We start from the raw sequence: 144179 nt of genomic DNA on the forward strand, positions 1-144179 counted from the left end.
GATCAATCAATCAATCAATCAATCAAAATGCATCAAAATGCATCTAGATTAATTCTAGATGCATTTTGATTAAATGTTACATTTGCATTTTGATTAAATGTTATATTTGATTAAATGTTACAGAGTGCTGTGCAAAGCACAACACGAAGACGTTATTGAGTTATACTTTTAATCTGATATTGTCATTAATGACTGTTACCATGTTTAAAAATATCAGGACCAAAGTGAATAACCTTTACAATCAGGAAATACATACTCTCTTGTTGTTAAACAAACTCAACAATGAGAACCATTTTTTTGTTTGATTTTAGGCCTTCCCTGTGCAGAAAATGTCCATGTATAATGTGTACCTGCTCCTGATCAAGCATATAAGTCCATCCCCTTAATGACTTGAGTTAGACTTACCTACCCTCTGTTTTCATTTCAGGCTGTCATTGATTCTTAGGATGCATCTGCTTCCCTCAGGACTAAACTATTAAAAGCACCTATTTCCATATGCAAATGTATACATGTATAGTAAAAATATGATTTTCTAAAAATGTATGTTTAAATATATGTTATATACACTATATATAATTGAGTGCTGACAGGGGGTGTAATTTCTGTTTGTTTCAAACACATGCCTGTAATGTCATTGGAGGAACAATGCACTGTCTTCACCAGCTGGGGATATCACGGCATATGGCCGCAATATTGGAAAGATTTCCTACTCAACAAAATCTTTTTGCCCTGTAAAAGTGTCAATTATTTCAAAGATGTAAAACAACATTTGTGATGATTTTCACACCACAGCAGCATCATTTCCAATAAAATACACATACACACTCAAGGGAGTTGTAGAAACAAAAGAATAAACTATGATGACACCTATTCTTTTGTACCTATACAATTTATGCATGCAAATACAAATGTGAAACTGACAGTAATTGATATATTTTACATTACATACATTATCCAAATCTGCAGACTTTCTATCCAAGCTGGCTGTTAACACAGAAAAGGTTGTGATAGTAGGCGATTTCAACATTCATATGGACAATGAACATGATCCATTCAGAACAGCATTTTTGTCCATGATCGACTCCATTGGATTCTCTCAAATTGTGAATAAACCCACACATTTCTGCAACCATACACTGAATTTGGCCCTCACTTATGACACTGAAATTAACCATGTAGTAACTATGCTGCACAATCATGTACTGTCAGACCGTTATCTTGTGACTTTCAACCTTCAATTAGCTTGTTATATGAACTCAAAAGTCCATATTTTCTCTTAGACACACCATTTCTTCTGCTACCACTAAAGCCTTTATTGATGAGCTCCCTGCCTCATACAGTCTGCACAACGAAGACTATTTTAATTTATGCTCGAGCCATAGTTTGGCTAAAATAAATCAACTCATGAGTCCATACTCCGTAATGCATGAGACATGGATGGTCCATAATTTCCTCCTTCTAAATACGAACAAAATAGAAATATTGGTTATTGGCCCAAAGTCTAGCAGGGGCAAACTCACCAATATTACATTAAATCTTGATGGTGTCTCGCTGGCCTCAAGTGCAACCATCAAAGACCTTGGTGTCATTACTGATCCTGAGCTCTCTTTTGAAACACATATAAAAAAACACTTCAGGACTGCTTTCTTTCATTTAAGGAATATAACCAAAATCAGGAAAATTTTATCAGTACACAAAAAGTTAATCCACGCTTTTGTTATATCCAGATTGGACTATTGCAATGCCCTCTTGTCAGGTTGCGCATATGCCTCCCTAAAGCCCCTTCAGCTAATTCAAAATGCAGCTGCTCATAACCACAACAAAACACTTTGAGCACATCACCCCAGTACTAGCCTCTCTCCACTGGCTACCCATAAAATACCGCAATGATTTCAAAGTACTTCTCATTGTTTGAAGAGTGGGTAAAAGTACTATAGGCGGTAGAGCCTTTCCGTATCAAGCCCCTCTTTTGTGGAACTATTTACCCGTTGAGGTTTGGGGAGCAGACTCTCTCTCCATCTTTAAGTCTAGGCTAAAATCTTAACCTTTATATCAAATCTTTTAGTTGAGGGACACGGCATGTCGCTGGCATGGATCGTAGAGTCTCTGGCGGACTAAGTGGTAATTGCTGTCACTACATCATGGCCTGGTGACTCAGCTGATGTTCAGCTGATCCGGCTGTGATCTGGCGTTGACTGCCTGAAGCCGCGAAGAGAAATTTGCGAGCTACGCGAATGCATGAAAAGTCAATGGCAAGAGGCGAATGGGCGAAACTGCGAGCGACATGAGCGTTCGCAACGGTTTACTTGAGTTAAAAAATGTTCAACTCGAGTGAAAATTTCGCCTGGCGAAAGCCAATCACCTTCAAGTAGGGCTAGAAGGCACGCCCCTTTCCAGAAATCTCTTCAGCAACCTGCTAGCAGCGTTGGCAATCAAAAATGCTTGCAGTGACATTGCGCGAAATTCGCTTGTTCATTTTTCAGGCAAGCGATCAAACCCGCGCGAGGAAAGCCAAGCGAAATTCCGTTTTGCGTTCGGTAAAAACGTATCATTAGGCTCGCCCTCATGATTGTACTGGTCCCTTGCCTCTCGTCCCCTAGGTATGCTGCCATAGTGCTTATCTGCCAGGGTTTTTCCTTATTACACACAGGCATCTCTTTTCCCCCTCGGCTCCCTCATTGCCTTTATGTTTTTCTTTCCTGCAATTAATATCCACTAATCACTGTTTCCATTTTGTCTCCTGTCCCTGCTGCGGGCTCCTTGAGCTCGCTGTAGCTCAAGCACCACATCCCGATTTTTAGTTCAGCTACCTGGCTGTCCTACCTATCAAGCCAACTGTGTGCCAAGAACTGGACATTCCAGGATTACATTTTATAATTACTCTGTTGTGTAATTACTATTGTCTATATCAGGGGTGTCCAAACCTCTCCTGGAGGGCCACTTGTCTTGCATGTTTTAGATCTCTCCCTGCTCCAACACAGCTGATTCAGATGATCAGTTTGTTATTCAGCAGCTTCAGGAGTTCATAACGAGTTGATCATTTGAATCAGCTGTGTTGGAGCAGGGAGAGATCTAAAACATGCAGGACAAGTGGCCCCTCCAGGAGAGGTTTGGACACCCCTGGTCTATATAATTCAATTGAGTTAAGTACATTATACAACTTAAGTATTCTCTGTAATTCTATCTGCCCAGTGCCGACCAGAAGCAGATGGGCTCCAGGTTCTGCTCAAGGTTTTTTCCTGTTAGTTAGGGAGTTTTTCCTTGCTATTGTTGCCTTAGACAAGCTGGGTGGCCAGGGTGCGGTTGAACCGCTCCACCAGCCCGTTGCTCTGGGGATGGAGTGGCGTCGTCCGCGTCTTCTCGATGCCCAGCCGCCGGCAGACCTCTCCAAAGACCTCAGCCTCGAAGTTCCGCCCCTGGTCGCTGTGCAGCTCCTCCGGCGCACCGAAGCAGCAGAACATCTCGCTGACCAGACATTTGGCTGTGGTGGCGGCGCTCTGGTTGGGAGCCGCGTACTCCTCGGGTCAATTCGTGAAGTAGTCCATGGCCACAAGCACGTAGCGGTTCCCCTGGTTGGTGGTGGGGAAAGGGCCCAGGACGTCCACGCCTACATTCTCCATTGGGGCCCCCACCTGGTACTGCTGCAGGGGGGCATGGGAGCGCCGGGTTGGCCCCTTCTGGGCCTTGCAGGAGTCACAGCAGCGGACATGCAGCTCAACGTCCTGGCGATACCCCGGCCAGTAGAAGCAGCCCCCTTGCGCGGGGTTCGGAGAAGAATGACGCAGAGCGTTGCTTAAAATTGGCCAACCAGCCATTTACTAGCAACACAACACAAGAACTCAACACTAGGGAAAAGGGGAGGGACTAACTATACACACTACGAACCACAGTCACAGTGGGCAACTTTGTACATATACGAATGTTCAGTCCGCAAAGCATGCTGGTCGGGCTCTGTCATTCCCCCAACACGTCACAATATGTTCCAATTCGTTTTGGATTGTTACAATCAAGTATTACTTTCCTTAATAACAGTCCACCCTCCCAAATCAAAAACAACCAGCATGCACATAATTTGCAATTAAACATGATATTTTCATTGCGTGTAATTGTAACACAAAGGCTCTTTGAATAAAAGACCATTCATTTTATTCTATGTGGATCACCACCCTCTTTGGTTTTAATGCATAATGGCAGGCAACAGCCATAATTGAAATCAAAGTGACAAGGAGCATTAATGATTGATGAGTAAAAATATTTTACAGGTTTTTCTGGGGACAAGCCTAGATCTGCTATTCCTGTTTCAAAGTCAGTTCCTCTGCCAATAACAAATGACTCCCATCAATAATACCATTTGTAGAAGGTGGTGAGGCCAGGTGAACCTTTGGATATAAATATTTCTTTCAGTAACCCCAAGGGAGTGTCTCAAACCCTAAAATTAAATACACAAGCAGGAATACATCAACATTCATTGATGCATTCATTGAGTCATTCATTCTAACAGGGAAAAATACAGTTGATTGCCTATAAAGGAAAATATCAACACTGCATTTAGAAAGATTAATGCATGAATTGAAAGTGTTCAAAAATAATCCCAAAAACAAAAATAGGCCTTTATGTTTAATTGAAGAGGTTTTAATAATTTTGCCAAAATATTTACTATACAGTGAATATATGAGTACAATAAGGAATCAAGTGTATATATTTTGCAATGAGAGAAAGTAAGGAACCTTAACAATTAATGCCATAAATAGCATTCATGAAAATAATGTAATACAATTTTTCTGATGAATGGCCCACCATAATCATGACTGAAAATATTCAAAATCCCCTTTTATATTCCAGTTAATCTGAATTTAAATGGAAGTTCAGATGTCAGGAGGAACATGTGCCTAGTTTTTCATGGAAAAAAAACACGAATTTACACAAACAGGAAATGGGATGAGTAATTTTCCCAGCGTGCAGCACACTTTGAGCAACAGCCTCAAAGCTCTTGGTTGTGGCATAGTGGTGACATCATATGCCCCCACCCACCGAGAGCTACACACTAATCACATCGTTTATTAATGTTACACCATCTGTTCCCTTTCGACTGGAGCTATGAGTCGACCACTTAGAGAAAAGCTTTGGTAAACTCCTTCTGTCTCAGGGCAGAACCCTAAGGCTTCACAGATTTCTGCACTGTGTTTTCCACATTTTCACAAATCTAAATAATTATGATCTCTGCTGACATTTCATGCAGAAAATGTCAGGTCAACACATCCTAAATTATATCAGTATTGTACAACAGAGGCTCTAAGCACAAGTAAATATATAGATGAAAGAACATTTTGAAGACTGGAAAATGCAGTATTGTATATAGAGGTGCATGTTTAAGAGATTATGAAATGTAAGAGATAGTGCATTGCTAATATGCAGGTAGTTAATTGTACCAAGTACTAAAGTGGGCACAAAGCTTTTCTCTAAAAAGGTTTGCATTGCACTGTTGCAATATCACATGTGGAATTTCTGCTTCTTAGATATAAAGTTGCAGTGGCATCCACTGGAGATAGACATGGGCCTTGCTTTTGTTGTAGTTCAGATGTCAATTATGTACTATAAGAAACTGATTAGATGACAACTTCAGTCACTTATTCTCCCAGGTGTCAATCAGCTGCTGGGTGAAATGCATTTTCATTAGAACTCTGAAGCTTGTGGATCTCCAGGGGCTAGGAGCTGAAGTAGTGTCTACTCTGAGAATGGAGACCAGAAGCAACATGCAGAGCGGTGTGATTTAGAGGGTGTGTTCCTTATGCCATAAAGCACAGCAAAGAAAGGATGACGGGTAATTCAAGGCATTACTAGTTGCATATATTTAGATGTAAGTGTGCATTCCGTGTGAATGTACATTGAATATGGGTGTTGATCTTGCTATTTATAGAACACAAAAAGCATTTTTACTCTTTCAGCTCTAGCACCCATATGCTGCTTCATGCACCACTGTGACCAGAGGGGAAAATAATGGCACCTCAACCTCAGGCCATTTGCACCTTGGGGGAACTTACAAGGTCTGCAATGCTTAACAAGATAGGTGCTGTGAAGAGTTGTAACACAAGACAACTACATTATATGGACAAAAGTATTTGGACGCCTGACAATTACACCAACAGAGACTGTAATGACATTGTGTTCAAATACATATACTTTAATATGGAGTTGGTCCCCCTTTTGCAGCTATAACAGCTTCCACTCTTCTTGGAAGGCTTTCCACAAGATTTTGGAGTGTTTCTGTGGGAATTTGTGCCCATTCATTCTGTAGAGCATTTATGAAGTCAGGCACTGATGTTGGACGAGAAGGCCTGGCTCACAATCTCCGTTCCAGTTCATCCCAAAGGTGCTCGATGGGGTTGAGGTCAGGGCTCTGTGCGGGCCAGTCAAGTTCTTCCACACCAAACTCATCATACCTTGCTTTGTGCACTGGGCCACAGTCATGTTGGAATAGAAAAGGGCCTTTCCCAAACTGTTGCCACAAAGTTGGAAGCATAGCATTGTCCAAAATGTCTTGGTATGCTGAAGCATTAAGATTGCCCTTCACTGGAGATAAGGGGCCTAACCCAAACCCTGAAAAACAGGTGTGGCCAAATATTTTTGTCCATATAGTGTATATAACAATATTTTAACTGGAGAAGAAGAGTGCCAAAATATAAATACCTGACCAATTTATAGTTAGTCATTTGTAACTGAATAATTGTAATGTGTAACATCTGTAACTGAATAATTGAGTTATTCTCAATGCCTCAAGAGATGTTTGGAAGTAATTACAAACCCAACTTTGGTACTTCTATGGCACAATGTGGGGACATGCTTTGTGACAATTATTTCAATCATTTGATGTATGGAGGATGATATGATGTAATTAGTAAAAGGCACTCCCAATTAATTTTATCTTGCGTGTTGAGTATATACACCAGCGTTCGAACTATACCTTAGTATTGAAAAAGACTTTGCAGTTTAATGTGTTTATACAATTCTGTGTACTTGACAAGATATACTTATGACAACGTTTTATGTAATCATGGGTGTTTTCATTGCAGGTGTTTGTTGGATTTCTGCATCCCACAAATCAGACTGAAAACAGTCTGGATCGCCAGCTCCTGGAATCACAAATGCCAGGCAATGGTGAAGTGCAAGCCAAGGAGCCATAACCGACATGAAAATAATGGGTTTGTCGATTATTAGAATTGTGCAAAAGCGATAAGATATAATCCTCATCTTTACACTAATGACACTGCAGTTTGCAATAATCAGAGGTGGACACCCCGGCTTCAGAAAGTCCTGCCACGTATTTGTTCCACCCATAAACTAAACAAGGTGATTTCACTAATTAGCTCCTCTACCTGGCTGAAGAGTTTTGCTAATTAAATTCAGCTGGTGTAGTGCATGGGTGGCATAAATACGTGGCAGGACTTTTACTTTCTGGAGCTGGGGTGTCTACCTCTGGCAATAATTACTAGACGTCAGAGGAAACAGTATCCCACAGTCCTGGTCCAAGGGACCAAGACTCCAAGCTGGTTTCCATTCCACTTGAGCCCTTAATTGTTTCATTGAGCTGCGGATTGCATATTTATCTGGGTCTGACAGCTCACGGGCGAACAAACGATATTAATCAGAATATTTGCATTGCTATAATCATAGTTCAGCTAAAACAAAATCACTTTCCGATTTATTAGACAATCAGCCTCGAACACAGTCTGCGCCTAGCAATACAAATCGACGTAACTTCACCTCAGGCTCTGACTACTCATGACTAGACCTTAAGTTTCAAGCTACCTTGCAAGAAAAAAAATCCCCTCAGAAATGGGTTGGCTGTGACAAGCTAACTAGGTAGCCGAATCACAATATCCAACAGGTCTCCCTTTCTGCTCTGTCTCTGCGAAGTGAGAATGGATTAAGCCGGTTACCCTTTCCCCTTTAACCCCGTGATGTTGGCTGTTTCCTGCTCTCAAAATCCCAACTGTGCAGCTGGAGCTGCACTGAACACAGTACCAGCGACAAGACAGCTAGACAGTTTGCTTGTTAGCAGTAGGGTTTCTGACATCGGGGGTTTAGCTAGCTGGCTGTTCGAAAGCCGCCAGACCGACACATAGCCTACTCTAACATCGGTGTCTTAACATTCAATTCACAGCTATGCGAAGGAAGTCTAGGATATTACTATGCTTCGCCGTTCTATGGGTGCTTGGCATCGCTTATTATTTCTATTCGGGAACAGCTATGAATCGCAAGGTAGGATTGTCAACACTTTTCTTAGAAATTAGAAACAGAAAGAGTTCGGCTCTAAGGTTTAGTGCACAGTTTTCTGTGGAAATAGAGTTAATCATTTGAGCTTTGAGGTACGTCACATTTTATTAGACTATAACAAGTAAGACAACGAAAGCTGAAATTCATGAAGTTGCTAGGTAGGCAACGTTATATGGCTGTAGCTAGCAAGCTACTTTGTCTCACGGAGTGGTTAGCTAGCTACACTCTTAGTAATAACGATATCGATGTATAGTCGACAAGCTAAGATTGCAGACTGTGAAAAGCCTGCAAATTAATTTGGCAGAGGAACAAGGCATTTCATATCTGTGTCAGTGTCGTTATCAATGTTGCTGTTACACTTGTTGCTGTGATTAGCTAACTAACTAGCGATAAGTTTAACTCGCTAACCAAAGTGTCGGATTAAATTCCTTCATCGAAATGGTCATTTTGGCTTCGCTGGAGTTAAAGCAGCTGGTCTTCCCAGCCCGCTACGCCACAAAGAATTGATGAACTGGTCAGCGAAATCATGAGCTTGTTAGAATTTTGGTTGTTCACTCTTTCATATTGCACATTCCATCTACAATGCTATTTTGGAAGTATCGAATTTGCTCTGTTAAGTGGTTTGAATATGATTAGCGATACAGCAAAGCGCATGTAATTGGTTTTGCGAAAATATAGCTGGGTCAATGTAACCAAGATAACGAGCTAGCTACAGTTATCTTCGAAAAAAAAGTGTTTTCTGAAGTTGGGGACGAAGCTGATTATGTAGACTATAGTCCCTCTTTCTTGTTTAACATCCTGATGCAAGATGTTTCCGTCTGTATGGGATTAACCCCTGCATTCCATTTGATGAAACAAATGAATCTCAATTCCGAATGAAATCCGAATCTCAATTCCGAGAACAGGGAACAATGCCGAAGACTTTTTAGATAAGACCGAGTCATGATTTAAAAGAATGGAGATAATGAGAAAGGTTGCTGTCGACTTTGAGCTGGAATACTCGATGGTTCATTTTTCTCTTTGTCAGTAAAATTTCCATCAAGTCACAGCTGAAGACGCATTATTACCGTACCCAGTTGCAGGCGATTGTTTCGCTGAAGGGGCTTAACTGATATAACGAATAATTACTGTTTGAATCATACTTAAGATGAAGGCTGTGTGCTGGTATCTTGCACTGTGGTCTGCCTTACCGTAGACAGGTACCACGGTCTCAATCATAATACAGAAGTTTCGAATATGTACTATATAATAGTTTATAAACAGTTCTGTAGTTTTGAACTTATGATTCAGATTTGTGGTAAATATAAAAGACATGTTCTTGAAAAACCAAACAAGCAGTCGAAAAACCCGACCCTTTCATTCCATTTCAGGAAGTTTTCCTTCCTGTCTGATTACATCCAAAGGTATTTGTTAATTGAGTACATCTGTTAGCTTTGTACTTTGTCCTCTGTTGCTGTCCCTCCCCTCTAGTACGTTTCCTCTACCGTTTGATGAAAACGTAAAGCAAGATTGTGGCGTGTAGAGTACCTACATTTGCTGTCCTTCATTAGTGAAGGTCTGCACAGGTGTTAGGCTCCCTTGGCAGGTCCTTTCCCAAGTCTACATCCAAAGGTTTAAAGCCTATACAGAAAATGTACAACAAAATGTTTAGATCAGATCATTTATATTATAAGTAAGCAGTTGTAATTGAATTGCTGCAAGTGGTCATTTTAAAGTTAGAATTTTGAGCTTGTAACACGATGGATCTTCTACCCCCTTTGAAAAAGTCATATGCATGAGCATGGTAGACTGGCCTCTATGTTGTCATTTTCAGGGAAATCAACCCAACAGCAGTGCTCAGGTCAGCATGCTGATCAAGGAGAATTCAGGGCATATGATAGAAGTGTTTAGGGAGCCATTGCAATCTTCTCCTTCCTGCAACTGCAGTGATGTGTAGTCTGTACACTGCTGTTCATCTTCGCTCTCTCTCCTGCAGAAAATTTGGGATAATCTATTTATATCCTCTGGATTACTCACTAAAATGTGTGCTGTTGAATAACTGTCTCTGCTTGAGCTGAGTGGTTCACCTTCATCTTTGAACTGTGTGCACACTGTATTATAAACAGGTGTCTGAACTTCTGTCTCCTCACAGTGAAGTGATCAGAGTTTTTCCTTTGCATTAGAAGAGGAAGACGTGGTACTAAGATCAGGAAAAGAGAGTTTTCGGTTACTCAGTGTCAGTTTAGATGATTGGGAACTGACAGTTGTGTCAACACAGCTGGTTTGCTAGTAATTATACAGATTCTGTTTTTGTCACCAGATTATGTGCATTTTTTCTCTGCCACACTTTGTAGTCATGACTGCATTTTGAATCATATGTGTCCTACATTTTATGCAGGATATTCAGAGATTACTCATTGAACGGCAGATTACAGGACCATAGTCTTATTTCTTAGCTAGCTAGCATTGTTTATCCAGCTAACCTCAAGCTTGCCTGTTCACTGACAAACATTTAACACAGTATTTATGTGAATGTGCACATCAGTGGCTCTGACAGGCAGTGTATGCTTAAATGCAGAATTTTTTTTTTTTTAACAGAGGTATTTGGAACAATTTCTCTACTCTTATTTTCAAGTGGGATGTTGAAATTTTAATTGACTCCAAATGGATTTAACATGGATATCACAATGAATTTGTTTTCTAAATATGTCACGCTCCTAGTACATTTGAACATGTGAAAATTTCTGCCTTGGTTCCTTAATTTGCACAAATGGACATGTAATAAGCAATTAAGTATAGCAGTTCCTAAGACAAGGCATATTTTTTCTTGAGCTTCAGTAGGTGTAGGGTATATGTAGTTTTTCTTTAAAATTATATGTCAGTAGACAGCTATTGTTGGCATGTTCATGTCCATGAGACTTAAGATAAGGAATCAGTTAAATCCACTCATTATCTGGAAGCTAGACACAGCCTTTTTCATTTTACCATAAAACAAGTGAAAGGACTGACTGAATGTCAAGCTGGGCAGCATTTCCAAAAAAGGCTTAAGTGACGGTACCTTTTGTGGGAAATATTCCTGTGTCTAAGAAATGTTTCTGAAAAAAAAACATCCCATATCATGTGAACTGGATTATTGATAGAGTTCAGTAGCAAAGCTTGGATGTGGCATACCACCCTCTGAATTTGTTGAGTGGGTTGGAGGAGGCTTAAATTTGTGATCATTTTCCATTGGAGCTGCATGCAAAATAGCAGAAGCAGAAGTATCACTCTTGTTAACTGCAATACCACGATGATTTAAAACAAAGTACGAATTGAAAATATAGTTGCAAGCAGCAATTACAGGGGCCAAGCAAAAAAGTGGCCACAGTCATTAGCACTGACCTCATAATTTTCGCTAGATGAACAAGCATTAAGTGAGCTGTAACAGGGTGAATGTTGTTCATTGTTCATTGTCATTCATTTGTTGGCATTGTGGATTATGTGGTCATGTGATTGTTCTGTATAACTCTCAGGCATGTCTGTTCCTTAGAGTGGGAAGGAACACTCTCCCGTATACGAACACGTTTCACCATAGATTCCTCTGATGTTTTTCCCAAAAGAGCTGGCTTTCTTTTAATATATGAAATGCCTGAAAGGAGAATACACTAACATGAATCCATGTGTGAGTCCTACCAAATAGGCCAGACACAAGCAGAGTATGATTTTTGAATAAGAAATATAATGTTGCGCAGATGCAGTTCCTGTCCAAATACATCCCAATCACAAATATCAAGCTTTCTCTAGAAACATATGGGAGTCTCCCTCTGACATATCTATGGGACATAATGGACTGCTGCAGTGGAAAACAAATAAAAATGTGGTCAAATTAGGAAATAACCCTTCACACAGCATCTCAGTCTTTCAGATGTATCGTTCCAGTAACATATCACCAAAAGACAGCAATTCTGGGATTTTCAAAAATGCAGCACCCTGAAAATTATTTATTTTGTAGCTCACACAGAGCTGTGAAAAAATGTCCATGTGGTGGCACAGTGTAAATTGTGCCCTGTAATAAATTTAAAATTTCACAATACTCGGACTTTAATAGTAGGGGTGCAACGAAACACAAAACTCGGATCGGATCATTTCTCGCATCAGCAAAAAAAATAAATAAATAAAAGGGAGACAAATATAACTCTTTTTCCAGTTATTACTTAAAGAACTCTTAAAGCAAGGAACTTTTGCCCATGGTCCTAAATGAAAACAACATTCAAGATGTCCAATGTTTAAATAAAATCTTAGAATAAAATATTCAATACTCAGTTGTTAAATTAAAGTGCAATATGAGCGCTTGTTCTGCTTTTCTTCGGCTGTATCCGAAATTGCTCCCTACTCACTATATAGTGCATATATACATTTTACACTTGATCGCTGGACTTAACTGCCAGCTAGCTAGCTAACATTAGTTTCAACTAATTTGAACAGATGAAGCTGGTTGCTAGTTCTTTCATTAAGTTAGCTAGTGATAGCTAAATAGGTAGCGGTATTATTGAGCTAGCAGGCTAATGTCAGTTGCAACTAGCTAGTCACTTAGCTGGCTAGCTGGCACAGTTAGACGCAAAGATGTTCATACAAATGCTCAAATAAACTTGCAGACATAAAACTATATCCAGAAAATTATTAATTTATTATATGACTGTAAATAGTGAGTGAACGAGTGAGCGATTTCAGATGCAGCCTACGTCTTCGCAATGCTTCTGTTAAGTAAGGTTGCTGGTTTTTAAAATAGCACTTGTGTCTGTTCACTTTTCATCTTTGCAACTCTGTATCGAGATTTATGGAATTATTACTTTAAAAAGTAACAGCAGCAGTAAAACTGTATTTCACACTAATATGGTTGAACTTTGCAATTAATCCGCGGTTCACATGCATGCCCCGGGGGGGCGTACGGATCATGGATCAAATCCGGTCCGTTACATCACTATTTCATAGAATTGGTCAATATTGCCCCATATATGAACCTGGAATGGGAGTAGTAGGGTTTAGAACAGTCTTCTCCACAGAGCTGCGGTGCAAGAGAGAAATCCCTGACCTGTGAGTTGTATGTGGTTTTTATGTGTTTTTATAAAAGTGTTAAAGAAGCAGCTTGGCCCCTGTGGAGAGCTGCTTCCTCTGTGAATGGCCCTTGGTGAAGAGGATGCTCTCTGAAACCAAGTTCAATTATTATACATTGATGTGCAGATGGGTGTAATCTGCTCTTGGTGTATTGCATCAGGTATCTTGGTGATCAGTTGAAATGATGTAATGCTCACCAAATGCCAAGCTGATATGGCATCATGAAAGATGGCATTGCCTTCTAAGAATCATCAGAAAATGGAGAAGCAGTACTTGTTTCTGTTCCTCCATGTGGGTCTCATTGCATCACCATAGCACTGGGTCTTTAAATGCATCTTTGTCAGTATTCTTAAATTCAAATTTTAAATAAAGTGGGTGATATCAGTGTGGTACACCCAAGTCATTCACATGCTACTGCAAAATTAGTTCCTGAAGTTACTGATTTTGGAATGGTTTATTAACTGCATTATGCCTGGTGCACACTAGAGGATTTTCAAATCTTAACTGGTTTTAAAAACGTGGGAGACCACAGACATAACGACAGATTTAACCAATTTTTAATATTTTAATCGTAAGAATGCACACACCAGACGATTTAGTCAAGACGCAGGACCACACACTTGGCGTTTATACTAAACTATTTCAGAGCACTGATTCCAGGGACTTGGGATCTCACAGAAACTCAGGAAACAGTGGATGAAGTCATGGCCGAGAAGACGGAATCAGCATGGTGTATACATTTTGCAGCGCGAGCTGGAGTTGAGTTGGAAATAAACTTCTATTGTTGGTCTCAAACGGGGCTAGTGCAAGCTACTGCTACAAACATGTTTGATATTTACGATTCAAAATCAGGGAGTCTCCGATCAAGTCGGTAACATTAAGATTATGTCTGTAAACCCCTCACACTACAGGATTATTTGGGTAGACCAGCCTCGGGAGCGCCCCCGCGATTGTTGGGAGGGGTGAATCGGACCCAAAATTGGCCCAGTTATCCTCTAGTGTGGAGCCAGCATTAGGCAGCATCTTATGATCAAATGTGGATTAATTTACTTATTGCACACACTCATGACTCAAAACACAGTCATTTCTGATGCCTGTATTTTAGAGCAAAATTCCATTGTGTACACAGATGTTTAACTTGTGATTGCTAAGATATTTCAAGGAAACAGGTGCGAAGGAGAAAATAGAAGAGGTTAATTTTTTGTGAATGAATACAAGTGCCATGAATACTGCATGACTGGGTTTCCTTGGGAAAACAACACCATGGAAGAACAGTATCTGATCCTACTAAAATGTCTAACTGCACATAAATATGTGATACGCAGTACCATACTTTCCTGCAAGGGCTTCAAAGACAATGAAGGTAGAACTGAAACTCACGCATAGGCATTGCATGGTTGTTGTAAACTGTGCCCCTAAAGAGATGAGTATTATAGGACAAAAAAACTATTCCTGTGTTATACACCAAAAAGATATTTTGTGCATCGAGCACCTACTGAAAACTGGGAACCGGGGTATTTTTGTAAAGGTGGCATAACTAAACATGCACAAGAAGCGTTTGTGATTTATGTCATAGTAGGAGAACAAGGAGACAGATTCCCTCTAGCTATTGCACACTCCCACAGTATTTCTTTAAAAGACTGTAGGGGGAGAGCTGCAATCCTGTTTATGGGCAACACAAACAAATGTTACTTAATTTGTGGAATTTGATCAGTATAAGGTAACTTATACCAGTAATATGTGTGGGAGCTTTTATCAGTTGTTTATTCAGTTTTAAGGAGGACAACTCCTCTTTTTGAAATGGTGAAATAAATTTTTTGTATCCTTCACGTCTGTACTGATTAATTTATAGACTCAGCAGTTGTCATGGAGTATGTGAGTTCCGGATTTTGCTCGTTGGCCTGATTTCGTTGGCCAAATTACACCTGACAATTGTACAGCTTTTTCTAGTTTAACACAACATCCATACTGAACAAGTCCATACTGAAGATTGTAGTCAAAACACTGGCAAACACTAGCATTTTATTCATCGGATTGGAGTTGCAGCAAATGCAGTGTGCAGTACCGAGCCAGTACTGATTTTTTTTTTTCTTTCTTAGAAACTTCCATAAAAACAGAACCTGTCAGTTTCCCCCTACAGTATTGATCTGTATTACCAAAACACCAAAGGTCAACCCCCAGACAAATGTTGGAAGATCTCATGCTGGTGAATAAATTAGTGTTTCAAAATTTTTTGCTTTGTATGTTATCAGCCAGTCTTTGCCTGGAGGGCTTGTTGATCATATGAAATAGTGTTAATACAATCTAGCTGCCACCTTGTATCATTTTCTGCATCCTTGATTGCATAATATCATCCAAGGCCATATGTACAAGGCTGTGCCTTTATGAATATGTAGTAACAATTTAACAGTTGTGAGTGTTTTGGCAATCAAGAAATCTCAACAATCTGAGAAGCATTTTCTTTGGCTCATCTCCATTTTTTGGTGCTGCTGTCCTGTTTCTTAGCAAGGTTTTACTATGTTTGTGTTGCTGTTTTTCCTGGCTCTCTTCCCAAACATTTATACACACTGAAAATGACATTCAGCTCTGTCCCTGTCAATATTTTCAGATCATGAACTGGGATATAGTCAAGGGGTTAAATCTTGACAATGGAAAAGGGTTTGGTAATATTTTTATTGATGGTGAGTGTGCAGGAACAGATTCTCAGTTTTTGAATTTAGTTTCTGTGTGGCAGTTCAAGGCTTATGAACAGCTTTCTTCAGATTTTCTTGTAAAGATATGGTGGATAAACCCAGTTAAAAAATATCAGAATCATGGCAAATGAGTTTCACAGAGAATATACGACAAACCATATATACCAAACCAAATTGCTCCTGCCCCTAAACAACCTGAAAATTATTCTCATTTATAGAATTTCCCTGTATTTTTTTGAAGCAGCAACAGAGCTTGTGCAAAGTTGTCCTGTGACAAATGGCTGCATTGTAATGTGCAGAACTGCTTTTGTAATCACAAACTTTGGCAGTGTCTTGTGTCCTAATGATCTTGGCTTTTCTTCCTTATGTCAGAAAGCATTTGTCAAAAAGGCAGCAAATAGTTATAGTGAGACTTCAACTCCCTGAAGCATGGATTGGTCTGTGTAATTTTTTTTCTCCAGTAACCTTCTTGTATATGTCCTAAATTCTGTCCAAGCCTGAGTGAGGAGAGTGTAATCGATCTCACTGGATTCAGTGATACACAACAGTGTGTTCATGGTGCAGTAAAGAACATGTTTTGAATCACACCTTCAGTGTCGCTATAATGTGAACTTCAGCTTATTCCTGAATGCCTGTTTCTCTGGGTCAGCGTCCTTGAAGCCTGGAATACAAGGCACAATTTTAGCCATGATAGTAGCTGTTGATGTAATTTTGCTGTGAAAATTGTTGAAACTCAGAAGGTGTACACCTCAATAGTACATTTGCACAACAGCATAGATTTTGCAGTGCATCTGATAATTACAAGCTACAGTATGCTCACTTGTGAGCACCCACAAGCTGCTGTTACCTTCCAGGAAGGTTGTAACATTTTTTTTTACAAAATCAGCTTGAGCATTGGCTTTTAGGAGCTGGGCTTACAAGACTGCCAATAGCCATTGATAACCAGCAGTGACTGTTCAAGAAGACTTGTTTTTCTGGATCAGTACTTACGCTGTGCTGATTTACAGATGTTTCTTTGTATGTTGATGGGTTACCATTTATAGTGTAAAGTTAAAACCCATATTGTTTCAACCCAGTGTTCAGCCAGTTATTGTCACATATGGCTTGGAAATCATAGCTGCATCTTGAGGTGGTAACAGTGAAGGGTGTGGCTTCCCCCATGAAATTTCACGCACTGAATGTGACTCCTCTGGTTCTAGAAAAGGATGTACAAGTCATTTTTGTTTTTAGGTGGCCTAGTAGGCTTTGTAATGGCTGAATGAATGTTCAAACACCTCAGTGGAACCTTGACCTACAAACTAGGGGTCGACTGATTATCGGCCTGGCCATTTATTGGATCCGATATTCAGCATTTGTACGATTATCAGAATCACTATTTTTTTATCCAATTGCTGATAAAATTAATTAATTTTAAAATGTGCTACTTTGGTTCTCATGCAGCTGCCTCTCTGTCTGTAGTCACCACTCTGTGGTCTCGAGCAATGTCCTGCCCACAGCACTGTCTGATTGGTTACACGTCAGGAGTAACAGCCTATCAACACTGAAGGCTACTGTGCCACAGACGGGCACAGAGGAACGCATCTGCAGACTGGAGCAGCTCCGGTGAGTAAGCGGAGCTGTGTTTCAAAGGTCAACAAAACATCACAATCCTCTACGCTGAAGTTGCAAAAACACCACAATCTTATGATCTATTTCTATGATGATAAGCATGCCCAGTTACACTGAAAATGCCTGAATAATGCACTTTGTTGCAGTGATATACAGTTAACTATAATGAGATAATAGAGTTTGTTTATGTAGCGATAGCTATATCTTTGAGTAACGCTGGTGCCAGTGGAGCTGGAACTTATTTTAGCTACCATATTCTGAACGTAACGTTACTGGCCTGTATGAGTTGGTGTTTTTATGCGTTATAGGTAGCCGATGGTCATAATAACATAAGCTGATGAGTCTCATAGGGCTAACTTGAATGCGATAGCGGACGTCAACAAGTTCATTTGTTGATCTATAATTTAGCCAGCTGACTGGCTGAGCACGCTGAGCAACTCTGCTTTCTGCACCACAATCTGGTGCTGCTGAATTGGGACTACTACTACTACTCAAATTTCAGTACAATTAAGTTTTACTAGTTTTATTTATTTTTACTTTATTTACTTTATAAAACTTTGGGGAGCTATTTTGTTTATTTTTTCATTTCTTTATTTATTAAAACTTTTCAGTTTAGTTCCTTTATTAGAAATGCTCCTGGGAGCTCCCTGCACTTTTTGTTTTAAGATAATGTTGAAAAGTTCTCTTTTAATTAAACATATGCTTAAAGGCATTTCAGTAAAGTTTTGTGTTGGAGTTTGTGTTTTAAATTTTGACACCAAGATTTTCATTTTTACTGCAAATGTATATTGGTTTCAAATATCTGTTATTGGTCTCCTTGATTACTAACAATTGGTATTGGCATCGGCCCTGAAGAAAAAAAAACATATCGGTCGACCCCTACTACACACTCATTCATAACAGATTATACTTTCAGCTTCTGTAACTGTAATTATGTGCATTTTAAATATACATATTATATAAATATACATAAATATGAAAGAAGCCAGCAATTGGCTAATGAGTTATACCTGTAACCAATTAAACCTGTTTAAATACAGGTGTGTAGCCACTTAATGTGGCTAGTTGCCTTTGTATGTGAACTTAGTGCTCAGGTTCAGAAAAATACTTTGATTGTGTTTACATTCTAAAAGTGTTTTTGTTTCTTAATAAACTATATAAAAATGTAATTGTTTTGTAACAGTTTCCCTAAGGATCAGTGGTTGTTAGTTTTTAACTGTGTGACAACACTTCATTTAAACAAATGCCTTTTTTCAACATTGTTTAGCCTAATTTTTAGCCAAAATGCAGTTGAAATTGGGATCTTGTCTACAGACTAGTGGTGGTTATAACAAAACATACATGTAAGGAAGACAAGCATTTCACAGCAGCCTATTTCAAAACATTTTTATTTTTTAGGTAAGATAGTAATGCCATGTCTGTAGAGATCCCTATCCCCGTCTGTCATTGTTTGTCTCTATTTTCTAAGAATCTTGTGAATTTATGACTGAGAGTGCAACTATAACAAAATGTGTATTTCCTTAGTACCAAACATGGGTGGTGTATATATACCTAGTTTAATCTTATGGGCCTCAGAAAGCTATGAGTTAAGTCTGACATGGAGCCGATTTCTCTGCTAGCATGTATTATTATACTGCTGTTTGTATATTCCATAACAAGTTAACCGAGTCCTTGTATTGAAGGGCTTGGGTTTCATTGCTTCAGGAAAGACATGATCCAAATAGTGTTTGCTTGTTGCAGCAGCTGGCCAGTCTTCTAGAAGGGAAAGCTGAGAGCAAGCATTAATGAACATGGGACCAAACACTCTGAACTAAAACCAAACCAATCTTTGGATGAAGATTTGTATGTTACCACTTGAATGTCGTTACTATTGAATTTCGCAATATCGTAATAAAAAATGTCTTGATACCATCGTGGGGCTGTGACGAAAACTACCAGGATATTACATGGTTATTTCGCTAGTATAGCTGCGTTCTACTGTCTCTCCTTGTCAAATTGTATTGTTTTTGTTTTGCAATTGTACCAGGGGCGGTTTGTTCCTTAGGGCGGGCGGGCAACGCACCACCAAAGGGGGAAAGGGAGGGAATTTTTCTATCACATTCTACCACAGTGTTACGCTAGCTGTGACTGTTCTAGACAGTTTGTCCTGCCTCTGAATATCACAGTCCAATCAGCATCAAGTCATGTTCCGTGGAGTACTGCCCCTTTGGGGGATTTCAGTCTGGTTGAAAATTGCCCAGATCACTCTGATAGACTCTCATATTAACTACAGGCACTGGACTGCAATCTGTATGAGTTCGGGTTGGGCTTGCGCTCACGTGCTTTTGTCATATGTAACCTGGTGTAGGGATCGCCGGGGGAGACAGCAATCTTGTCACATTCAAGGTCAACATGGCTAATGTTACCTCAGCTCAGAGCAACTTGATCGTGTCATTAAGAGAAATACCCTTCAGTCGTCGTAGTAATGATAAATTGGCAACTAAAGAATTAGGACTACCCAGACCAAATTTAAACATCAAGCAAGTATCTACAAAGGGGGGAAATCGTATAATCAGGGATTTTTGCGGAGCTGGTATGAGTGGAAAACGTGGCTAGCAGGCTGCGAAGTAGCTAACGCTTTGTTTGCAATGTGACAATGTCTAGTTAGCTAGCTGTTAATTTACCCATTGAACGGGTCACCTTAGCCATCATCGCAACAATTGTTTTGCAGGAGCCGCCACTGAATTGTACATACATAGTTCAATCATTCATTGCCAAAGACAATTCATGCGAATTTTTGCACATGCTTAGGTCATGTCTGGCTACTTATATTTTATTTTATTAAAGAAGGAAAGCAGAAGCACTTTAAGTTAACAGGAAAAACAAATTTATACGAATAAAAAAAATGCTGATTTATTATTTAATAAAGGACATTTTTTCAGATCATTTTTCTTTGTTTTTTTAATATCGTTATTTAAATGATGGCTGCTGCCTTATGACTGCTTTGGATGGACATATTTTTCCTCTTCTGGAACAAAGGGAAGCAATGTTGTCTAAATAGAAAACATGATAATGTTATGGTCTTTTTCTGCACATGATTTTCTTGTTTGATGAAGCCAAATTGGATTATCTGTTCCATTGGCATATAAGATGTAATATATTTGCTGTAAGGATTAACTGTGCTTTCAAAGATTGCCTGCCTACATCTACTAATTTCACCACTTATTGTATTATAATTTTACCAACTAATGCAGTATTACACTAGTAGGTAAAATCCCCTTTTTTTAGTTTACATGATACATACATATAGGTAAAAAGACGTTTATTAATCTTAGAACATTCCCACTCAAAATTCGCTCTTATTTGGAGATGTTTTGGGTTCATTTCATACTGTTCTTTGCAGGCATCGCATGAGTGGTCTTGCTTTGGTATTTTTGGAGGTCTTAGTAATCTGGCAAATCCACTAAATTCTACTGGACAGTAGTTGTGGTGGTGGCAAACGAACTGTACCGCTACTGTTTCTGTTCAGTGATGTCATGTCTCACAGTAGAGCTTGTGTACTATTCCCATCTCTGTTGGATTTGTGGTAGACCTGCATAGCATTGGATTGGACAGAATTTGTGTTGGCAGACTTGTTTTGAGCATATTGACTGGAAAATAAAGTTAACTTGTGCCTGTTAAAGGAGACTCCATTTTTAAAACAGACCTATGAACTTCCCTGCCTTTTTTTCCAGACTGCACAGCTGTATGTAGATATATTCCCTGCTCCAGCTAACTCTTCATGAAGATGGGCTCATCTCAATAGGATGCATTGGTTTGCGAAAGGGTGCTACTTATAACTGAGTAAAAACGTCTTCTGCATTTGAGTGACAAATAGTCCCTTCACTTGAGAATATGTGTTCTCTGAGCTGTATAGTTTGAAAAGCCTGAAGGTAAATCATCTGGACTCATAAATCTGACACAACAAAGGCATTGAAATTGTTCACAAAATATACACAAAATTTGAATATAAATAAAGGTTCAAATATGACTGAATTTCTGGTTGGTTTCTAACACTGAAAACTGAGCTCAGTAATGTTGTTTGCTTACAGCACGATTTATACTGTCTTGTTTAATTTAATTTGTCTAGTTTAATTTTTCATTAGAATGACATTGAAGATTACAGCTTGCAGCAAGATTGCAGGTTGCAGCATTTTGGGGACCACTAGAAGAAAGAATGAAAAAGATTGAGTGGGTTTTGCCTTCATTGTGAGGACAAGATCATGGTCAACATGAACTGACTGTAAAAATAAGAGTTGCACCATTAGCTCAGAGTTAACCTTTATGTTTTTTAGGATGTCTAGACTGCTTTGCTCTGCTCTTTGTTCTAAGATAAGTGTTTGCTCTCTGTACAATTAATGCTGCCTACTGGCCTCTGAAAAATGATCTCCAAAATTACTACTGCCATTACTGATCTTACATATCCGATCAGAAAAGGTCATTTTAATGCAGATGAACTAACTATGGTGTCTTATGGCAGGAAGGCGGGGCAGATCTGCTCACTGGAACAGGTGCACAAGTCCACTCTGAGCTGCGCTTCAAACACTGCATACTAGTTAGCAACCTTTGTGTTAGTCTTTAATATGCCTTCCATATTGGAAAGCCTGAAAAGCACAACCTAATATGGTTTTGGATTTGACTTGTTAAACCTGGAATGGAATATTTCAAAATGTGTGTTATTTGTTAATTCTTTATTTGTTACACAAGCTGCTTGAACAGTTGAAAAGTTATTTCATACAGTGTACAGTGTTCATACGGTGTACAAGCCTCTTGTTAGCCTTTCTTTTTCAGAGTCACTATCTCTCTTCTTGCTTGTTAGCTTGTCATCAGATACAGACAGTTGCCCGGAGAGTTTTTGGATACATAGGCAGACCTTAAGAATAGGATTTATGATACTGTGCCTCATGTTTATAGTAGTAAAATTCCTGTTGAATTATAATGCATAATGTTTATTTAATCCACCTGCAAACCACTACCATGACAAATACAGAAAGCATGGTATGTGGAAAGAAACAGGAAGGTTGAGAAAAACTGTTAATTACTTTGAGTATCTTGGAGTTATGGTAAATACATTATGACCTTACAGGACAGCAACAGTTATCAATGGACTTTTTTAAATGGCTGAGTCGTAGGGTGGTGACACATGGTATAATGGTATACATGCTATAGCCTGTGCTTTTAAAACTTGTGTGGTGTGTCTTCCCTGGTCTCCTAGATTCTTATGTAGCCCAGTCCTAATGTTTATCAAGTTAACAGTTATTAGTGTTTTTCACAAATCACAGTGTGTCCACTGGCTCTTACATACTGTTACACACACTCTTACACTCTTGCCAGTTTCCTGTTTGAGTAGAAAACACCATCCAATGTATTTAGGGTATTTGAATTATTTTTGTAGTTATTTCATCAAAACTGCAATTTAGTTTACTGAAATATTGTTTAATTTCTGTCAGTAAAACATAACTATCTTACCTTAAAAATGTGTGGGGGTTGAACCCAATGTTTGCAATGATCTCTGATATGAATAACAACACAGTTTGCACTAATTACTTGAGGTTTAAAAAGCCTGCTTTGTATTGTAATATAATCACTGCCACTAGCCTAGACCATATTCTGTTTGAATAACAAAGCTCCATCCCATTCCATTCTCTATGATCTAAATGGTACAAACATAGTAGCATGGTAGCACTATATAATAAAGTGAACTCATGTTAAAAAAAAAAAAAAATTCAAACTTGTCAATAAAGTGCAAATGTGTCAAAGCTTAATACATTTAAGTTTTAATCTTATTCAGATGTACAAGATGTGAGTACATTTAACATTACATTAAGTGCATTAATGTATTTGTACTATATTTGAACACAAAGTACAAATGTGATAAATAATGTTTGAGTGAGGGGGGATTTTCCTTTTTTCCTGCCATTTGTCAGTTTTCCAGCTCGACCGACCTATAGATTCACCTGTGACCTTATAGACAAGTTGAAGAAGTTAATACAGAAATGGAACTAATGCGGCCTTGCACTTCTAAGTGGTGGTGCTTTAATTATTTTTGGTTATTTTTGTTTCAGAACACCTGTACTCACAAGCAGTGTATTGTAAAAATAATTTCTTTCATCATACTGCTGGTCCATTCCTAATTAACATTCAAGCTGTTGTACTACATAAATTAAGTAAATGAAGTGCAACTGATAAATACACAAAGTGTCACTGCTGTTATTTAATGGCATCTGTCATTATCTAATGAGATATTACTGTCACATAGTAATTGATTTTTATTACCGTGCTAATTGAAGTGTTTCATAATCGTTACCTGGTCTACTTTTAGTTTAACAAACTAAACTAAAAGTTTGTTTAACAAAGCCAATAAAGATAATTTGAATGTTGAATTTTCTTTTCCAGATTTTTTAAGGTCTTCTGTATTTGGGGTCATAAAGCCTTGTTAAATCTCTTGTTTCAAGTTTCCTCCTTATAAGGAATTAATAAAATCAGGTGAGCCTCACAACATTCAAGTGTTGGCTTGCCTGTTGCACATACGAGAGTAATTTCAGATCTGTAATGATTCTAGTTCAGTTGTCATACTAATTATTTCATTGAACAATTCAGAATGTAAAGGGTTAACAAAGGTGACAGCACTGTGGTTAACATAAGCAAATGCAAAAAAGGGGATTAGAAATATTGTTTCAACATAGTATTCTTCCAGTGTGTTCTTCTGGCTTTCCATCCCCAGGAAAAGATTTTAATTTGAAATGAGTGTTTCTTGGAAGCTGAGAGTAGAGGAGGTGACTATGTTCTGCATAACTTGTGCAGATAGAATTAACACCACAGTTCTGAGGACCTGATATGCATCTCATTCCATCAATTATTTTCAGGTTGAGCAAATGCTCATTGTCAAACATGGATAAAATCCTCCCCCTCTAAGTCCATCAAATCCCACTTGCCATCCTCACGTGTGCTTCAGAAGGGCTGGGGAAAAGGAGAGGTACTTTGATGTATTTTTAATAATCCTGATTTAGCAAGACATTTGAATCATTCTCTGGTAACCCATCACTGGACCAATTAAATGTGAAAAGAAGTTACATTCTATATTACAAATAGAAGCTTTCTGTCGTGCATGTTGTATGGATCAATACTGTAATGTCTTACAATTCCTCTGGTACTTTAGCTACATGAAGTAGAATAGAATAAGAGTAATTTCTTTATTGTCATTGTAACATCTACAACGAAAATTGAGCGCAATCCTCAACAGTGCAAAGGATCGATAAAAAAGCTAATAAATAATCTATAAAATAATTTTAAAAAGTAAGGCTATATAAAAAGTAAAAAAGGTAGAACACAAGTAAAAACACAGAGATATCTACATTCTGCCAAAAACAGTGCACAGATCCCTTATTGCAGAGTGAGAACCCTTATTGCACAGTGAAGAACCATGAACATTAATTGCACAGATCCCTTACTGCACAGTGAACGTGAACATTATGTTTTGTGGCATTTAAAGCTTGTACAGATATGGGATAAAAACTGTTTTGAGTTGGTTTGTCCTTGTTTTAATGGCTCTATACCGTCTGCCTGAAGCAGTTCGAAGAGAGAGTGACCGGGGTGGGATGTGTCCTTTATGATGTTATGTGCTCTCTTGAGGCAGGGGGAACTGTATAGCTCCTAAGTACAAGAACAATTCTCGTTTGTATGGCTTCTGTTAAAGTAGTCATAGGAGATGTGAAATGTGTTGTGGGTATTGTAGAATCCACACTGAATTTCTGTCTTTCTGGACAGGGGGAGTGGGGTCCCCCATTGTGGAGCAGCTTTGAAGACTGGAACCACAGCGTCAGTTAATTCTGACAGAGGAATCCCTGAATCTGCTTGCCACCTTTCACAGGCAATTGAGGCAGAATAATTCCACATGTGTTCCTCCCCCGTGTTTTCTGAAGTGCATATATTGGCCCACCGTGTATGTTATTGTTTCCCTCACAAAGCTCTGAATTACATTGGGCCCATGCTGTGCCTGACGTCTGCAGTCAACCACAGCTATTTGCCTTGCTTGTCAGGCTCCACCAGAGGATGTGGTGAGGAGGATGGAATATATTACTGTACAAAAATCGTTATACACTCAGACATGGCATGCTCCTGCTCTAGGTAAGGGTAAATTGCAGCAAGCACACAATATTTCTGTCTCGCTACACTGACCTTGTGCTCAGCTTCAGCACTGTCTGCATTGTATGACCTGTACACATCTTGCCCTTGTGCCTGTTTGCCTACTATATACACTTTTGTACGTCACTTTGGATAAAAGCATCTGCTAAATGAATAAACTACTTGATGCTGAAGGTAGGCTGTTCTGACATCATTTGCACTGGGAAAAAGATACACAGAGAGCCAAATGAGGATAATATGTAATTTATTTTACTGTTGTGTATTTATCCATACAGAAGGCCATCCCCTCTGTTTTTTCAACTGATTGAGAACTCTGAGAATAATCTCAATAATTACTGTCAAAGTCACAACAAGCCAGTAAATTTATTGCCTGATCACAGGTGATTCCCAAAATAACAAGCTTGTTTTTTAGCTCATATTACAATGTTGTGCTGTGCATCAGTATAATCTTATGATGAAAAGTCTTTCTAATTTCACTAATCATAAGACACTATTAGATTAAACAAAAGATCTAAACTATAATTGCAAACCAGAGCATATCATCTAGCTGAAAAGATTTACGGTGAGGGCAGTGTAGTATGTAACAATAAGTGCTTTAAACTTTTGACTTGAAATATGCACTATGGTTTGTCTTGCAGTCTTATTGAACTGGAATATCTTTTACCACACTTCATTGGTGGTTAACTGGTTATCCTGTACACAGATCAGTGATCAGTGTTTTTGGATATTGACCATTTAAAGACTAGATTAATTTTGGTTAACAGAAAATGAAGAGAATGTGAATTTAACCATTCTTAAACAGTCATTTCTTATGCTGTTCTGATGTGTTACAGAGATGACCAGTGGACTGTTATTGAAATTTGGTCTTCTCACCTGTTGAGTGCTGCTCATAAAGGCTGAACCTCTGACTGAAGTCAGTCATAAACAGCATTTTTTGGTGTGACCACAAAAACTCACACCATGTGACTACTAAAATATATCATATGATATTGGAGTATCATCTCAGTAGCTAACCCACAAAACACCACCTCAATTATGGTCTGTATATTACATGAACTATGGTCATATTTTCAGGTGTAATAACTGAAAAATGTCAGTTAGAGCTTATTGACTTTGCTCTGCTGTTCAGTGATATTGCAACACAAAAATGCTGGCCTGAAATAAAATGTAAGGTGCAAAACGGCCTTGATAACATGGCATTTTTGCACGGCACCCTTGTTGTAATGTCCATTCACATTTCATTTGTGCATTAATTAGCTGTTTTATTTTGGTGCTGATCCCCCTCCATAGACTGGATGACCATCTAGTAGCTCTGACTGAGAGTGCATTTTTGTGTTATTGCAACAACAGTATATTCTCCCAGATGCATGGACACAGTAGAAACACATAGATGTAAATGGTCATTCTGTGATGAAAGCAGTATGCTAGAGCAATTAAGCATTAGCGACTATGTGTTAGGCTGTTTGCATGGCATGATAGTATGCTGTAAGCGTAATGAACCAGCTGAGCAAGCTACATTATTCAAATATGCAGTAATTAACTTGAAGGGTGAGAAGATTGACCATGCAAACATCTTGATAGTTGTTTAACATAAGAGTTTTATACTTGTAAGGACTTTGTGAGAAAACAGTTGTGAGTAATAATGCAGTTGAGAACTGTGCACTTTTTTTGAGACGAGTAAGATGAGTATGTTTTTATCAGTTCATATTCTGCAGCTTTTCACTTCTTTTGATGGTTTTCATTTCTTTCAGTGGTTTGAATAGTATAATTCTAATATAAATATACATTTTTTTAGCTAATTAATTTAAATGGTAAGAATAATTGTTGAGTCCACAATGTGACCTTAAAGAAAAAAGAGACATTTTTAGCTACCAGTGATACCCTTTAGAAAGTACCCATTTAGTTTTTTTTCCTGTTTAACCATCGTCTGCATCATTTTGCCACTGGACATTCTTATGACATTCAGGTCACAGGGAAAACTGCAATGTTATCACAGCTGCCCCTCCACGTGGCATGGAGTTTGAGGAATGTGCAGCAAATGATTATTATTATAAGGTGGCCAAGTCATTAATTGTCTCTAGCTGTTCCTGTGCTTATTGCTCAAAGTACACAATCTAGCATTACATGTGAATTCCTCAGGCTTTTAGGGGCTGGACTTACAAAGGCAGAGGTTGCCTGTTCAGTGCCCAGATGGTGCACTATTGGTGTATCTTTGAGTAAGGATGTTAAGCTGAATTACATCATCAAATCAAATCAAATGAAATCAAGCTGAAAGATGCTATGTATGCAAGTCTGCCGGGGTAGGGGTGTACGCAAATAATGTAATGTTTAACGGTGGTGGATTTACTCCCCAGCAGTGCTATGTAAAGTTTGTTTAGGATATGCCATCAGAATAAATGATCTTTTTGTGTGGTTTCTCTTCTATTTTGCTGTGCTTACACTTCCAGTGAAAACTATTCTAAAGGCAGTGTTTGAGCTTGTTAGCTGTAATGTATTGAGATTTTCACTCACAGAGTTCAAAGGACTGGTAGGGTGGGTCAAGGACAAGATCATAAATGGCAAGGAGTAGGAGAAAGAGGACATAAGGGGAGAAGGCAGGTTCATTAGACAAGGTGGATGGAGAGAGGGACAAGAGGAGTCCTGGTTCCTCTGTAAGAACATAATGAGTGAAAGAGGTAAACACAGTTGGCATTTTGTCTCATCTCACCTCGCTTGTTAGCTTCCCTGTCTCCTCACTAACAGCGCGAGTGGTGCAACTCAACTTTAATAAGGCCTTGTCAGGTGCTGAAGTAAAGCTCATTACAAAGAAGATCATCATTTATACATCATTTATATGTATGATGTGCTGGATCTCTTGCTGGGAGGTCAGCTGTGTTTAACATTCCTGTCTCTTAATCTGCACCAAGGTCCTCTCACTGCTGACGCAGTGGGGATGAATTAGGGATGCACTCAGAACACGCAGGCATCAGTCAGTTCACTCTGCTGATATTCCTGTCCCCAGGTCATTTGTGATTGTTGCTAGATTACTTAAATCGCTCCATTAAGATACGCTATATGGCCAAAAGTATGTGGACACCTGACCATCACACCTATATGAGAATCCCAATGGTTCCAAAACCATGGGCATTAATATGGAGTTGCCTCCCCCCCTTGCAGCTGTAACAGCCACCACTCTTCCAGGAAGGCTTTCCACAAGATTTTGGAGTGTGGCTATGGGAATTTGTGCCCATTCAGTCAAAAGAGCATTTGTGAGGTCAGGCACTGATGTTGGACGAGAAGGCCTGGCTCGCAATTTCCATTCCAGTTCATCCCAAAGGTGCTCGATGGGGTTGAGGTCAGGGCTCTGTGCAGGCCACTGGAGTTCCTCCACACCAAACTCATCAAACCATGTCTTTATGGACATTGCTTTGTGCACAGGGGTACAGTCATGCTGGAACAGGAAAGGGCCTTCCCCAAACTGTTTCCACAAAGTTGGAAGCATACAATTGTCTAAATGTCTTTGTATACTGTAGCATTAATGTTACCTGTCACTGGAACTAAGGGGCCTAGCCCAAACCCTGAAAAACAGTCCCAGACCATTATCCCTCCTCCACCAAAGTTTACAGTAGGCACTGTGCATTTCGGTAGGTAGTGCTCTCCTGGCATCTGCCAAACCCAAATTCGTCCATCAGACTGCCAGATAGTGAAGCGTGATTCATCACTCCAGAGAACATTTTTCCACTGCTCCAGAGTCCAGTGGTGGTGTGCTTTGCACCACTCCAGCCGTCGCTTGGTATTCCGCATAGTGATGTTGGGCTTGTGTGCAGCTGCTCGGCCATGGAAACCCATTTCATGAAGCTCATGACGCACAGTTCTTGTGCTGATGTTGCAGCCAGAGACAGTTTGGAACTCTATAGTGAATGATTCAACAGAATAGGCGGTTTTTACGTGCTACGCGCTTCAGCACTCAGTGGCCCCGCTGTGCAAGTTTACGTGGTCTACCCCTTTGTGGCTGAGCTGTTGTTGCTCCTGGATGCTTCCACTTGACAATAATAGCACTTACAGTTGACCGGGGCAGATCTAGCAGGGCAGAAATTTCACAAACTGACTTATGGCAAAGATGGCATCCTATCTTTGCCATGTTTAAAGTCACTGAGCTCTGCAGTACGACCCATTCTACTTCCAAAGTTTGTCTACGGAGATTGCATGGCTATATGCATGATTGTATGCACCTGTTAACAGTCGGTGTGGCCATATAGTGTAAAAGGCAGTCACATATGAATGTACATCACTGTGGTTGATAGGTTTTTGATAAAAAAGTTACTACTTAATCAGAAGTAATTTTAGGACTGACATTTTTTGATTAGCCCATACCCAGCACAGTAATATCTTGCACAGTAGGAGCTAAACCTGAGTGTGGTAATTCAGAGGTGAACTGTTTGTACTATTTGTCACACTAAAGGGAAACTAGATATAAGTGCAATGTAGAGTATACTTTCTATCTCCTATTGCAGTGTATTTCTGCTGTATACACAGGTAACTCTGAGGTTGCCTGCATATAGCAGACAAATAAACAAAATCATTGAATATTGGCGTGAAGGACTTGGTTTCATGTATCCTGGTCTAGCATCTGTTATCAGACTTTCTCTGGGGACCCTTGACTCCTGGATTTGATTAATGGCAGCCTTGTGCTGTAATTGGATTTAAATGAAGATATTTGGTTGCAAAATGATAAAGTGAATCAATATGATTTGTGGAGACTATGGAGTCAGGTGATAGTAACTCATTTTGTAACTCCTAGTCATAAATCTGTTATTGTCCCTAACATACAGTAGCCAAATAATTTACTAACGTAGTTAGATATATATCAGATGTATTTCTCTACTGTGTGTACTTGGTTTCAAAGATAATTATGAGAAGCAGTTACTGTATGTGATGGGCCTGTATACGCTTATTATTAATGTACATTACCTGGCGGGTGATCTTATCCAGAGCAGCTAACAATGCCTTATGGTGAGATAGTTCAAGTGTGTACTGTAAGAGCTACAAGAGCAAGGCCACATGTATAGTATAGCAAGCAACACATCACTAATAAAGCATGAAGCCAAAGAAAAAAAAACAGTGCCACGATAAAAGATGAAACCAATCTGATAAAAGTGCGCATGCTGCTGGAAATTATCATAAGGAATGCATTCCTTTATCTTGTAACATAGACATGGCCCAAACAAAGACACATACACTCACTGAGCACTTTATTAGGAACACTATACTAATACTGGGTAGGGCCTCCCTTTGCTCTCAAAACAGCCTCAATTCTTCGTGGCATGGATTCCACAAGATGTTGGAAACATTCCTTTGACATTCTGGTCCATGTTGTCATGATTGCATCACGCAATTTCTGCAGATTTATCAGCTGCACATTCATGCTGCGAATCTCCCATTCTAACACATCCCAAAGGTGTTCTACTGGATTCAGATCCGGTGATTGGGAAGGCCACTGAAGAACTCATTGTCATGTTCATGAAACCAGTTTGAGATGACTTTTGCTTTGTGAAATGGTGCATTATCATGATGGAAGTAGCCATTAGAAGATGGGTAAATTGTTTGATTGGTATTAACGGGCCCAAAGTGTGCCAAAAAAACATTCCCCACACCATTACACCACCGCCACCAGCCTGGACTGTTGACACAGGGCAGGTTGGGTCCATGGATTCATGCTGCTGGCGCCAAATTCTGACCTTACCATCTGTGCTCCTCTGCAGAAATCGAGATTCATCAGACCAGCCTATGTTTTTCCAGTCTTCAACTGTCCAGTTTTGGTGAGTCTGTGCCCACTGCAGCCTCAGCTTTCTGTTCTTGGCTGACAGAAGTGGAACCCGACATGGTCTTCTGCTGTTGTAGCCCATCCACCTCAAGGTTCAACATGTTGTGCATTCTGAGATGCTTTTCTGCTCACCACAACTGTACACAGTCGTTATCTGAGTTACTGTAGCCTTTCTGTCAGCTGGAACCAGTCTGGCCATTCTCTGTTGACCTCTCTCATCAACAAGGCATTTCCTTCCACGGAACTGCCACTCACTGGATGTTTTTTGTTTTTGGCACCATTCTGAGTAAACTCTAAAAACCGTTGTGCGTGAAAATCCCAGGAGATCAGCAGTTACAGAAATACTCAAACCAGCCCATCTGGCACCAGAAATCATGCCACGGTCAAAATCACTGAGATCACATTTTTTCCCCATTCTGATGGTTGATGTGAATATTAACTGAAGCTCCTGACCCGTATCTGCATGATTTTATGCATTACACTGCTGCCACACGATTGGCTAATCAGATAATTGCATGACTAAGGAGGTGTACAGGTGTTCCTAATATAATGCTCAGTGAGTGTAGGAGCAGCATAAGAACTGAGTGGACATAGATCACGCTATTGTACATGTAGTGACTAACATTGATTTATCACAACACCTCAGACTTCATCAGACTGTCTTAATGTCCTGATTAATATTATAAACTGCTTGATCTCACATTTCCTTGAACTGCTGCCATCTAAGTTTCAGTGCTAAATCAAGTAACATTGATTACATTATAGCTTGCTTCGTGTGTGCAACCGCATTGCTATATGCAAAGTATTAAGAGGGCTAATTTGTTCAGTGCATTACTTTCATGTTATATCCAGTTTATTTTATTTTGCATAGCTGCTTGTTTTTCTCATTTCCTCAGCCTCAGAGTCTACTGCATCAGTAATGCACATCTGTTACAGCCATTTAACTTCCATTTGGTGTGTTTGGGCAGCACTGCTACACTGTTAGTACTAAGCACCAAGAAAACAGACAAATGGCATCAGTATTTTATGGAAAATATTACTCCTTCATTGGGGGTCTTTGACTCATTGTATTCTCCTCGCTATTTCTGTTTATGTGAGTAATAGCATAATGTGCATATTGGGATTCATCAATATGTGATCAAAATATATTTGTGTACTGCGCATTCAATTTATGGTAGCTGTGTACATTTTAATAAATCTGAGTTTTGTGGCTCTCAAGATCAACTTTTTATATAGTCCAACCCTTTTGTCTCATCCCTAGTATCTTTTCAGAACAGTGAGAAATTCTTCATTTATTCATGCATCATTGTCTCACCACATCATTTAATCAAACATATTCTTTCACAATCAAAATCATCTACAAAATTATGGAAATGGCTGTTTGCCGAGGCCATGTAAATTTGTGCTGCTGCTACTGTGCAAACGAAGAAACCCAGATTCATGAGCTGCGGGGAATTTTTTCAGTATGTCCTCGACGTAGACCCCTCCCTGAGATGTGTGATGGGCACACATGCTGCCAACATCACGTATGCTCCCTGTGTACTTCCATTTGTTGATGTGGCACAGATTTGCCTCATTTGTTCTCGTCACTCTCCCCCCAGCCTCACTGGAGTTTTCTGTCAGCCTACAGAGCACATCTCTGGGCTCTTCACCATGCTCTCACATGCATTGCTAAGCAAATAAATGATGTCAAATACACAAAGGCTGTTGTGCTACTGTGGCCATCATAAGGAAATTTTTAACATTTGTTGTTGGTGCTCAGGTTTTTGATCCCAGTATGAAGAAAGTCCTCTACTGTTTTTTAATGGGAAGGGTATATATGCATATTGGTATATGTATTGTAGCTGAACAAGAACAATTTAGATGGTCCACCTTAGAGAAGGTTTATCATACCTCACAGGTTTTGATATCGCATGATATTGTGGAGAGTGCCCGTAGAGGAGTAGATAATACTGACTTGTAAGTCAGAAGCTGATGTTGTACTGAATGTGCTGAATCCGTCCTGTTGATTACAAACTATTAACCATATTCATATTCACTTATTGTACATTTCTACAGCCAGGAAGGCTGGGTGCTATTCTGACTGTACTGTAAGGGGCAAATTACATGGGGCATAAGAAATACTTTCCTTATTTTTCTTTATGCCTTAACTTTTTAGTTAACAAAAACATAAATAAAATTTGCAGTCCCATGTAGATGATAGGCTGGCACCCCATTCACTTAAATACAAGTCTTGCCAAGCATTTGGAGTTCATAGTGCAGTTTGGGGAAATGCAACACATGCCAGAGACATGGTGGACGGATAGGAGGATTCATGCAGGGACCCTCACTATGCCATTCATTATGTATAGTACTCATTATTTATATACAAGTACATTTATAAACATTTATACAAATACAGGTGGGTGATCTGTGGCATGGGAGGAGGATTTGTCACATGAAACCTCATCCAAAAGAATAAAATGCAGACAAATGACTTTGGGAATTTGATTGGCTCACAGTACACAAAGAACTGAATGTCCCACATGTTTCTCAGACAACATATCTTATCATGCTTCAATTATGTATTGTTCCCTAGTGTGCATTCAGTCTCATTTTTACAATAACTTGCATGAGATTGCATGAATGGAAGTGGCTGTGACCGGGGTTGAGAGCAGCAACTCACCGACAGGCTGTCTGCTAATCTGTGGCCATGAAGGCCATGTGGTTGGAAGATGTGTATATCAGATGGAAATATAATTTAGAGAGACGACAAAGGCAGTTGAATTTCCCCCTCCAGCATTTGATTGAACTAGACTCCTCTTAAATAAAGCACAGATGTCAGGCACAAACAAGCGTAATATGTTTTATATTTTCATTTATGCAATCAGGTGGAATTTCTTTAAGGTTACAGTGATCCATATTGTTCCCCATCATATGTTTAAGATAATATGTCTAAGCTCCCACATTCTGGGAAACATCCAACAAGATTCATTAAATCCTCAGACAACAGACTTCAGAATGTTTCAAAGACAAAATTCAGACTAAAATTTGACTTTCAATGCCCAGGATAATTATGACAAAGGTGCAGGGTGGCACATACTAATTTGAGGTGCCTACCGTAGGGCCTGATATCCATCTTTAAAAGCAGTTAGAAAACGGTAAACGGTTTATTCAATAGTTTATATACAGTAGCTACCAACCAAAGGAAAAATGCCATTTGTTCTTAGATAGCATACTTCCTCGTTTCCCTTTGCAAAGCTTCTTTCCTGTTGTTCTTCCCTGTATTACTTCTCCAGTGCCTCACGTCCTTAGGAAGATTTAAAGAAAGGGATCCCTCTGATGTGGCAAACAGTTCAAAAATGACTGCAAGAGTCTTCCTTTAGGCCTTGCTATGGATCTTTGATTTGTGCACAACAGGAACAAAGCGGTAACTTGGCGAAAGGATTCTGAATGGCTTGAGGCCCTGGGGAGAATTGATATTAACCTGTTTTTCAAGTAAAGGACCAAAAAGGAAAATAATTCTCATGAACCCTTAGGATCAAACCACTTTTTGTTGTCACATTAACGCTTTGATGGGACCACAGCTTTCGACAGAGCATTATAAATGTTGAAATGGGAGAATAAATTGAAGAAGTGAATAAATGAGGGAGAGAGGGTTTCCGTGTGTCTGTCAAACCCATTTGTCATTATTGTTGTAATACTGTTCATTCCTCTGTGCTGATCTTGCGAATGGAGAAAAATGGCTGATTTACTGTAGATTGCACTCACCCTGTTTACAACAAGTCGAGATTCTTCCTTTCAGAGAAGTCAAAACCAGGTGAAGTTGTGATCTGTCCCCAGAAGACAGCTGTGCCTCATAGTTGTCTGTTGATGTGTACATTACGTAGTGGTTAGATTTTGTACTGGAGGTTTTCAACCAGAAACAAACTGAGGGGCCATTTACAGTAGTTCGCAGCTCACTGACTTCAGACAGTTCACTTTATTATTATGTTTGCAGTGCAGTTGCTAGACCGACATCTTGATGCTGGGTGAGTGGTTTGGATGAATGTGAGTAATGAGGGTCTATGGACCTGTTTCATTAAATGTTTCTTGATGTCAGATTAATCTCAAAATTACTTTTTTACATTTACTTTCCACCTTGTACCAGCCGAAGATGTGGCAATATCACAATCCATTTCTGTTCAGATTTCCATCTATATAGGTATATCCCAATAAGTAGTATAGGTAATCTTGTAGTACTGTCTCATTAGTTCTGAATACTTAATCTTATTATAGGATGATCTTATTTTAAGATGAATGATTTTGGGATTAAAGATGTCTTTTATGATATATGATTTGAAATATGCCTTAAAGAGGTTGTGTGGTAGTAAGGTTTTACTATAGTTCTCAGAACTCATAGTAATGGTATGTTCTGTAGAACCCAGGGTGAATTCATTAAGTGATCCATGTGCTTCATGGATAATTGTAAGATCATTTTTTTCCTCCTTTGCAGAAGTATAAATATCTCTGTCAATGAAAGGAGACAGCCTTATGCATTTTTCAGTATTATAATGTGCTCAATCAGTCTTAGTGTCTTAGTCTTATTCTACTACTTAGTGCGTAAATTAAGTATAAACTGCTGCAGTTCAAATTTACAGTATGTTGAAATTTATGTGCTTTCCTCTATTAAGCACAGGATTTAACAAAGGACAGTGCTGACATTTATTGGAAAAGACACCCTTGAGGAAGGGAACACTTCTTTTTAACCTGTCTTAGTGGAAAAAACACTTTGTAATGACCTTTTCTTTTAGGACTTCTTCAGGTCGGTTACAGGCAATCATGCCCCAGCCTGGCCTAACTTGAGAGAGTTTGTCTTCAAAGATGCTTGTGCTGTGACTGTGTGGTAATAAAACGTCACCCAGGGGAATTTTATTGTGCTGTTTATGCCCTTGATACATGAGTCTTTTTTGAACTCTCTGTATGCTCAGGCCTCTTGATGACAAAGGATGACAAACTTTAGGCAACTGTTAGGAGTAGGGATGTCTGAATCAAGTTTTCTTTTTTGCCCCTGATCCGATCCCGATCTGAGTCATTTGATATTGAGTATGTGCCGATACCGAGTCCCGATCTGATACTTGTATTTTCCTAGATAACACAGTTGCACAGTGCACACTTCAAGTACATTAAAGTTATTAAAATCAGCTGTTCCTTAATGTTATTTATTTATTTTACAAAATAACAAAGTAAACTAAAAATATTTTTATATGGCTCTTGTCACAATTTCACTTAGTGCAGCATTGGTTTTTTTTTGTTTGTTTTTTTTTTTTTTGAGAAAACAGGAAAATGAGAAAACATCTAAAAACATGAATTTTCTTCTGCTTTATCAGTATCTTTCAGGTGTTTTCTGTTTTAAATATGTATATTAATGAAATTGAAAATGAAATTATTCGGAAACAATGTACCATATTTTGCTGACCTGTGATGTTTTTTATTTGCTGTCCTACCTTGTGGACAAAAAATAAATTTGTCATTGTTTGACACACAGTCTCATGTCAGTATTCGTATATAATTTGATGTGTGTGTCTGTGTGTCTATTGATTGATCTGTCTGTCTGTTGTAGATAATGTATAATGAAGTATGGTTGGAAAATATATTTGTTTCATACAACATAGAATTATATTGAATTAACTTTGCACTAATTTATCTGACTTTTCTAGTAAGTGTTACAACTAACCCTCTGTCTGTTACAATTAATCCCACCTATGGGGTAAGTTGTAACATTGCACTTCCCATTATTTTTGGTGGAATTGTACATGAACAGTAGGTGCTAGAAACAAAGTTCAAGTGTTCGTTTGTAGCAGAGATGTATATGTTGCTTGTATAAAAACATGATTATTCCAACTTAAATATTTTTTAAATTATTTCACAAACACCAAAATGTGTTAGGTTGTGCCCCGCTCTTCCCTATTGACTGCAGCTCTGTTACTACCGCCTCGTGAAATGCTCGCATTGCAGACATCACAAGTGGCTGTTGAACTGCTTTCGTTTTCCAATTTAAAATATTTCCACACTGCAGACATTTTAGCTGCATCCTGCCACAAATTGTGCTCTCCGTTTACGACACCTGTGTGACAGCTGACGTAAAACAAAGGATCGGGCTGAGGTTCGTGCTCAATAAAGCTTGATACCGATCAGTTACAAAAATTCCTTGATCGGCCCTGATACCGATCTTTGAAATCGGATCGAGATATTATTAGTTAGCAGACATAGGCTGTCTCTAAAAGGATTTCAGAGGAAGTTCTCCCCAGCTGATGGAATGTCAAGGCTCCATGCAGTAGAATCTGAAACAGTAAACCATGCCCCAATTTTTTTTCCTGCTAGTTAAAATATTTTGGCTAGCAAATACCAGAGAAATGTTCTCTAGTAGTTCTCTGAGTTGTTCTCTTCAGACAAAAATACCCAGTTTTATATGTTCTTTTTAGAGTCTATGTACATTCTATGTATTTCCTTCATTTCTCAAGCAAATAAGCAATAAAATACGCAATAAAATTGCTGTCTTTATACAGTAGGCTATGTATGAAACATTAAATGGGCAATGGCCAAATCTCTATAAAATCACGTTTGTGACTTCGCTATGTAGAGATGCACATGTGTATTTCTTCATTTCTGTTGTGGGTACAGTGATGACTTGTTTGCTAGCTTGGGGCATATGCATGATCGAAAAGTCTCTCCGCAGTTAGGTGACAGTCACTGCGACACTGTTATTTGCATACGACATCATGGACGACATTTTCAGCACTACACAAATATGTAGGCTATGTATGAATATGTATATTACTATGGCAGAGATGCTTTTCGATCACTCTGTATTTCTTTCACGGACATAACAGGGGAGTGAACTAGTCAACTATCAACTGTCGGTCTTTGAATTCCTTGAAAAGGTCGGGATGTTTGTCCGACAGATGTTTGGCCAGGTTTGACGTGTTGCCTCCCATTGCGAGACACACTTTAAAACAGCACTTGCACTGCGGTGCTGCTGTGTTTAGGGGCTTGCCTTTTTCGTTCACTATAAAGCCGAAATACACTATATGGACAAAAGTATTCGGATGCCTGACCATTACATTGTAATGACATTGTATTCAAATACATATACTTTAATATGGAGTTGGTCCCCCTTTTGCAGCTATAACAGCTTCCACTCTTCTTGGAAGGCTTTCCACAAGATTTTGGAGTGTTTCTGTGGGAATTTGTGCCCATTCATTCTGTGGAGCATTTATGAGGTTAGGCACTGATGTTGGACGAGAAGGCCTGGCTCGCAATCTCCATTCCAGTTCATCCCAAAGCTACTCAATGGGGTTGAGGTCAGGGCTCTGTGCGGGCCAGTCAAGTTCTTCCACACTGAACTCATCAAACCATGTCTTTACAGTCCTTGTTTTGTGCACTGGGGCACAGTCATGTTGGAATAGAAAAGGGCCTTCCCCAAACTTGCCACAAAGTTGGAAGCATAGCATTGTCCAAAATGTCTTGGTATGCTGAAGCATTAAGATTCTTCACTGGAGATAAGGGGCCTAGCCCAAACCCTGAAAAACAGATGTGGCCAAATACTTTTGTCCACATAGTGTATCTCCATGCTCCACTTTGGGCCCCCTCTGTCAATGAGTTCAGGTGTTGCTGAAGCTGCTGCCATCTCTTCAAGTCTAGTCTCTGAACAAAACGAAAAAGTGGTCCACTCTCTCTACCATTGCTCTTGACTCACTTCACGCTTGCTGTGGCTCATATTACAAACTCAGTCAGGGTTGTTACCCACAATGACAGACACACCACTAGCACAACGTCACCACTGTCAGCGTTGTGCTTAAAGAGACAGATTCCTATTAGCCAGATCAAATAGCCTAATAAAAGTATCGATTTTTTCAAAATGCTGGTATCGTACTGCTTTCAAAACTCCAGTACCGCGGTACTTTTTCAGTACCAGTATACCGTGCAGCACTATGCAGAATAATTTTTATTGCATATTTTATTGCAATATTTAATTGCATTTTTAAAGCAATTGAAGACATTGCAGCAAATAGCAACAGAGTTTGCAACAGAGTAGCTGAATTGTATTGAGAAATATTTGGTTACATCCATTTTCTTATCTGATTCCATTTTCATCTTACACGAAAGCCTTGACATTTAATACAGAAGGATTTCTGTTTATCTGAGCCTCTCCAAAAAGGAACAAAAACATGATCCTGAGGGCATTTCTGCCAGGGCTATTTCCCCATATGAGCCCTGAAAATTAAAGTGATCTAATGAAAATGGTTCATTTGCCCCATCCCTATTCAACCAACATGTTTCACCAGAATCAAGTAGTTAAATGGAGAGGCATGGTGGTGACTTTTACTCTAAATGACCTGCTCTGGACCATTGTGGCATATCAGTTACTCCATCCTCTTCTTTCACCTTATTATAGTGGTTTTCCCATATTGAATTCTGTGGGCATGTTGGTGTGGAGGTTCTAGAGTGACTGAGCATAAATGAGAGTGATTTGGTTTGCTCTGAATTTAGAATAAAAACTACTCAATAAAAAACATTTGGGTGTTGAGTCGTAATGTTGGAGTATTAACAGTTCAGAAACAGCTGCACTCACTATTCATAATCATATACTGTACTTGGGATTTTAAATTTGTGTTCTGTATAGTTTGCACAGTTGCACAAACTGTATCTATATAAGTATGCAAGCTGCTCAAAAACAATTGAGAAGTATTGCACTCTAATGGAGTGTTGTCCTTTTCTGACTATTGGTTTTCAGAGCATCCAACAAGGATGAGAAGTTTATGTGAATGACTGCAGGGTCTGCTGTCTGTGCCATGACCTGATGACTCAGTACAATCAATATGCTGCTAAATTTGTGGTGGCTGGACACATGTTTACCCTGTGGCTGGGGTGAGATAAAAATGATGACTGTCCTGCTTCTTACACATCCCCTACCTCATACTGTAAGGCACCAGCCAAAATAAAAATGCATTCTAAAAAACACTCAAAGGAAAAATAACCTGGCGGAAATCAGCTGGGGACAAAATAGGAAATAGCCTATGCAGAGTTATATAACACTGCAGAGCATATAACACTGCATATAACACTGCCACCTATAACAGTTGTCTTGTTAAACGCCTATTTGAAATTAAAGGAACACTCTGTCTGGCCTCATGTGGGATCACCTATTTCTAAATACCCCATGTATGATTTAGAGCAAGTCTAAAATCAAATAAGCTTTCCTAGTCTTATCCCAACCCCTCTCACCCACATCATTCCATATACAGACAAACAGACACACAGGGGGTGATCACAAATCTTGAACTCCATTTGTGAGTGGTGGTGGTAATAATTTGCTCCTAAGAATAGCAGGCAACAAACCTGACAACAGTCAACCTTCATTAACTGTATTACCGGCTGCCTATGTAGTACCTTGTTGTTCTTGCCACTGCTGTGATGTGCATTTAATAATGATTTAATGTATGCTGCTAAGACCATCTTGTAAATAACTCTTAGTCCACCAAATAAATAAATATCAACTTTAATAGGGCAACAGGGTGAAAGTTGTCATTTCAGATAGGCTTGTTCAACTTAGTGATAAAACCCTGGAGAACTCATGACCATCACAGCCCCTCCTGTTTCCTCTCCTCAGCTGTAATTATGAGTGCCTTCACTGTCAGTGGCTATCCTGTGTTCTCATGGTTTCCCGTCTGCACAAGGCTGGAATTCCTGCCCATCCATTCCCAGATCATTGCCCCTGACTTATTCCCAGTCAGAGGCCAGAGATATAGTCACAGGTGTATATCAAATGTCTTAATGGTTAGGCAGTGGACTAGTAATTGGCCAGCATGCACAGTCAACAACTTGAGTTTTGGAACAATGCTTAGTTTAACCTGAGAAATTAAACCTTTTGAAAATCTAATATTGCACATTTTTCATTTATTTTATTGGTGCGAATCATTTTTGCTTCTATAAAGGCTTCTTAATTTTCTGGTTTAATAGTTTTAAGAGATGCTTGAAATGCTAAAACCATTGAAGCACAAGTATTTCATTATTGCCTTCTCAGCTCTTGCTGGGAGCATGGGAGACTCATAATGCCCTACATAACAAAACTCCTCGGAGCCTTCTCTAATACCATACTATGTATTGCGTCACAGCGCCTTTCTAGTAGTAGCCCATATTGTGATAGATACTATTACTTGGCATTGCTCTGTCACTTCTTTCTGTTGTCTGCTTGTTTGCACCTCTCTGATGTCTTCAGCTAAAAGCTGATTTTGGATGCATGGGGCCATAGAACTGTTGCCAAAGATTACAGTGAGCCCATTCAGTCTCCTCGGCCTTGCTTGCACCTTGCTGTGACCTCTCACAGTCTCTAGTTATGGCAATCTTCCAGTGAAGGTTGCTGCATCCCGTTTCCCAGCTTCACTTACCAGAGGGAAGGAAGTGTGGCTATTTTCTGACCATTCCTAGATGTGTTTTTCTTTAAAGTGAAAGGTTTAAAAACAAAGGAACATAATGCCTGAAACTATCAGGCTTCCAGGTGGAAGGACCCAGGCGCAGAGCAGAATGCCAAATTTAGGTATTTATTGGACAGCACAAGCCACAAAACATTAGTCAAAACAGTCCTAGTCAACACCAGAAGATCCACAAACAGGCAGAATATCCAAAATCATAATGCAAAGACAAATCCAAAAATACAGGCAGAGAAGTCAAACCAACCAGGCAGAGAATTATTCAAAAATCGGCAGACAAGAAGACAGAGGGGACAAGGGACAAAGCAGAAGTCAAACACAAGAGCATACAGATGTAAACAGGCAGGAGCAAAACAGGTTGACACACTGAGACAAACTGGTGGAGAACAAAGAAAACAGGGATATTCATACACAGATTAATAATGAATTAACAGGGAACAGGTGAGCAGGACGGGCTTCAGGTGGTGGGTGTGGCAGAAGGGCAGATCGGCAGGACAGGAGGCGGGACGACGGTGCACATGGGGCTGTAAACAAAAGTACTTGCATGCAAAAACAAAAACAAAGACACACCCACACTGACAGACAGGAAGACAGAAAAACACAATACAAGCTCAAGCTGAAGTACTGACAGAAATGTAGAAACCCTTTCAGTCTGCTCTTGGTAGGATCTTGGTGCCCTTGCTTTTATCAGGATGGAATTTGTATAACAGTACACGACATGACGCCGTTATGCTGGGTGGAAGGATTAGTCTAATAGTTGATGATGCTGTTCAAAAGTCATTGCCGAACATAGAGGTTGTTCAGTGGTAAGGCTTATACATCGTCCTGTTTGCATGTAATTTTCTTTACTATGAGTTCTGTCTATGCATGAAGGGATTACATGCTATACTGAACCGTTTTTTCCACCAATTAAACCATGTATATCAATTCATTGAAATAAGGGACATTTACATACAGATAGCTGCAAAGAGGTTTCAATGGAAAAGAAACACGGGTGTCTACATGTCTAGAATACCAGGGTCCTGATTTCATATGGCTGGGTAGAGCTGGGTTTTGTCAAGGTTCTTTACAGTATGTGAAAGGAGCACTGCTTTAATGAGAACTGCTTTAATGACTAGTTTATTACTGACCTTTCATAGGGTGATGCTAAAGTTTGACTGAGGTAATTTTCCATTCCCTTAAAGACATGGTTTCAGTCCCATTTGTGATAGGCAGTGGAATTAGCGCTGCACAAGGAGCATATGCCCTGTTCAGAACATTCACCATTTTATGTACTTTGTCCTTTCAGTAGAGCCAGTTAGGGGGTTCTCAAAAGGGTACAGCTCAAAAATATGAATACTGTGAAAGACTTCCACATTTTGGCTAAAAAGAGAGAAAAATGACAGCCCTGTCTTTGACCTCAGGATTTAACCAGAAGACAGGTTTAAAATTCCCATTTTATGAGATCCCATATATTTTTCAGGAAACAGCTCCATCCAATGTCAGTCTCCTTGATTTAAAACACCTGTGCATCCTGTCCAAATTTAAATTTTATTCATGATGGTTCTTTGGTGGTAAATTTGAGGATGAGTGCCACCATATGTTTCCAGTGCCCATCAGTCCTAAGGAATGCCATAAATAGGTTTCCATGGGAAAAAAAAAAAACTATTTTTCAACTGTTAAGCCAGACAGGATACAGTTATGTTGGATATTGGTGCATCCATCCTTTGTCATACTGTCAGTCAAAGAAGAGAGTCCAAGTAAATGCTCCCTGTTGGGGTTACTCCTTTCAGATCCACAGTGATTGACAAGAACACCAGTTTTGGGATGGTGGTGTTGTCTGTTTTACATCAGGATGTCCTTTAAGGATAGTGCAGCCACCATAAAATTTGAGCAATGGCTTATCAAACACCTTGAATCAAAAAGGCTGAAATATGGACCATATGTACTTTTTCTACTGGGTTGTGTTAAGAAGAATGGGCCAGGCTTTGACTTTGGCTTTGGCCATTGGCATAGGCACTTCATTGTTCAGTCAAACTAATGTTGAGTTGAACCATTGAACAGTGAGTGTAGTGGCAGCACCCTTTGCTTTGTTACAGAATGCGATGTTGAACCTTAATGCTCAGATACTTTGATGTGGAAGCTCGCTTTTCAGAGAAGGAGAATGATACCATGTAGACACTTACCAATGGAAGAAGCGGCAGTCTCAACACTCACCAATAGAGGAATCCAGGAAGATTGTGCTCTAATTCATCTTGGGGTTTTGTTGCAGGAATCGGTGTAAATTTTCACTAATCAAGCAGAACAGCTTCATTAGCATTGGACCTTGTCGCTCCATTCAGATGTCTGGCCACAAGAAGACAGATATATTGTGCTAAATGCATGTATTGAATGTAGGAGAACCATTTTGAGTGATTTGTCTTCCTTTTGGTATTTCTGTTCTCCTACATTGTCATGCTGTGTTTTTCCATCAGAAACCTGGAATTGTACAATTTGTATGTTTGAATGAAGGGTGAAATTATGTGCCATTATGATGATATAACACAATATTAAATCACAAAAAGGTGATATCATAAACCAGGTGGCATACCATGATGTATAATGATGTCATACATGAAAGTTTTAACATGAGTCTGTCAACAATATTGCACCTATAACAAAACTACGGAAAATTGAACAAATGAACCAAGACTCTTGAAATGTAGCTACAGTAGTTTGATTCATTACTACTGCGTAAATGCACCTGGTAGTTCTCTTGTATTCATGCTTTGTTCCATGCGCATGTGTTTGAAAGTTCTGACCATGGCAGCAGGAAAGAGCATCTCTCTGTGCTAATGCCTCAGTATTAAAATATCAAAGGACACCATTGTCTCTAGCTAATTATACCTCCCTAGTAAACCTTTGAATGTGTGGAATTTTCTTTGGTTTTAAAATGAAAGACAAGGTTATAGCAGAAAACAAGGCCCAAATCTGTTGTCAATTTAGAATGATGGTGATGGAAAATGGAGGCTAGCCTGTTAGCATCATCCCTCAAGTTGTGCAAGTATAGCACAAGTACTGTATTTAGGGTATGTGCTGTCTCGCAAGTGAGGTACGATGTTAAGTAGCCTAATAGCTTAATAATTTTTTTTATCAGTAAACATAAATGTTATTGAATGTTTTAAAGATTAGGTAATTAAGCTGTAAGACCGTCAAATGTCCCCTTTAAAACTGGTCTTGCGCCTGCCTCAGCCCTTCAAGATCCTCCCTGCATTTGTACATCATTTTGTTTTCAGTCATTTAGTAGTGTACAGTAAACAAATACCTGACACTACCAATCTGGGCTTTGGTCCAACAAGCAGCAGGCCACAGCAGTAATGAATGTCAGTGACAGCAAGGGAGGGCAAATGCTGGCTGTGCCCTGTAACTGTGTAAAGAGCTCTGTGGGCCATCAGAATCCAGTATGTAGGATAGTTCGTGAAACAGAACCCTAAGGCCTGTATTGTAATTACATGTGCACATATTTAAATAGCACAGTGTGGCACAGGAGCAATAATTCCTTTTTTTAAATCAAAAACTGTCAAATGGAATTTCGAACCCCTTTTAGAATTTGTGGCTCGTGGCTCATTTCTCTAGTTCTTTTTAAGAGTCATGATTCATTCATAATTTGAAAAATGTGTTTCTCATCTCATCATTGTGCTGATCGCGCAGAACTAATGAAATAGTCTGATGTACATGCATTTTATAATTGCACTCACAGCATGCTTCATGGCAGAGTGCTGCCAGTTTAGATCCCAGGACACACCTGTACCTATAACGGCACCTATACACCCTTGTCTGTTACTGCAAATTACCTGGCTTGTGCCAGTTAAAGATCAGAAAAAGCATCAAAATGTAGTCAGGATAATAATGATATTAACACATCAGTAGGTCATTTGCCACGCAAGGGAACAAAGTTCTTTTCCCTTATTTGGGAAATTACCCTGACACCGCATGAAATTTTTCTATGATTGGCTTTCATTATTTTCATTTTACAGTAATTTCTAGCTGCTGTTTGTCTTCAATTATTAAATACCAGTAGGTGTTATGCTGTTCATATGCAGTGAATTTCAACACAATATTGTTGAATGCTAACATGTGCAACACTTTATCCCATTACACTATTTACCGTTAACTCAGTTGAGCTTTAACTGTAAAAAGTAGTGTTAATGGGCATCATTTGCAGGGATTACCATTTTGTTGACAATAGTCCAGTATCGTATTGCAAAAAGCAGTTTAATTCAATGAGGATTTTATGCGCCATCTGATTCCAAGCATTTGGTTGCATCTTCTAGTTTTTCTCCATCTGCCTTTGGAGTTACAGCATTACGCATTACAGCAATACATATAATACAGCATTATACATTGTTTTTGTGTTTGTATATTTTGGAATATATATGCTATCCCCTCATTGTTGATTTGTACTGTAGGAATAAAAGTTTAATATCCCATACTGACTTTTTCATAGATTTACAGACGTATTGGAGTGTTTGGTATTAAATGCAGCTGTGAGTCAGTGCAGGGAGATGGGAAGATTAAACTCATGCAATCAAGTACAAAAGCCCCATTATGCAGCTGGGCTTTTAACAGGTGCACCCTTTCAAACACTTTGACGAAGGTTCATATCAAGCAGAACCGGAGAACTACCCATGGAAGCTGTGGGTTTATTAATGCAAACAAAAGCTCCTATCAACAGATGAGGTTATTCTTGCAGAAGGAACCTGTGTGGGTTGTCAAATAAGCGGGTATGAGTTGAGTGGCAGCCTGGGAACTGACATATCACCATGAGGCTGGGGCTTGAAAGCTGGGTGGAACACCTCTTTTTCACCCTTGAACAGGGTTCTTCCTGATTGGCTTCAGTAGATGTGTCAAGCTGTGTTAATGGGTCATGTGTAATAACCAAGCTATGCAAGTCACTGTGGTTATGGCTATCTGGTAAGCAAATAAATATCAATGGGACAGCCTAATTGGCTCCCTGAAAAAAAAAACATACTTATTTGTGCTATCAGGAGCTGTCACCTTGCATATAATAAAATTAAAATAACCTGTGTTCTTCTTGTAAGTGCCTTATAGCGCTCACATATTCATTTAATCTGAATGAAAACATACATAAATCAGAGGAAAATGAGGGAGAGGCACAAGTGGTTTCCATTAGCCAGAATTGTTTTATGTTGAGATTAGATTAAGACTAATCTACTGTGAAAGAGGCATATGTATGTATGTATGTATTTTATACATACAATGGCAATTAAAGAAAAGGATATTGTGAATCACCTCAAGCCTGGATTGTTGGGTGATATTTCAGCTATTTTAAAACCCTTACATTTCCAAATTGAGGATTAAAAACCATGCATTTCTGTTGGAGTGTTTGAAACAAAACCTTGAAATCACTGCATAGGCACTCCTGTGCCATTTATCCCCGATGCATGCATTTTGTTGAACAGACAGCAGTCGCATAACCCTGCTCAGTGGCACACACTGAGGAGACATGCTTGCAGCATTTTCAGTGCATCAAACAAAGAAGTGTTACTGAAATGTCTGAAGTGGTGGGTGTCTGGATGAATCACCAGTGGGCTGATATGAGCATGGCAGAAAGCTGGTCCATGTATCCAGCTACAGTAACCATGGCTACTCAAAGGTGTCCTGGTCTTTGATTACTTGCAAAGGTGGGCACACAGGGTGAAATGCAGATTCTGTCCCTTCTCTAACCAGGCAAATGGTCATGGCCTTGCATGATGTTGCCTTTAGACACTGCTTTTATAAAATGTATGTGGGAGAAAGATTTTACCAGTTACACATGTATGGAATGTTACCATTTGGCGAGCGCACCATTATTTCTGTTTGCGCTGCTATTATTACTGACACGATCATTGAATATTTAATGGCACGTGCTGTATGGGCTTAGTGACATAATTAATATGGGATTTTTGTTAAAAAGAAGGCCTAGTTCAAGAGGTGTAAATGAGTCTATTGCATGGCGTATGTCCATTGCCATTCTTTTGTTTTTGCATCAGAACCCAATATCTGAGGGTTTCTCAAAAGCAAAAGAGATGGCACTGATTCACTGAGTTAGTCATTTAACCCAAGTGTCGTTTTTCCAGGTGAGCTTTAAAGTGTCATTTTGGAAAGTGCAGCAGCTTCAATTGGATGGAGTTATTCTGTTTGTTCTATCACATAAGAATTGAACAGTCTATCACTTTTGGAAACTCATGCAAACTCAAGTAGGTCTTTGTCCCCTGTAGTGTATAAGGGCAAAGTACAATTGAATTGCAGGAATAGCAATGACTGCTATTTTCGCAGTAATGGTTCTTTGCCCATACAAATTACACCAGTGACCTCTTGGTTGGAGCCAATATTTGTAAAAATGAATTGTCTGTCATGTCATCACAAGATCCAGTGCTGATCAATGGTAATTATGAGCTTTCATACCTTTTACAATGAGTGGTTGTGTAAATCAGCCACTGTAGTCAACTTTGAAGTAGCAACTCATTTAAAAACAGTGAATTCTGAGAAGACTTCTCTCATTAACCATACATCAATGCAAGACATACAACAGGACAGCAGTTCTTACTTTTTGGGCCAGTGTTATATTTAAACAGCTTTTCAGTAAAAATGTAATTTTGCAACTCAGACATATATCTCTTAGAATTGGTAAATATGCAAGTATATATTCAAGTATGTATCTGTTTTAATTAAATAAAATCATTCTGTTAACGCCCCTCATGCACAATAATGTGCTTGAGAAATGAAATATAAAATAGGCAAGAGGTAATAGATATAGTAAGTGTTAAAGTTTGACCCAGAAAAACTCAGCAGGTAACTTTCACCACACCAACTGATTTTCTTTCAAAGTTGCTTCAAAACAGTCTGATCAGAATGATGGAGGGTCATATCAATCTGTCTTGTTCTCAGATTATGGTTTTAAATATTCCCTAATTCAGCTCTCTAATATTAATGTGGAATGCCTTCAACTGCACGTTTTTCCAGTAGCATTTATGTTTAATTTGCTCATTATGACTGACACGGATTTGGAATATATTTCATTCTTGTGCAAATTGAGAATTTAAAACCAACAGCTTTGTTATGGCATGTATTCAGAATTGTGTTCAAAAATAGTGTAAAAAAGTGTAAAAATCACTGTACAGACTTTTTCCCCTTAATGAAGTTAGATCTATTTATGATCAAATTTCAGCCTATACAGTTTTCCTGGGCAGGTCAGTGATCTAATTGCATGAGTAGAATTTGCTTAAAAACAGAAATTGGATAGGAGCCATAAGTAAATTGGATCATAAGGTCTTCAGACTGCAACCATAGGTGTTTTGTGAGCCTCTGTGGCATGTCACCAGCCTAGGAATTTATTTGTGCTTGCTACTTTTTAACATAGGATGTGTTAGGCTTTGCAGAGTTTTCTTTAGTGGTGTTGCACTTGTGACCTTTTCCATCTTTTACTGTTGTTGGTGCCAAAACTGGGCCTAGGAGCTTGAGGTAAGCTGTTGCACATTGCTGAATGAACATGACCTTTGTGTTTCCTGTCACCTGGCTCTGAAACACTTCCTTCCTATACTTTCTTTGAAGCTAAAAGCGTTCATTTCCACTATAGCCTTAGTGCTCTGGAGTTGGCCTGTAATTACCCTTGATCCTGTAAAGAACCACCAGCTACATTCCAGTTCCCACCTGTCTTTTATAGTTTTAGTTCTTCAGAACAGCCCAAAGCCTCAGAGCAATAGCACCCATTTGATTTTTACTTCTAAAATGTATTTCACTGAGTTCAGTTGAATGGCTGATTGCTACTCAAAAAAGGGATAAGACAACATCTTAACTGAGCGTACTACCTTTTTTTGTTTGGAGGAAAGTGGTTAGGCTCTTGCTTCAGGTGAGTTTTCAGTGCTCAGCTTCTGTCTGTCCAGTTGTGGGCATTTCATGAGCAGTTGTTACTATTTACTCTTTGCACACTTGTTGTATAATTCAAGAATGAGGTCATGGGCGTTGGTGCGAAAACTCCAGGCCTATTTATTATAGTGCACTGTTGAGCTTTAAGTAGACAGCTGCTTCATGAGCTCTGATTGGTAAGCAACCCATTCTGGCTTTGTGTTTTTGCGTTTGCTTATCCAGTGTTATGTTTTACATATCATCCATTTACACAGCTGGATATTCAGATATCAAGGGCAATTGTTACAATACCTTTATCACATAGCCACATTAATGCTCCTCTTTATTTGAATTCTACCACTCATAAGACCAACCCCTCTGTCTGCAGCCTGTTTTTGAACCATTCAACCTATGTGTAAACACAGATCCAGAAACAATTTGTGAGTTTCACATGGGGGACAGAAGGTAAATATGTTCATAGAATCAAATGGTTCTTCTTTATGCAGCTTGAAATTCTGAACCTGCCAGTCCCTTGTGTAGTGAGAGAATGGCTCAAGCCTCTTATTTGCACCACTTTAAAGCAAAATCAGTTGCACCTGGTCTCTTCAAATAGCAAAGTGAATTTGATCCCTACAGTCCCTGCAGTAAAGTTCATGTAACATAGCCCTGACTGCATTCATACCCCTTGACAAGATACACACAGAAAGGACTTAGTAAATACAGGTGTCACTGCAAGTAGATCTAGTTTTCAGCTACAGAAAGACTGATTATTCTTAGCTTATCCCTTCTGCATGCTGGTAATTTCAAGTGATGAACCCGTGTCTTTTAGAAAGTTAGCTGCATAGTGAGTCTTATATAGAGAGGACACAATGAGATGGGCATTGCAGACAGGAATGTTGCCTTTGTGTTCTGAGGGTTGAAGGTGACAGGTGGATCCTCAGTCACAACAGACGATGCTGCTGTTTAGTCTCCAAATTGGGCCCAAGGCAGAATTTTTCACTCCTTAGGGGATTGGGAGCATCAGCAGATATGATGTATGCCACAGTGATAGGAACATAGGCCCCTTCCTTAGGGTAGTGGGTTTTGACCATGTGTTAGTTGGTATGAAAGAGTCAATCAAATCATCTGCGTTTCCAGGTTTCTAGTGTTCCTCAGTAAATTGAGGCTGGTAGGATGCCCATATCTAACTTCCAAGAGAGATTGTGAGAAGAGGAGTGGTTTATGTGTTTTTGGTTTGTGTCTACTTTTTCTTCTGCATTGTTGTGATGTTGTGATACATCTCTGAAGAGCTGTTATATCCTCCAGCCACTGGGGCTTCCCCATTTTTAAAAGTATTGACCGTGACTCCACTACAGCATGGCTGCCCCCATTTTTATACAGTCTTTGCCATCTTGGTAATCAGCAGCATGGTGTTCAGACTCTCACTAGGGAGTTTGTCCAGCACATTGATTGTGTTGAAAGTGACTAATCAGAAGAGGGCCACTGCCTCCCTTGGTTTCCGCCCCAAAATTGTCAAAACTCAGGTTGATTCGCGCGAGCAGAACTCAACTTCGAGAGCAGAGTTAACCCATGCCAGTGCATATGCCCTCCAGCACTCGTTAAGCAGAAGCTCTCTCGCGCGTGGTGGCTGCTTTTTGCGCGAGAATGTTTTCTGCGCTCGTGACTTTTGACATAAATCTGACGCCATAGAGAGGCCATTGTTTAGAGGAGATTATAATAAAGTAGGCATGCTGCTAGATCTGATTAGCGCTGCATGTATTGGCTGGAGCAGACACAGAGCAGGCCTGTTTAACATAATACATGCCCAAGCTAGGTGGTAGACATTTTTTGTCTGTTTGTCTCTGGGCAGCAGGTAGAGGGTTGTTCTCCAGTTCCTTCAGTGGTCACATTAACATGTATTTGTGCATCATGCTGGCAGAACGTTTCAGTGAAATGCAGAAAGAGGGATCCAGATTCCAGAGCACAATCACACACTGTGGTGACTGCTAATTTCCTGTTTCTAATGTTTATTGAATTATTGTTACATCATTGCAACTTATATGAATGATCTCTTCACCTAGATCTGCAGCCTCTGCCTCTTTAGCAACCAACATTTACTATCTAATACAAGGCAAATACTCACACAAAGCTAGTGCTGGGCGGTATGACTGAAAATTTGTATCACAGTATTTTTTAAGATTCTGGCGGTTTCACGGTATATCACTTTTTTTTTTTTTTTGCATGACTGGGCCTTTATATAGGTTTGTGGCTTATTCTACTGTCAGGAGTACATAAAAACATTTTAATTTAGTCATTTATATAATGAAGGCTTTGATTACTATAGGGTTTGCTTGGCCCCACAAAATGGTACAATGTATGACGGAATCAGTATGCATGAAACAGTTGCAGAATGTAAACAATTTTTATTGTGCCAACTGCAACGTAGTAAAAACACAACTTAAAAAAAAAACACGGATATGCCAACAACTTTAACATTGCTTCCTTTTCAAAACAAAATATTTTAAGATAGTTCTATAAACTATAACTGCAGACACAGCTTGTCTCTCGGACACAAGTTCTTCTAGTGCATCTCTGGTCTCACTTTCTTCATCCTCCATTTCTGTTTTCTGTTCTTTAATCTACCGCAGCGACAGAGCCTCTCCCAGCTGTTAACAGACTGTTATGCTACCTGGCTAGCTAGTGAGCTGTACCCAGTATGCTGTTTGGCGGTGTGATTTTGTAAACATACAATTATTGGTCTTACATAGTGGCGGCAGGTGAGCTGGAAACAGGGGAAGGGGAAACATTACCTTTAAATGAATCATTACTTTCAACATGTTCCCCTTTATCCTCCTTGATTAACCATAAAACAAATAGTTCACAGAATAATCGACACCAATCGCATAAACAGAGTAAATGAATATGCTCGCGGAACAGCGCAGATTGTCTGTAGTTTGTGTGCTATTGCTGCCTATTTGAAGCGTTACAGCTGTTGTTTCAGCTATGCTACGGTATGGCGGTATATGAAAAATTCATACCGTACGGGAAATTAAAACCGGTATAGCGGATGAACTGGTATACCGCACAACACTACACAGAGCATTACCTTCTGTTACAGTAGTCTTTGATTTAGATGTACAACCTATTTTGTCAGTGCATCTGCTGTGGACTACCTAATGGGCCATTTTAGTTTAAGACTCCTCTTGGGTTTGCTTAGATGCTGGACCCTGGAGGATCATCGGGTTTTGGTTTCAAAGTAACAATATGTTGAAAAGACGTATGCTGGATTTAGGACAATTTTGCAGTTCAATGTATTAGTTCACCTGTAAATTCCTAGCTAGCTCCATAGTTTCCTGCTGAACCAAAGGCTGACTTACTGTATTATCTGTTGAACCGGTGTTGAATCACTGATCTGGGGGGGGGTGATTGTGGATGGATCAGTCCAGGTAGAGTCTGAAGAGATGTGTCTTCAGACCACGTCTGAAGGATTGGAGTGATGGAGCTGTCTGTAGCGGGATAGGGAGTTCGTTCCACCACTGGGGAGCGATGTAGGAGAAACGCCGTTGCCTAGCAGAGCGAGAACCTCCCGCTTTGTCTGTGCAAGGAGCAAGACATCCAGTTGCTGCTGAGTGCAGGGGCCGAACAGGTGTGTAGGGCTGGATGAGGTCTTGGAGGTAGGTAGGGGCTGTCCTGTTGATTGCAGAGAAGGCGAGGGTTAGCGTCTTGAATCTGATCCTGGCAGCGACAGCAAGCCAGTGGAGGGATTTAAGCAGGGGAGTAACGTGGGAGAATTTGGGGTAGTTGAAGATTAGTCGGGCAGCTGCGTTCTGGATGAGCTGCAGAGGCTGGGTGGTGTAGGCTGGGAGGCCTGCGAAGAGAGCGTTGCAGTAGTCCAGACGAGGGAGCACTGTGGCCTGGACAAGGAGCTGCATGGCGTATGTTGTCAGAAACGGATGAATCCTCCTGATGTTGTGGAGGAGGAATCGGTCATACATGTCATATCATACATGTCATATCATGTGATTTGATAACTGAGCCAAGTGAGCTGATATAAATTGGGAAAAGTAGGGGTCCCAGTACTGAACCCTGTGGGACTCCTGTAGTGAGAGGGGTGGGTGCAGAGGTGGAACCTTTCCAGTAGATCTGGGAGGATCTACGAGTCAGGTAGGACTTGAACCAAGAGAGGGCGGTCCCAGAGATGCCCATCTCTGACAGCTTTGATATTAGTGTCTTGTGGTTGACTGTGTTGAAAGCAGCGGAGAGGTCGAGGAGGATGAGGACAGATGACAGGTCGGAGGCTCTAGCAGTGTGAAGAGCCTCTGTCACTGCCAGGAGTGCGGTTTCAGTTGAGTGGCCAGCTCTGAAACCTGACTGGTGGGGGTCCAGAAGAAAAGGGACAGTTGGTTAAGTACTGCACATTCCAGGGTTTTGGATAGAAATGAGAGGAGAGATACCGGTCGGTAGTTCATCACATCTGATGGGTCAGTAGATGGTTTCTTCAGGAGTGGTGTATTCTGGTGTATTCTTGAGGTCTGTGGGGACAATACCAGAGATTAGTGAGGTGTTGATAATTAAGGAAAGAAATGGGGTGATCTAACCGGATATAGATTGGAGTAGAGTAGAGGTGATGGGGTCCAGAAGGCAGGTTGTGGCGTGGTGGTCTGAGATGAGTTGAAGCACTTCCAAGTCGTTGAGCGGCATGAAAGAGGACAGGTGGTTGGTGCAGTTGGTCGTGGTGGTCAAGGGTGTTGTTGAGGGAGATATTATATTATATTATTATAATATCACCAACATGATGCTTGGTTGCATGTTATCAGTGGGGTTTTTAAATGTATCTTTCATGATCACTTTTGAAAGTATTTAATTTTATTTGATTTTTATTTTGATATTTTATATTAACTCTTTGGATATTACAACCTCTATTTTGTGGCTAAAAGAGCAACTGTGATTTAAACAAATAAAGATGCCTCTCCTCCTTTTATCTTTTTTATATACAAAATGCTTAAATTGAGACATTTAAATGGAATGCTCTGACAATCTGCCTTTTATCATGTGACAGTCATGTCACCAAGTTATGTACGGATTAGGTGAGAGATGAACCTTCCTTTATGTATGGCCTCAAGGTCTGCCTGCTTTTGCTGCACCGTCTCATGTGGGCATGGAAAACGTTACAGTCAACCCACAAACACACCCTAATTTATGTCTGCAGCTGTGATATCTCATATACATAGTGCTTACATTTGCAAGGTTTGCAAGGGGGCTTCTGTAATGACTAAAAGTCTGACTCATGAGAACCAGTTGTGTGAATGCATGTGGTGGAGGAAAGACTTTTTTTAGCAGGTCCTGTTGTTGTGGTATGATACAGTGGTGGTCTCTCACACAGCAACATTCCTTCTCCTTCCTCCAGCTTTGCTGGGCAAGGTAAGTTGTGGGCATAGCCAGCCATCTTCCCAAAAATCAGGCTGGCCTGGACCAATACCAGACTCTGTCTGAGGGCTCTCACAACAGATGCTATGATGCAATTCAAGTAACCCAAACCTGCCAACAGAGCAAAAATTAACCATGGAATACCATCTGCTGAAACACTGAGGTAAACAGTAAAAAATATACTATTATAAATATATAGAAGCCTAACACTTATTGTCACTTTTGTGTAGTGTATGCACTGTATTAAATATAATGTTAATGTTCTATTTTACATATTTTAAAGTTGAATATATTATATGAAAGTGGGATAGATTTTGAACTGGGACCACAAAGCTGTTTGTTAGATTCCACCAGAGGACTTAGCAGAAAAGGAGCCTCAATAACTGAAAGACAAAGCCACTGTCTATGATCAACTGAACATATTCAAACATAACAGAAAAGCACCATACCTGCATTCTGATTTTGGAATTAATTTTTTTCAGTGGTTTAAAGGGTGGAATGAAAATACAGTTAAAATACTGCGTGGTCTTTTAGCCGGCATCCTACTCTGTTGGGGTGTCAGTGATTGGCATGGCTATTAAAATTCTCCTGCCCTACTCTGGGTAATCTCTGAGGATTTTGATCACCTTTCTCCTCCTGCCAGTAAAGGGGAGAGCTTTCTAAGGTTAACAAAAGAACTGATTTGTGTGAGTGCTCAACACCGCTGTCAGCTGAAGTGCTGAAATGAGAAGACAGCTCATACCTTCCCAGCATTCAAAGAGGTTTTGGCAGAGACGGAGGGCCTGAGTCCTCCTACAAGACAAAATGCACAATGTTCATAACCAGAACACACCAGTTTTTCCCAGTTCCAGTTACAACAGCAAGCAGTAAGCTTTTATTATATATAATAATAAATAATTATTATATATTTTATTAAGTACTGGACTTATTAAGAACTCCACATGAGCCAGATGGTTAATATAAATGTGCAGCCTTTGTAAATATAGTGTCTGTATGCATTTACAAGGCTAATGTTACTATAAGTACATGAACAAGGATAAAGTTTTTGCAGCAAGTGTGAATCCTTTAAATGGAACGTCCTTGGGTGCCAAGTTCTATCCCACATATTATCAGATGCATCAATTAAACCGTACTTGTGTATGACAAGGCTTGTGAGGAAAGATAGTGCCTCATGTTGAAAGAACCTGCTCAGTCATGATTTTACTAAATTATTCATAATGACAAACATGGCTAAATGAACCTGAAGTCAACCTTTTTAGCTTGTGCTAGCTCCTCCCTTCAGGGTAAGAGTAAGCAACCTTTAACATTTAGTGAGGAGTAAGGTAGAAGTTTAAACCAGTACGGCTATATTACTCAAAGAACCAAACAGCAAATTGATGAGACAGTGCCTGTGTCTGCATTTTAGCATGGCTGCGCTCTCACTAATGCTTATTTCCACAGAGTCCTCAGTCCTCACTGTTGCACCAGACTGGCATAAGGCCAGGAACCAAAATGAGCAGCACAGTACCCATCACTGATCCTATTTCTGCACTCTAATGGTATTTCCCCCCTGAAACAAGTTGCATTTGGCAGCTGTTTTCAGCAATAATTTTAATTTGTTTCATCATGTAAACTGGGATGCCAGGCTGGTTCTCTGTGTGAGTGTTGTGGATCTGTCGCCCCAGAGTTCTGACAAAACTAATCTGTTCCGCTACAGAGCACTCGGTAATGAAGGGATGAAATGGCCGTTTGTGCCTCCAGAAATTGGATTAAAATGCAAGAAAACTCTCATCTGTGGGACATGATGGGGCTCAGTCCATTATTACAGCCTTTCAATCTTTTATTCCCACAACTTTTCATGAATAGTAGAAATGTATTTTAGAGCTAAAGTAGCAGAGTGTCCAAGTGTCCAAGAGGGAGAATTGTTTTGCTCTAAATGAAAGCTTTGGGTCAGATGCATCCTCTGATAACTTCCCTCTGTTTGTCACTTTGTTTCCCACATATTATCAAGCCACTGAGATTCTCTTACTCTCCTTTTGAAAAAGCACTATCATTTCACACCCTTGTTCTGAGTTTGATTAGCCCTTCTTTTTTATTCATTTTTTTTTAATCCAAAGAACTTTATTTAAAATTGAAGAAGATTTGTAAAAAAATGAAAGACTAGAAGAATGTTGTGTTTCTCTGCAAACCAGAGCTGGCAAGAGCCCTGATGGTCATGTCCATGTATGATAATTGGAGGTTCATGAACTGCCAGATAAAGTCTCCCTGGCTGTCTTGGGCCCAGCAAATGCCCCTGACAGCAGTCAGGCACTGGAAGGGTATAACTGCTGTGGGGCGCTCTCATTGGCAGCTGAGATGGGCAGGATCCGTGGTGTTCCCCATGCCCTCAGCTGCTCCCCTGCTGATGTCTCAAAGCCCTGGAATGGCCTTAAATTTGCATGGACTAAGGATAAGAGCAGATGGAAACCATCACACACTGACCCCCCATGATGACATTCTCCATTCGTAATGAGCTGCTTGGAGCTCTAATAATAGTTCTCTGTGAAGCTGAAGCAGCCCACTTTAGTGCACTGTGGGCCATATTCTCCCATGTGCGTAAGTCAAAAAAAGCACGCAGCTACACACTACAGCCTATGCGTATTCTCCCCTTGACTTAAGAACATGATTTGCGTGCCATGAAGGCAGTTGTGTGCTTCGGGCGGAGCAACCTCAAAATCGGGGCATTTCTTACGTAAACGCCATTTATGCGTATTCTACCCTTGACTTGCGTGCTTTTCAGCTACGCGCTCCTGATGGCTGTAGTAAGTCAAGCGCCAATACATTGGGAAAACACCATATTGCCTTTTAAGTGGGCGGTAGGCCTACTTTTAACATTATTATACATGTAGAAATAAATTTCAAAATATACGATATTTGTGTGTCATTATTTTTAAACTACAGTAACATTTCTTGTAACCCTATATTACATTGTTAAACAGAAAAAAAAATGTTTTACATCACATGGTGTTATCAAGATGATATACTGTTAACTGGGACCAAGCTTCTAGTATGCCTTAACAATCCTAAACCAAAATGCCTGCTCTGAATTTGCTTGTGCTCCTGAGAGAGTGAGAAAGATGGAGAAGAGCTCGCCAACCACAAAGAAGACGGCCACGAGTATTCCAACCTTGTTTGGATATACTGGGACTCACTGACGCGCAGTGCATCTAGCGATTTCGTCTAGACCATGAAGCCATCATCCACCTGTGCAGACTCCTGGACGAACAGCTTTCCAGCCATAGTAATCACCCGCATTCCCATGGCTTTCCAGCCATAGTAATCACTCGCATTCCCTACCGGTCTTCATCAAAATCACCAGTGCTCTGTCTGTTCTTGCATCTTGGTCATTTCAGAGGGTGGCTGAATTTTTAATAATGAATTTTTAATAATAGGCTACACAGCATGAGTTCAAGCGTGGACTTTGGAACATGCATTTTGCTGCACCTTTTCCTCAATAGTGCATTTTTATTAATGAATCTCCACACGTCAAACATGTCTTTATACATAGACCCAGCACATGTGTTGTTTGGTGTATTTACTTTATTTTGGGTTTACGTCATACATAGAAACAAATGCTTTCCTTTGAGGTGATTCGTAATATAGCTCTCCCTTTGCATTTATTTTCAAAATCAGAGTCTGGTTTATGGTTTGAATGGATTTCAATGACATTCACATGTGGAACATGGACTTACACATTTACCGTTTTCCCGACAGGCAAAATAAACGAGGTTGTGACTCAGTCTACTTCTGTTTTAAATAAATCATGCCTCTTTCATGAGCCCACCTTCATTCTGAAGTTAAGCGCTGTGGGCGTGATCGGAGCACATAGGGGAGAATACATGTAACTGAAATGCGCGTAACTGGAGGCGCGCAAAAAAGGACTTGCGCGCGAATGGGAGAACACAGCCCTGTGTGGGTAACGTAACTGATTCATGCTGACTGGCTAATAAGGAGAAAGACTTGGGTAGCTCTATAAACACAACAACGAAAATCATACTCATACTGACCAGACCTGTCTTTCACTGTATGTACTTGCATTTATTCATTTCTATGTGCCAGCTCCCTATTGAAATGTATTCCATTCCAAGCGGACTTTTTTTCTTTCTAGGAAATTGAATTCCTTTGTGTGAGTTTTGTGATGTCACTTCTATGCAAAAACAAATGGCCTTTTTTCCTACACATACACACACACATATATACATGATAATATATATAATAATCTATATGTTATATTCAAAGATGTGAAAATTATATACTTTCATTTCAATGCATTTATTCAATGCATATTTCATTGTTTTTATTAAGTAATCTCATTTTTTCTGAAAACCATAGGTGTCAAAATTATTGGCACCTCTAACACTCAACATGCATGCAAAATCCCTTCGCCATCCAGCACCATTGGAAAAGCCGCAGAATTGTCAGTTCAAAAGAGACAGATGGTAATTGACCTTCACATGTCTAGTAATGGGTACAAAAATACATAAACGTGTAGACATACCACTTAGTACTGTAAGGGCAATAATCAAAAAATTTAAAACATATGGTATGATTGCAAATTTGCCAGGAAGAGGATGCAAATGCATGTTGTCCCCACGGATGGTGAGAAAGGCAATAAAGAATCCAAGGATCACAGTTCAAGAATTGCAGAGCTTGGTTGCATCTTGTGGTCACCACATCTTAAATGCAACCATGAGCCTCCATCTCCATAGCAACATGCTATTTTGAAGGGTTGCATGAAGAAAGCCAATGTCTGCAATTTACCAAATGTCATTGGAATTATGACTGGGAAAGAGTGCTATGGTCAGATGAGACCAAAATTGAACTTTTTGGCCATACACACCATCGGCATGTTTGACAGCAAAAGAGGAATGCATACAAGGAGAAGCACCTCATGCCTGCAGTCAAATATGGAGGTGGGTCATTGATGTTTTGGGCATGTTTGCTGCCATTGGTCCAGGGGCACTAGTTAAGATCAATAGTATAATGAATAGAGCAAAAAATCTGGTTGTTTTTGCCAGGAGGCTGAGACTTAATGGTAGGTGGATTTTCCAGCAGGACAATGATCCCATACATCAAAATACATACAAAATCCATACAGAAATGGTTAAGTGAAAACAAAATCCATGTTCTGCAATGGTCATTTCAGTCTCCGGACTTAAATCTGGACTTAAACTTATGTTCTATTGTGCTGGCTGTCGCTCTGGATAAGAGTATCTGCTAAATGATTGTAATTTAATGTAATGTAATGCAAATCCCATTGAAAACCTGTGGACTAAATGGAACAGGGCCGTCCATAAGTGCAAACTCAAGGATATCAATGATCTTGAAAAGTTCTGCATGGAGGAATGGTCAAAAATCCCTCCAAATGTGTTCTCTGTAATGTAATATATGACGCATTTTTCAATTACATTAAATGTATGGATAACTTCCTAACAGATGTACAGCTTGTACATTTCATGAATACTGTAGTCTAGCTATCATCTGCTTACCCTCATCCACCCTTCCTTGCACTCCCAAACCAACCCTCAGGATCCAAAGGCAGAACATGTTTATTGCTCTTAACACAGCTTCATGAGATGATCACAAAGATGGTGTCTGTGGGACATGTGAGTGCATTACTTTTCTTAAATATGAGCTGTATCCCAGGTGATGTTAATGCGGTGCTCTTTCACTTTGTCCTCTAATCTGATTCGAAATTATTCTCATTTTGTAACTGACATTGCTTAATTAACAGTCTGTATACCCAGATAGATAGGTGTGTGTTCAGCACTTTAATGTCTTTTGGTGGTCATATGGACTGAAAGGAAGAGATTGCACTGTATTTGAATGAGTATGTTAGTGTTGCTCTCTGTTCCTGCAATCCTCAAATATCTGTCTTGCACAAGAATGGAATATATATTTTTGTGTTCAGTATTTTTGCTGCCAATAATAAATATGATGATGACACATTCCCATAACTAATGCACAAGTCCTCAGTTCTCAGTTGTGCCTTTTGAGCAGAGTCCCTTGATATGGCTCCTCTTCATCTATCTGGTGTATGGCAGAGTCTGTTGAGCAGTTCGAATTGCAGTTAGTTTGTTGCTGGTGGATCTAAAAGGTTGCAGGGCATTCTGCCAGATGTCTGTTAGTTAGTAAAGTTAGTTTACTTGGGGGGACTTTGCAGGTCAGTCTCCCATTTGGTGTTATCCAAACTGGTTGTTAGTTGCACTGTTTATGATGTGTCTGACTTTTCAAACCCATGTGTACTTATTAATCCTCAAATTTATGACTACCAATCTATGAACTCTTCTATTATATTGATTTGGTGACAGCTCATTTAAATTTAGCATAGTTCCGGGATTATATTAGAAGAAGTGGTTTTTTTTTTTTTTGCTTATCAGATAAAAAAAAATTGTAAACAGTTTTTCTCGGCAGTCAGAAATGCCTTGTGATTGTGATTTTACATGAATAGCTCATGTTAGATTTTCCAGTTCTGGCACATTTGATGGATGTAGGTTTATTTATATAAGAAAGGACAGTATTATTTTAGATATATGTTTCAGTTGGGATACCAATCCATAGTCTAGCAGATGAAAACTTAACATTTTTGTTTCACCATTATGTTATGTCAGCCAAGTCACTGATTATCATTTTCCTTAAGTAAATTCTGAGATGGGTGTGTGTTAATTCTGTAGTGATAAATGGTATTTTGATGTCTTTTCTAACTTCGTCATGACCAATATTGCAACTAAAGCCCACTAAAACTCTCTGCCAGGCCTGTTCTAATCCACTTCTTATGAGATACTTCTGAATAAGCACTGTTGTTGTCACACTGGTTGTCTTATGTGGTGTTTTTAGGGTCAGAAGTCATAAATATTGTAAAAGACACACATCACTCGATGCTTTGCCCTACTCTACTTTCTTTTTTTTTTTTTAAAGACTACTTAAACTACTCTACTTTCAATTAATCACTTATATATTGTTTGTCACCATGCTCGCTGATGTAGAGAAAGTTTGTTTGCTAGCAATATTCAACTTATAGTTCAGTCAGCACTCATAGAAGCTGCTGTGGAGGCAGAATGTGCAATACTAACTGCATTAGTCTCTGATTTCCACAGTGACAACTGAACTGACTGCAGTTCTGCAGCTTGCGAACACCACGAGTACAGCACTTTGAGCCTGAGACAATACCTGGAAAAAAACTCTCTGAATGTTTATCAGACCATGACACTACAGGCTCATTTGGCTGAGCTCTTCAGAAAAGTGTCTGACAAAATGTTCTTTGCTTTGATAGAAGTAATAATTCAACCCATCCTACCAAAGGATGCAGATACATACTACATTTCTTTGTGGATCAGGTACAGTCAAGATGTTGGTGAGTGGTGGAATGGTGGTGGAATTGAGGTGCTACATCTGGGGGTTGTGGCAGGGCCTCTGTAGGAGGCTCTGTCTGTGATCTGGGCTGCTGTGTGATTACTTTCACCCTAGGCCTGAAACCTCTGTTACTTTACAGTCTGGAGCATTTTGGCACTTCAGCTGTTAGTTTAGTGTTATTTTGGTCCACTGTGCCACCTTATTTCCCCTCCACTGGGGCTCAGGAGGTACAAATAGGTCCTTGGCTGGATCCTTCTGCACCCTGGGCGGTTTTTGTTTACTTGCCATTGGTACAGGGTAGCTACGTGCCTGCACTGTGTGTAAAACATGTATCCCTCTGTGTCCTTGTAATCATTACTCATGTTTCTGTATAACTGTTGTCACTCACTTTTAGCTGTAAAGTGATTTTCTGTGTACAAAATAAAATAAATGCCTATCTCATTAATGTGCCTTTTCTTTCTGCTGTGACCACACTTAATCACCTGATAAGGATTTGTAAGGAGTGGAATATTGTTTTTAGTCCCCAGAGGGCAATTGTGTTCCTTTTCCCAGGAAACGTCTATCAACAAGCAACAATAATGTCTGTTGTTTTCTGTAGCATTACCACTTGAATAACAAACTTCTAGGTTGTAGGTCCAGTTAGAGGTAAGCATCTATCTTCAATGGAGGTGTCAAGTGGACACTTACTTTGTTGTTTGGTCACAGAAGTCATCAGTCCATGTTCTTTTGTTTAAATGGAAGATGAGTGAGTGTCTTTGTTTCCCTGATTCTGCATGGAGTTCCCCAGATTGACTGAAGGACTAAAATATCACCATAAGATGCAGCTCCATGTCACATGATAACCATGGTTACCAGATGCATTTACAAGGCTGTCTTGAATAACAATCCTGATAAAAAAGAAGTCTTTTATCTGTTTATCTGTAAAGCCTTTCTGACTCAGTATATCTTTCTCAAAGTTTATATGGAAAAGATCATCAGTAAAAAGGGGGGGTGCTTTTATTATAGAATCCTTAAGGTGATATTTGGTAGAAGCTGGGACAAAAATTCTGTACCCTAAACAGCTACCATATGAACCCTATCAAACTATCATTAAGCATTTCACCTCTCTCTGTTGTACTAGAATTATTGAAGTTATTCAGTTATTCAAGTTATATTCAATTATTCAAAAACAATTCAAGGTCAAAGTGTAATACAGTATTTACTTGTATAGAAACAATAACGCTCCTCTATTTAGATTCTTGGAAGCACATGAAAGTGGTTATACAACAGTATAAAATGGTCAAAATCTCTGAAGTGTATGCATCTGACACTTTAGAAATTTATGAGTGTTTAAAGGATTGAACTTTGCACACAAGAACCTTGAAATTACATGCATAAATAGAACTTGGATGGTGACTAATAAGTCCATATTAACACTTGCTCATTCTGATACAGGCTACCTTTAGAACTTTCAGAACTAGCAGCATCAGTCTTGCTATTACTCATGCCATTATTCAGACATCTGTGAGTTATAAGGTCTCATCAATTTTAATTGATCCATACCCCTGTTGTCTGAAGAAAAAAAGAAGAAAATTTTCATGCATTTTCAAATTTGCTTTCACTAAGAGGTAGTCACTTAGCCTTCCCACGCGTGATGAGAAGTTGCAGCAATTTTCTTGTGGAGATGCTAATGGAAACACCCCAGCTGTGCAAAAGACAGGTTTCATTTTGATCGGCAACAGTGCATTCTGCAGTTTTGTTCACAGCTTGAGATGCGCTTGAGACTGCTTGCCACTACTCCTCAGTTTAACCTGCTCATCCACCTTCCCACACCAAGTCTTATGTTCCGCCATATTTAATGAGGACAAAGACAACATGCTGGTTTGGAGGAGATTGCTCGAGTCTGCTCACTTCTGTTCAGAGACTTTATCGACTGTTTCAAGCAAGTCACTTTCTCACCCTGCCCCATTTCCTGTTGACAAGGTGAACGAGCTCAACTCGCACTGCTTATCCAGTCTTGTGGCTTTTTTTTCCACCAGAGCACATGTATATTTCTATCTGTTACATACTACTCCAAAGATCTGTCCAAGAGATGTGGCTGAATCGCACACTACATGGAGCAAAACACTGGTTCAGCGTGCTGATTACATTCATTACATAACATTACATTACATTCATTTAGCAGACGCTCTTATGTAGAGTGACTTCCACAGCGATTTGCTAAATGATACATACATGAAAATCCACCTCTTGTGAAAAATACTCAAACTTGTGTCAGCCAAATGTAAGCACCACTTGGGTTGGGGGGGGGGGGCGACGTGGCTGCAGTAGGAGTGCGTTGATTAGGAAAGGCTTTATGATTATTGCAGCTAAAAAAACACAATGGTAAAAAGTTTATCCCACATTCAGATTATTTTTCTCTCCATTTTGCAGGATGACTGGAATGGAATTGAATCATCAAAGAGGAATCTGGCACATAGCAGTGCAGATGACAAAACCCACAGCCTGGAGACACTCCCTCCTGGTAGGCACAGCTCAACCCACCAGTTTATAGGAATGGTGTTCATTGACTGTTTACCCCACCCACAGAACTAGAGTTCAAATTCCTCCTTTTTTCATGTCCTGTTCTTTCAGCTGTTTACAAAGGCCAGACCAATAACACAAGGTTAATTAGTCATCCAGTTAAAGAGCAACCAAATTCAATAGTCAATTTAATGGTCCCATGCATAAGTGTAATCTTTTGTCCCTATGCCAAACACTCAGGTAGAAACTCACCTCCCTGGTGCACCACTAAGTGAGCTTGTGCTTCAATCAAACAAAGATCTAATACAAATGGGCAGCTTGAAACTTTATGCCCCAGGTATAAGTACAGTCTGACTTTCACACTTCATTCCTAAATCATTGCATTGTGCGAAACATTTGATAGCATTTTTAGACTTAGAAAAACAGAGTTGTCCGTAGAGAGCTGTTCAACCTCCAGTTCTGTAATAAACATGCCTCCCCCTTACCCTATGTAAAAGGGAAAAACTGAAGCATTATTACTCTGGGTATGATAGTGCCCTCGTCTGCACCTATAATCATATGCCATATTGGTAGAATATTGTGCTCTGGAGCCTGCTTTTAGGGTTTTGTTAAAACTCAGTTGTGTCCGTCTGAGTACCACTTACTACTGAGGCCCCTCAACAACTGGAGTGTGTTCCTCTCGACTTCACTTGACTTCACAGATTTCACAATGGAGACCGTTAAACAGCAAAACATCTCGGCACAGTTAATATAATGTCATCACTTCTTACCTAAAACTGCATATGATGAGAAATTTGAGGCAGCTCCCTGTTAATTACTTACATTTTAAATGTTTTATTCCTTTATGCAAAAAATCTGTATAACAAAATTTGTTAAAATATGGCTGAGGCAGAAGAGACGGGTTTTACCCAGAACTCAGCCTTTATCCACCCACTGTTCTGCAGCTTGTACTGGCCCTCATAGTGCTGATCCAGCATAATATGCCCAGCTACTGGTAGGAAACCACAGCCCTGGCCAAAGTCACCAGCAGCCATGGCACAGAGAGAACGTATCTGCTCCTTGCCAAAATGTTCCTCAATGACCCAGCAATACCCTTGTAGAACTGGAGGAGTTCGTTGGACAAATCTTCCCGTTTGACCCCTCAAAGGTTGCCATGTTCTGCATGGTCCAGTTGCTTTAAGGGAATCCTTGAAATTCTTTGCCAATATATGAATTTACATTTACATTTATTCATTTGGCAGACGCTTTTACCCAAAGCGACTTACATAGGTTACAGTTCTTTATCCATTTATACAGCTGGATATTTACTGAGGCAACTGTGGGTTAAGTACCTTGCCCAAGGGTACAGCAGCAGTGTCCTAGCGGGGATTGAACCGGCAACCTTTCGGTTACAAGTCCTGCTCCTTAACCACTATGCTACACTGCCGCCCATGAATGCAGTTATGCTGTCAAAATGCATCAAAACATTTAGTTGTATTCTAATTCTTGTGGGAAAATGATTAGAAGCAAATCCAAGCAGGAATTGTATCCCTCTAGGGAGTTTTTATGCCTTCATTTCATGACTAAATGACATTATCAAATTAATGAAGTTAACCCCTCTGTGAGAATGCTACTGTCAAGCAGGGCTGGTCAACTCAGGTACCTGACATGCTTGAAATCTCCACTTTCTTTCTGAAAATGGTCTTGCAGCATGAGCAAAAAGTAGACCTTAGCCTTTAGTGTTTTAATCATAATTCTTCAGTGTGTTTAATGATTTACATTTAATGATGGTTCAAAGGTAAAGCTTAATCGACGTATGTACACTTAACATACGGGACATAAATTTAGCAAGAGGAAGAGCCATTTGTTTTATCCTAAGCTCATGTGTCAGTGTTCGTTTTATTTATTCATCCTCACAGCCCTGTCACAGTAGTCCCTGTGGGCTGCTGAATATGAATATTTCAAAAGAAAATTAGTATCAATGATATATTATTCTGAGGCATTTGTAATTATAGTGGTGAAGATGAGGTGTTGCAGCTCAACGAGATTAATCACTCATAGTTTTCCCCCTTGCTCCTTCTCTCTGACAGTTAATGCAATCCTCTGCTGTCATGTGATTAAGAGTCCTTATTTACGTAACAGTTAACAGAATAATTAATCACAAGCTGCATTGGTGTGTATTGAGGGGAAGCACCAAGCCTTGCCTTTTGTTGTCTATGATAAACAGAGGGATTAAAGATGACTCAGTTTTATATTTTATGCACTCTAAGCCTAAGGCACTGGCTGTCTCTATTTGACAGTATTTGTTTGCTGTTGCAGTTTGTTCATTTGTGTTTGGGGAAACGCATGTTATCATTTCCTTGCCCTGTGAAAGCTCCGCTCTCTAACACTTGAAGTATTGAATATTTTAAGTTTTGGAATGTGCAAGCTAAACATTTTGTAGCTAGTTTTGGGGTTGAAACTTATTTTGACGTCCAGGTGTCAATGTAAATTTTCATTTCACAACACTCCATTTTCAAAGATTGCTGCCATCATACCACTAACAAAAGGAGTCCTGCCAATAAACAAAAGTTTGTTATCATGTCCTAGATAAACTGCCACACAGCTAGTTAATTCAAGTTATGTCTGTTAAGTCTCACCAGTTCTGTCCGCTTTTATTTTATTAAGTAGAATCCTCTGATGTTGGTCAATTTGCCTTATTTTGCAGCACCCAGCAGAAGGCTGAAATGAGGTTTCAGCACAGGCTAATCCAGTGGCGTTGTTAGGTCCGATCATTTGGGGCTATAGCCCCAAATATTTTAAGCCTAGCTCTGAATATTTTTGCCCTGAAAAAGGAGGTGTTTATAGCAAAACAACAGACAGACCGTGTAACAGAGTGGAACTTGAAGGTGTGATAATATTTATTTATTATAAAGGTAGATATAACTTCCCCAACCTACCGATGCCGATCTCCCTCAAAAAAAAAAAAAAAGATAAGCCCCAGGCAAACTTGACTTAGCCCCTGATCTTTTCAATAGCTAGAAACACCTCTGGGCTAATCCTAACCTTTTACTTTTACTTTTCCTATTTTGTTTGGGACTGAATGGAAAATTATGTAGCTTCACAATATACAAGAGAAGAGAGGGAGATGAGGTACTTAAATATAGCTATGTAGTTTAGGGGGTACTAGGTCAGAATAGAGGTTTCTGACTAGATAGTGGTCTGCCATTTGTGCTCAGTGTAATTTACCTGGAAGAGGCTAAATCTGGGTATAATGGGAGCAGTAAGAGTACCAGGTGAGCAGCTGACATTTAAATGAGGTGAGTGAACTTTAGTGAACTAAATGGAAGACAGCAGCTGTGTGGAGCTAGATTGTCATGTAGGGATGTAATTCAAGATTCACTACCTATGAGATACAAGAGATTTAAGTCAAGTGGTGAGGTCCATAAATTGTAAGAGGCCTACAGTACTGTAAAGTAGGATTGGTCAGATTAGGCCAGGTTCAGGTTTACAATAAACCAGTTAGTTAAACAAGCTGAAACTCTTATGGTGACCTGCTTCTTGGGGGGGGGGGGGGGAGGGGGAGGGCAGGAAAGGTTTGGTGTCGTCACCATACTTTTGATGTGAAAAGGGGCAAGGAGAGGGGCGAAGTATACAAAGACCAGGACAGAACCTGACAGGGAGGGGCTCAGGGGCTTAGGACAAATCACTCAAAACCTTGTGGGTTCATTCTGATAAGGTAAGTCAACCCAGGACAGTGCTGAAATTCCCAGCTCAATGTGGATGTTCAGGAGAATCTAATAAGCCTTGTGAAATGCTGCAGAAAGTTTCCCTAAGAAGCTATCTGCATGCAGAGCAGCAGACATTGCTGGGAGACCTCTTTCAGTGGAATGATGAGGTCTGAATCCTGACTGAAGTAGGTTGAGGAAGTAGTACTACAGGAAATAAGGTGACCAGCACTTGTGAACAGCACCCTGAAGGGGTTTTGAGAGAGAGGGGGTCTACAGTTATGGAATGCGAGTGGCTGAAGAATGGGCTTCACTGTAGTGACGTATAGGCTTGCTTAAAGGCAGCAAGGAAATAGCTAGCTAGTGAGGGAAAAGTTTAGAACCTAAGGAATGAAAGGGAGCAAATGTAGCAAGTGTAGCTAGCAGTAGATGAGAAGACATACAGGTGGCAGGTGGCAGGTTCTAAGATTACGAGGAGGTTGGAGAGGTCAGAGTCAGGGATTGGCAAGGCACAATGGAATAAATCAAGCGGTGGCAAGGGGGAAAGCTGGGAGCTGAATGCGGGAGGAGAGAGCAATATATGTACGCTGACTATATTATAGGAAAATAGCTTTTATCCTTTTTATTGAACAAGCTCAAACAAACCACAGCACTGCTGTAAAAAGGAGTATGTTTATTTTTTCCCCCTAGAGGTTAAATTTTAATTGATCTCACTTCAGCATTTGTTGACATTGACTTTGGATGAAAGGGTAGTTTAGAACAAAAAAATTAAAGTCTATACATTACAAGAAAGCACTACCTGGTCATGTAGATATGAGCACAATGGAAACCAGGTTGTGTGAAAATCATGTGTGGGCTCCCCTAAGTAATATAGCTATAAAGAATAGCCTTGACCAACATATTTTAGACACTGAACTCTACATAGTGTTTCATATATTATTTTTTGCAAAGAAGCTATCAAGCAATTTACAACATAAAAATGTCTTGCTCAAACTCTCTACACCCAGAAGCTGTATTATTCCTGAATCCAAAATCAAATTTATAACTGCAGCTGGAAGAAAGATCCCATATAAATGTAGCCAGCTGTTCCCTTGAGTTCATTTCTGCAAGTCCTGTTAGAGGACGTAAGTTCCCTTTACCCCCATTGCACCCTGCTTTTCCTGCTATGTTGTTTGCAGGGAAGGTGAGGTGGCAGGACTTTGACCAGGATGTGTATGTGGGCGCGACCTTGGTGAAGCCAGGACAGGATCCCTACGCCCGCAACAAATTTAACCAGGTGGAGAGTGACAAGCTTCGAATGGACCGCAGTGTCCCGGACACCAGACATGACCAGTGAGTCTCTGTTCACAGTTGTCTTAACCCAGTCCCGTGTGCCTTTCTCTGCTCACTCATAAATACCCTGTGCCATGTGCACCTGCATCTCTCTTTGCATGAACTCTCTTCATATGCTTGCTAATGCAGACATCAACACAGACAGTCAGGGAATCAAGGCTTGGCCCATTGTTTACAGTCCCATGATTCAGCTGTATTTCATCGGTGGACCCAGACGTTTTTCTGCAGCATCCCAAACCTCTGCATAAGGATGGTGGTTATAGCTTTATGGTTGAGTCTTCAAAAGTTGTGTCCTCTAATAATTGTGATATCTAATAGACATTGCATTCATCACCATTCTCCTCCATTATGTATGTGTTACTGTACATCTTTCTCTTTTTTCCCCCTTCACTTTTCCCCCTCTTTGATGGGGAAATTAAAGACCCTTTTATTGCTGTTGGCACTTTTCTTCTATAAAGCATCAAAAAGATTAAAACATTGCGGTGAGAAGTGTGAAAATCATGAAATTAATGCTTTTTAAAATCACCCTTTTATTTTTTGTATGTTCACATTTTGATTGTATTGCAGGGTGCTAAAAGTCTCTCTGTTACCCAGAGCCAAAGCCTAATGGGACCGAAGCCCCTGCCGATGTACCCACCCCTATCCCCGGCGGAACGAAGCCAATGTGCTCCGCCTGTGAGCTCCCCGTCACTGTCGGCTAGTGACACGGCCGGGATCGAACCCGGGCCGTAGCCCTGTTATGTTTCACATCCTCTAATGCAATTGCCAAAGGAGCTGTGTAATTAGGGGAAGAAGTGCAGAACGTACGCATTCCCATGTTCGGTGCAGTCTATGAGTGTGCCTCCATAAATACTTAACTCCCCTATCTGTTCATTGCACTGGAAGTGCTCACTCCCACTACAGACTGACCTTGTTAAGCTTCGCAATGGACACTGGGCCTCTTGGAGTAAACATCCCCCACTAAAGGCACAGCTTAGCAGCAATCAGCACTGTACATCTCTGTCATGTAATCAACTGCACAAGCCTAGTTACAGGAAGATTAAAAAGATTCCTATTGTGGTGTCTGGAAGCAGTTACTAAATTAGTGCCCTGAGAGATTTCAGGCGCTTCTGTGGTTTGAATTTCAGCAGTAAAAGCTGATTATTGGGTTCCAATAAACAGTGGCTAGTTTTTTGGGGTTTTTTTTTTTGGTTTTATTTTAGAAGCACCTGAGTATTGGAACAGATTTGTAGTTTATGGTTATGTTGTTTTCTCTCTGCATTGATTTAATCCTGAGTTCCTAATGTTTGTCTGGGGTAGGCTGAGTCAACAATACTTGAATGCACTGGGGAAGGTGTTACAAAAATAGAAAATCAATTTAGTGTCTGCTGTGCCTGTTGGTTGTATATTGCCTTTTTACCATCTATGTTCAAATGTTGCATTACACTGTTGTTTAGCTAAAGAGAAAACTTTGCAACCAGGAACTCTGTTCACACAGCCATGTAGTCACTTGTTGTAGGAAAAGGTACGAAGAACTTGCAAATGATTTTTATGCTATATCACCAGCATATGTGGCCACTGTCTTAATGTATCACAGCTTAAATGACAGACTGCTGTCCACTGCCAGTCTCCAGGGTTTCTTTTGATGGGATGATTTTTGATGGGACTTGAGCAGGTTTGTGGGTTCTGTCTTAGCAGAGAAAGCTCTGATTAACTTGAAATAGTTTAATCTGGTCATCTATTCAACGTCTGTCTCCATCTCTCAGAAGGAATTTAGGTAGCGCAAAGCAGTGAATTATACCAGAACAGAGGGAAGGACTGAGGCGAGGAGGGAAATGAAGAACTAGCTGGGATTGATGAAGGGAGAGCTCTGAAATGGAAGAGAAAGTTGGTGGGTGTGCAGAAATGGAAATTGGAGCATCTGTGGTGACAAAGTCACTGTCCCGCTGATAAATGTACCAGTTCACTAAAACTCTCAGAGCAACAAAGATATTTCTGTTTTTGCACTGCAGACCTTCTAGGGTCAACCCAGGAGTCACTTCGAAAAGCACTCACTGAGTTTTCTTTCCTCCTTCAACTTCTGAGGACTGTAGCAGCAGAGATTTGGCACTTCCGAATAGAGGGGACCATTTGTCATTTGTCAGCTCCTGTACATTTCATGACCTCTTGCTATGCTGTCAAATCCCAGCTGATCCCTGTGAACTCTGTAGCAGCTTTCTCGAGGTAACTTAAATTTGGAGTAGAAGCAGCACATGTCCCTAAACATTCCATGACATTTCAAAGTCAGACTTTTCAGAAACTTTGCCCTTCTGCGGTTGCACTTCATTTCAAAGGCTTGTTCGCACAGTTATTAATATTTGATAAGCATTTTGCTATTTATATACTTACTATTATTTATTTCTGACACTTAAGAAGCTGACATTAAGGCAACAGAGGGATTAATATTTCCACTTTGGTTTTTGGTGTACTGTCCATTTTTGTGAGTGCTGAACTGTAAATATCAAATTTATAACCTACTAATTCAAAACAATAACAAAGTACATTTTTAAAACAAAAATGTTATACTCTAAAGTTGGAAGTTTGTTTTTCATTAACTTTATGTTCACTATTGATTTTCTTACTACTTAAAAAAGTCATGCTTATTTAATAGGTAGCAATAGATTTATCAATCATTTTGTACAAGTACAAACTGGCCCTTAAAATAGTAAGTCCTTTTTATGACCCTTGCCTATTGCAAGACATTTGTACTGAATAGGATAATTTCAGATGACAAAGCACTCACTCAGTTCATAGTCTACTATGGTACAGTGCAAGCTAGGTCATTTTAGCATCACTAGCCACCATTTTTGCAGGATCGATTGAATCATGTAGCAAAATGCATCAGAATACACTGCCACTGTCTCTGACTGACATCTTTGTTCAGTCCAAACCCACCAGCATGGCTTTGTAACATGAGTAAGTCAAAATAGATACCCGCCTACAGGAAGTGTTCCAATATTTGATACTGTTCCAATCATAAGGTTTTTATGTCTTGCACAGTGACTCTGAAATGCTGCATTTATTTCAAATGTCTGAAAAGCTCAGATTGTCAAGCTCGACATTGAAAGGGCAGAGAAATCGATACAGCTGCCAGAAAAGAGAAAGTCAACATTTCACCTCTCATTTCAATGTTTAGAATCCAAACAAAACACCTGTAACTGAATATATAGGGCAACATATCACACCTGTACTAGCACCTAAGAAGGAAGTTTTCATGTCCAAGGAAGGCACGAGAGCCAGGCCACTATGGCTTGATAGATTTATGCAGTACAGGAAGGCATTGAAGTGCAACATTCATAGTTGGGCCTTGTGGTTTTATTAGAATGGCATATTTACAGCTAAGCACCACACTAACTTTTATTTGCAAAGTTCCCTTTGTCGTGTGAGTTCTGATATATTGTCCATGCATGGAGACATTGTGATATGTTTTTTCTAGTGATTAGGCTCTGTTTAACATGAGCCATAGAGCCAGAGAAAACTTCAGGGAATGTCCAGTTGGATATGAATAATCCCGGATAATAATGGCAGACACACACAATATTAAAAGTGTAGCATAAAAATAAAAACCCTGTCAATATTAAAATAAATATTAAAGTTAAATATCTATCATGAAGAGCACAGCGGTGATGTGTCTGTAAGAGTAATACTAATAGTAATTTCTAATACCATAGTAATTTCCTATCAGGCAGATTTAAAATTATGTTGTGCTGTGCTTTTTAATACTATAAGATAAATTAAAGCCAAGAGAAACATCCTGTCCCATGGAAGACATCCCCTGATTTCCAGAAACATTTGCTGTTCTCCTCCCACGCCTTTGTATAGCAGGAGACTGTATTCTGGAATTCAGTGGAACGGGTCTGCCTTTTTCCCTCAATGACAGTATACAAGCAACAAACAGAACACAAACAGATGCAAACTAACCACTGTTATTCTATGTGTTGATCAATTCAGTAAAGCTCAACAGCATCACCAGATTCTTTGTAGGATAAAAATATAGAGAGGCCAAACAAATTTCCAAATTTCAGATTGTTGGATTCAAGGCAGAACTGAGCCTACTGACAATGAAGAGCATATTATTGAGTTGTGAAATGTCAGATACAAACACCCTGATCCTTTACTGAAAGTAGCTGGGTCTGACTTTGTATCACGTGAGCAAAAGTATAACTCAACGGCACTTTATGGTACTTCTTGCCTGAAGAGATTGTTACACAATATTTAAGCATGGCATTAACTGTAGTACAAAGCAGACATGCTGCAGATACATATGTTGAAATTATCGATAACTGTGTCATAATAATATGCGCCCAAAAAGTGAATTCTTGTGTGAGGCTGACTATATACATCACTAAAGCACAGATCTAATAACTGCAGTCCATTGCCTTCCCTGTGGACTGATGTGAAAGTGATGGGCACCAAACAGGACACTCAGGACACACTGGGATGCCGCTGCTCCTTAGATTGTTTATGTTTCTTTAAAGGATGACTTCTTGATCACCTGCATGTTCAACTCCATTGATTTAGCATAATTAAACCTAGCAACTGATCCAATTAATGAATGTATGACCCTACACCAAAACCATCTCTGAAGCACCAGGGCCAGAGTTGCATGTCCATGATGTTGAAACTGAGCATTTCTCAAAAGGAACTTCCTGAAAATGGTGGGGTTTTTTTATTTCTTTAAAGTAGGTGTTACTGAACAGACCAGACAGGGCAAGAATGAAGTTCATTCATGTCAGTATGGAAGTCTATATATTGTTTTTTGCTTTGCTTCAGCTCAGTTCAGCTGAATGCTGATGCTGTAACTACAGCCTTTTAAAGATGTATCTTCCCAGTATGACTGAATGTAACAAATCCTAATTAATTTCACTTGAATGTGAGATTGAAGGTACTGAAGTGTAACTTCAAATTCTGGACGAACAGGGTTCATGTCAAATTCATCGAGAGGGTGACTGAGATGTTGGTCCTTACAGAAGTTGCTGTTTGGAACTTTGAAAGGGAAAATTAAAATGTGAGGTCTTCCGTTATTCAGAGAAAACAATCAGAAAAGGAAACAGTTTCTGCCCTCTTGGAGGGGCACATGATCCTTGCTGACCTTGCAGCATTTTCTTAGCGGTCTTATCCAGGCTGACTCAGAGTAGTTACAGTGCTCCATCATACATACCTTTCACTTGTATTTTTCCTTGATTTCTCCCTGAGGGGAAGAAGTTCTTCCAAGCATACAGAAGTGCTGTCACTGAGATTCAAACTTGCAGTGTTTGGGGTCTAAGCTGCTGCAAAAGCTGAGAGAAGACACTGGCACTGATTCTCAGCTATTTAAAAGAAGTTGTTGCCTTGGGTTTGTCGAAGGCGTTTCCTGAAGAGTTGTTTTTTTTCCAAGAGCCTGAACAGAGTTCTCTGACTCAGTGGAAAGTGTTGGAGGTTGACTGTAGTCTAGGCCTAACCAAAAGAGAAGCAATCTTCCAGTCTCCTGTGACATACTGATTTTGGTCTGTCTGTTCCCTGGGGTTCCGTAATTAATTGATTTAGTGCTGCCATTCTAGACAGCTTGTTGTTATTGTTGACCCCCTTCCCTTGCAGAATATGCAGAGAATTCTGAGTGGGCCCCATCCTCCAAGGCATACCATGCCACACTCCCAACCCGACACTTCCAGTGTCTGAAACTGAAGAAGAGGGCAAGCAGGGGCGGGATGAGGGGGTTTGTAGGGCTCGTGAATATGTGGTTCCAAATTTGTGCATTCGGTCTTACTTCTGACAAGCCGAACGCTAACTCTTCTCCACTATATTTTCTGGCATGACTAAAAAGTGGATCATTTGCTTTGAGATTCGCCTGCTGCACAGTACGCATCATTCAGCAGCTGGCAGCTTGTATGGAATCTTTGCACTGCCTGCACAGGGAGTCCCGCCTGTGGGCCACAGTCTGACATCTTCCTCGGCCCTGTCATAGGATGTGTTCCACAAGCACTGCTCCTTTCCGTTGATTGTCTTGTCTGCACAGGAGAAAGAGATAGTGGAGCTTTGATAGAAATGGATATATCCTGGCCTGCAAAGATTTTGATCAAACTTCTGTACTCAGTCCCTCAGCTGTCCCTCTGCCTGCCTGCTTCATCGTTAACCGCTAAGGCTGGAGAGCCCATAGACAATCCTCATACGATCACTGGAGTCTCTGGTGCTGTCCTGGCTTAATTGAATTGGCATCCCCTGTTAAACTGTCCCACTGAATGAGGTAGCTGCCCAGAGGCACATTGTGAAAGAGCTAGTCTGAACATGGACCTGAGTGTCATGTTGAAATCAAAACTGCTTAATGCAGTTATCCAGATAACATAAAAACATTAGTAGGGTTACAGGTGTTCTGACAGCAAGAGTTGCATACATTGTTCTTGGAGCCTAGTGCTGACTGTGACACACGCAAGCACAGAGTCACCCCACCATCTGTAGTCAACAGCTGTTGGGGACACATCGTTAAGGGTCTCCTCTATTAGTATGTGCTGTGTATGGAACTTGAAAAGCCCAATTTCTACACACTGCATCTATATCTATATCTATATATATATATATATACATTTACATCTATGTCTATATTTGTATCTATATCTATAGGTAAGAGTTGACTCCTCACCAAGTAAAGTTAATCACACTTGATAACCTCAGACAACAAGTCCCAGTATCCCAGTTCCATAAAAACAGGTTTAAGCTATGCATTTTTCCCTTATCCTACACTTTCCCCTTCAGCTGGAATTATCTACAATGATATTCATTATCTAAGTGGATGTTGGCACAACCAACATGTATATAAATGTATTATTAACATGTTAATAAAAATCGTTTTTTGAAACTGCAACTTGGCACTTTAAGCTGTCACCAGTGGAGGAAAAATTGAGAAAAGGCTAGAACACATACTGTATATATGTATTCCCAATTGAATACATTTAGAAAAAGATAGAACATAAATAGCATGCATGTATGTGCATTTACAATTTTTGCAAGAGCACGTCCTGCATTTATTTTGTGTCTAAATCACTTTGTAGGAGAAGTACACAGGTAATTTGTTTGTATGTTGCTTTTTTTACATTGTGAATAGATCTTTCATGGCCATTTGGAGAATATCCACAAAACTGGGAGCCAATTTGTCTAGATGGTGCTGTTTCAGAAACCTGTCTCTCCCCTTGCTGCTTGTTAGGCATCCTGGTTTGGCAGGCAGTCTTATTGATTGGATGATTTATTTTGTGCTGACCTGTCCTGTTTAATCCTCTCAGATTTTTGGATGTCTCTTAAGGATGGCTGGAATTAAATCCATACAAAGCCTATCCTGCACTGCTTTTTCTTGCACTTCTGTCATGTCACAGGAAGGCAGAGTTTCTAGTGTGGTCCACAAAATACTGTGCTTACACAAATAATGTCCCTTTAGCTATTACAGTTCGACTGATTAATGTGGGACACATTTTCAGTCAAACAATGGGAACTGGTAATTAAGTTAATTAATTTGATTTGGCAGCTTCTTTCTGCATACACTTTCATCTTGTAAAAGACTTCAACTGATGAAAGTGTTTGCTTGATATTATGCTGAAACAGTCTTGGGATGTGAGGTAGTTTGTTCTCAGGGTTCATGTCAGAGGTGAAAGTGACAATCAACTCAAAATCACATTTGTGGGGCGGGTGCAATAAGTCAAGTCAGGATTCTCTGAATTAGTTTTATTTGGCCGCTCTTGACAGTGGTTTGCAATGTCAAGGTTTTAATTCCCTGCCTTGGGGTCAACCCATTTCTCCTCTGCTGTGACTCCGGAGGCTTATGCTGTGTCAGTGGTTCACCTCACCTCAAATCACACAGGGAGCAAGGCACTTGTTAAGTAAGTGGAGGTCAAAGGGGTCACCACCCTCCCTCCCCTGCTGAGGGACTCTTCCAGTGCAGCGATGCTGAAGTTGAGTGTGTCCCAGCCTCCCATTCCCCGTTATATTTCTATAATTAGATATGGTCAGGACTGTCGGGTTTTGGATTCTGAAGGGTGGACACAAGGGTCCTTGTCAGGTAATTGGTTTTTGACCAACAGGCTGTGCCTTTTTGTGCAGATTGATTAGTTTTAGCTTTCAGTGTGAGGTAAAGATCAACACACCAAAGCAAGTGAAATGTGTGAAGGATCTAGGCACAATATGTATAAATTTCAGTATATATGGGGTGTTTTCATGCCACCATGAACAGCATTTACTGAAATCTCCTGGTTTGTGATGCACTGCAAGTTTTAAGTGCTATGCTAATGGTTGGCTAATTATTGTAATGTACTGTAGCATGAATTGCAGCTACCACAGTACCATGTAGAGTGGAGCAAAGGAATATTGATACAACATAGCAGATGTCTGTACAGCATTAATAAATTACTTGTTGAGTTAGATTTGAACGGATATAAATTTGACTTTCTCTGGATATAAGAAACATAGAGTACTAGGAAATGTGATTAAGCCTGTGGGAGGCTAAACAAGTAGACTCCATTGTACTTGATGTAAGTCTTGAAGTCTGCTTGGGGGTTCTAATTAGGAGTAGCCTTCATGTTTGTCTCTAGAGACCAATCAGGTTATGTTCTTGGGATCAGTCTGTTTAATTTAATTTCTCCACATAAAAATTTCTATTCTATTCTTCTATTCTCTGACTAGATTCTTCACAAAGTCGTGTTTTTGTATACGGCTAAGGCTAAAAAAATCAAAATTTTTGACAGTGAATCATGTGAAAAAGTACTTGGCAGTTCCTCCCGACTTACATTTGGGTACATTTGTGTTAATGTTTCAGAATTAGATTTATAAAGGTCTTCTGAGAGACTCAGGCAGTTAAGATGCTTGTTCTGCAGAGGAGGTCAATGAAACCCTTCAGGTACTTGAGTTTAAGAGTTCTGCTTCAAAGTAGTGTTCTCAGAGGGGCTAGTCGCATTCTGTAACTTCATTTAAACATACATTACCTGCATTACAATTCCTGAGTGGCTCAGCTGGCCCTCGTTCTAAGCACAGGCCAAATTCCACAGCTCATACCCAGGTTTGAATCCAAGCTGTTATTTGCCAACAGTGAGTGGAAATCTGTTGGTGGAATACGGTTGATCTATTCCTGCCATGTTAGGGTGGGTTATGCTGACCAGGGTGCGCTTGCCTTGCCACTGTAGTCCCCTCTGTGCACCCTATGTGAGATGTCAGTGGAAATATGTCTATGCTGAAATCAGTGTTTCCCTCACTGGCTAGCCAGCTCCTCTGTTTGTAAGTTGTATGTTTAGGCAAATTGTAAGTTTAGATATGAGCCCTATCTAGCTCTGCTTTACCATCTGTTCTCCAGTCCTGTCTCATGTCAAGCCCCCATGGCTCGTGTGAATCCTGTCATCCTCGTACTCTATTCAGTCTGTTTTTTCCATCCGTTTATTCAGAATTTTTTTATTCAAAAAATTAATAAAGAAGTACATTTCTCCACTTCTGGATATCTTGCCAAAATTATAAATACAGAAGGGCAGAAACATATGAAGTTCTCATGTAAAATACTGTATATTTGTGTTCTCATGGTGCAATCGAGTGGCCTTACTAGTACTATGGTCTCTTCTGAAGATGTAATTTGATTCAGTTTCAGATTACAGCTTTAATAGAGGTACTGTTCAGAGGTGCCAGGTAGTAAGGTACCAAGAAGGGACAGTCCATCATAACGGATGGGTTAAATATGTTGGAAGGAATTCTGGGATAATATTCATTTTGAAACCACAGTGGCAAAATAACTTTATGTGCATAGTTTTCAGTTTAATCAAGAACAATATGCTTTACATTGATGAGATCCTTGGATGGAAGCCATTGGTTAAAAATATGTCATATGGATGCTAAGCTGTTTTAATAGCTGCGTACTGAATGTTAAACACAGGAGTGTATCCCATTGTGCCAGGTTCATCTCTGCTCTCCAGTGCAGTTTAGGACACAGTTTTACCATGTTAGTTTAGTTGTGATTCTGTCGGTTTGCCCCATTGTTGTGGGCCTAGACTGGCTGCATCCGTTATGTAGTGTAGTGGTTAAAGAGCAGGACTCATAACCAAAAGGTTTCTGGTTCAGTTCCCCATGGGAACACTGCTGCTGTACTCTTGGGCAAGGTACTTAACCCACAAGTGCCTCTAAGTATCCAGCTGTATGAATGGATAAAATTGCAAAAAAAACCTGTAATTGATGTAAGTTAGAGCAACTTAAGGGTGGGTAAGAGTGTCAGCTAAATGTCAATACTGTAATGTTATTATAGTACCAACAGCATAAATGATGGATAGCACAGAATACCTTTATTAATGTTTATTTTTTGCCCTTTAATAACCTGTACTGTTGGTTTCAACAGCAATTGGGAAAATTCTCCTTTCAATTACTTCAATTACTTTCCACCCCCTGAGAGCACCTGCCACTCTCTCCAATGCTGTGTTCCTGGACCGGAACTGTGTGTCTGAGAGTCATACATCATACATACCAGGGGCGCCTGCAGGATTTCATCTCAGGGTACGCACAGAAACTTGACCTCGCACGTACACACACATCGAGAGAGCTGAGAGAGAGAAACGCCACTGACTGATTAATGAATAATTAAATCTGGCCTACCTATTTGAAGTTTACTGTCCTTCTCCCGGACGCATCGAATTGTTTCAGCACTTCCTCACAGACCTTTGATGACATAGCCTAAAATGTTTCGGGACATTCTAAAATGCTTAACGTGACTTAATGTTCCAAAACTGCGATCAAAGATCACCAAATTTCTCTCGGACATCTCTTGTCAGAAACACTTCCTCCTGTCAAAAAATCAAAGCCGAAATCCTAGGAGTATGGTCGTTATCTCACGTTAAGCGTTTTCCTCTCCATTCACGCCCATAATAAGGAAAAAGCTTAACATGGCTTAATGTCCCAAAACAGCGATCAATGATCACCAAATTTGTCTGACATCTCACATGTCATAAACACTATCTCCTATCTAAAAAGCAAAACTGAAACCCAATGAAAGGGGTAACTATCTTGCGTTAATCCGTTTCTTCTCCATTGACCCCCATTATAAGGAAAAAGCTTAACATAGCATTATGGACCAAAACAGCGATGTATCAGGACTACACTTCTCTAACACGTTTCTGATCATGGCCACATTCAAGAACCAATACGACGACCCCATGGGTTTAATATAAACAATGAAGTTTTCCCCATAGGAACCCATTATAAAGATACTGCTTGCGGCTGGCCTACAGTTGGCCTATTGGGAATATCTTAATGCAAATTTTCATGTTTAACCTGTTAGGACCTCACTTGAGCTACAGCCTACACTGGGGTGGTGATCAGCAATGTGTAGGCCTACTGCTGTAATAAGGAACATTAAGGCTTTTCTGCCATTATAAGAAACAAGCTTAACGTGGCTTAATGTACCTATAAACATCGATCAAAGAAGACCAAATTTCTCTTGTCATAAATACTTTCACATATCAAAAAATCAAAACCGATATGGTCCAATATGGCCAATATGGTCGTCATCTTATGTTAAGCCTTTTTCTTATGCCCGGTACTTAATAAAATCGGTATATCACAGTTTGTTGTTTGTTTTATAGCTAGGCTACTTTTTCAGTGTGCCGCAAGCTAACTTTAGCTTGCAAGCTAGCTAGCTAGTTGATACACATATCTAGTATCTACCCAGATACATCTAGCAAGCTAATGTCTACTTCAATAGAAATTGAAAAAAGCACAATAAATTCCAAATGTTAATAAATGCTCATGCTATTACGATCATACAATCCAAAAATGGTCTATACTTTAATTCTGTCAGACACAATTGTGTCGTCTTTTACATATGATATGTAATACATATATTTTTTTATATTTGGCGGAAAAGCTGGCACAATAATTTGCCGATCTCCATCAGATACATTATATAGGACGTTAGCTTGGTACCTAATATTAAGCAGCCTACTCATTGTGTAGATTTGTCCCATTTGTGTGCTGCGTAGCTATAATTGTGACAGTAGAGTGGGCTGTGGGCGTTCATTTTTCGCCTTAAGAATATGATAGGCCTGCCTTTTCCTGGGTTACGCCTTTACCAACAAAGCGATTTGCCGGTGTAAAAGCGGGACTTCCATTAATGCAACCGCCACACGGAGCGTTATGGCCAATGCATTCATATTTCAAGGAGTAGTCTGTCTTCTCCTTTGAAATGTCTTTGACACACCTCTCTCCCTCAATTTTCAATTTCAAATTTAAATTCCAAAGAGCTTTATTGGCATGACAAATATACACATAGGTACACATCTCTGTCTGTCGTGGAGCGCTCACAAATTGGAAATCTCATGGTATGCACTGTGCGTACAGCCATACAGCTGCAGGCGCCCGTGATACATACTGCCAGTGTCCCTTTTTGTAATCTGTTGCTAATTGGTACAAACGCTTAACAGAGGCCCCAAAATTGTCTCCATATGGTAATGTGAAGTATTGGGTGGGAATTGGATTTGTAACCAGACGTTTCTGGGATTGGATCCCAGGTTTGTCAATGCCATTCTGTCCCTGAGCAAGATAGTTAACCTCAGATGCTTCTCAAAATATCAGGGTTTATGAAGGGGTAATACATTTAATGTACAACTGAAGGTATTGGGGGCTGGCATGAGCACTGTAAGGGTATTCTTCTCCCTGTATCATCATACACATCTTCACTTAGATTTTTCTAGCATGTGGCAAAAACATTAAAATAAATCGGCAGGACACTTTACAGTGATTCAGAAGAAATTTATACTTATACTTATTAATGGTTTGTCTCACAGTGGGTATCACAAACATTTTTTTAAACTTCACAAGCAAGCTAAGAAAACATTGTGTAGCTAGAGTGGTTTGACATACCCCCCCCCCCCCCCCCCCAATTTATGCATTTTTTTTCATCCAAATGCATTCCATAGAGTGGCAGTGGTCTGATTCTTGATGAAGCCTTTCTAGCAAGTGTGTGTCATCCAGCCTCTAGCCATCACATGCTTAGACACAGTGTACACAGGCAAATTAATATTTGATGGGTCAACCTGAGTGATTATTGCAAATAGTTGCACATTTTAGTGGGGCAGACCTTTTCTGACATGACATTACTCTGTTATTCTTAAGGCGTACCCAAAGGTAAGGAATTTTAGGAATGTGTGTACCTCACTGTAACAGACCTGTAGTGTATCATAGGAGGCCTATGTGGAGTCCATGTACGGGAGTCTACATATCTCCCTTTTCTACATGTCTGTAACGTGCTGGGTGGCTATTTTTTACATTTTGGTACTAAAACCAATAATATTGTGTATTGTCTTCCTCTGCTGTGAAGGAGATATTTCCGTCCATGGAGTGGTGCTAAAAGAGATAATCATCTATTGTTAATCTTCAAGGTATTTTTTGAAATTTCAAAAATTAAGAAGGGCTTTGTTAGTTAATAGTTAGTTTGCTAGTTAGTCAATATTTGTTAATAGTTAGTGGGTATTAATTACCTGAAAGTATTGTTTAAAATGAAGATCTGTCGCTTTAATTAACCATCTCTAACTATTGTCATTCCAGTCATCGCCCTAACAAAAAGGCCCAAGACCCCAAACAACTGTTCAAGAGAGTTCACAAAATGTTATGCTGCCTCTGTACAGTAATATGCATTGGGAAATGGTAATTGATTTCCTCCCACACACCCATAACCAACTGAGCCAAAGCAAAAGAGCTGTTAGTATAATGTAAATATAATATAATGTTAATATAGTGTTAATAGCATACAATACCAATACAATTACAATTACAAAACAATACAATAATAATGCATTTACATTTACATGAATTCATTTGGCAGACATCCAGAGAAACTACAGTACATTCAATAGTGGTATCTGTGTGGCTACTACAGACAAGCAGTAGTATATCCTTGAAGCATAGTGCCATTGTGGGAAATATTGCCACAATGGGAGTAAATGCTGTTACAGGGTACACATCTGATTGTTACTGCCAGTTCTCAATCCACCAGGTTTATGTTACCGCAGGTTTGAATCACTGTGACATGTTTACAACAGTCACTGAGAACAGCTTGGAGTGTCTTACCTTTGCATTTCTATCTGACTCAAAGCCTGATTCTAAGCCTTTTTGGGTTCCAAAAGCAAACTCTTGAACTACCAGACTGCCGTCTGTGATACCCCTTAGATTCATTTACAGTTGGTCAGATCTTCACTCTTGGTGGCTATCTACTCATGTAAACATTTATGTTAGTAGTCATTTCATGATTTTTTTCCCCATCATTTATCTCCTCTTACAGTGGCTCCTTATTAAGTTCCAATATTCGTTGGACCCCTGTTTCGCTCTTCCTGACAACAATGAAACTCTCAGTCTTTAAACAGCACCCAGAGCTATTCTCTGAAATGTATCGTTAGCCTTACATATGCAGAGCCTCAAATTAATTGAATTTGCTGGGAAAAAAAGTTAATAATTATTTTAAATTGAACCAGAGGGAGACTGTTTATTTTGATATACCATGCAAACAGCAGTGGCTACTTTATTGGTGCTATGCACATCCAGCCAAACACTCTCCCTGGGATAAGTTTCTTTATTTAAAAGTCCTAATTGCCTTTTGAATGGGACATACTGTATTGTGCTTGTTTGTTTATGACTTATGCAAGCTTTAAGGGAATTTTAGCTTCTGTGACAACAGATTCAGGGAGATGGCAGATATTGTATTGTTAAAGTGTCCAGAGATGTGTTATCAACATGTGTTCACCATAATTAGGATAGCTGGTGTACCAGCACAACCAATGCACTGAAATGCTGCTGTTGCAAAGGCGCCTGTAGTGAGACTGGGTGTTTGCAGTGATTGGTTTAGCAGCTCAACATGGTTACCCCAACTCAATTAGCTGTTGAAGTGGTGTCCCAATATGTCTTGGAGGGGATTTAGCTGCATCAAATGGAGCCCATACAAGAAGAGTGTCTGGGCTCTTCTGGGAGCAGAGCTGAACAATGGATTCCTCTCTGCATGTGCTGCTGCTCTGTTCCAAACTGGCTCAGCGGCAGCCATGGAATCAATGCCATTGACATGTGGAATCATGCTGCTCACTCTACTGTACAAGGCTCTGGATTAGTCTGTCCCTGTCAATTCATAACCTTCCAGGGGTGCTGGGTGAGATTTGAATTAAGCAAACTTGACTGGCTGTCAATCAGTGTGCCACAGCCATGTCACTGGAGCTATGATTCATCCCCCCACAAGTTAAATATATCTTGCATGATTAAATATTTCTCTGTATAAATGATATAGTATCCATCTAAATGCGGGTGTGCAGTCAGTGTAATACCACAGCATGTTTGTGTTGGTGTGTGTCTCTTTTTTTTGCACTCCTTACCACCTGTAAACCCCTCCTGGATCACAGCACTGGATCTTTTTAATGGGAAAAAATCTCCTTATTTAGATGTCATTTCCAGCCTGTCTTTTACTTTAAGTCATAGGTTCGAAAACACATTGCACATGTTAAACAAATGAATGAGTGCAATGTTTTTAGGTCTTGAAGGGGCGGGTTTCATGTTTTATCTGCTGAGTTGTCAATTGCTTACATTGTAATGTGCTGTCAGTTGACTCCTGTGAGTTACAGCTCTTCTGTTGTCTGTACTCTAATGTGCCTGTGTTCCTCTCCCTTGTCTGTTTTTAGCTGCCAGCACAAGCAGTGGCACACAGACCTGCCAGCTTCCAGTGTGGTCATCACCTTCCACAATGAGGCCCGCTCGGCCTTGCTTCGCACTGTCATCAGGTACCCATCAATGAATGTAAATGAATAGTGCCACAAGCACCGACCCTGGATCAGTTTAAATTGAAAAAAACTGTAGATGCATATTTGTAGAATTAGGACCATGATCCAGCTAACTGCTCCAAGGTCAATGTTAACAGGCCATTTCGGCATGGAACCCCACTGAATTCCAAACCCAATTTTCTGCCTCTTATAAAATATGCCAATTCTTATAAAATTCTGCCAATATAAAATTGTGGTAAAAGGTTAATTACTTTGGCAAAAAGGTTCTCATAGTTCTTATGGCTGTAAAATGATAAGGTAGGTATGCCATGTGCATATCTAAAATATCTGCATATGCCATGTGCATATCACAGTAATTCTTAAACATATGTCACTCACCCTCCATTTCTTTCCAGTGTCCTCAAGAAGAGCCCTCCACATCTTGTCAAAGAAATTATACTGGTGGATGATTTCAGCGACAACCGTAAGTGTTGCCCATTAGCCTACGACATCCACCAGTCAAGTTTCTGTCAGTGGAATTTATTGCCGCATCTGACTCCAGATCTCTGCCTTGGCCCCCCTTGGCCCCCCTTGACCCCGGGTGAAAGTCTCCCGCTTTCTTTACAGCTGGGTCTTAAGGGTAGGCGTCCTGTCTTGGCACTCAGATGTATTTAAGTGGTCATTTTACATTTACATTTACATTTATTTATTTAGCAGATGCTTTTATCCAAAGCGACTTACAAAAGTGCATTCAGCAAGTATAGCGACAGTACGGGGACAGGATGTGTACAGTTCCACAATGAGACTGTTCTCAGCTGAGAGCAAGGTCTGTTTGAGGACACAGTACTATCAGATTTGTACAATTATAGCCTATAGGGCAACTAATACGATACACCTTCAAACGGCAAACTTCAACAACTTCAAACGGCGCAATGAGCGTCAGGGTAAAGGTGGCAACAAGAAACAATTTAAAAAGCACAATTTAAAAAGCACAGCAATTTACGACAGCACTGATTTGGGGGGGGGGGCAGCAATTGTGTGCTGGGTCAGTCCAGGTAGAGTCTGAAGAGGTGCGTCTTCAGGCCCCGTCTGAAGGACTGGGGTGAAGAAGCTGTCCGTAGCGAGACAGGGAGTTCGTTCCACCACTGGGGAGCGATGTAGGTGAAACGCCGATGTCTGGCAGAACGAGCACCTCCTGCCTTGACCATGCAAGGAGCGAGGCGTCCAGTTGCTGTTGAGCGCAGGGGTCAGGCTGGTGTGTAGGGCTGGATGAGGTCTTGGAGGTAGGTAGGGGCTGTCCTGTTGCTTGCAGAGAAGGCGAGGGTCAGGGTCTTGAATCTGATCCTGGCAGCGACAGGAAGCCAGTGGAGGGATTTAAGCAGGGGAGTAACATGGGAGAATTTAGGGAGGTTGAAGATTAGTCGGGCAGCTGCGTTCTGGATGAGCTGGAGAGGCTGGGTGGTACAGGCTGGGAGGCCTGCGTGGAGAGCTTTGCAGTAGTCCAGGCGAGGGAGAACTGTGGCCTGGATAAGGAGCTGCGTCGCGTATGTTGTCAGGAACGGACGAATCCTCCTGATGTTGTGGAGGAGGAATCAGCAGGCCCGTGACATGTGAGCAATGTACTCCTTGAAGTCCAGGTTGCTGTCGAGGTTGACGCCCAAGCTCATTGCTGACTGAGAGGATGGTATTGTGGTGCCATCGAGGTGATGGAGAGGTCATGCAGGGGGGAAGGGCCGGCTGGGATGAAGAGCAGTTCCGTTTTACTGAGGCTCAGCTTTAGATGGTGGGATGACATCCATTTGGAGATGTCAGCCAGGCATGCAGAGATTCTTTCGTTGACCTGGGAGGTAGAGGAAGGGAAAGAGAAAAAGAGTTGGATGTCGTCAGCATAGCAGTGATAGGAGAAGCCATGTGATTTGATAACTGAGCCAAGAGTCATCATCTCAGCTGGCAGGCCACCTCAATGGGATCTCCCTGAGATGCTTACACTGCAGTTGTTAAGTGCTGTCAATTAAAATACAAATCTGTTTCTCCATATTGTGACAAGTACACTTTCAGGCTGCTGACTGGAAAGGTAGGCTTTCGCACTTAAAGCTCAATCATGGCACCCAATAACTGATTAGAGGCCTCCCTTGTCTGACAGTGGATTGCAGCTCTTTTTATTGTCTCAACAGCGGAAGACGGGTCCTTGTTGGGGAAAATAGAGAAGGTGCGTGTCTTCCGAAATGACAGACGAGAAGGTGGGTGAACCTGCTGGGAAGACAGAGAGGAGCTGTGTAACATATTCTGTGGGAAGCACCCTATGGCATGTGTGTGCTCTGTTATTACACTGTGAAGAGAACAGTTCACAGGGTATGGTATTTCATGCAACCTTATTAATAATTAGTTGGTTTCACTTAGCAGATTTTTTAAAGATGAAGCATTCCTACCATGAGACCAGTTGTGAAAAATGATGCAGCACACTCAACAGATCAAATAAATGGTCCTTGTAACTTCAGTGAAAAGTACCAGCTCTGCAAATATAAGAAAGTTTTCCCTCAGAAATACTTTGTAAGGAAACATGGTTAAAATATCTTAACATGGAACAAGGAGAGGATGCTTTTATGAAGTAGATTTAATTCTCTTCCATGGAAAGGAAACACACAAGGAAGGACAGAGTGGCTGGCTTTGGTAATTTGTGTTTATTTTGCAGGCTGTAAAAATTACAGTAACAACAAAATCATTCGTTTAGACATGAATGTTGAAAGGAGAAAAAGAGAGGTCATTATTAACCTTCAATGTTAAAAAACATAGGTCAATTAGAAACTAACTCAGTGCAATGTGTTAAAAAGGTTATATTCAATATTTATGTGCCAGTATTTGTACAATAATTGAAGATCATGTGTTACCTGAGAAGAAATAATACAGTGCCCTCCATATTTTTTCCCATACCCCTGACTAAATAGGAAAAAACTAAAAGAAAAGATATACATATTTGATGCTTATATGCTAAAAAATATTACACTTCAATCTGAAATGTCATTGCTATTATGTAAATGTGTATGTATAGTCAAACCGGTGTGATAAGCTTATTTATTTACACCTTTGTCTTAATACAAAATCTCACAAATCTACATGAACATTCCAGTTATTGGATGGAAACTTCATGGAAACTTTAGAAACCACAGTATACAGAGGTATCTAAAGGCTTTCTATTTTCCTGTGGTATATATATGTCCATAGGTCAGTTGAAATGAAAAGCCTGTACCCACTGTGAAATATGGTGGGGAGTCTGTCCTGGAGCCCTTTGTGATAAGATACAGGGAGTTATGAACCCCAACACATAACAGGATATTTTGGCCAGAAACCTGGTTCTTATTGCCAAGAAGCTAAAACCTGGCTGAAAATGGACATTGGCCTGATAAGGATCCAATATAGTCATTCAAATGTAGAGTTAAGCAAGAAAATAATAAATGTTCTTTTCTGATCATATTGATCTCCAGACCTCTCAAGAATGTGCTTCACCAACAAAAGCAAATGATCCAAAGGACATAGAGCAGTTCTGCTTGAAGGAAAGTAAATGTACTCACTGTGTGTTGACTCCTGAGTAGCTCAGTAGTTGAGGAGTTTGCTTTAAATGCAAGCTGACCTCTACGGCTCAGATTTGATCCTTGTGTGTCATAGCTGATGATGACCCCACAATTGCAGAACACTGTCTTCATTATGCATTGAATAGGTTTGGGTAGGTCGGCCCACGTTTGTCCGTTTCATTGCACACCAGTGATAGCTTTGTTCCTATTTAGTTAGGGGTATGAATAAATATGGTGGACTCTATATATGAGGAGAGCCCGGTCTACATTTAGTAATTTCAGTTACCAAGCAGCCTTGTTTGGTCATTGTGCTCCCCTTATTGATACCCTTCCTCAATCCACAGGGTTGATGAGGTCACGGGTACGTGGGGCAGACGCCGCTACAGCCAAGGTCCTGACCTTCTTGGACAGCCACTGCGAGTGCAACGAGCACTGGCTGGAGCCTTTGCTTGAAAGAGTGGCTGAGGTCAGATACCTCCTACAATGCAAACCTTTCCAACAGCCAACTAAGAGCATACTAAGAGAATCTTAGCCTGCACCAAACAGCCAGCGGTGCCAGTGACAGTCCTGTCCTCTCAAGCTTAGTTAGATAAGATTTCATTGAGCCCATGATTGCTGCAGACCTTGACACATACACACAGTATGCTGAAGTTGATTTGACTTAGGGGATAGTGCGTTGTGTCACTGTGTCTTAATTAGAACCTGCTAGTTTATGCCTGAGGAGAGTGGTTCTGTCAGGTTGGCTAGAGCAGTGACAAAACTTTAAGTTTGCATGCAGTCGTCTGAAGCCTCACAGTGCTGGGAGAGAAGCAAACGGTCTGAAAGCAGTCAGACCTGCATCCTGTTTGCACACAATCAACAGCCTCTGCTCAAACACTCAAACAAACCAAGAAGCACAAATCATTTCACACTTTCTTTTCCCCTCCGTGTCCATTTGATTCCCTGGACATCTCATTTCAGCTTCCTTTTGTATTCCGCTCATCTTCTTTTCAGGACAGAACACGGGTCGTCTCCCCCATCATCGACGTAATCAACATGGACAGCTTCCAGTATGTTGGTGCCTCTGCAGACCTCAAGGGGGGTGAGTGGAGTGCAGTCTGTGCCTACTGTAGTGGTGTAACTCAACTACCTTTGTGGTGATGCTGCTGAATGCCGTGTCCTCCATGAGACCAAACAAACTGCCTCTCCATCTGCAGTATTGATTTGTGTGGGGAGACCGGTGAGTGGAAGTAGAGCAAAATGCAAAAGAAGGAAATACATTCCTGGGAGCTACTTAATTGATTGGTTGAAGGATACCAGCATTTTGTGCCAAGTGAGATGTAGTGAGCTGCAGTTACCCAGTGGACAAGGTGTACTTGCCCTGCAGTGGAACTGTGGGGAAGCTAAAAAGGGAGAACAAGTGCAGCTCTGTTGGGGGAATGCAGATTTCTGCTAGGAGAGGTTCAGCAAATCTTGGATCCACAACTGCTCCCTGGCATATAAAAGACAAGACCGACTTATGATGAAATCTCTCTTTCTCTGCATCTGAAAGGTTGAGGTGAATGCCCCGGCAGACAGACGTATCCACAAGGTTGACAGGATCCTCACTGGCTGGTTGTGAATTAGTTTATGTTCCACATGAATTCCAGTTTGAATTTGAACAGAAATCCTGGCACAAATTTATTTTTATTTTAATTTAACATACAGTATTAATGCTCTCATTGTAATTGTTCTGTGTAGATGTTTCTTGATTTGGGGTTTTTGTATGTGCAAGTGCGACAGGACATCATGAAATACAAATAACAATATGGGTGCACAGCCAAGTAGTTCATTCATGATTCACAATTATCAAAACAGTTTAGGGAGGGTTTCTGTTTTAGGAAGTGAGAACATCTCTTGAAACTGCTCCTGTGCCTTTAATATCATGGTTCTCGTCTGTTTAATTCTAAATCTAATTCTAATTAGCAGTTATTTGATTTACTTCCAGCATAATATTTTGTTTCAAAAACTACATTCGCAAATAATTGACAATTAACCAAGTCAAAAAGCTGCAGAGTGTAACTTACCATGTTAAGCCCAGTGTAGCCTGCTCTTCTGTAGTCATTTCAAAGAGTCCTTGACTTATGTTGGCAATGGATTCCCTGCTCTGGAGGCCCAGTGTTTAACCTTACCTGTTTACAAGGGCAAGCTGAAACTGAAAAAGGTCACAACCTTTAGGACTGTTCACGTAGAAATGACATACAGTAAGAGTCACTGGAATTTCCAGAAAATCCAAGGGGCCACTGCCCTACATCTTTATAGAATTTATTGACAGTTTTTTGTGGGGAACGTTCCACTGCATGTAATGGTATCGATCAAACTTATTGTTGTCTGGTCTTTCAGCTAGCCAAATACAGTAAACACCATGACGCTCTGTATGCTCCATTACTGGGTGAGGAAGCGGGTCCTCCTCTTGGAAGGGAAGTTGCCTTTCCTTCTGTGTCTCCCGGATCCATACATTCCCCAGCTTCAGTGCAGATTTGGCTCGTTGTAAAGTGAACCTTAATCAAATAAAAAAAAACATAACTGTATAGCACCAAAGTTATTAAAACAATGAGACAGTACATAATGAGAGGTTCTCCAAATTACATACCTCATTAACACGAGAAAAATTTCCAATAAAGACTTTAACACTGGCAATAAAGACCACCACAGTCCATTTCAGTAGATTTATTATTTACTCAGCAGATACCTGTACCCGGGGTATCACAGCTTACATTTTACATTTTATCCATTTAGAAGGTTGATTATTTTACTTTTACTGCAAATCTAGTTAAATGCCTTGCTCATGAGTATAACAGTGCCCCACATGGGATTTTAAGCAGCACGCTTTTTATTATAATCTTGGTCCACACTTGAAATTGATCTTCCTCTGTCTGAGGTAGTACTTGAGGGGGTTTCTAAGACAGGCTGGTCCATAAGTAGAAGGACAATCCTGTTTGCCAAAAGCATTGCTGCTCAATAATTGTGTTTGTGTGTAATTGCAAATGGCAGCCATGTTCTGTTCCCCTTGCAGGATTTGATTGGAACCTGGTGTTTAAGTGGGACTACATGACTCTGGAGCAGAGAAAGGCAAGACAAGGAAACCCCATTGCTCCTATCAAGTAAGATTCAGGGGGTGTCACTTTGGTATGCTTGCATGTGACTGCCTGATGAAGGGGACTTAGATTGCAGCAGGGGCATGTTGGAGTGAGTGCACAGCCTTGAGACAGGAGAGAAGAAAATGGTCTGTTGCTGAAACTTTCTATAAGGCCATACTGATCTTGTCCAGGAGAATTTCAGTCAGGTTCTGGATATAGCTCCAGTTGGACAGTACAACGTAATCATGAAACACTCAATGAAGTGAATACAGAAATGGGATTAGATTACAGTATGAGTTATGTATTGATGCCATTAAGAGTGCCACAGGACTATTTCCCCCATGTACCCTCTAAACATATTCTTTATAATTAATAAACCAGGAGTGAAACATTCTGTAATAAAATGTAAGGTTTCTCCCATTGGACTTCTGCCTCATCCAGAGTGTCTTTGACCATGGAAATGGCAAGGTGATTTCCTTGTTAGAATTAAGGTTATTTTTTCCTTGTTAACAACCTGGCTTTGAAGCACTCATCTGTGTGTTACTTGTGGTTTCAATCAACCACACAGATGGACTCACATTGTGGTCTCTCACAACTCACGTCACATACTGGCTGGTCATCCTCTAATTTCTGACAGGCCTCCCCCTAACCTGTCTTTCCTGAGTTGGTTCACTCTCTACTCTTTACGCTCTCCCAGGACACCGATGATAGCAGGGGGCCTCTTTGTCATGGACAAGGACTACTTTGCAGAGCTGGGGAAGTACGACATGATGATGGATGTTTGGGGTGGAGAGAATCTAGGTAAGTGAGGGGGGAAAAAACACAAAACCAGAACTGTCACTTTGAGAGCTATACAGAAGTGATTTGTTTGGGTTTTGATATGCAAGATATGCAGCTTAAATGTGCAAGACAGTTAAAAGGGCTCTTGGGTTAGTTTGGGAGAAGTGAAACCCAAGGACAGTGTTTGGTTGGATTTCATAAGTCATTTTAGATCAGCTTTGGAAGGGTCATAAATTAATTTAGCCAACTAAATGTTTTCCCTAGAGTTTATTTGTAACTAATGACATCTTTTCAGAAATATTCAGTAGAATTTGGTGCTCCATTTGGATTCACACATTGAATTCAATTGTATGATAAACTGCTGATATTTTCTTATGAGAACAATAGATGCCACATGACCATGGCAATTAATCAAAATTATTAAAATAATTATAATCTTTAATTCACTCTCTTGACTAAAACATGCTGTAAGACACCTGTGAACATTTGCATACATTTTGTCAACATAAAACATTTTATAACCCCTGCAACGCATTAAACAATTGACCATAAGATCAAATTCCTGGTTAGCATGGAATAAAGACTAACAATAAACTGACCATCCTCTTTCTGAAGGGAAGGGAATCTTGGGCTGTCATCTGGGATCAGAAAGATGCTAACCAGAGTGTGTGTGTGTGTGTGTGTGTGTATGTGTGTGCATGTGTGTGTGTGTGTGTGTGTGCGTGTGTGCGTGTGTGTGTGTGTGTGTGTGTGCGCGTGTGTGTGTGTGTGTGTGTGTGTGTGTGTGTGTGTGTGTGTGTACATGGCTGTGTTACAGAGATCTCGTTCCGTGTTTGGCAGTGTGGGGGAAGCCTGGAGATCATCCCTTGCAGCAGAGTAGGCCATGTCTTCCGCAAGCAGCACCCCTACACCTTCCCCGGGGGCAGTGGGACAGTCTTCGCCAGGTAACTGCCAACAACCTGGACAGACACAGCTGTCTGACAGGGGAAAACAGCATCATTGCCAGGCATGCATAATGGTGCTCTTATGCCACCTTGTGGTTCCACATCAACACAACCTGTATCTGAAAAGGAACTTCATCAGCTTCACTGTGGCATATCAAAGCAGCTGATAACTGCAGCATTCTGTTATATAATACATATTATATGGAGTTGAAAGGATGAGCTTTGTGTAATTTCTCATGTTTTTGTGCTAACATTCTTTGCATTATATTTCATATATCACATTGTTTTAATTTATATGTGCCTGAGGATTTCTGCTTTTTCAGTAGTTTTCCTTAACAACCTAATCCCCACTGGTTCTAAGGTGCGGTGTGAGTGACTTGTGTATTGATTTAGGGTAGAAAGACTTATCTTACTTTTGTCAGTTCCACAGTATGGCTGGGTATATCAGAACCTTTTTGTCCAGTTTATCATTTTAAATGTGTATTAAAACATTTTTGAATGCATTGCATTGAATCTTGAGGTAAGTCCAATGATTTCTTTAGATAAATGGAAAGTTAAGCTGTATTCATGTACATAGATACATTTTATGGTATATGATGAAGTTTTAAAGTTATACTACAGTTGCCGCATTTTCTTTAGGAACACAAGACGAGCAGCAGAAGTGTGGATGGATGAGTTTAAGAACTTCTACTACGCTGCTGTTCCCTCTGCTCGGAACGTCCCTTATGGCAAGTGCGTGTCTCTCTGGGAGTAGATGTCGAGTCCATCCTACTCTAATGACTGGATGACCACAGTGCCCCAAAATTATGTTAAAGATGGAGGAGAGCTAAAGATTGCTTTTAAATTCTGAGAAAGTTAGCTGTCAGTGGTTTGTTAATGAGGTCATGGTTCTGATGATGACTGATGATGATTCATTATACTGTACTGCTTCTCATGCATCTCCCTGTTCATATGAAATTCCCTTGTCGCTTAGCTCTATTGCTGCATAAACTGGTAAAAGTCACGTATATACTGTACAGAGAACAGGTCATACATATTGGTTTGTGTTTGTTTTTAATCTGTGCCCACCAGCATCCAGAGCAGGTTGGAGATGAAGAAGAGGCTGGCTTGTAAGCCATTCAAGTGGTACCTGGAGAATGTATACCCAGAGCTAAGGTGTGCCCTGTCTCAAAATGCATGGATGTTCCTACATTCTTTCATTTCTGTCCTAGGAAGCCATCATCAAAATAAGCTGGTATCCTTGCAAATGGCATCAGTCCTGAGGCCATTTATTCTGTCATTTGCAGCCTCAAACCAGATGGGTCTTGGTCTTAGATTCATATCTGTGTCTGACAGAGTACCGGACCACCGAGACATTGCCTTTGGAGCTCTGCAGCAAGGGACCAACTGTTTGGACACACTGGGGCACTTCACTGATGGAGTAGTGGGCGTGTATGAGTGTCACAATGCAGGTGGAAACCAGGTAGAATACCATGTTCAGGGACAATGCTGACCTGTTGACAAATTGATGAGATGCCCAGGACATGCAGATATGGAACCGTCCGTGCAGATGTGGAACCGGCGGACTGGCACTGTTTGGGTGTCTTCTTTTGGGGCTTGTTCTAATTGATTAAGCATAATGGTTTTAACCTTTCTAATCTTAGGACAGCGTAGCAATCATTTCAGGCCAGGTCTGTCAGGTGATAATGGTCTAGGAAAGACATCACTATATTCAGTATGCTGACTTGATAAGAGAGCTGCTGAATTAGCCCTGTCCATTCCTCATTCCGTCCCTGCTTACAGGAATGGGCTCTTACCAAGGACAAATCAGTCAAGCACATGGACCTATGCTTGACGGTGACGGAAAGGACTGCCGGCTCACAAATCAAGCTTCAGGGCTGCCGAGAAAATGATACCAGACAGGTAAGTGAGCAGAGCACAGAGCTCCCACTGGGAAATCACATCTCTGCAGGCTAGGAATGGGCTTATTGAACTCTTCAATGAAAGGGAAGGCAATTTTAACATTTTCCAAAAGTTTTTTAAGGAGAATTTGCCATACTGTAAATACATTTACTTCAACAGATTTATTGTCTAATTCTGTTTCTGACAGTTTAAAGGATAGGTTGTTTAACTGTGAATAATAATAGCTTGGACGTGTACATGTAGCTCAGTGCTTATCCTTAAGAATCCCAAGCAAGAACTGTCTTAGTCCTGGGAGAAATGAAACCTAAACCATTTGCCTAGATTGAGGAAAAGTAGGGGTCTGTTCAGTTCTCCAGCTCTGTGGTTTGTGTTTAGTTTTAAGTATCAGATTTAATCAGTTGCTAACTATTTACTGTTGTCTACTGAAAAAAAGTAGCATTTGCTTGAATTTTTGTCAAAGGTAATAACTGCAAAAAGAAAATTCTCAAAGCCAGGTGCTACCATCACCACCATTTCCCCCTAGCCAACTATGAATGGTCTGAGTTTTTCACCACAGATATTCTGTTATGACCAAAATTAAGTTCCTGTGTTCCCTCTGTACTGTGTACAGGGGGTTCCTGTTAATAATAGGAGGTTCTGGTGCTGTATGCATTCCTATGCATTCCAGTGAATATTCATAACAAGCAAGAAAATCTGAACACTTGTCACTTCCACAATGATAGAGAATTTTCAACACAAAATGCACTACGCTGAATATCTGGTGATTACATAAAGAGTCTACACCTGTACTCACTGTGCTCTCTGTGTGTTTCAGAAGTGGGAGCAGATCGAGAGCAACTCCAAGCTACGGCATGTTGGCAGCAACCTATGCCTCGACAGCCGTAGTGTCCGGAGTGGAGGTTTGACCGTGGAGGTGTGCAGCCCCTCCCTCACACAGCAGTGGAAGTTCACCCTCAACCTGCAGTCTTAGAACCGTTTGGCCCCCCTCAACATCCTCCCTCCCTCACTGGACCTCACGCAGAGGAGTGATTCCCCCACCAACACCCAACTCGCACTGAAGGCAGGAACTTGAGGAATTGAATTACCACTTGGGAGAGAGAGAGACGAGAGCGTGACCACAGCCATGCTCTCTGCCAAACTATATACCTCAGTGTTTTTGTCTTGGTCCAACATCAGAAAAGCGAACGTGACATTTCCTGAGTCATGTTTTTTTGTTTGTTTCCCTTGTTTTCCAATGAATTTCTGTTCGTTCCAGGAATGGATGTTACTATTTTGGTTTAATTTTGCAAAAATCTCATCCTGTCAAATGTAAATGATGCTGTATTGCATCAGAGGTCCCTCACCAGTCAGTTATGGCCAAGCACACAATGGTGGCTTTGGCAGGTTGTGGGTTGTCGGAGATTGAGTTTTGTTCTTGAATGGGATCAGTTTGGATGTGTTTTGAGTCACTTCAAAAAGCTGCTGGTGGATCCCTTGATGCTAGTATTCTGTTTCAGCAAAGACATACTGTGAACAGTTTAGTTAGGTGTTTAAAACTTGATGGAAGTTAAAAAAGAAAAACATAAGACCTGCTCAGTTTGCTGTCAGGTACTTCCATTGTTTTCCTGTTTTTGTCACAAGTGTGTGTGAAGTATTGAGAAAAGCATACTATAAATGGATTTATACTTGCTCAGAGAGCCTCCTGCAGCGAAGAGTGGGGCATGAAATTGGCCCAGGCATGGAAGTACTGCTGCTCAATTTTCATGGAACATAGCACTGGCTGCTACGGTTATACAGTGTTTTACTGTTTTGCCTTTCATTATTAAATGGGAAATTATCTCATTAATAAAATTGATTTAATTCAAAAACAAAATAGTAATTTGTCCAGGGATGGAAATAACTCTTCCAATGCATGGCTCATTCCATGTTTTTATAAAAACAGGACAGTGGACTCACTGAAGCTGGAGGTACCTGCTTTTGGTAAAACATGGAATGGCTCAGACACATTGGAGGTACTGTTTATGTCTATTGGAATACTGTTTTTAATTTCACACTTTAACAGACATGAAAATAATGTTATTTCAATGTTTTGTAGAATAACTAAGACACCTAAAATGAAATCTGAACCGATTTTGCTGCCCACAGTTGCCTCTTGCCTCCTTCTGATTGTTTTTGTGCAAGCAAAGAGGCATCTGTCTGTTTGTCTGTCTGTTGTTTTTTTTCCTCTCTGCTTGATGTGGCCTGAGGCAATCTCACAGTATTATGGCTGTGTGCAAAGTGTCTGTGTTGGGATACACATTACAGGGTAAAGTTGTGACTAGAAATGTCCTACAGACCAAAATATTTGCCAATGATTTCATTCATTTTCTGTTATGTTACTCGGTGTGAATATCAGCTTCAGTTTGATTGAATTATTAAGATATTGAATGTGTGTTTATGGTGGGTGTCATCATGAAACATGGTGACATTTGGATTAAAAGACAGGAAGCTGAAAACTAATGACATACTTTCAGGATGTTGCATGCATTATCAGTACTTGTGGGGTTAATTGAGTCCATTTCATTCTGTTGGCTTTTTCCTTGTTATTGTCTCTTTTTTCTCTCTTTTTGTTCAGCCAGAAGTAACTGCCTTTAACAGTATGCTGTACCAAGAGTGTGAAGATGACTGTGTATGTGAAAAAATGGTTCTTGGGTCAAATTTGGCAGGAAGGAAGGCATTAAAACACAGTCATGTAACTGGACAAATGAAGACAAGAAAAGCAATAAGATTGTCATTCGTACATGTGTTGAGCCTTTGCCATCAGTTTTGGAACATCATACAGTAATTAGATTTTTTGAGGGTTCCTGAAAAATATGGTGTAGCTCCTCAAATGTCAGGAAGTCAGGCAATGTCAATGCAGACTTCTCTACAAAATTGACTGTAACTCGCTTAATTCTGAACTGATTTTCATGAAATTTGGTTTGTTATAAATGTGAGAAATTGAACACGATACTGGTTACTTATTGTAATTAAATTCAGTCACTGGGGGCAGATCTAATCAGCTCTATGCCAAAACATTAACCTTCTGAATAGGCACAACTTCCTCTGGGACATGCAGGCTCCAATCTATGAACAGGCAACATCAAGTGTAAATTATTTAGAATTTCAGCTTTTGTGAGTTTCTCCAAAAATAATTCCTCTGTTATTACTTTGTGAGACATTTGTGTTAGTTTCATTATTTCCCTGATTAATTTATACCAGAAGAGGAGTTTCCTATTTGATAATTATTAACTGTATTTTGTATGTTCACATAAAACATAGTCCCGTTTTATGTGAACATACAAAATACAGTATACGGGATCATAGTCCCGTAAATCCCCTGGGCACATGTCTTTTGGAGGGCCGTATTGGTGTCTTTCTTGCCTTCCTCCTCGCAAAATCATCCACTAGATCGTCCACAATGTCTGACAATTGTCTAAGTGACAATGATCTGTAAACACCCAGGGGCCTGGAGGCCGTAGTGGTCAGCTTATGTTTTAAACACCAAGGGGTCTGGGGGCCCTCACATTGTAAGCACTGAGGGGTCTGGGGGGCCCTAGTGGTTAACTCATGCTATAAGCACCCAGGGGCCTAATGAGGGCCCTGGCATTCAAGTCTTGGGCCATGCACTGCGCACAACCTGAGGCTTAGAGGCCCCCTGGCAGTCCGAGGCACCAGGGCACTGGCCCCACTAGCTCTGTCCATAATCCAGCCTTGACAAAGGGATCTGTGCATGCATGGTTCATGCAGAGGAGTGCAGTGTTGGGTGAGGTTCCTGTATTGTGTTTTTAGGGACAGACTCGTCGCATCTTTCTTTGCCATGCAAACACTTTGTTTGGAGAAGTTTTGGGATATGAATACATCCGCACAGAAATGTAGACCCTGGTTTAAAGGCGGCATCTTTGATTGTTCCTCTTGCCTTCACGGACACACCATAAGCAAAAGTTCAAGGAGTTGATCACCTGAATTAGGATGGCTTGGCCTTTGGCTCAGGATGACAGACTGTATGCTGTGAAATACTGGATTGGGCAAGATCTTTGTCTGCTTTGTGCCATTGTGAAAACCGTGGTCATAAATTGTATTCACCTGCTAATGCAGTCGGCTGTGAAGGAGCAGACTAGGCAGGATTGCTCTTGTGAATAATGTTGTCTTAATGGTGTGATTACTCTCATAGGTTTGAACAAAGCATTTTTTTCTGTATGGAAATAAACATTATTTGAGGTGAATGGATAGAACAAATAGGGAAGGAAGGAAAGGAAAGCCGTGAATGACAGCTACTTTGATAGTATTTAATTGGATGCAATGTTTACATAGCACAATGTGCCAAAGTTATTTACTGTTTTATTTAAAATGTCAATGCATTTATACTCAAAATTAGGAAAGTGCAATTGTTGGTTAACCATGTGGATTTTATGAATGGGGTGACATCTTACTTCATAAGTTCCTCTGGGAGAAAAAAATGTCACAAAAGGAAAAAATGATGTTGTAAACTCACTTATGGGTATGGGTGGGCAGGACTGGGGAGACAGTTCCAAAAGAGTTAAGCGAAACAAGGAAGAGTGTGTGTGTGTGTATATACATATATATATATATATGTATATATATATATATATATATATATATATATATATATATATATATATATATATATATATATATATATATATATATATATACTATATGGACAAAAGTATTCGGACACCTGACCATTACATTGTGATGACATTCTATTCAAATACATAAACTTTAATATGGAGTTGGTCCCCCTTTTGCAGCTATAACAGATTCCACTCTTCTTGGAAGGCTTTCCACAAGATTTTGGAGTGTTTCTGTGGGAATTTGTGCCAATTCATTCTGTAGAGCATTTATGAAGTCAGGCATTGATGTTGGACAAGAAGGCCGGGCTCGCAATCTCCATTCCAGTTCATCCCAATGGAATAGAAAAGGGCCTTCCCCAGACTGTTGCCACAAAGTTGGAAGCATAGCATTGTCCAAAATGTCTTGGTATGCTGAAGCATTAAGCCCTTCACTGGAGATAAGGGGCCTAGCCCCTTAGCCAAACCCTGAAAAACAGGTGTGGGCAAATACTTTTGTCCTATATTGTATATACATATATATATATATATATATATATATATATATATACAGACACTATATATACACATAAATATAAAATTCAATGAGTGAGTAGGTCTACTATACAACGCTTGTAATTGTTAATTGTTTTATAGATGTGGCAAAAATTCAAAACTAAATGAAGACAAGAAAGTTACTTAAATAAAAGTTTATACATAAAATTTGCTTGTATGTCCATTCTCATTCTCTTTCAATTTCATGTATTGAAAGGATTTGTCTTTTTTATATATGGCAAATCAACACTTCTGTTCTGCATATTTATGTGCTACAGCACCTGTATTTGTGCGCACAGTCAAATATTCAAAATATTTTGATATTCACATTGCATTTTGTCAGACATGGATGCGTTTTGTCCATTCACTGTATGTTTATACTGGGAAATTTCTGACATGTCGTCTAACACTCCACCTGAGATTTGACCCAGCAACCCTCTTGTCATAGCCTAGCACCTTTAACTACCTCAGCATGCACTGTTTTACTTTCCGTCTAACTTCCGATTTATTTGTGCTGTATCAGCACCTCCAACCATCTACAAGAGCTTCTCATTTATTTTTCCCTTAACAAACCAGAGAGGACATTGCAACATTATACTTTGTCTTAAACATGTCTTAAACTGTAGCTTGTGGGTGTGTGTGCGATCTGTTTCGGTCAGTGTGGGGCATTGCTAGAAACGTGTTATCAGTCATCATCTCAACTTTATTTCTTTTTCTGCATATAAATTATTATTGCATGCAATGTTTTATAATTACTGCAGGTAATGCTTTCAGTGTATTACATATTTTTATCATGATGTTTAATTTTTCCTCTGCATTTTCAGCTTCCCTGGATATGAATGTATACTGAATGGCCGAATAACAATGAGAATAATAGTAGAACTAATAACTGGCGGTGTGTCAAATTCATTCTGCAGTAATCACTACGGTCAGTATCAGGGTGTTGTCATGGCACAGAGTCGGTTTAGAAAACCCCCTTTCATTTCCATTTCTGTCTGAACTGTCATTACTATAGGTGTGATTTAATCCCCCAATTTTTGCCTGTACTGCAGTACAGAATTGGATTCATTCCAGACATGCTCCAAATGTTTAAGTATCCCAGAGAGTACTGCTGGAGAGAAGGGCCAATACTTCGAGAGTTGACTCTGAGAAATGGCATGGCACACTCATTATACAGAAATTTATTTTTAAAGCTCCACAGTTGCGTCTAAGTTCAATTTTGAAATTGGATTTTCAGAATTGGTTGTTTCTTTGAAGAACCAGGTATTTTGGCATATTAAGTAGTCCTGCTGTTGGGTGTAGCAGTCACAAGGACGACTCAGAAGCATCAGCTTAGTATTTGACATACGTGACAGAGGTAGAAAATAGGAAGTGAAGTGAGATTGTCTTTCCCTTTAAAAAGGATTTTCATATTAGGCTTCATTTATTCATATCTGAGTATGTACTGTACATATGTGGCTTTTCACATGTCCCAGATTTGTGGGGAATGTAATGCAGGACTTAGTCTGCAATGTGATATGAGGAGTTTTAAATAAATAATTCAAAAATATTTCAATTGTTTTATTTCTAGAGGAAACATAGCATGCACTTACGATGTGGAAAGACAAATTTTGAGACTTTGAGACAAATTTTGGTTTCTTTCTAGGAAAGTAGTGTGGTTTCTGAGTGGGAAAACTATTGCATATATTACTGTATTTACTGTTGTACTACAGTTATATCACATTTACTGTATTTCTTTTGGCAGACACTCTTATCCAGATTGATTTACAAGAAATGGATTTACAGTTTTTTGCGATTACTTACACGCTTGTTGCGGAATTTGGCTCATTGTGTCAAAACTCTACACACAAGCCAAATAAGACACAACACTTGGAGATAAACATCTCACTTCTATGTCAAAATGAAACTCTGCAATCAAAACCTAACAATCCTTTTTCAAAATGGCATTTTTGCAACAAAATGATACACACATATACCATTTGAATTACTCTTTCAAAGCAGCAACAACACACTGGTGTACTTTATATAAAACACTGCTGTCTTTAGTACTTTGTATACCTTTTTAATTTTCTCATACAGGCTTCTGTGAAAGATTGTTCCAGTACAGTACATCTACTCACATCTCAATGAACACAAAAATAGAGAGGCTTCAGAAAAAACATATATACTGTTTATTGGTTTGCCATTGCAAAAAATATGCAGTTTATTTTTTGCAACAAAAAAACAAGAAAAGTAGAACAGTACAGTAATCAATACAATATGTTACTGTAAACTCACAGAAACAAAAATAACTACAGTAAAATTACAGTGGTAAACAAAAAATAGTATTGTAAGGGATAGTAAGGGATGGATGGTTTATGGATCCCACCTTTTGTTAGGGTCTGGCCACATCACCTCATCCACATCACAAGCAATGTCATCCCTGGCTAGGTAACGGGGAAAATATCGCCTTGCATGCCGTATCCAACCCTGGACTGACCCCACCTCAGTGTCTCCGCATGCCTCTTCCATTGCTTGCAGAAGAGGCATGCGGGCATGTGGTTGGCGGTCATACACTTTCCAACACCAAGCTGAAAAGAATTCCTCAATTGGATTGAGAAATGGGGAGTAAGGGGGCAAGTATACAACTGTGCAGTTATTTTGGTTAGTGAAACAGTCCCGGACCAGAGCAGCCCGGTGGACGCTAACATTATCCCAGATGACAACAAACCTGGTCTGCTCTGGTGCGTCCTGTACAACTGCATTACATGTACCCAGAAATGTGATTATGTGTGCAGTATTGTAGGGACGTAGGGTGGCATGGTGATGGAGAACTCCTTGCATGCTAATGGCGGCACACAAGGTGATATTTCCCCCGCGCTGCCCAGGGACATTCACAACGGTTCTTTGTCCTATAATATTTCAGCCCCAATGCCTAGTTTTAGCTAGACTGAATCCAGCTTCATCAATGTAAATGAACTCATGAGGCTGTGCAGCTGCATCAAAGTCCAGGATTCTCTGTAACAGAAAATGCATGCACTGTGCCATGAATGTGGTGTAACTCAAAACACAGGACTACAATGTCTACATTTTCACACAAGGATGGGGGTGGTGGGTTGGGTCAGGCACATTCAGTCAAAACTACAAGCTACAAGCTACAAGCTACAAGCTACAGCCTAGGTCACATACTGCTTTGTCTGAATGTATCTATGCAGTGCCAAGAGAACACAATCAACTGCCATTACTGTATTACAGTATAGTACAGTGACACTTACTTGCACATAGTCATAGTGAAGGTCTTTGACTCTAACACTGTTCCTCTCAAATGGAACCCTGTACAGCTGCTTCATCGTAAGTTGGTGTTGACGCAAGAGTTGCAGCAGAGTGTTGATATACTGACACGGATGATATTATGGAATGTTGTGTATCTGAGATGATTTTCTCTCGTAGTTGATGTAGGCAGATGGCGTTGTTTGACGACACTATGGCCAGTTCCTGTTCATGGGTGAATAGACATTGCCTTCCACCCTGAGGAGGTCATCTGGCAGTTTTGCAGAAAATGCAAGAACATGATGTCATTGGTTAGGTTCTTTTTTACATACTGTACTTTTTTACATACATACACTGTACACAGTAACATCAAAACTGTATTGCATGTACTTCACAGCACTATACCCATTTTTTTGTTCGCTGAGGAGCATAGGCCTACTATTGTAGCATTACATTGTATTGTACTTAGATGCAGAATGATGTGCAACAATTACATAGGTACAGTCTAGTGTAGAAAGTTGAAGACATACCTGTTCTCCAGTCTAAATGTCCGTATTATGGTTGCTACCGTGTAGCGACTCAGGTTGGGCTGGACTCTCTGCCCAGCCTCCCTCATCATCAGGCCATGATTGGTATTCAATTAGTGTACAAGTGTTTTCATGTGTGTGTGTGGGTGTTGCCAGGTATGTTCAGGTATGGTTTGCATTTTGAATAGAAGTGCTTTCCCAATGACTGCAAGAGATTTCATTTTTGAACAAAGTGTCTAATGTAAAAAACAGTGTGTAGTGTTTTGCAAGTTGCAAATGAAGTGCAAAGCAGAAAATGTGTTTGTACTTCTGGTGCCTTTGTTTAAGGCATGGTTACAAAAGTAAAGGTTTTGATGCTTTTGTCTAAGCATTCACTTTCAGTGTGTAAGCAATTGGCAAAAACTGTAATATGATTAGGCAATTAGCCATACAGATAGTGAATTATTAGTGGCATCCTTGAAATGTAGTTCTATTATTGGTAACACTGTCACAATTGGGAGTAATTACTTGTAATGCTAATGGTCTGGATCAATCACTCTGCATAGCGGTTTGCCTTTAACATTGACTAAAATTTCTCTCACATTATGTGTTAATGGTTACAGAAAATTGAGAAAATGTTGGTAGAACTGCATTTGAGCCCAAATGAACATTGATTAGGCTGTGTAAAAAGCTCCCTATAAATCATACTACTTCCTAACCCTGTAGCAGCTTTTAACCATCAATCTGACTGCTTCCCCTTGGTGGCACAGAGGTTCTCCCTGGATTGGAATACTATGCCATCTGTCATCTGCTGTATGTGTGACTGACAGCTGTCAGTATTTCGGCCTGAGCTGCTCGGTTTCTCCCTGTCTGTCTGTGTGAGCGTGTCTTGTTTTTGTTTTTGTTGTGCAGGTGGTTTTGTTTTCATTTACAGGTCCATGTGTTTCCATGTCCTGCCTGCCTCCCTGCCTCCTGTTACTCTGCCACACCCATCACTTGAAGCTTGTTTCTGCACACCTGTGTCTCGTCCCCTCATCATCTGCTGGCCTACAAATACCCTGCTGGTTTTTTTTTTTGTTCTTTTCAGATTGTCTCAGTGCCTTACTGCCTGTTTTGTTTCTGCCTTTGTTAGTAAGCCTGTTCTGTACCTTTTTGTTGCTAACTATGCTTGTCTTGGATTACTCTTTTGCCTACTGCCCTGTATTTTTGCTGACCTGTTTGCCTGACTACTTTTTGCCCGTATGGACCCTGATTCCTGCCTGTCCTGATTGCCTGTCTGTCTTCCTGCTAACAAACTCTACCAGTAATCAAGACTCTGACTTTTGCCTGCCGTTTTGGATATTGTCTGTTTTCTACTGTCTGATTTTTGGCTACTGACTTGGACTGTTCTGACTTCAGTTAAGCTCATGGTTTTTGGACTTGCTGGGGCACTGCTACTGTACCCTTTGGCAAGGTACTTAACCCACAGTTGCCTCAGTAAATATCCAGTGTAACCAATGTAAGTCACTCTGGATAAGAGTGTCTGCTAAATGCCAATAATGTTATGTATTGCCTGTATTGTCCATGCCTGGGTCCTTTCCTCACAAACCTTAACAGACAATGTCTTCACCCCCCACTCATGGAGAGCTGAGAGTGTGATGCAATGAGGGAGGGAGATGGGCATGTTCAGGCCATAGAGGTCACTCTGCTGAATACTGTACATGGATTTTCTAAGCTGTTTTTTTTGTTTTGTTTTGTTTTTTTGGGTTCAGGTAAAAATGCAGTTTCTCCTCTTTTGTGGAGGATTGTCCAAGAACATTTTTAATGGCCATGCTTATGCATGAACTCTATATTTTAGAACAGAAAATGTCTGGCTCTGCTTCACTAGCTCACTGAGGTACACAACCAGCGAAATCAGCAGCTCACCATAAAGTTTCATCACCCAGATGAAAGCTTAGGCTAAGAGGCACTGGTGTTTTTACCTGGAACTTAACCTTCAAAAGAAATGCTAATGTCTTTTGCAGATGAATTGGGGATGATATGAAATGGGGATCACTGTCAATCCCCTTTCAATTATCCATTTCCATTACAGAGGAAAATACATGAAACTGAGAGCAGTGTTACAGTACATCCTGAATGTAAGAAATTGTTTAAATCAAAGTGCTGTATGATTCATGTTATTATGCTTAATTTTGTTGCAGCATAAACCATAAGTAAATATGTCATCTAGTTTATGAATAACAATGTTAACTTCAACACTCTAAGGGTATGTATACATCCTCAACATTATTATGTATTATTCATTGGCTGTTGTCATTGGCCCAGTGTACTCCGTTTGCTTCCACCCTTGAATTATATTGGCTCTGCATTTATACATGGTTTATTTTGCACGCTATTACACTGTGACTTTCCACTGTTGCAGTAACCCTGAACAGGGTTCTCCCTATAACCTCTATGAACAAGCCATTCATCCCAACCAAAGGAAGTCAGTACTAACAGAGGTACAATCATTTCAGAATGTTTCTGTTCAATGCATTTTGGAGATCAACTGGTGCAAGAGGTAGCTATTGTAAATGACCACATGCAGGCAGCTGATGGGGTAGATTGACAGTGGAAATGGGGTATGTGAATGCAACAATAGTCTATTTTGCCTGAAACTTTTACCAGTTGGCAGATTTTAAACATGGGGTTTGAGAGGGATCAGCAACTTTTGTAGTGGGAAGTGATATGGGGCTACTATAAAGTAAGGATCCAGCAACCAGTTGTGTCTGACACATATTTAGAAAATACAAGTTGGAGAGTTCAGAGAGTAATAAGATTGAATACAGTGCGAGCTCAAGTTAAGAAAAAAAACAAGGGAAGCTAAAAGATGTTTTGAAAGAGTTGCAAAGAGCAACTCTAAAAGCTTTTTTCAATATTACAGTTGAAAAAGGATAGTTAAGGATGAAATAAGAGGTATAAAAAATAAGGATGGAGTTATGGTTTATGATAACAAAGCTATTGCTGATACACTAAACAGTTACTTTGTGGAGAGTTTCACTAGTGACGTGTTTTCACATATGCCTTCAGGTGCATTCAGTTCTCACAGTCTTATGGAGGAAATTGATTGAAATGATGCAGAAGTACTAGATGAACTTCAAACACTTAAAACAAATAAGGCAGCAGGCCCCATTGGAATATATCAGGGAACTAGCGGAAGTGGTTTACAAGCCTCTGACAGTTATTTTTAAACAATCTCTTAAAACTGGAGAATTACCAGATGACTGGAAACATGGCAGTGTAGTACCTATCTGCAAGAAAGGAGACCGGATTGATCCAGGCAATTATAGACCTGTCAGCATAACTTGTATCACATGTAAATTACTGGAATCCATCGTTAGAGACAATTTAGAATTATACCTTGAACAAAATGGTATCTTAAACGATAGCCAGCATGGTTTTCGCAGAGGGAGGTCATGCTTAACAAACCTCCTGGAAACAACAGGATGTTTTGACTCAAACCAAGCTTTTGATATTATCTATTTGGACTTTCAAAAGGCATTTGACAAAGTACTGCATGAGAGGCTCATAGTGAAAATGAAATCTGCAGGAATTACAGGAACTATCACTGAATGGGTTCGAAGCTGGTTGTCTAGTAGAAAGCAGACTGTAACTGTGGGAGGTATTTCCTTATTTCCTTATATATATAAATGATCTTGAAACAAAGATTAGTAGTAAAATAGTAAAATTTGCAGATGATACAAAACTAGGAGGTCTAGCGAACAGTACAGAATCAACTAAGGTAATACAGGAAGACCTAAACAGCATCCAAAAGTGGGCAGATACCTGGCAGATGACATTCAATTTAGATAAATGTAAAGTCTTGCATGTGGGAAATAAAAACCTTAGACAAGACTACTTCATGGGGGGAAAAAAACTAGAATGTGCTCAATTTGAAAAAGACTTGGGAGTAATAATTGACCAAGCTCAACAGGATCTAGGCAGTGTGCTGTAGCAGTAAAAAAGGCCAACAGGATACTGGGATATATAGCCAAAAGTATGAGTATAAATTTAAGGAGGTTATATTGAAATTATACAATGCCTTAGTCAGACATCACTTGGAATACTGTGTGCAGTACTGGGCACCACACTATAAAAAAGATATTGAAGTTCTTGAAAAAGTTCAAAGAAGGGCAACTAAATTAGTTCCTGGCATGAAATATAAAAGCTACACGGAGAGACTCAAGTTTCTTAACCTATTTAAACTTAACGAGAGGAGGCTTAGGGGTGATTTAATTGAGGTTTTTAAATTCATAAAAGGACTCAGTAAAGTTACTATAATAGATTTTTTAGGGTGAGTTCAGTCTGTAGAACAAGAGGACATAAATGGAAACTAGTTAAGAGTAAGTTCTGCACTGATATAAGGAAATATTATTTTACACAAAGAGTTATCAATACATGGAATAGGTTGCCAGGTCATGTAGTTGAGGCAGAGACCCTTGCTGTGTTCAAGTCTAGACTTGATGCAGTTTTGGATACACTTTAATTAAGAAATGGTGAGCTTAGTTGGGCCGAATGGCCTGTTCTCATCATATGTTCTTACGTGTTCTGGTCTGTAATTCCAGTGCACTCAGCTTGTGCAGATTAGTTTAGTGACTGCATGTAAGTCAACATGGTAGGAATAAGAATGATGGTGTCTCTGAATGAGAAATGTTGCCTTTGACAAAGGACTAAGGAGTTATTGCACTGGAACTCCACATTTAAAAATTGACTGTTGCACTGTACATGTGAAGAAGTGTGAGGGGGAATATAATCGATTGGATGGATTGGATATCTCTAGATATTGAAAACTGACTTTAAAAAAATACATAAATGGTGCTACAACTTGGTAGAAGTTTCATCTTAAAATGGGCAAAAAGTGGAATATACCTTAAATTCATTACTAAGTGTTATAGTTATTAAACATTGGGAATTCCATACATGAGAAACAGCTTTTGACCTTACCTTTTTTATGCTCCACTGAAATCACTGTGTAGATCGGGGTCCCAAAAACAAAGATCTGAATGAACCACAGAAGGTGACTATGTAGTGTATGTGGACAATTAATTTTAGTGAGGAATGTGAGGGTCACATTACACAAATCAACTTTAAACAAAAAAGGAGCTTTCAACTGTGCCTATAACCATTCATCAACTGGATTACAACATTTAGCCTATAACTGTCAGCTCAGTTACCAAGTATGTTTATTTATCACAGCGAGATACTGTGGAAGGCGTGCATTCATGAAGTCATGACCTCTGTTTAAATTCTTTTATTGGACTCACAGTTCAGTTGAAAAGCTCTGACATTGTACGGGTGAGAAGCGTCACAACATCTTGAAGTATATCACAAGTACTATGAGAACTGAAAACATGATGTAAAATGAATAAGAGTGAGTGCCTGAGATACAAAAACTTTGACCTTTGCATTTGAACCTAAGCAATGTAAGTGACTAAGAATAATTCACTATGAATACCTTACTAACAAAATGCTACAGTAAAGTGAATGTATAAAACTCCTTGAAAGCAAACCAGCAACTGAAAGCACCACATGCAAATAGCAAACATTGAGAAGTCATTTGGACAGAATAAACATACTCTTCTGCCTGGACTCTAATGTCTGATAACAAATTCAATTTCAGTACATACTAGTTTTCAATGTAAACATTTTTTTTAAAGCATGAGTCTCTTCTGTATGCGAAAGAAAATAACCAGGCACTGTGAAATGATAATTTACAACTGACTACACAGAAATTCACTTTTTTTTGCTCCCCTCTGCAGTTGCTATGAGTGAGCTTGAGCTTGAGCATGCTTTTCTTCTTTACAAGTGTTTCAGATAGCAACATTTAAGGACATCACTGAATTTGACCTGAGAGTTTAAATGAAATTACTGTAAGAAGAAAACAATGCATCACACTTATTGGGTGAATTTGAGGCTCTGAAAATCTTTTCAGCACCAAGTTTCTCAAGCACAACACATACAAACACGCTATTAGTAAGTCAGGATAAGGACAAGTGATAGTGAAACCCAACAGAGGGACCTTTCATGAACCCCATAACAGCCAATCCATTGAAGTAGTTAAACAGGTGTCAGCAGACTGGAATACTGTTCCACTGGAATAACTACCTTGCGTCATACTTCTGTGCAATGAGACATCCTTCCTGTTCGCCTGAGGCTCATTAATATCATGTATGGTCTTGAAATGGCTGGTGTGCTGTTAATTACACTGTTCTGGGGTTATTTGTGTTAATTAGCAGAAGTCTGTATGTGTGTAAGTGACTGAGTGAATGAATAAGCCAGTGAGAATACTTTAGAGGGAAGTGTCATGTTGTTAGCTTATAATAATGGCATTTGAGTTTGGAGTTTGACCATACTTCGGCTCTGCACAGTAAATTTCCACAAATGTCCTTCTCCTGATGGCAGATAAAACTCACTATTTCTGTCACCTTTCAATTATACCTTCCTGGCTGTGGTGCATCAGTATTAATCACTGTAAACAGACTCACAACAAGGAAGCCAAACATTTTGGTCAACTTGAGACAGGCTGTGATCACACATGCACACAATGACATACAGTACCTAGTTCACACAAACATGAAAAGTAAAACCAAACCAATACAATCATGTGTCTTACACCAATAACTATATATGTTTGTGTACATGTGCATACATACAGTTCATTTTAATTAAAAATCTGTGATATATATATATTCTGTACAAATACATATTTTATATCCCCAAGACATAATACAATGCCAAGTCTGTAGGCTATGTGAGTGTTTTCTTTCTTTACTATTCACAAAATGATCAACTACGTTTGATGAGCAGGCCTACTGCAGTAACCAAAATTTCACAGTGTTCTCAAGAAATCAAAGTGCCTCGAAAGCACCAAAGAAGAGCAAACACTGGGACTGGAAAACAAGGCTGGAGAAACATATTTGCAAACAATCTTCACTCAACAGGGGAATATGGCAGTGCTGTCCAAAGTGTCAACTCAGCAAGCAGGACTTGACAGTCCAAATGCTCACGTCTCCTCTGCCTAATGAACTGTCCTGTATTTGAGTGAGTGAGATGGTACATGCTCAATGATACATGACTGGAAAACGAATTTCTGTCCTTTAAGAGTGTGAGACACAGAGCTGGAGAAAGAATGCTTGACATTGAGTCAACACGAAATTACCCTAGCCTACTCTGTATTGCAGTGAGGTTACTTTTCAAAGTACCCCTAAGGTATACCTTTGAAATTCACTAGTTTGCTCTTTGCATATAATTTTACATATCGGTGAGTGCTTGAGGCTATTTGGAATGGTAAGGTTTCCTAGAAAAATTCAACCGAACACCTTTGCTGAATTTTATTTCTTTACCATCTGCTTAGAAAGTGCATAGCCTTTGTCATAGTCATTCAACCCTGCATAAATCATAAGGAAGTAATCAGTTGTTTACATCACATGTCTTATGGCACATGTATCTGTGCATTGACACTGTAATGAGACCAAGTACACCTCCATGTACAACATCATCATGCCTTAATACACAGCCATTAATCTGGAACAAGAGTGTGGTTAATACAATTGTAGCAATTTCCCTCTCGCTGCACATAACCCAAATTTTTATGTGACAGCAGATGATATAACAATTAACACAGTGATATATGTTACAGTATGTTACTTGTGTAACTACATTGCCATTACCCAAGGATAAAGATTATGGCAATACAATTGTGACAGATCAGTACATATGCATTGTATGACATCAAAGATACTGGATGACAGTGATGAATTGGGGCAAGCAACAGGGGGTACTATTATTTTGTCCAACTATTATCAAGTTAAAAATGCTATTCCGGGATTCTTAAGAAGGACAGATTTCCCCAGTAACCAGACTTTAAAATCTGCTGTAACTGCAGCTTCCCTCACCCTGATATTTTAGTTCTACCATAATCTACCATCTGTATGTCCTTATGGATTTGCACAAAGGCAAAATCATTTCTTGTCAACAGAGTTGGTCTGTAATGTTATTGAAAACAACATTCAAATGTCACCCAGTGGAGCTGGACTGAAAAGACACTGCTGAGGTTTTGGCCAGCCATACCCCCCTCCCCCCACCTCCCACCAACTATGTAATTATACTCATGGCTGCCAGACTTTAGCTGCAGTCATCTTCTTCCAGGTTTACTGCAGTGGAACCCCAGGCATTGCTCACCACACTGATGGAGGTGCTCTGGTAGTCCGGAGATGCAGGATACCTCTCCTCACTACCAACAGAGCTATCATCCCTAAGATTGCCGGACTCCTTCCAGCTTTCACTACCAGATTAATTTGTTTAGCAACAGCCTGCCTATAAATATGGTCCCAGGCACGCTTTGGCATCAGAGCACTGGTGGTGGGCCATCAGGCTGTGATGTTTTGAATGGTATATTGAGTGACACATTAAATGCAAATATCCTCATGCCCCCTGCCAGTTCGCTCCATGGACAGATATACAAGAGTATCCTGAGTTATGTCATTCCATTTGAAAACAAAGTGCCTTTAGGTGGGAATTTTAGTGGTGTGGTCAAGACTGCAAATTGGCATGATTTTTTTTTTTACATTCTTATGGAAGATGCCATTACATTCATGAAAAAAATGTCTTTTTTTAGTTTTTGATTTGTAATTCAGCAGATACAGGCCTAACTCTTCAGCAAGCACACTTCAGTCACTCAATCTATGTTGGACATGAGCTTAATGGATTGGTTAGTATTGTATAAACATTTAGCCTCTCTGTATAATAAAAGCCTGGTTGAGTAATGGAGTATGTGGTTTTGTTGTTCTGTACTTTGTGTTTATCAATACGCATGGGGAATAGGTAGAGGAGATATGGCCAAGTCTCTCAGTGTCTGTCTAAGAGGCCAAAAACTCAATTCATTCAGCCAGCTTTCTCCCAGGCATTCTCTTTAAGTGCAGTGAAGAGGGAGGGGGTTTGCTAACAATATTGCACACTGTCACACAGAGATAACATCGGAAAAAGTACGACAGAAAAGTGGCCGACAATTACCTTCCCCTCACACAGCATCACCCATTGTCATCTGTATATTCCCTTCTTCCCCTCACCTCAGACTCTGCGCTCCACAGTACCATGTCAGGTTTGGCTTGCATAAGGACTTACTTCACCCCTTCAAGCTCTGTCCTAAGACAGGTCAATTCCTAGAGGGATTTAAACCGGTCAAACTGGCACGTGTGGCAGGTTGTTTCATCTGTCAGACGTTGTCAGATCTGTCAGATCAGTGGAAGGTGTGGCAGTCACTCTGTGTCATTTCTGTCTCCTCACTCAGTGTATCCAGTGTATCCAGGTGCCGCTGCATATATTCTGTGGAAGGTTGATGTTAACAGGCCCTCAGCTGTCTTCTGTTTAAACAACAAACTACAGACACCTTTTCATATGACTATGTACACATCTCGTTTTCACAGGCAGATGTGAGTTGCGTCCTTATGTTCAACGCAGTTTCAAAAGAGTCAGAGTTTACAATATGAAATGTAGGACTATTCTTTGACTCTGAGGACATTATGCGGCATGGATATGGCTTGCTGTATTCATCTCAGATACACCTGTAATTTCCAGGAGTTGCACAATGGGTGTGTGTCCAAATTACATGCTCTCGCACACAAATTCAGAGGAAAAAAGACCCCACACCTGGAAGAGCCTTTTCTCACTCCATTGGATTTTTTTCTGTTCTATCCAACCGGGTTTGTCCTGGTTTTTGTTGCTGCATGACAATGGAAACAGGCTCTGTTCTCAGGTCCCATATGAGTGTACCTGTGTGCATGGGTGAGTGGTTGGGGTAGGTGTGTGAGTGAGAATGTGTGTATATTTTGTGTAGGCACATCCCCTGGTCTCTCATTGTGTGGGAGAGCAGTCATCCAGATCAAGCAACTCCCTCACCAGCCTCTCCCCAAACTGTGCCCGGCTGTAGCGCTTGGCTTGGTATGCATCAGACATCTTGTACAGGATGTACGCATTGTTGATGGCCATGCTGATTGTCAGCCAGAACACCTGCTGCCAAGTCTTGTTGGGCTTGTGGAAAATGAAATACCTGTGAGGAAGGAGAGATGCAACAGAAAATGTGAATGGTCCCCTGAGAGGTGGGAGGGATCTGCTTCCCTTTGGAATTGGCCATATCCCTGAACTTCAGAAGAAGGTAGTGAACATTGAAACTGATTCACAAAGCTCTGACTCAAGTATATTTTTAAGTTGTAAATACATTTATTTGCAAGGCCATTTACATAGAAAGCGAGAAAGCTCTGTGGCAAAAATGCTACCAGGTCTGTGATTAACTGGCCTCACCTGTGTTCTGCCTCTGTGCTAAAAGACCTATCTCATTACTCATTCTCTGTGATGAGCATTACCGTCAGGCGCTGAGAAAATTCAATTTCAGAGCAATCTCCAGACAACACGCACAATGAAAATACAGTAATTACGGGAATCCTCGGCCTATTCAAAAACTCCTATTTGTGCTCTCATAGCAGCACCTCTGTGTAAATCATGCATCCCAGAAGGGCTACAGTTGAAAAGCAAATGGGTTTACTCCTGATTCAGTCATGCACATAAGGTCCCAAACCACCCCTCCAGTGTCAATGGGAAGTAGTGGTAGGTGTGAAGCCAATTCTGCACACTGAAAGGCTAGCGGATCAACAAATTGACTGTTGAGTTTGTGGGAGCACATTGTCTGAGAGTTCTCAGTATGACTGGTTCAAAGACTTCCCGCAACCAATTTAGTTTTCATAAAATATTACTGATCAAGTGTGACAGCATTTTATTTAGCCAGTTGTCTAGTCCCAGGGAAGTGCCAGATACAGATGTGTAACAGTGGTATACGCACTCCAAGTTTAGCATCAGGTGTTGAGTTCGATTTCCATTGGTACTCAGTTTTTTAAATAATTTTATAATACTGTTGTGTTTTGCTCCAAGGTTATTTAACGTGCATGTATTTATATATATATGTGGGTCCTGTGTATTATTCAGGTGTCACTTTTGGTTAGTCAGCAGTCACACCCGAGCATAGACTATGCCTTTGCATAGACATCCTAGAGGACAGGCAAAGGAATTGGACTTGTTACAAGTTGGTTACAAGTTCAAATCTTAGCACTACGAGACATTGTTGTTGCTACCCTGCAAATTAACCATAGCTGATATAGCAAATATCTATCTGTATGAAAGGATAATATGTAAACTATACTATAGTCTTCAGAGGACAACCAGCTTCTCAAATATACAAAGACACACAACACATTTCTCCCTTTGCAGGGGTAATTGGCATTACTTACTTGCTGTACTTGTCATCATACTTGCAAATGTAGCTTAGATGTGCTGCAAAGGCCTCCACAGCCAGAGGACAAGGGATCTCTCCACTTTTCCTTTTGATGATTACTCCTGAAGCCAGATAATAATGAGTCACATAGTCAGGTTTGGCAGCAGTGAGAGATGACTGTGGCACATCAGGTTTCACCCAAAAAGTCTGGTGCTTGTCAGGGCCCACAATTCTGCATGCTTACCTGATGTTCCAGTGCTGACCCTTCTTCCAGGAAACTTAACTATGCCATTTCAATTAATTTATTTAAAGAACAAATACAGAGTGCTGTGACATAAAGGGGCAAATTAATATATTAATGAGCAGTTTATTGATCATTTATTCCTGTCAAGCTATATGTGTTCAAAAGTTGAGGAGTTAAATGTCATAGGGAGATTTATAATATCTCCTTGTAGAATTTCTCCCTTACATAAAGGAACCAAGCAGGAACAAAATAGCTACTTTGTATTGCCAGTACCAATCTTGGCCCAAATTGACCCTTTCTCTGATGGGTTCATAAACCATAATAGCATTATTGTAGCTAATTTGTGGTGCATCAGATTCCAACTTTCATTTATTTCTAAAGTTGGAGATGCTTGTGAATTGAATTAGACCATACAACAGTTTCCTAAATTAATTCAGAGAAAAGACAGGAACTGTAACACAGAACCATCCCCGCATTTTCTCAGTGGGAAGGGAACCTATAAATAGATAACATGCATAATTCAATAGTTTTCCTCCCCTGCTAAAGCTGTGAAATGTCTGAAGTACATTCTCTTCTCCTACAATACCCCATGCTTCTTCCTCCAAAAACAGATTCTACAACTGCATTTGAGTGCATTTTGATTTCAGTTTTACTCATGTTAAGTAGAAGTAGCTTAGTGTAAGACAGCAGTATGTCCGCCATCAACTCTGTCTTCTACTCATGAACTAAGATGATCCCATTACAAAGGTGTGAACTGGCCTCAGTTCTTCACTGGACATAATTAATATGCCACTGTAGTAGCTAAAGAAGAATATCTTTTTATGACTGCTTTTGAGTCACAGGGAAATTACAGAGAATAACTGATCACAGACTGTGGGAAAAAGTTGAAGGGATGGAGAGATTGCATTGGTGGTATGTTACTTTCATTATTAAATGTGGGTGAAAAACTGCTAAATACAGTGGCAAAAGAAAGAGTGCTCCCTTTTCACTTGTTTTCCCAAATGAAGACACAGATGAATCAGCTGTGTATTGATTATACTTGTCCAGATTACATATAAGATATCAGTGCATTGGATTTAAAGCTTGTGATATTCTGAATGCACGGAATAAAATATATAGATGTCAGCCATGATTGTGGTTGGCTGGTCACATTTTAAGTAGCCAGTTACTGGAAATAGTGTACCCTTTTTTAACTGTTTTTTACACTGTTTAATGTTTTAGCACAATGACAATGAAACTACTCTGATGGGAGTCCATATTCCAGCCCCGCTCCCGCTTCAAGCTTATGATGTGAGACAGCGTAGCCATTGACTGAACAAGAAATGTTCTCCTCATTTGAGATTGTCACATCAGACATAAAAAAATTTAAAATGGACGCTAATGCCTTTGTTCTGCATAGGTCCTGTCTGAATGAACTGTGCTGGAGAAAACACTGGTCTAAAAAGCATTAAATATAAACATATATATATATGTAAGCAAATACAAAAGGCAGGGGAAAGCACAGCAAACGAGTGCCGGAAGTGATGACATCTTAAACCATGTCTCTAAACCTTCATTAACATATTCCCGCTAAGCACACAGGCACTTACCAGTTTACACCCAGATTCAGCCCAAAGCTTTGATTTCATGCAGCAGCATCACTCCTTGAACTAATGTGACATTTCAAAATTCCACAATTTATTTGTGCGGAATATTTCCACCTAATTCCACCTCAACTTGTTTAAAAATGGTAATAATAATGCTTGTGTAAGAAAATCTTTGAAAACAAGGAAAGACGTTTTTCTGGCTACTTTCCATGTTATATTTTACATAGCAAGTATCATACTCAAATGTGTAATAACCAACTTAATGCTCATTAAGGTCCAGTAAAAACATGTATGTTCATATGGCAATTCTACATTTTATGTAGAGATGATTTCTCATTCTCAGGCTAACTGAAAAACACTTTGTTCCTTAACTTTGTCATAAACTAGTTACATGTTACATATTTTAAAATGTCACTAATTGGTTTGTTAATTTTAGCTAATGTAAAATTCACAATGTTAAGCAATTACCAAAGAAGCATATAAGAGTTTAGTTAATTATCAGAATTAAGAACAAATCACATTGCAATAAGACCGTAATCCCCCAAAAAATTCAGACTACAACTGAACCATACTTACTTACATATCTCACATTCTCAATAAAGGTATGTCAAGAAGACACACTATCTTCACTATTCTGAGTGAATTTCCTCGTACAGGAAAATCTCTCCTTCAGTATTCTCATGTGAAAATAACCAGTTTGACCAATTTATAGGGGCTGCAGTGTCCAGTGCTGATGAAGTGTGATTGTGATTCATCTGAATTGCTCCTGCTGTACAAGTAGGTTATGCAAAGTTTAAAAAGCAGCACCTTTATGCCTGCTAAGCAAATGCTGAGCTTCTGAGTGATGGCAGTCTCACCTTGTTTGTTGGGTGGGTATGCGTTGGTGAGGAAACGGAAGTTGCCTTTGTTGTACCAGCAGATCAGGGACATGTTGCCTTTCATCTTTGTCCTGGACTGGCCCCGGCATTGAGGTACATCAGGGTTGCCCAGCATGGACTGGGGCAGCCCCGTGCAGTCGCTCTTCCTGCAGCTCAGCAGGCCGCAGCAGTAGATCTCTGCAGGGGGAGCACCACCAGCCTTTATCCAGGACAAATACACCCCCAGACAATGAAGAAAACCTTGGGCCATTTACCCAAACCTTTTAACTGCAGTGTTCAGAATGGACCGCACCTGACCTGTGGGATGGAACTATGAACTTGTACACTCTCCAGAGAGTGCATTTTTACCAATAACAGGTGGTCCACATCACTACATAGAACATGCAAGTAACTAATATATGCTTTACTGCAAACATTTCCTTGAAACATCCACTGATGAAAATCACCCAGAAAGCAATCTATACTGGATTTTAATTTTAATTCAACTAAACCTAATTTAGATGCTAGTCAGTAACATTTCAGAAAATACAATTTTTAGGAAAGTTACACTCACATTGGACTATAGTGGACTGAATTGGATATAACTAGGATATAACTAAGACTTTGCTGGTATTTCTAAGCACATACATACAGCACCTAAAACATCCTGGACTGTGCTTTCAAGAAAGCTTCCATCTGACAGAGTCTGGGTGGGAAACATGTAAGGAAACAGGGGCACTGGTGTAATTACAATGCATATCTGGAATAGTGTTTGACCTCTAATTGTTCTCTGCTACTCGCTGGATGATCTCTCACCTAGTTATTAAAACCCAACATGATGGAAAGCAGCTGATATGTGCTGGATCCTTATTAAAAAGTAACAAAATTCAGATTTTATATCTGTACATATAAGTCACGTATTTATCACATCACATATTAGAATGGCAATATTATGTATCATGCATATACAATATATGCCATGTAATGCAGGGGCTCCTAACCTTCTGAAGCATACAACCCACTTAATTAGTGAGTATAATTAGTATGACACAACCCTGATTAATGTATAGCCTGACATACACTATATGGACAAAAGTATTTGGCCACACCTGTTTTTCAGGGTTTGGGCTAGGCCCCTTATCTCCAGTGAAGGGCAATCTTAATGCTTCAGCATACCAAGACATTTTGGACAATGCTATGCTTCCAACTTTTTGGCAAAACAGTTTGGCCAAAAAGTTGGGCGTTTTCTATTCCAACATGACTGTGCCCCTGTGCACAAAGCAAGGACTATAAAGACATGGTTTAATGAGTTCGGTGTGGAAGAACTTGACTGGCCCGCACAGAGCCCTGACCTCAACCCCATCAAGCACCTTTGGGATGAACTGGAACAGAGATTGCGAGCCAGGCCTTCTCGTCCAACATCAGTGCCCTGACCTCATAAATGCTCTACAGAATGAATGGGCACAAATTCCCACAGAAACACTCCAAAATCTTGTGGAAAGCCTTCCAAGAAGAGTGGAAGCTGTTATAGCTGCCTCTCTCACATGAGGTGAATTAGAAAGAAAAAGTGTTCACACCTTGCTTTTCAAACTCCTGGAAAAGGTGAAGGCTGGTGATGCTGGGCCCAGTAAAGATGATGGCATTGTGCCCTGAAAGGTTTTGACAGAGCTGCTTGGCCACCAGGCTGTGGAGCTGCGGCTTGTTTTTCAGTGTGTCCAAGCCATCTGGGCCTGGACCCTCCTTCAAGTGCACATAGATCTGGAGAGGAGACAATATATTCTAGTAGATATTTATACCCAAAAGATGATTGATATAACCCTAGGTTCATATTGCCAATTTTTTCATTTGCAATTAAAGAAAACAAACATCATCTTAAGTTGTTTTCTCTCAAATTACTGTCTTTCATTATGATCATAAGCATGATAATAAATGACTATTACTATTAACCACTGTAAAAATAAATAGCAAAATAATAAGAGTATTACATCATATTAGACTAAATATCATACAAGTATATGTCCCACTGTTCCCATCAACCTAAAAGAATGTAAATATATGGTAACAATAAATGAGGAAATCTGTGATGATGAATAAGGAAATTCTCTGTTAACATTATGAAGCTCTCCAACACAAGAATGTTAGAATGTAACACATAATGCTTATAGGTTTTGATCTAATGATGTGGATTATGTGGGGTTTTTTGTTTGTTTTCTATTTTTCCTTTTTACTTTTTTGAACAACTGTTAAAAATGTGGAACTCTCTGTCTCTTTCTCTTGTACTCACTACCTGCTGTAATGAGTCTGTGTCCACTGTGAAAGCACAAAGTAAAAGAATCTCACTACCCAGCAGCTGGTCTTTGCAAGTCTCACACTCTACGTCACCATGGATTTGATAGAGCTGACCAGAACAATGACGACAATTGTCTGTTTTGTCCTGCATGTGCATTACTTGCTGGACTCAGAGAGCTCACATGGAAATGTGGTTCAGCAGGTTCAGTGGTAGAGACTAATGAATCATGGCCATAGGGGTGTGAGCTTGAAACCATCCCAGCTGAGATGAATCAGAATCAATAGATGCCTGATGACATTGTAAATCCCGGCCCTGTGAATGGCAGTGATACGTGTTGGTATTGCAACCAACCTGACAGATGAAGCCAGTGGCTGAACACTGTCGCACCCACAAGCTGAATTTCCTCTTCTTTCTCTTCCGCAGGTCCCTCTCTGTGCATGCGGCAATGAAGACTGGGTCCTCGTCTATCAGAGGCTCATGCAGCACCTGGAAGGAAGAGGACATGTTATATTACTTGTTCACCAGGAATAAGCCCTTATCCAATGTGACTTACATGCAACTCAGATTATCTTGCTCAAGGGTACTGGAGCAGTGCCCTGTCCCACCAGGGATTCAAACCTCTAACCTTTTTTAGGTCTGCACCTTTTGCAGGTTTGAACCCCTGTTCAGTACCCCAATCTTCTACACATTACTGCTGCCCCACAGAGCACTGTATTATCAGCAGCACAGTGCAGTGCCTTTAACACCTTTGAAACTCACAGCAGTTTACACACGGGACAGGATCAGTCACAGAAAACCTAGACCACTGTGACATTCCACCTGTACCCAGGCCTCTGTAAGCATGTACCAAAGTGTACACATACCAATACAATATATAACATTTGCACAACATTACCCAAAAGGTCTGGCAACATTTTGTCATTACTGCAATGTAATAACGTTTCCAATGTGCTTAATTTTAAGAAGAGGTGAATGAATGCAGAAGCTAAATTGAGCAAAGTGACATTGAACTATTTGGCAAACCTGTCCTAGGGTGAGGTAGAGTGCATGTGCTGTAGCTTATGGTTACAGACTCACTACTGAACCTGGGTGTCTTTCTCTGGAAATTGGCCACACAAGTTCTAGGCTAGGACCCTCACTCCTGACCAGCAGACTGTACTCTGGAGAGTGCCCGTCAGGTTTTGGAGCAGCAGCTCTCCCCTGAGCATTGATGCATGCTGATCTTGAGCTGGTGACCTTGATGCGAGGCATAAGGCAGCAGAGAACAGGACAGAACTGTTGGCATTGCTTGGCAAGGCTGGTGCAGATGATTGTGTCCATGCCCTCCCTATTATTTCTGCTCAGAGCACCCTCTCGCTTCCCGCATGCACTGACACAAACGCCACTCTGAATGCCAATGCAGAATTTTGTGGTAGAGCACCATCGGAACAGAGAGGTCCAGCAAAGCCAGCTCAAGTGAAAGGGTTCCAGACAGCCGTATCATGATTATTGTAAGATATGAATTGTTGTTTACCTCATCAGTTTGTTTTGTCACAATAATATTGTGTCGGCATTGTCAATAAGTGCTGTTTACAGATCTTGAAAGAAACTAAAGGAGGATCTATTACATTCTGTTATTTTTTTCAGATTTTATTATTAGCATTAGCAACATGTAGCTAAGAGATTCAAGACCTGCAATTTAACACTCTCCCGATATCACACATTGCCCTTCATATGCTTCTGGGGAACAAATGTGTTTCAAACCAATTCACAAGCTGTGCATCCAACCATGTAAAGAATCAAAACTCACGTTTTCCCAAAGCGCTGTATTCCATTTTCCACATCAACAGTCATTTTGGTCAGCTGGGAGTTAATATCATTGGGTACCTGATACATTAGTTGGGAACCAGAATCTAAGGAGGTCCAACCAGAAAAATGTGTGGCCTTGAAAACTAAGTGATGAAGTGAAATGAAACAGACACAACAAAACATAGTTGTTTCATACTATCTGGAGAGTTTTCAAAGTCCAAACAGTGACCTATGCAGGTACAACAAACATACTGTAAAATTCAAGAAATATGGAAATCAGCTTACATGTCTTATGATCACAAGTTAACCAAGTTTTTCAGCCAAAAAAGCCAGCAGCAGAGGCGCTGGTCACATCCCAGGCCAGTTTAGTGACAAAGAAAACCCAGCAGCAGTGCAGCCTGACTGCAAACACTGGAGCAAAGCCCACAGAACAACCTGGGGGTGGATCAACAGAGAGGAACGGAGGAACATGGCAGGACCTCTCTTGTTAGTGTTCCTCAGCAAGCTTGGATACGTCTCGCCCCTTTCATGCATTATACAGAGGAGGAAATAAGTTCTTGTGTCTACAGTATGTCTGTGCTTAACAGCCCAGACAGCAATGGTGAAGAGTGGTGTGGAATACTGCAACAGCAAGAAAACACCTAGGGCCGTATTCTCCCATGCGCGTAAGTCAAAAAAAGTGCACAGCTACGCACTTTTCAGCCTATGCGTATTCTCCCATTGACTTAAGAACATGATTTGCGCGCCGTGAAGGCAGTTATGCACTTCAGGCAGAGCAACCCCAAAATCGGGGCATTTCTTACATAAACACCATTTACGTGTATTCTGCTCTTGACTTGCGCACTTTTCAGCTACTTCAGCATATTGCCTTTTTAAGTCGGTGGTAGGCCTACTTTTAACATTATTATACATGTACAAATAGTTCAAAAAAATAGTTTACTTATTCAAAATTTATGATATTTGTGTGTCATTATTTTTAAACTACAATAACATTTCTTGTAACCCTATATTACATTGTTAAACGAAAAAAAACATTTTACATCACATGGTGTTGTGAACAAGCCTGGTAAATAATTAGTTCAATTAGAATAAAACAGAAATATCAATTAAGATTAGTATAAATAGGACCAATCTTCTAGTATGCCTTAACAATCCTAAATCAAAATGCCTGCTCTGCATTTGCTTGTGCTCCTGAGAGAGTGAGAAAGATGGAGAAGAGCTCGCCAAGCACAAAGAAGATGGCCAACCTTATTCCAACCTTGTTTGGATATACTGGGACTCACTGACGCGCAGTGCATCCAGCGATTTCGTCTAGACCGTAAAGCCATCATCCACCTGTGCAGACTCCTGGACGAACATCCTACGGCACTCCCATCCTGCTGCTTGGGGACTTCAATCTTCTGCTGAACTCCACTCAGTCTTCTGGTCTCCTCCCCCTCCTCCAGTCCTTTGACTTCACCCTAGTGGAGTCCCCACCAACACGCAAGGCTGGCAACCAGCTGGACCTTATCTTCACAAGAGGCTGCCCTGCTCCTGATCTCACGATCACACCTCTCCACACCTCTGATCACTACTTCCTATCCTTCTCCCTCCCACTCATATCCTCCCCTAAAAATAACTGCTCCCACCCCGTTAGTGTCAGCTCGACGCAACCTTCGCACCCTCCCCTCAAGTGCCTTCTCTTCTGCTGTGTGCTCTTCTCTCTGCTGAATCCTTCTCACTTCTCTCTGTTGAGGAGAAATCCTCTACTGTCCTCTCTGTGCTGTCCTCCTCCCTGGACACCTTCTGTCCTCTTGATCCTATCCCTTCTTCTCTCTTTCAGTCCATCTCTGAGGACATTCTTCCCTTTATTTCTTCCTTAATCAACAGCTCCCCATCTACTGGTGTAGTTCCCTCTGCTCTGAAGAGGGCACGGGTCATGCCACTGCTAAAGAAACCCACTTTAAATCCAGCTGATGTCAGAAGCTACCATCCAGTATCTCTTCTACCATTTCTCTCCAAAACCCTTGAATGTGCAGTCTTTAACCAATTTTCTCCCTATCTCCTCCAGAACAACCTCCTCATTCAAAGCCGGCCACTCCACTGAGACTACCCTCCTCGCAGTCACAGAAGCACTTCACTTGGCCAGAGCAAAGTCACTCAGCTCTGTCCTCATACTACTTGACCTCTCCGCAGTGTTCGACACTATGAACCACCAGATTCTTCTCTCGTCCCTTGCTCGGAAGGGCTTCTCGGGATCTGCGCTCACATGGTTTGAATCCTACCTGTCTGACTGTTCCTATCAGGTATCTTGGAGGGAATCAGTCTCCTGCCCCCGCCCTTTCAAGACCAGATCTCTGCCCACGGTCTTTCCTACCACTGCTACGCAGATGACACACAGTTGTTCTTCTCTTTCTCCCCTTCCGACTCTCAGGTCCGGCCATGCATTGCAGCCTGCCTAGCCGACATCGCCTCCTGGATGTCCGCTAACCATCTTAAGCTCAATCTGGATAAGACTGAGCTTCTCTTTTTTCCAGCAAAGAACTCCCCAGCGATCGACATTGCGATCACCATTGAGGGTTCTGTGGTGACCCCCTCCAGGACAGCCAAAAACTTGGGCATGACCCTGGATGACCAGTTAACCTTCTCAAGCCACATCGCAGAGGCCACCTAGTCCTGCAGATTATCACTCTACAACATCAGGAGGATACGCCCTTTCCTTACCCAACAAGCAACCCAGCTCCTAGTTCAAGCACTAGTCATCTCCCGCCTTGACTACTGCAACGCCTTACTGGCTGGCTTACCGGCCTGCGCTATCAGGTCGCTTCAGCTGGTTCAGAATGCTGCTGCACACCTGGTATTCAACCTCCCAAAACATTCTCATGTCACTCCGCCACTCACTGCACTTCACTGGCTTCCGGTAGCAGCCCACATCCAGTTTAAGACACTGGTGCTGACTTACCAGACCACAAAAAGCGCCTGCGAAATGCCAAATTGTAATTGTAATTGTAATTGAACAGCTTTCCAGCCACAGTAATCACCCGTATTCTGAGTCTGGTTTATGGTTTGAATGGATTTCAATGACATTCACATGGTAAATGTGTAAGTCCACATTCCACGTTTTCCCGACAGGCAAAATAAACGAGGTAGTGACTCAGTCTACTTCTATTTTAAACGAATCACGCCTCTTTCATGAGCCCACCTTCATTCTGAAGTTAAGCGCTGGGGGCGTGATCGGAGCACGTAAGGGAGAATACGTGTAACTGAAATACGCATAACTGGAGGCACGCAAACAAGGACTTACGCACAAATGGGAGAATACGCCTTCAGCTACTAAATGCTATGTTACGAAACACTTTTTCTCAAGAAAGCACCCATAGCTCAGTGAAATGTTAATCCAGTATTTCCTTTCTCATTTGGAAAAAAAATGCAATATTAGCATGCTTAATATGTTCATAAGAAAACATCTGGCACTATAATCATCAGTTTTATTAAACATAGAGCATACAGTAGATTATTAAGTGTGCTCTTGTTGGGATAATTTGTGATTCTGAGCTGCAAAATATTATATGAAAAAATTTGAAGACATCATCTGAAGATATTCAGTCCACTCTAAACAAATCTATCTATGCAACTTATGAAAACAACAACCTTCTTAGATTTAACTGATCTGATCATGTTAACACTAGATTGTATTAACTTATAATCACTATGTTTTTCCATGACACATTATATTGCTATTTCTTTATTGCAAAAATGCATTTTTGCAGTTCAATTGTTAGGGTTCTGCATCTAAGGTTTTGAGGGCAAGAATCCCAGCTGTCTCAAAAAGGCAAAGAGCTGTTCTCCTTATGTAAAAATAGCCATGTAAGTGGAAGGCAGAATATATGTGAGACATCAAACTCTATGACAGTAAAGTCCCACACAGTAAAAAAGGATAGGATTTATTAATTTATTCTTCTGTATATTGGCGAACGAGCAGTGTCTGCATCCCTGCTGGCTGCAACCATTGAGGGAGAAATCAATTTTTATTGTGCTGGAGCCAGTCAATCTGTCAGGAATATGGGGGACCTCTTGATGTGCTTTGCCAGGAGCAGTCCCTCTCCACTAGTGCTGAACTCCAGCTTCCCAGCTCTGTGAATGCAGTGCTCCTCCAGCCTTTGGGTTGCAGAACTATGCCATATCAGAAGGAGAGAACCAGCTTTGTTTTAATCATAATTTTGTAAAATCCATTCCCTAACACCACAAAGATACTTGGGAAGTCAATGTCCGCACGCTTTGGAGATCAGAATACTAACCATAAAAGAGTCTCAAGCCATAAGAGTCTTCATCAGAAGAGATGGAAAGCTACAGTAGAAAGCCCTCAGAATCAATGGCCTTGTAAAGGTCATTTTGAACTATGAGAGATCAATAGTACATACAGCGTACTAGTTTATTTCCCACTTACAACTTGAATCAACCCTAAAACATCTTCACAGATTAAGATGAGATCATTAAAACCAAGACTCTCCATGGATCCCGATCATCATTCTGCTGGGGATTGGGATTTGTAGGTTGACCAGGGTCCCCTAATCACTCTGTTCATGACATCCTGGGGCTCACATGGGTGCCTACAAACTGTCCAGTGTCGGTAGAATGCAACCATTTTCTGATTGCATTTTCCTCCTAGTGCACCGTGAGAATTGTAGTGTGTTTCACACTGCAGTGTGAAAAATATTTGCAGTGGGTGTGCATATGCATCAGAGGATTGAACGCACCTCACCTTGTGCTCGTAAGTGGCTACAGCAGTTATTGTTGTGGTGGTGACGAGGTTGAATGTGTAATTGACAGTTACTATAAAAAGCTAGGGCTGTACTGAAAAATTTGAAGCTTCGAAGCTTCGTTCATTGAATTGGCATTCGATTGTGAAATTAAGCATTTGATTATTAGGATGGATGCAGTTGCAGTTTTAAGGTTATTGCTACTGTAATACAAAAAATTTAGATGTTAAAACGGCCTACTTTTTATAATCATTTAACACAAACAATTCTGCCAATAAACTGTGGGGCAGACCCGTAACAGACCTTTTTTCGTAGACCGAATGGCTTCTGTGCTGCTAAACGCATAAATCTGTGAAAAACACAAACGCGTTAGCATTGTGTCCACGAAATATTGAAGAGAGCACATACTTTCGTGCACAGAAAACAAAACGGATGATTCCTGTCGTGGACTGAATTGACCTTTTTCATTTTGTGGACAAAAGAAACTCAATTTGTAGACAGAAGTAATTCTGTCCACGTAATAGATGTCCTAGGCCAGCATTTATGCTTGTGTGGCACGAAATGCAGAATGCGCTATACTATCATCATTCCATGCCATTGAATGTACATTTTTGTCCACTTAACTGTTTTGCTATATTACTGCAAGTATGATGTGCACGAAAGGGATTTAGCACAACATATTCCGTTACAGAAGTTACAGAAGGCATTCCATCCACGAAAGCAAAGGCTGCTTGAACTTTCGTAGACATCAGTGTTTTGCTTCAGTACAAAATTAATTATGTTCATAGGCTATATTACTGAAGGTATGATGTGCACGAAAGGGCTTCGATCCAGTACATTCCGTGAGTCAGCAGTTTATGAAATGGATTATGTGTCATGAAATCGCACAGGAATAATTCTGTACACTAAATCAAATGCTGGTTGAACTTTTGTAGACAGAACTGTTTGTTACATTCATTTGGTCATTTACAAAATGCCGAAACAACAGGCTAAAACGATGATGTCACATCACAGACATTCGAAGCTTCTTTCGAAAAAGGTTGGCTAAAATTCGAATGGCAAAAAATGGCATTCTATACAGCCCTATGAAAAGCTGAATAAAAAAGGCCTTCAACAGCCTGGAACATGTGAGGCCACATAAGCCTCCATTGTCTCCAAGTTATAATACTAGTAATTAAAAACAGCAGGTCAAAGCTTTAATTCAGGCTGAAGACTGGAAGATGCGCAAAGATGTAGAATTAATTTCAGATTTAATTCTTCAGATCTCATATCGGAAGAGAGAATATAATGTAGTTTGCACAGCCTCCGAGCTTTTTTTGGCCTGGATATATAAGAAAGAGTCAAGAACAGGAGTTTGCCATCAGAGAACATACATTCCCTGTTGTTACAAGCTAACTGTGGGATGTGCAGGTCGCCGAAAAGAGTTGTCTATGGTTTTCTAAACGCAGATGCAACTTATTGGAGCAAAACCAGATAGCATTATAGAATAGAATTATAGAAATATAGAATGGTGTAGCAGACCTGCTTTTATTCAACATGAGGCACCAACTGACAAAATATTGAAATGTTACACAGTTTAATTAGATGTCCCTGTCTTCTAACCCTTAACTGTACAGTAGCAACCACGCACCCCTTGAGATTGGGAAAAGAAACCCCATAGTTTGTGTGCTCCCCCACCAGTCCTTATCGGCATCCTCACTGTTGGAAGGACACTGAACTACAAACTGCACCAAACTGATGCATGCCGCTAGATCAGCCAAGAACTCTATACTAATATCCAAATTAACAAAAATATTTACTATTAATAAAAATAAAATAATAATAGTTAATGTAAAAAAAAATCCATACTATCCACAGCAATCTGTTCTATTTGTAAAATCACATTGACTAAAAATAAGCATTTTATTTCATGTCATGCATTTTAAAAAAGAATTTTACTGTCATGCTCCTTTAGCATGACTAATAGTGTCATTATCAATAAATCTATTGATCAAATTGACCATAATGTAATTCACACTGATTCAGATTGATATGGATATGCGTAGAATTAACCAATCAAGCAAAAAAAACATGCTTCAGACCTGTCTGCTCATGTACACTTCCACAGAACTGCCACCACAGGAACTCAGCAAGTGGAACTCTTTAGTGAGGACAGAAGAGGCCACAGAGGGTGAATAGGGGTCTCTGAGGTCTCTGAGCCGGGGTGCTAACCTGGGTCTGTGAAGGGTGGAATGTGCCACTGAAGGACTGCTGCAGGGAGTCCAGGAAGGGCTGTATTTTGTAGAGGCCCTGGCTGCCATGGCTAGAACGGAAGGCCACCACATGGAAATACTTGAGGATCTTCTCAAAGCGGGCCTGGCTCATCTTGGGCGCAATGCTTTTGTTGGCAAAGAAGCCGCTGCTCCAGATGCTGAGCACCGACTCACAGCGGTGCACGCTAGTGGAAATAACAAAGCCCAGGAAGGCTTTCATCTCTGGGACCGTGACCGTGCACCAGCCTTCATCATTCCCAAAGCGCTCCTGGTACTTCTTAGCATACATGTTGGTCTGCGTTACCATATTCTGGATGACATTGTCTGGCACAAATAGCTGGAAGAAGTCCACCACTGAGGCAGTAGGCAGCATCTTCTGTGTGGGCCCTGTAACAGAATGAAAATACAGAACTGACACTGTGTAACACTGTATGACACTCAGTAACAGTTAATTTTTCCAAGTCTCTAATCTCTTCTGAGGCCACCGTGTAGACCCTATGGCAAAAATAGTGACCATGTGAAAAAGTCAAAATATGCACCATGCTACTTACATTTATTTTACAGGAGTGTGGCCTCTTAATAAGGTTAGTCAGATAAGTGATCTTCAACATGTATCTTATAGAACATGATTGCACAGTAATGCAAGGGCCCTGGATGAACTGGATCATTATGTTGTGCTATTTTGGAAGGTTTATTGCATAATGATCACCCACGGCTACAGTCTTTGCCACAATTGCCATTGCACATAATTCAGTCCTTATTTCAATTGAGCATTATCTGTGACATTCCACCACCCGTTCTAACACCCGCTGTGTTAGGAGACAGTTCTGTGGAACGGCATGACATTTCATCCAGAGACAAGCGATGTGTATTAGAATACAAAGCAATGCCTCTACATCTGACTGGAGCCAAACGGTGCCTCTGGACAATAACAGTCTGCAGAACACGGGGTTTCGCCATGACCATATATGGACTTCACTTCCGAAGTTTGAACCCTACGGAGCCAATTAGGTAACGAGGTTCAGGAGAGACCCAATTAGAGAGGGAGCTGTTTAGCAATGCAAAGCTCCAAAAAAGCAATCAAAAACAGCACCCCCTCTGGTCATTGTAACTCATATGTAAATGTGCCTACTGTAACTGTATAAAAAAAAAGAACTAAATCATACTACACTTGTCGAACTTCTGCTCCATGCTGATGTTCCCACGGCCGACTGTGCAAATAAACCTTCCTGTCTTTCACTACGACCATCGGATCTGCTTCTTTGTCGAAATAGAACTTATTTCGATCTTCTGGGAGTTGACTAAAAAAAGGAATCACAGTCTATCCAGGCACAGAAATACAAACACTTCAAAATGTTTTAAAATACCAGTGTTATCTGAAATTTTGATGTGCAATCTGTTTCATTTAAATCAGATCCATGTAACATAAAACATGGACTGTGTGAATAAACTTCTTTACCTTTTTGTATAACCCTATTGAATATTCTCCCTTTTCCTTTTTTCTTTTTTCATACTGCTACTCCTCTGTAAATGTTGTGCACAACCAGAGAGTTGAAAAAATTGGCTGTGTTCATGCAGCTATGTAAGCGTGTAGGAGTTTGTTTTCAGGTTAAACTCTAGTTCATTCATTGAGCGCAGAGAATAATTCACTGCAGATAAATGCAGTTTGAGTCAGACCGTTAGACTCTGCATCAAAACTTGAAGACGTCAGCTTCTTTTGTGAGTAATTCCTCTGGAACTTCTCACTTGTATTGAAGAATGTTGAAATACCACAACAACCTTCACATTGTGGGACATTTACCCTCTCATTTCTTAATTTCTTGAATGTGGACTGCGGCTAGCAATGTGGCACAGCACCACTTGATTTACATAATCATATCACAGCCTTCTGAGGTCTGCAGTACAATGGGCTATTTCAAAAAGAATGCTGTGGTTTTCTGTACCTCATCTGTTTGACTGACACATGGGTTAGTCTGAAGTCAGAAGGAAGCCCCAGAGTTGCATTCTGAACAGTATGATACACTGCCAGTGTGACATCACAATGCCACGGCTGACACCAAACAGCAATGCAACTGTGTCACTACACTATGGCAGTCAGGTTATGGGGGACTATGTGTCAGATGGGCAGTAAGGAGTCATGGAGATATACATCACTCTTGCTGGGCTTTAAGGACCATTTTGACTTTTAGAACACCAGACTGAAAGACAGCAATCACTGAGTAAAGAACAAATCCTACACTGAGATAGAAACCTCTGAATTTTTCAGCAAGCACCAAACAATTTCATTTCTGACTCCAGAGCTAGACTGTTATTCCCATGAAACCTAGGATGAATCCCCTTGCTAAGACAGAAGTATACACTGTACATTGTGTTTTTTGTATTACAAACCCTACAAATAGACATAAAAACTAGGGATGCACCGATTATGAAATTATGGGCCAATACTTATGTTTACAATAACAATTTGGCCGATAGCCTATGCTTTTTTTTTTTTACTATTTTGTTTTTGTTGTTATTTATTCCCCCTTTTGTGCCAGGGAAACTAGCTAGTTAGCTAACTAACATTAAGTTGCTAGCTAGCTAGCAAACAGTACTTAAGATCAGAAGTCAATACTTTGGTTTGCAGTACGAATGTTAAAATTAACTATTTGTTCATAAGAGACATGATGAAGCTGTGTTGGTTACTTGCACATTCAGCTGAAAAGTACAAATACCACCTTACACAGACAAATCTAGCTAGCTAGCTACAATTCAAACAAAAGCATAAATGTAACTAGCTAGTTACTTTCACATTCCGCTGACAAATAGAAACATCACCTTGCAAACAAACACATAGCTAGCTAGCTACAAAAAAAAACGATAACCTGCTAGCTAATTTGGCTTTCATGCACTTTCCTCAACTGTCATGTTACTAGCTATCTCGCTAGCTATCAAACTAATACAGCCTCATCACGTCTCTTCTGATCAAATAGTTCATTTTACCACAGACACTGCAAGCAACCTGATCTGACAACTTTAGTACTGTTAGCTAGCTAGCTAGCTACCAAATTAACGTTATAGTTAGTAAATTCGCATAGTTACCGCCGGTGTGCGAAATACCCGGTGGCAATCGGGGGGTCCCCTACTCATACCTGCCAACATTTAGGTTTCAAAATACGGGAGGTTTTTTTCGGCGGGGGGCGTTGGATAGTAGCCTAAATAATTGTATGTAGTGTGTAGATTGTGTTTCATAGACGATCTGGCAACTTGGGTAACGTCAGACAAACATGCAGAACTTATGGATCCGTGTATGACGATTAATCATAATAAAGTTTGCCATGGAAATTACGGGAGTTTCCCGGGAGAAACAAAAAACGTGAGGGCGCTGGGAGATGGCTTTTGACTCACTGCAGTGAAAAGCAAATACATTATTTTGTGTTTACATCCCACTTTGTACGAAAAATAATGTCAGCCCTATGTTGGAGACAATGCAGAAATTTGCTGTGATTTCAAAACTGGATTACTCGACAACGCTTCGCCACACAGAGAAATATCGGAAAGGGTAGGTTCTGCCGTTTATTTTGATATGCGGTAGCCTACGTTGTGGAGCGATAGGGACTTCGTGCGTTACTCAACCGAGAAGTAGGAGTGTGAAAATGGGTGAAGAAATAAGTAAAGATATTACTTTGCAGGAGTTTTATCTGTCTTCATAACGTGATTGCTTAGGTATGTACAAATATGTGACTAGCATACAAAGCTCCGGTTCCGCCCTTTCTTGTGATATGTGTTCCTTACCCTATCTATGCAATGACGAGTTCATGAGTAGGCTAATTCAAATAAGAGTAGTGGGTGTGAAGATGGACGCAGAGCTGTATACAGATTGTAAGTATGATTAAATTTGATGTAAATTCAAAATTATTTTTCTCGCCAACACACTGAGCAATTCAACTGAGAAGAAGGGATGTGAATTTGGATGCAGGCTGCGTCTGTCGGGCTTTAAGGGTTAAAAAAAAAACATTTTTAGTGACAATTGCAAGTGACAATTTTTTTAAAGATTTTTCCAGAGCCAAAGGCTTTCAGGGGGTCTTAATTAGTGCGAATCAAGGGGTCTCGGACACCCGACACCCCCAGTATTTCGCACCCTGATTACCGCTATTAATCTAAGCGCGCATTCGCGCATAACAAAGGAAGGAATACAATCAATTAATAAACCTAACAAGGGATATAAAACATTATTAGGCTATTATTAGGCTATATTAGGCTAAACAATTTGACTAGCACATCCAATCCAATCCAAAACTAACGGAAAGTAATCAAGTTACGTTACTTTAATATTGTGATACTTGGATTAGGTTACTGATTACATTTTAACAGGTAATTAGTAATTGTATCGGAATACATTTTTAAAGTAACCCTCCCAACCCTGCCTACAGTATATGGTAGGCCTATAGGCTACTCTGTACAGTGCCATTATACTCTACTATATAATCGCTTTATTTCCATGGGACATGAGATACACGTTTTGTGTGCGGGAAGCGTTGCCTTCACGACGTCCGGTTACGTCCGCTACGTCCCGTTCTGCGATCGAGTTTTTAAACTTTATTATAACCGTATGGGACTACGGACGTATATGCGAACGTACGTTGTCCGAAAGGACGTTAAGTGGCGCATGACTGTCCAAACAATAATACTGTAGAATAACAGAATCTTTTAAAATTAATGCCTATAATTAAACTGAAATGTCTGGCTGAGTCGTGCCTCCCCCCCCCCCCCCCCAACCCCCCAGCCGAGGCTTCGAATATTCGCTACTGATTACTACCGAAGCTCCGGAGCCCAAAAAATGGTATTTGGGACAGCCTTTGTATACATCTTGTTATATGTATATATCTTGGTTTGTATACATCATCTGAGTGTGTGTATAGCACGTATGTGTTTGTGTCTGCACATACACACACATATAAAATACGAACTAATGGTGTTTTGATCTCTTAAATACTTGTTAAAAGTGTGTCCTCTAAATACTCTGCATGGTCCTCTGTGCAGTGAAACATGTCATTTAATTTGGAGTGCCAGCGTGATGTCTGCTCTCTGTTGAGGCACAGCACAGCTTTCAGTCTCCCTGACACATGCTGCTCCTTCCTGTATAATTATTCCCAGCATTCTCTCTTCCAATTATTTACAGTACATAGTACTGAAAACATAATCCTAGTGACATTTGAGTACAATCATTATCTTAAAAAACAATGGATTACCTGTGCTTATGTGTAAAAATACTCAGACCGACAGCCTTGGCCTGATATTCAGCTTCAAGTGCTACAAATTGATGGAAAGTCTAATTTTGTTTGGTTGTTTATCAAAAAAACTTGCATCTCCTGCACATGGTCCTGCAGAATCACGGTTCTTCTACATCAGAAGGTATGGACTTTCAAGTTGTATGTAGCCAGCATTCTTTGGCTACTGTGGAATCCTTACAAGCTGCACAATGGTTCATATGTTTTCTAAGATACATGTAAACAGAAAGATCAAATTCAGACACATACAAATTCTGAAATGCCACTGTGACTGACCCATCTATTATTCTAAGGCTTACCTGTTACATGTTTAATTGGCACTGAACTTTTATTTGTGTTAAATCCCTGAGTGACAGCCTGTTTCTCTTCTCCAACTCACTACCAACACCAGGCATTATCCCAGGGGAACAATCCAATTAGAGTGAGTGGCACCATTCTACAACCTCTCCTTCCAAATCTCTGCCTATCTGGAGGCACGATCTGCATGTGCCATGCTGATCGACTGGCGAGAACTAGGTTGCCAGAACCTCGTTGTTTGACGCAAATGACAAGATATAAACATAAATGTAACTCACACTTACACTTTCGACCGCTCTGATGTAAGCACCTTGCAGCAATTACAGATTCTCTCAACATATTGTAGAAGGATAGCAAATGTAAGTCTGTCAGTCTGTAAAGTCCTAGTTTTATTCCATTTCCGACGAGTCTCCACACGTACACCACTGATGTATCTAACACTGTTTACACTGTTACACGGTTATGTTTACTGGATAGACGTGAATACATACTTGACGCAGCATCATAACGCTGAGTAAATTATAGACATAAATATTCAAATTCCCCGAAAAAAAGTAATCATTCGTTCTTGATACCACATAACCGAAAATGAGTCCTCCATTGCAAATATGTTAGCATTGCAAAAACACTGGGTTTTGCAGGTGTGTGCAACTAGTTATGTTAATTGATTTCAGGTTGAACGGTACGGATGCGGATGCGATAAATATTTTCGTCTGGTATGTCAGTAAATAAATGTACACTTTATTATTACTTGTAAGTTAGAAATGGAGTAATTCGTTAACGAAGCTGTCGAACCAGTACCTCCTCAGGTTATGTGTAATGAAGGTAGGTAGCCTACTGACACATTGTACACATGCAGTTATAATGAAACAGAAGACAGTGATTGTGTTTTATACTGACATACCACAGGTATCCTTATAGGACGGAATCGTGATGTCTCGAACTGCGTCACTCCAACCCTCCTCCTCTGCTTGGGCGTTTGAAAGGGAGCCGGGGGGCCCGGATTGACTGCAATAAACCTCGCCTGTCCTCCGCTCGTCCCCATAGCTTTCTGGGGTGTTGTTGTCCGAGTTGGAGTCGCCCGACGTGCTGTAGAAGGGGTTATCGCTGCTGTCGTCACCAGATTCCCCAAAAACATCATCCGAAATCTGTAAACTCTCGTAGCGGGAGCGGGCCGCTTCAAGGAGTGACAGTGCCTTCCTTCCGCACTCGGCCATCACTATTGCTGCCAATAACCCTCTAAACTGGCCGCGATCAAGACGACAGTATCGTCCCGGGCGCAAAAATACGATCACACACCTCGTACACCCGCCTCGTATAGGTGGATAGATATCTCAACCTTCTGTAGCGTTACCCTCGCGCACTGCAGATGCCCACATTGAAAATAACCAACATCGAGCTGGAGGGAGACGGAGCTGTCCTCCACCAGCTGGTACTGAATTTCCCTCCGCGCCGCCTACGAGACTAAAATGTTTAAATATTTATAGCTAAATCCAATATCCGGAATCACAGAGCTACTCTCCAACTGTATGGGACTTAATAAATCCCCGTCCTCCCCGCTGATCACCTGACCTGGTTTTTCGAATTCTCTCCAATAGCATCGATGTGTGAAATCAACGTCAATTCGATGTCCACTTCCCCCGCCCCTACCCAAAGAAGGATGTTTTTAGCCTGTTGAGCAGAGGAAAAGTAAAGTATAAAGAATCAAATAAAAGAATGACATGTTTCGACCAAGCATGGTAACAACAAATATAATATAAATATAAAAATAATATAAATAATTTTCTTGCGTAAGCCGCATTGCATATTTTATGTTAATTTATTTGTAGCTTAGGGATAGGCCTATTTATTCACGGTTGGTGATGGAAGCACCCATATACCATATGCAGTGTTGGGCAAGCTACTTGGAAAGTGTAGTGAGCTAAGCTACCAAGCTACTCTACATCACTGATTCTCAATCCTGCTCCTGGGCCCATCCTGCTCCGCACGTTTTCCATCTTTCCCTGCTTTACCTACCTGACTGAACTCATCAGTGGCACTTTTGATTAGCTGGGCACAACTGATTTAATCAAGAGCATATTACTCACACTAAATCAGGTGTGTTTGGAGCAAGGATAGATAGAAGATATGATATATGGGGGGGGGGGGGGGGTGAGAAAAAACTGAGAAATGTAGTCAAACTAGTAACCCCGCTAATGCCCAACACTGACTATATGCGCGTGTTGTTGTGATACTCAGACGTAGGCCTATTTGTTGAGGAAAAATAGCATTTTAGATGGATTGGGTAACGTAGTTTCCATTTGTTGAAACGTGAAAGGGGGAGTTTGTGCTGCCAATGTCAATTTTATCCTGCAGTGTGTTTATTTTAAAGGAAATGTGGGGTTGTGGATGAAATGCATTTATTGCATCAGCAGATTTATTACTGTTTATAATTCTGTGCTTTATTTCTGTAATTGATTTTAATATTTTGACCCAGGTAATGGGTTAGGCCAGGGTGGGGCTCACACTATTTAAGCACCCAGGTTCCTTTATTTGAGGAGAGGCTGTAGGAGTGTATTGACTCTAAGCCAATGCGAGAAGGAGACACTTGGAGAACAACTGCCCTGTGTTGGTGATTTGTTATTGTAAATAGTTATTTCTTTGTTTTGTTTGAATGACTTTAGGCCGGTGGCACCATGAAGTGCCTGGAGAAACTGGTTCTCAAACACATAAACTCTGTGGTTCCAGACACAGTGGACCCCCTACAGTTTGCCTACCGCCCGAACAGATCAGTGGACAATGCGGTGGCCCTGGTGCTTCACTCTACACTGGAACACCTGGACACTAATGGAACATACGCACGAATGCTCTTTCTGGACTACAGCTCCGCCTTCAACACGATCCGGCCAATGAAGCTGACTGTGAAGTTGGCAGGCCTTGGGGTACCAACACCCACCTGCAACTGGATTTTGGACTTCCTCACAGACAGACCACAGGTGGTGAGGATGGGTAACAAGGTCTCTGCTGAGCTCACAGTCAGCACAGGAACCCCTCAGGGCTGCTGTCTCAGCCCCAAATTCTATGCCCTGTACACCTATGACTGTGTATCCAGACAGAACAACAACATCATTCTTAAATATGCAGATGACACAACCATCCTCTACCTCATCAAGGGTGGGGATGAGTCATCACAGGCGAGTCAAAACAGGCTAACAAAATATTGTCTATGGAGAGGACAATGACCTTGTTCTCAACACGGAGAAAACCAGAGAACTCATTCTGGACTTCAGGAGGAGAGCTCCCCCTCTGCAGCCTCTCACCATCAAAGGGACTGAGGTGGAGCGGGCTGACAGTCACAAGTTTCTAGGCCTCCATATGTCAAAAAACCTGAGCTGGGCCATAAACACTGTGACAACAGTGAAAAAAGTACAGCAGTGGCTCTACTTCATAAGGCTGCTGACGAAAGCCAGACTCAGACGTCAGCCCCTCATCCAGGCCTACAGAGGACTCGTTGAGAGTGTTGTCACCAGCTGCATCATTGTGTGGTTTGGAAATACCACCCAGGCTGAGAGGAAAAGGATCATCAGCACTGACCTCCCCTCCATGGACACACTCTACACACAGTGCTGCAGGAGAAAAGCTCAGAGCCTCCTCAGCAATCATCACCATCCAGCTCACTCTCTGCTCAGGTGGAAGAACTCAGGGTACAACCTGAGACACCACAGGCCAGAGAGCATCACCACTCACAAGACACGCTTCCACAACAGCCTTTTTCCAGCAATTGTCAGACTGATTGCTAAGGACATTAAGGCGGGAAGGAAATACCACTCCCCCAACCTTACTCACACCATGGACAATTAACTCATCACCCACTTGCACCTCATGAACTGGGTTTCTTGAATACTCAACTACCTCACCCCCTCCCACTCCGAGTCTCTGTCAGACAGAGTTCCCCCAGCCCATTGTCCTTTTCCATTGACTTCTCCACTGTTTTCTGTCTTGGTTTGTGCAATATTCCTCAATTCAAGTAGTGCAATAATTTAATTAAATTAGTGCAATAATTTATCTTTTTTTCCCCCTGCAATAAGTCATAGTGTGTTTTTGTATAGTCTGCACAGTGTGTATTTATTTTTTATTTATAGTGTGTATTCTTCTATTTTTTATATACAGGTGGTTCTTTTCTTATTTCATATTTTGCTGCTATTTTTTTGTTTAATTTGCCTTTGTTGTTTTACAAATAAGCTGACTCAGGGAGCCACGCACAAAAAATTCCAATGCACCTGTACTGTCCTGTACTTGTGCAAATGGCAATAAAATCTCTTGAATCTTGAATCTTGTAATTGTTGTGTAGCACAATTAAACATCTTGTCTTCGTTCACCCCAATCTCTGTTGTCGTCACCGGTTTGCTGCTCGCTGTCCCGTCACAGTTACCTATACCTTTATGTCTCCATGGGTTTTAAATTAGCTGTACTTATGTCATAGGCATTGTGTATTTCTGAATTGGCAATGAACAATGTTTGAATCCTGTGCTTTGCCAAGGTTGCATTTGATGTGAAAACGTTATTATGACTAAGTAACACATCAAATACATACATATCTGTAATGAGTACTGTTTTTTCTCTTGAGATGCAGGAGGCTTTTCTGAGATTTCTGAAGTCTGAACATTTTTAGAACCTAGGATAACAGACATATCACTATGCTGGTTATATAAAGGTTAGTTAGGTCTGTGGAGACAGGAACTGACATCATCAGTCACCTGATCTAACTCAATCCCAGTTATCCCAAATCGAACCAGTGTAGATGAGCAGACCCTAGGGATACCTGCTTGGAGCTCTGGACAGCTATAAATATTGCATGGGATGCAAAACTGCAGGAACACCTCAATATCTTTTGATAACATGCCAAGTAAGTTTGAAGCTATTACAAAGCTAAAAACAGGATCTACCAAACATTAAATTATTTTTATATGGTATAATTTGCTATCATAACAAAGTTTCCCATGATCATGTAATGATCTTAGAAATCTTTTAGACTGCGTGTGTATAAAATGGTTTAACAAAAGACATTGAAACCATAAATTAGCGTTACATCCATGTAAGTGTCAACAAATACAGATCACATTTTGGATCACTATATGTGTGCTTTGTAAATGCAGCCCAAAACATCACACTTTCAGATCCTGCAACCTACCAAGTCATACCCACCAGCAGCTTTCTCTGCACCTGTGCAACGATGGATACATCGCTGTAGAGACTGCAGTCTGTCCACTGTAAAACCTGACAAGTTAACTTTACTCAAAAAAAAAAAAAAAAATCAGGAAACCAACTGCCTGGAAAAAAAAATAAGTAAAGGAACATATCTGCATTAAATTACACTCAGTGATTTGTTTGTTTAAAATAAACTAGCATGCTTTGGGTAAGTAATATTGGTTCAGTCATTAAAACTTAAAAACAAAATTTAAGAAGACTTAGTATACCTTAGTACTGTGAAATTGCAGTAATAGCACTTACAAAGAATGAGTCGTCGCATCAGCAATACTACATCTTTTTTTTTTTTAAGTCAAGCGAACTCAAGTGACCAGAGACCTTTAGCTCTGAACTTGGAATGTGGAAACCAATTGCCTGGAAATACTCAGGTTTATTCAACTTTAAAAATAACAGTTATTAATACAAAATCTCCACAACAGAGAACTTCAAGATCAAATGTGATTTTACCTGCAAAATATCTTCCTTTCAGCCACATCCATTGAAATAAGCCAGGCACTATGCTAACCCCAGAAGTCAAACTGCTGCAAACACTTCTCTGCGAAACTGTACTTGTAATTTAGGACTTATTTTCCCTTTCAAATACTTTCCTGATTTCCTTTGTCATGTTTCAGATTGAAAGAAAAATAACTACATTGGAAAAAAAATGAAATTTTACCAAAATTAAAACATAAGGAATAACACCACTCCACAGAATTATACAAATACTAACTAAAAATGTTTATGGCCCTTCACATCACAAACAAGTCAAGCACAGTCAAGCATCAGTCCACAAAGGGGAAAAACACACACACACACACACACACACAACCTACAGCTCTCACAACCAACTGCTGCAAACACTTGTCTCTGTAACATGCAAAACTAATGTAGGACTTATTTTCCCTTTACAATATTTTCATGATACAAAATTTTCTTTTGTCCTGTTTGAAATTGAAAGAAAAATAGCAACTTTGGGAAATAAAGAGTTAAATTATACCAAAATTAAAACATGGTGAAAAAGGAACAACACTCCATAAAAATGTTTCTGGCCCTTCACATGACAAACTAATCTTTGACCAAACCTATCCAAACAAAATGTGCGCTGTCGAGCATCAGTCCAAAAAGGAAAACTTACAGCTTACAATTTTTGATTTCATGACTTAGCTCATAAGAACATTTCTCAAACTTTGCAATTCGGGACTAAGCTGTTTTTGTCCTAGCTCCAACAGGACCTTCTGAATAAACTCAAAGGAATATTTCATAGATTTGGGGTAGTCTAGGTGCAGAGCATAAATCAAGCCAAATAAAAGACAAAGAGCATCAGGGTATGAAGAAAGGTCATCCAGGACTATGTCACCCTCAAGAATTATTGCAATGCTGGCAGGGTTTAAGTGTAGATGCGTAGCATGGGGATTTGGGTCATCCTCTGGGATGACAGTGAGTATGCCCACTGGCACCTGGGCAAAGTCCTCTCCTGTGTCCGAGTCCTGCATTCAAATCAAAACAATAGAGTGAGTGAGTGGGTGAGGGTTTAAAGTGAGTGAGTGAGTGAAAGAATGAGTAAAAGAGTGAGGGAGTGAAAGAGTGAGTAAGAGAATGAGTGAGTGAGTAAGTGAGAGAGAAAAAGTGGGTGAGTGATGGCTGAAATAAAAAGATGCTCTGAAACTGGACAACATATAAACATGATTAAAAATAAAAGTTTACATTCTGATCTCTATTTTTTTTTCATATGTCAGTATAAGTCAAAGGTAGACAATTGGATCCTGCTGTTCCAATATTTTTGTTTGACACTGTATGTGAAGAATATGTTGGAAAATACTTACAAAACAGGTCCTGCAGAATTCACTGTCATTATCTCCAAGAAATAACCAGAGACATCGCAGCACAACAATCCGTGTTGCAGTGATGTTCTACATATACAGACATGATTTCAGCAATTAATTAGTCAATTTCTTTGCAGATAACAATAGCTCTAGCTGCAGTAACATACAGAAGAATAAAAAAGTCTAAAAAGATATTTGAGAAACTCTTTGCCTTTCAGAGGACAAGTGAGGTTTATCATGAGGACTGTGCTGCAGAACATGCTGTAAATACTGCTAGCAGAATGATTAAATAAGTTGCAGAATTATGATACAGTGATGTCATATCTTCACCTGAGTATCGATCTGGCAGAGAAAGCCTTCAAGGGACTGGCCCACTTTCTCTTTTTTAGACTTTAAAATCTGAATGAGGTGGGGTATGTGACAGTCCAGTGCTTCACAGAGCTGTTTTCAAAGGTTCTTGCTGGCAACTCTTGAGAATTCATCACAAATCTGAAAAAAAAACCCCACATAACTTCAAGTCTGTTGTGAGCACTAGTAAATTACAGCATAACATTTGGTTGGGATGTCGACATGGACTAATATACATCACACTTACAAATATCTATCCACATATGGTCTCTCACCTGAGTTTCTGTGAACAGGGCTGGCCAGCGTTCTACCATCCTCTTCACAGGTGGTTGCTCTTGCACAATTTCTTTTCTTCTCAATGCAAATGTCTGATCCATCTTCTTTCTTACACATCATACTTTCTCTACATCAGGTAAGTTTTTCTTTGCTTCCATGTCAAGTTCACTTCTTATTGCCTCAAGAGAATCTGCATTCTGTCCATCTGGAAAATTAGGCAAGAAGTTTGTTTCACTCCTTTTAGCCCTTTGATGTTACTACTTGATGGCTCCCCTTCCTGGATATCCTTCCTCTTTCTGTTGCTGTTCACTGCGACATCAGCCATTCCTGATCTTCTCAGTTTTGTGCGAAAATTCCCCATTTTAAATTTCAAACTATTTTTCCATTCACAAAATCCGGTGCGTGATCCTACTTCAGTCAAACAGGAATGGGTCCTGATAAGTGCAGCTGCCACAGCAGTGAAGTGTTCATCACGGGGGTATGCCGCGTACTTATACACGGCCTCTGCAAGTGTCTCCAAGATCACGTTTCATGTCCCAAGCAATTTGCAGCTGAGTGCCATCCTTCATGTGAGCAATGTCTCCTTGTCTTAGTCGATAATTTATGTCCACAGAGAATTCTGGAATTTCAAATTCAGATCCTGCAAATTTGGATCCTGCATAAGCATTGGAGAATCTCTGTTTCTTGGGGAAAGACTTTCTGTGTCACAGGTGCTCAGCCAAGACAATATGCTAGAGGCTAGAGCATGGGACAGGCAACTTAA

At 40.2% G+C, this 144179-nt stretch overlaps 2 protein-coding genes across 2 annotated transcripts; one reads left to right on the forward strand and one right to left on the reverse strand.

Moving 5' to 3' along the window:
• The first annotated feature begins 8031 nt into the window (after positions 1–8031).
• LOC118787838 (polypeptide N-acetylgalactosaminyltransferase 2-like) lies at positions 8032–97716 on the forward strand. Its single transcript, XM_036543555.1, has 16 exons — positions 8032–8259; positions 65121–65211; positions 70075–70228; positions 85888–85986; positions 86382–86449; positions 88140–88205; positions 89879–90000; positions 90528–90615; positions 92569–92656; positions 93330–93433; positions 94230–94356; positions 94996–95088; positions 95428–95511; positions 95692–95818; positions 96139–96258; positions 97073–97716. The coding sequence occupies exons 1-16, from the start codon at positions 8164–8166 to the stop codon at positions 97226–97228; spliced, it is 1683 nt and encodes a 560-aa protein (XP_036399448.1). The 5' UTR covers positions 8032–8163; the 3' UTR covers positions 97229–97716.
• Positions 97717–114466: 16750 nt separating this feature from the next.
• LOC118772787 (piggyBac transposable element-derived protein 5-like) lies at positions 114467–137287 on the reverse strand. The gene is made up of 7 exons (XM_036521399.1): positions 136648–137287; positions 130136–130563; positions 121749–121883; positions 120685–120865; positions 119108–119305; positions 116437–116542; positions 114467–115205 (listed from the first exon to the last, which is right to left on the reverse strand). Exons 1-7 carry the CDS (start codon positions 136958–136960, stop codon positions 115010–115012), a joined length of 1557 nt encoding a protein of 518 aa, XP_036377292.1. The 5' UTR covers positions 136961–137287; the 3' UTR covers positions 114467–115009.
• Positions 137288–144179: the final 6892 nt, after the last annotated feature.

The sequence above is a fragment of the Megalops cyprinoides genome, chromosome 1 (assembly GCF_013368585.1).
Source record: "Megalops cyprinoides isolate fMegCyp1 chromosome 1, fMegCyp1.pri, whole genome shotgun sequence".
NCBI classification, from domain to species: domain Eukaryota; kingdom Metazoa; phylum Chordata; class Actinopteri; order Elopiformes; family Megalopidae; genus Megalops; species Megalops cyprinoides.

Coding starts and splice junctions, on each gene's coding strand:
- LOC118787838 (XM_036543555.1), top strand. CDS start 8,164: ATGCGAAGGAAGTCTAGGATATTACTATGCTTCGCCGTTCTATGGGTG. Junction 70,229..85,887: donor CCGGACACCAGACATGACCA/GTGAGTCTCTGT, acceptor GTCTGTTTTTAG/CTGCCAGCACAAGCAGTGGC. Junction 96,259..97,072: donor GAGAAAATGATACCAGACAG/GTAAGTGAGCAG, acceptor TGTGTGTTTCAG/AAGTGGGAGCAGATCGAGAG.
- LOC118772787 (XM_036521399.1), bottom strand. CDS start 136,960: ATGGCCGAGTGCGGAAGGAAGGCACTGTCACTCCTTGAAGCGGCCCGC. Junction 130,564..136,647: donor GTCCTATAAGGATACCTGTG/GTATGTCAGTAT, acceptor ATTCTGTTACAG/GGCCCACACAGAAGATGCTG. Junction 115,206..116,436: donor TATGATGACAAGTACAGCAA/GTAAGTAATGCC, acceptor CCTTCCTCACAG/GTATTTCATTTTCCACAAGC.